General features: G+C 40.3%; 3 protein-coding genes and 5 non-coding genes across 14 annotated transcripts; 7 read left to right on the forward strand and 1 right to left on the reverse strand.

The window, feature by feature from the left end:
• The first annotated feature begins 30614 nt into the window (after positions 1-30614).
• Positions 30615-90416, forward strand: rps7 (ribosomal protein S7). Of its 2 annotated transcripts, none has more exons than XM_063002310.1 (7): positions 30615-30624; positions 83013-83098; positions 85295-85366; positions 85750-85893; positions 88224-88288; positions 88746-88896; positions 90306-90416. In XM_063002310.1, exons 2-7 carry the CDS (start codon positions 83024-83026, stop codon positions 90381-90383), a joined length of 585 nt encoding a protein of 194 aa, XP_062858380.1. In that variant the 5' UTR covers positions 30615-30624; positions 83013-83023; the 3' UTR covers positions 90384-90416. The 2 variants fall into 2 exon arrangements, with proteins under 2 accessions (XP_062858380.1, XP_062858379.1); XM_063002309.1 differs by lacking the exon at positions 30615-30624 and adding an exon at positions 82338-82356 and having other exon boundaries at positions 83015-83098.
• rnaseh1 (ribonuclease H1) lies at positions 71807-79318 on the reverse strand. 5 transcript variants are annotated; one of them, XM_063001401.1, is made up of 9 exons: positions 79127-79232; positions 78840-78944; positions 76722-76822; positions 76353-76517; positions 76137-76236; positions 75154-75208; positions 74991-75075; positions 74225-74349; positions 71807-72521 (listed from the first exon to the last, which is right to left on the reverse strand). In XM_063001401.1, exons 2-9 carry the CDS (start codon positions 78905-78907, stop codon positions 72417-72419), a joined length of 804 nt encoding a protein of 267 aa, XP_062857471.1. In that variant the 5' UTR covers positions 78908-78944; positions 79127-79232; the 3' UTR covers positions 71807-72416. The 5 variants fall into 5 exon arrangements, with proteins under 5 accessions (XP_062857471.1, XP_062857477.1, XP_062857476.1 ...); XM_063001406.1 differs by lacking the exons at positions 71807-72521; positions 79127-79232 and adding exons at positions 72528-72755; positions 79256-79318; XM_063001400.1 differs by lacking the exon at positions 71807-72521 and adding an exon at positions 72528-72755 and having other exon boundaries at positions 79127-79245.
• On the forward strand, positions 84855-85076 carry LOC134320961 (small nucleolar RNA SNORA73 family). Its single transcript, XR_010013769.1, has one exon. It is a non-coding gene; the product is annotated as a small nucleolar RNA SNORA73 family (small nucleolar RNA).
• LOC134320959 (small nucleolar RNA SNORA73 family) lies at positions 85450-85671 on the forward strand. The gene has a single exon (XR_010013767.1). It is a non-coding gene; the product is annotated as a small nucleolar RNA SNORA73 family (small nucleolar RNA).
• LOC134320962 (small nucleolar RNA SNORA73 family) lies at positions 87933-88154 on the forward strand. The gene has a single exon (XR_010013770.1). It is a non-coding gene; the product is annotated as a small nucleolar RNA SNORA73 family (small nucleolar RNA).
• Positions 88372-88593, forward strand: LOC134320960 (small nucleolar RNA SNORA73 family). The gene has a single exon (XR_010013768.1). It is a non-coding gene; the product is annotated as a small nucleolar RNA SNORA73 family (small nucleolar RNA).
• LOC134320964 (small nucleolar RNA SNORA73 family) lies at positions 88925-89147 on the forward strand. Its single transcript, XR_010013771.1, has one exon. It is a non-coding gene; the product is annotated as a small nucleolar RNA SNORA73 family (small nucleolar RNA).
• Positions 90417-92344: 1928 nt separating the features above from the next.
• allc (allantoicase) lies at positions 92345-99239 on the forward strand. 2 transcript variants are annotated; one of them, XM_063001408.1, is made up of 11 exons: positions 92345-92512; positions 92647-92697; positions 94021-94108; positions 94453-94572; positions 94836-94921; positions 95159-95291; positions 95417-95572; positions 95946-96019; positions 96110-96218; positions 96378-96505; positions 98694-99239. In XM_063001408.1, exons 1-11 carry the CDS (start codon positions 92423-92425, stop codon positions 98862-98864), a joined length of 1206 nt encoding a protein of 401 aa, XP_062857478.1. In that variant the 5' UTR covers positions 92345-92422; the 3' UTR covers positions 98865-99239. The 2 variants fall into 2 exon arrangements, with proteins under 2 accessions (XP_062857478.1, XP_062857479.1); XM_063001409.1 differs by lacking the exon at positions 92647-92697.
• Positions 99240-144179: the final 44940 nt, after the last annotated feature.

The raw sequence follows: 144179 nt of genomic DNA on the forward strand, positions 1-144179 counted from the left end.
CAGTCATAATTTTAAGTCGCTTTGTATAAAAGTCTGCTAAATGTAGCATGCATTTTACATATGATGTCTTATGAACAAAACACTGTTTTGTATTTTAGATGATTTATTTGAAATGCATTTGTTCTGTATCATTATTTGTCCCTGTAGATGTTTTTGACCATTACATTTGTGGTTGATCTTGAAATATGACAAATCAAAGCATTTTGTGTGAAAATTTGAGATATTTGTCAAATTATTGTGTTATTTTGTTACAGCGGCTGCTTGTGGTAGAGATAATTTTATTACACACATATAAAAAACAGAGAAAGGCTGTTAGTGCGGTCACACTGATACAGGTCTCTAGAGGAGAGGAGTGAGCAGAGAGATTAAATGTACAAAAACATCACTACATCATCTCCAGTCTCTCTGTTTTATCTACAGGCTTCTTTTAGTAAATCCAGATCCTCATATTGGTGGTTTCTACACCCTATTTCACACACACACACACACACACACACACACACGCACACACACACACACACACACACACACACACAGCTCCACACCTCTACAATCCTGCTGTTAGTGAGCTATTGAATATGTATCAATCAGGGTTAAGTTAGAGATCAGCGAGGAAGAAAAGAACCTGTGTGTGTGTGTGTGTGTGTGTGTGTGTGTGTGTTTCCAAGTCTAGGCTCATTTGAAGGCTATGGTGCCGTGACCTAATTAAAGCGCCTGGCTTGAATAATAGCAATGAGGGATGGGGGAAGGATATGATTATTGTGATGATGATGATGATGATGTAGAGAGGGTGTAACAAAGAGTTGGACATGAGGTTGCCATAAAGCAAAATTGAAAATGAAGTTGATGGGAATAATGTAATACACTTGTCGTAAATGAATAAATAAATCACAAACTCTCTATTAAACAGTAGTGCTTTAATGGGAGTACTGTATGTAAATGAACATGTATATACACTGATCAGCCATAACATTAAAACCACCTACAGTACTTGTTTCTACAATCGCTGTCTATTTTATCAGCTCCACTTACCATATAGAAGCATATTCTTTCATGGTTTGTAGGTTCAATTGATGATGATGATTATGATGAAGAAGGTGGTGGTTGTGTTTTTTACACATTTGTCTTACCATCAACAAAATCCCACCCCATAAAAACTATAGAAGCGAGAGCGACTGGTAGAGCTACGAATATAGAGAGATGAAGATAAGGCAGGGTCTCAGTGTTCACACGATCAGTGAAGCAGGTGGGTGGTGGCGGCTGGGGGGGGTGCAGATGGTATGTAGGCCGCTTCAGCTCACATCTGACTTACCTCTGCTAACCTCAGCCCTGAATAAAAATACCCCCGCAATACCTCGCTGAAAATTGAATACATAATGCATAAAGCCCTTTTAATATACCTCTGCTTCAGCTCGGAGGATTGCACTAATCTGCCATGCCACGAAATAAACATCTTGTTAAATACTGCATGCACATGGGCAAACCTAACCAGAGCGGCACACTCACGTAGCAGGTTGCGTGGGTGCTGTGCAGCTTCAGGGTCACAAAAACCTGGGTTTGGTTTGCACATTTGGCCAGCATCTGTGATGTCCGCATCGGTGTCCTGTCACCTCTGAAATCCATACCAGAAGGTGAACTGGCTATTCTTAATTGTAACTAGGTGTAAAAAGAGTAAATAAAGGAATGAGTTTGCCCTGTAATGGATCGGTACCTTATCTAGGGGGCATAAATGACATGTGACCAATGCTCACTCATTCACTTTCTAAGCCACTTATCCAAACCAGTGTCGCGAGGGGTGCGGGAGCCTATCCCAGCCCTCAATGGGTACAAAGCACACAGAAACACCCTAGACAGGGTGCCAGTCCATCGCAAAGCAGTGACCAATACTCCGAAAGTAGATATTAAAAACACCACAACCCTGATCAGAATAAAGCAATGAATGCTTCATATAACTGCATATGTGGTAGTTCATTGCTGTGTCATTTGGTTGGAATTTGTACCCGGCATTGCTATAAAGTCTATAAAATAACAATTGTATATGCAGTTAAGGTACTGGAATAGTAATCTAAAGGTTGCTGATTCAAGCCACTAAGTTGCCACTGCCTAAAATAAATGCAGAAATGCTGCCATGTTCTCTGGGCCCAAACTCATCTCAGATGGACCAAAAGATAGAAGTCAGATTTTTGTCGAATGAGTCCACGTTTTAAAACTGTAACAATGTTCTCAAAACATTGTCAGCATGGACACCCTGACTGGTATGCGGCTACGCAGCCCCATACGCAACAGACTGTGATGCACTGTGTATTCTAACATCTTCCTATCAGAACCAGCATTAACTTCTTTAGCAATCTGAGCTACAATAGTTCATCTATTGGATCAGACCACACGGCCCAGCCTTCGCTCCCCACGTGCATCAGAGAACACTTAAAAGTTGGGACAGGGGCAAAATAAGTGATTTTAAATAATTTATGTCTTTTATCACCCACCATACATAATATTGTACAGTGGTAATAAAAAAAAAAAAAAAAAAAAAATTCTGAAAAAAAAAAAAAAAATTCTGAAAACTAAGCATTTAAAAGTAGTATACAGCACACAAATATGGCAGGTAAGATACAGGACATTAGATAAAAATTACTGAGCCAAAGCAAGTCATTTCTAACCCTCCTCTCTCCTGCTTTACAGTGTCAGGTCTCCCATGTCTCTGACAGCTGCCACTCCACCTCTAATGACCTCCATATCACCACACCAGCCCATTCACCGGCCATATGGTTAAATAGGGAGCCAGTAAGCACTAGCATGCGGTGGTCCTGAAATACAGCCAGCGATGAGAGGTGAGCATCCAAGGGTCAAAGTGAGCTGGAGAGGTTTGGAGAAGAGACTGCAAGGTTGGCCAGTATTGCTTGTGTGTGTGTGTGTGTGTGTGTGTGTGTGTGTGTGAAGGCACCCTGAGAAATGCAATATGGCTAATTGGATAATTGCACCAATGGCACCCAGTCATGCTGTTAAGAAAAAGACCTCAGACAAACTGCAGTTTGCATGATTGTAATATTAATAATATGATAACACTGTATAAAGATAGTATTTATAGTGATCATAATGTTAATATGAGTGTGCTGTTCATGCCTTTGGTTTTCCAGGTTGTACTCAGGATTCATTTCAGTATTTCTTCTGATCTAAGCTTGATAAACTAATTATAAATGAACGACTTATTTCCAACCCCCTCAGTACTAAGATATTGTCTGCGATAAACATGTCAGAACTATACAGTACAATATACACCGATCAGCCATAACATTAAAACCGCCTCCTTATTCCTACACTCACTGTCCATGTTATCAGCTCCACTTACCATATAGAAGCACTTTGTAGTTCTACAATTACTGACTGTAGTCCATCTGTTTCTCTGCATGCTTTGTTAGCCCCCTTTCATGCTGTTCTTCAATGGTCAGGACTCTCCCAGGACCACCACAGAGCAGGTATTATTTGGGTGGTGGGTCATTCTCAGCACGGCAGTGACACTGACATGGTGGTGGTGTGTTAGTGTGTGTTGTGCTGGTATGATGGGATCAGACACAGCAGCGCTGCTGGAGTTTTTAAACACCTCAGTGTCACTGCTGGACTGAGAATAGTCCACCAACCAAAAATATCCAGCCAACAGCGCCCCTGGGGCAGCGTCCTGTGACCACTGATGAAGGTCCAGAAGATGACCAACTCAAACAGCAGCAATAGATGAGACATCGTCTCTGACTTTACATCTACATCTACATCTCTTGTATTTATTGTGGGTCCTTGTGTTTATTTCTTTGTTTATTTATTTAGTTATTTATCTGCTGTATATATTGTATAGTTTTATATTGTATTGTACTGTTTGCCCTTGTGTTCTGTGTTGCACCCTGGTCCTGAAGGAATGTTGTTTCATTCATAACAACAAAGCCTCTTCAACTTGAGGAAATACAGACTAAAACTCTATTAGACAAAAAGTAAGCCATAAATCATACATCTACATTTCATGCAGAAATGCTGCCATGTTCTCTGGGCCCAAACTCATCTCAAATGGACCAAAAGATAGTGGGAATGTGCTGTGATCGGAGGAGTCCACCTTTCACTTTGTTTTGTGTCAGATATTTCATTCAAAGTCAGATTTTTATCAAATGAGTCCATGGGTGTGTTCAAAAACCTAGCTTTGTCTCTCTACATAGACGCATTTTACGTCATCCTATGCACGCTCCAGAGAAGGAGGCTGTTTGAAATCCTAGATGCCTTAATATGCTCACTAGTAAGGTGTCTTAAAATGTTAAAGCTATTTTGACTCAAGAATGAGGGAGCATCCGATGCTGCCTTAGCGGTGAAGGCAATCCCAGCATTCAGTGCGGCACAACTTTTCTCACAGAAAAATAAAAAACATGGCGGATGGTGCGGAGAAACGAAAATAAATTATTATTGATTTTTAATTTGTATAAACGTGCACAAGTGTATTTATTTGCAAATTCGGGCTTGTCAGTGAATTTAACCATTTTCGGTACACGGAGGAAGATGTTAGTTGACAATTGTAACAATGTCCTCAAAACAGTGTCCTCAGTCAACAAACCATTAAAAAGTGTAACTAATAGGAAAGGTGATGTAACACAGTGGTAAACACACCTCTGTCACAGCATTTTTTTTCTGTTGACAGTAAAATAAAGGTTCCAGATAATTTGTTTTTTCTTATGCATTTTCTCCCCATTTTCCTCCCGATTTAGCGCAGTCAATTTTGTCCTCCGCTGCTACCAGAGATACCAGATTGCATCCGAGAAGAGCACGTCGCTGTACACGCCTCTTCTGACACATGTACAGCCCTCCTCTTCTTGCCCCTGCTTTCTGCACAGGCATCTCTTCCACCAATCAGGGTCCTTACACAGCGTATGAAGACACACCCACCCACACATAGTCCGGCCCCCACCCTGCAGATACGGTGGCCAATTAGTATCTGCTGCAGGCACTGCCAATTATGCCTGCTAGATGGTGCCCAGCCGGCCAGCCGAGGAGTTCAGAAACTTGGTACTGGTGTGCAAGTGGAAAATTCCGCTGCGCCACCTGGGCGCCGTAGGTTCCAGATAATTAACGAATCAAAGATTCTGGCTTTTACTGTACATCATTTTACAAATTGTCCCAACTTCTCCAGAAATGAGGTTTGTAATGCAGCTATAAAAGAAAAGCAGACAACGTTACCAACTCCAAATTAGAACATGTAAATCATATTATGCATCTACCAAGCCGGGAGTCCTCAGCTATTTCATCACATTCTAGCAGTGACAAGACCATAGTTCTACATATCAGAGACCTGGAGACGAGGCAGATGGTGCACTGCAGAAACCACAACTCCAGCAGTGCATACTCCATATAACGTTCCCCCACAGACTAGTGCTAATTTTCACTCATTTTTAAAAGTCTTTTTAAGGTAAAACTGACACTGTGTTGTGTTTTCTGACAAAAAAGAAGCATTTGTTATAGGAGAGAATACACAGTGGATATAGCTGGTTATATTCTTCTTTAATATGACACCATACGTTTATACACTTGCTTAGTTTTATGCAGCAAGCTAATATAGCTAACTTTAAACACTTATCAGCCATAACATTAAACCCACCTCCTTGTTTCTACACTCACTGTCCATTTTATCAGCTCCACTTACCATATAGATGCACTTTGAAGTTCTACAATTACTGACTGTAGTCCGTCTGTTTCTCTACATGCTTTGTTAGCCCCCTTTCATGCTGTTTTTTAATGGTCAGGACCCCCACAGGACCACTACAGAGCAGGTATTATTTGGGTGGTGGTGTGTTAGTGTGTGTTGTGCTGGTATGAGTGGATCAGACACAGCAGCGCTGATGGAGTTTTTAAACACCTCACTGTCCCTGCTGGACTGAGAATAGTCCACCAACCAAAAATATCCAGTCAACAGCGCCCCGTGGGCAGCGTCCTTTGACCACTGATGAAGGTCTACAAGATGACCAACTCAAACAGCAGCAATAGATGAGCGATCATCTCTGACTTTACATCTACAAGGTGGACCAACTAGGTAGGAGTGTCTAATAGAGTGGACAGTGAGTGGACACAGTATTTAAAAACTCATACCAGCACAACACACACTAACACACCACCACCATGTCAGTGTCACTGCAGTGCTGAGAATGATCCACCACCCAAATAATACCTGCTCTGTGGTGCTCCTGTGGGGGGTCCTGACCATTGAAGAACAGTAAAAGCAGGCTAAAAAAGTATGTAGAGAAACAGATGGACTACAGTCAGTAATTGTAGAACTACAAAGTGCTTCTATATGGTAAGTGGAGCTGATAAAATGAACAGTGAGTGTGGAAACAAGGAGGTGGTTTTTAATGTTATGGCTGATCAGTGTATATTTACATGTATGGCATTAAGGAGATGCTCTTATCCACAATTGTGTGGACTAAATACAATTAAAGGTTAAGGACCTCAGGGGCTCAATGGTGGTTACTTGGCAGTGTTATACCAGTAACTTTCTGATGACTAGTCTGGTACCTTAATCGCTGAGCAACCAATGCTAAATCTCATTACTACAAAGTAAGTCAAATACAGCATTTACACCCAGAGAAAACCTGTGAAGACACAGGGAGAACATGAAAACGTTACACAGAAATGACCGCAGTGAAATGACTACCCAGTGCGTCACCATGCTGCAGCGTTCCATTTCAACATGGATTTAAACTTATCAAATATGAAAACTGCTTAAGGCAGCAAACCTGTCAGTAATGTAAAGAATCACATGTATATCAGTATCATAAACACAGCAAGATAGCTATCCTCAGTATATTCAGTACATAACAATCTGGAACTTACTAAATAGACTAATAAAGCCATTAAATTAATGATCAGAATATTAATGAATAGGAATACAGTAGTTATACTGTAGTATGGCGTAGTTTCCAGTTGGTCCACTCCAGGTATAGATAGGCTATAGACCAGGTATAGATAGGCTTGAAGGAAAAGTCTGCAGTGACGTGTTTGCTCTACTAGAGAAGAGACCGATCTCTCACTCTTTTTCACTCCTCTTACTTATCTTCCTCCCAAGCCTGGCAAGGAGGTGAGAAAAATGAGAGAAGGGTGTAACACATGAGAGAATCTTGAGCATGTGAGTCTCTTCCTGCTGGGGTTTTATTGGTACTGGTGTAGCAATTAAACACATTTTAACATTTAGAGATGCAAAAATATGTGTCCACCCCTACTAAGTATTCAATTTATATGTCACTATGATGGCATTGATAGCTCAGTGGTTAAGGTACTGGACCACTGCCAAGTTGTCACTGTTGGGCCCCTGAGCAAGGCCCTTAACCCTCAATTGCTTAAAATTGTGTTCAGTCATACCTGTAAATTGCTTTGGATAAAAGCGTCTGCTCAATGCCGAAAATGTAAATGATGGCCAATATGCATGCCACTCAAAAGCCATACACATGTAATCCTATGGCATGAAATTCAGGCTATAAATGGCATGTTGTGAGGCTTGCTTGACCGTGTACAGTATAAACCCACATTCCAGAAGCTTCTAATTTATGGCAGCCTTGAGTTTTGTGGTGCATCTTGGATTACATCTGACCAATCAGAAATATGTCCTCTTAGTATAAGGTGTTGTGTCGCCTCACAGCAGGAAGGTCTTGGGTTTGATCCCCAGGTGGGGCGGTCCGAGTCCTTTCTGTGAGGAGTTTGCACGTTCTCCCTGTGTCTGCGTGGGTTTTCTCCGGGTGCTCCAGTTTCCTCCCACAGTCCAAAGATGTGCAAGTGAGGTGAATTGGAGATATTAAATTGTCCAGGACTGTGTTTGACATTAAACTTCTGAACTGATTAATCTTGTGTAATGAGTAACTACCGTTTCTGTCATGAATATAACCAAAGTGTAAAACATGACATTAAAATCCTAATAAATAAATAAAAATAGTATAAGGTGTCAGTTTGAGTTTCATCCTGTCCTTGGCAGATGACTAATGTTCTATTTTGTTTTAATAAGTGTAGGCAAACTAGCCCTATTTATGTAGGAACAAAGAAGTCACAGCCATAGTCAATAATAATCACTTATGAACAATTAGAAGGCCATAACGCAAAGTTACATGATATTCAATGACCCCAAATTATTCATACAAGTTACAGTAAGATTATTAAAAAACACATAACATGCATGAAATAACGTAAATATGGGAAAGTAAATCAGATTTAAACATTATTTTCAGTGTTTAAAGCTGTTGCAGAAATTACAACCCCCAAATCAGAAAAAGTTGGGACAGAATGGAAAATGTAAATAAAATAAAAATGCAGTGTTCCTGACATTTACTTTGACTTTTATTTGATTACAGACAGGATGAACCTGAGATATTTCATGTTTTATCCGCTCAGCTTCGTTTCATTTATTAATAAGCATCCATTCCTGCATTTCAGACCTGCAACACATTCCAAAAAAAGTTGGGACGGGGGCAATTTAGGGCTAGTAATGAGGTGAAAAAACTAAATAATTATGTGATTCCAAACAGGTGATATCAACAGGTGATTGTAATCATGGTTTGGTACAAAAGCAGCATCCAGGAAAGGCTGAGTCTTTGATGAGCAAAGATGATCAGAGGATCATCAGTTTATCAACAAATGCGTGAGAAAATGATTGAAATGTTTAAAAACAATGAACCTCAAAGAAAGATTGGAAGGGATTTGCATATTTCTCCCTCTACAGTGCATAATTTCATTAAACCATTCAAGGAATCGAGAGGAATCTCAGTGCGTAAAAGCCAAGGGCGCAAGCTTAAGCTGAACGCCCGTGATCTTCCATCCCTCAGACGGCACTGCATCAAGAACCTCCACTCAACAATAGCTGATATAACCACATGGGTGAGGGATTACTTTGGCAAACCTTTGTCAGGCACTACAATACATAGTTACATGCACAAATGCCACTTACAACTTTACTGTGCAAAATAGAAGCCTTATGTTAACCATGTCCAGAAGCGCCGTCAACTTTTCTGGGCTCGGAGGCATCTAGGATGGACCATCACACAGTGGAAACGTGTATTGTGGTAAGATGAATCAGCATTCCAGGTCTTTTTTGGAAAAAAACTGACACCGTGTGCTCCGGACCAAAGACGAAAAGGAACCACCCAGACTATTATCAGCAACAAGTGAAAAGGAATGGCAACAATATAAAGTGTTAAATGCTTTACTGTCCCAACTTTTTTTGGAATGTGTTGCAGGCCTGAAATTCAGGAATGGATGTTTTATTATCAAATAAAAGTCAAAGTAAATGTAAGAAACTGTGTTTTTTTATTATTTGCATTTTCCATGCTGTCCCAACTTTTTCGGATTTGGGGTTGTATTACATTCCCATTAAACTGGCCTGTGTATTTATCAATTTATGTCAATATTATATATCATTTTTATATCAAAAAAATTACTGCCCTCCCAAAATCCTCCCGTCCCTCTGCCGCTTGCCTCTAGCCTTACTTTAAACCTGAAGGCACGCTGCAGTAAGGTAGCGCAGGTGTAAAAGTTTATTAAGGATGCAGGCAACTGATGCATATGCATTTGGCCTTTGAGGAGATGAAAGTATAGTCCTTCCCAGCAGGCTTCAGACCCAGACATGGCCCTCTGCCAATCACCGAGCCTGGCTTCTCAGAGGGAGGTCAGAGAGGGTAAACAGGTAAGCAAACTTTACTTCCTGACATGCCTTTATTCCCCTTAATGTCATTCTAAATGGAACAGCTTACCTCAGTATCGTCCCATCCAGGGAGCATTTTATGGAAATTATATGTTGAGATTCTGTGTCCACAGCATCTGTTGCACAGGACGACTACCACAGTAAAGCCATTCAATACATTTTCTTGTGCCAAGGAAGGAATGTTGCTTATATTTGATCTATTTTAGTTTTTGTGGTCACAAGGAAGTCAATTTTACTTACAAAACCACTATATTGTACTACTATACACAATAAGTCTTTATTTTCAGGTGGCATGGTGGCTTGGCGGGTAACACTGCTGTCATAGCTAGAAGATCTTGGGTTTGATTCCCAGGTACCAGGTGGTCCTGGTATATAGATAGGTAGATAGATAGATAGATAGATAGATAGATAGATAGATAGATAGATAGATAGATAGATAGATAGATAGATAGATAGATAGATAGATAGATAGATAGATAGATAGATAGATAGATGACAAGACACAGCTGCGCTGCTGGAGTTTTTAAATACCGTGTCCACTCACTGTCCACTCTATTAGACACTCCCATTTAGTTGGTCCACCTTGTAGATGTAAAGTCAGAGACGATCGCTCAACTATTGCTGCTGTTTGAGTTGGTCATCTTCTGGACCTTCATCAGTGGTCACAGGACGCTGCCCACAGGCTGGATATATTTTTGGTTGGTGGACTATTCTCAGTCCAGCAGTAACAGTGAGGTGTTTAAAAACTCCATCAGCGCTGCTGTGTCTTATCCACTCATACCAGCACAACACACACTAACAAACCACCACCATGTCAGTGTCACTGCAGTGCTGAGAAAGATCCACCACCTAAATAATACCTGCTCTGTGGTGGTCCTGGGAGAGTCCTGACCATTGAAGAACAGGGTGAAAGCAGGCTAAAAAAAAGTATGTAGAGAAACAGATGGACTACAGTCAGTAATTGTAGAACTACAAAGGGCTTCTATATGGTAAGTGTAGCTGATAAAATGAACAATGTGTGTAGAAACAAGGTCGTGGGTTCAATGTTATGGCTGATTGGTGTATATATATATATATATATATATATACTGTATATACACATATATAATATATATAATAATATACACATATTCACAGATTTACAGACGGAATCGGTTGGTTGACTATCTAAAAACATGCTTCCTTAAGGGTTAGGAATCTTCTACACATGTATTGTTTTGATAACACACTCACTCACACACACTCACACACAGGCATTCTCTCACAGCATCTATAACATTTTTTTTTTATATAGTCTGCTGGCTACCTTTACAAACATGTTTTTCACAGCTTCCCCTATATAATGCACTGGTGCTGCTCTCACAAACTCTTCACACAGCTAACAGCTAATAAATTTTTTTCTGTTATAGTTTCCTAGCTCTGGTCACAGGCTCTATTCTTAGGCGGCTTTTACATGATAAGTGTTTTGCGCTTCACTCGCCACCGTTTACTGCTGGATGTGCCACTGAGCAGTTAGCTTGAAAGTAATACACAGTGGTGAAAGTATTGCAGTTTATTTACATGCAATATGGTATGAAATTCATTTAAGTCTTAAACTAGTGATGGGCGGATCGAATATTGATATCGATATTATCGATACCAACGTTGGTATTGGTATCGGATCGATACTAGTGTGATGGGATCGATACTTCAGTTTTACTTTTTCTCTGCTACATTCAGCACGTTTCTCCCGTTTCGCCAGACATCTCACATCTTACATGCACACCTCACTCATCCCCTCCTGCTCTGCTGTGTTTTGTTGTGGTACCGTCACATTGTTATGTTATTAAAATCCTAACAGACATCAGTACATTGGTAGGCATTGGAAGATTGTAAGTTTTTGAATACTTTGCTTTGCAGATACAGAAATAGGGGCAAATTTATGGAAATAATAGTGTAAACTATACGTACGTAAAGTACAGATGCACCTTACTCACATGAATCAGAGCATGCGTAGTGAGGCTGTTATTCCATTTGTTTTGGTGAATGAGAGCTCTTTTCTTTTGACTTTGTGCTTATAAATGTAAACAGAATAGCATCGATTTTTTATTTTAAATTATCAAGGACACGTGTATTCGGTCACTATTAAAAATGTATAAATGTATTCACCCAGCAAACACAAATATGCGTTAGCCGCTTTGTGGTGATATGCCATAATGACAACATTGTGAGAAAGTAAAGCACCAGAAACAAGAAACCTGATCACTTTAAATAACTGAATTTATCTACAACCCTACAGAGAGCAGCTACTTACAAAAAATTATGTATTACAATAATACACTTAAATGTCATGACAATTCATTCAGATTTAGCAATCTGATGATGCATCTACCTTAATTATTAAAAAGTATCGGTATCGATATCAGCCCTGGCCCTGTATTTACTTGGTATCGGATCAATACCAAATTTTGCAGTATCGCACACCACTATCTCAAACAATAAAGCCCTGGCAACAGTCCTTATTTGAAGACCAAGGTGAAAAAAAAAGAAATTGGTTAAAAAAATCAAAGTGCAAATTAAACCGGATTAAAGAGCTATGACGCCATGACTAGCGATTCCAGGATTAGCAAGCCTGGAATTTCTGTTTAAAATGCAAACCCAGACTCCCTATTTCACACTCCACTAGTTGGCAGGCCGTATTTCTTCTCACAATGTCATGTTACTGTCAAACTTGAATTAAATCGTTCCGTCCCGGTTTAATTCAATAGAGAGAATAAGTTCTTCCCGCTATGGCTGTGCATCTCTTCTGTCTACGTACATCTCATAAACAACTTGTCTCACTGACAGCAAACTGGGTCAAAGTTCAGTCAGATTAAACTTAATAAATGACCACAAAGCCACTTTACTTACATTATCTAGAACGTTCTGCTCTTTTATAGTGTGCTAACTTCACCCAGTGCCACTATTCTTACATTATCTAGAACGTTCTGCTCTTATATAGTGTGCTAACCTCACCCAGTGCCACTATTCTTACATTATCTAGAACGTTCTGCTCTTATATAGTGTGCTAACCTCACCCAGTGCCACTTTGCTTACATTTTTAAGACCTTTCTGCTTTATATAGCATGCTAATTCCACCCAGTGCCACTTTGCTTACATTTTCTGAAACATTCTGCTCTTATATAGCATGCTGACTCCAAAAACAGCCTATTTATTTACATTTGCTAGAACATTCTGCTCTTATATAGCATGCTAACTCCACCAGAAGACACTTTGCTTACATTTTCTGAAACATTCTGCTCTTATACAGCGTGGTAACTCCACCCAGTGCCACTTTACTTACATTTTCTAGAACGTTCTGCTCTTATATAGCGTGCTAACCTCACCCAGTGCCACTTTACTTACATTTTCTAGAACGTTCTGCTCTTATATAGCATGCTAACTGCACCCAGTGCCACTTTACTTACATTTTCTAGAACATTCTGCTCTTATATAGCGTGCTAACTCCACCCAGTGCCACTTTACTTACATTTTCTAGAACTTTTTGCTCTTATATAGCATGCTAATTCCACCCAGTGCCACTTTGCTTACATTTTAAGACCTTTCTGCTTTATATAGCGTGCTTACTTCACCCAGTGCCACTTTACATACTTTTTCTATAACATTCTGCTCTTATATAGCATGCTAACTCCAAAAACAGCCTATTTATTTACATTTGCTAGAACATTCTGCTCTTATATAACATGCTAACTTCACCCAAAGCCACTTTGCTTACATTTTAAGATGTTTCTGCTCTTATATAGCGTGCTAACTCCACCAGAAGCCACTTTGCTTAAAATTTCTGGAACATTCTGCTCTTCACCCAGTGCCACTTTGCTCACATTTTCTAGAACTTTAGATAACATGATAACTCCACCAAAGCCTTTTTTCTCAGGTTTTCTAGAACTTTCTGCCTTTTTAAGCATGCTAAGTCCACCAAAAGCTACTTTACTTACATTTTCTAGACGTTTTTGCTTTATGTATTACTCTCACTCCACCCACAGATACCCTGTTCACACCTTTAAGAAATATTTTTAAACAGAGCAGTCGACTGCTCCAATTATTGCACCTAAACTATTATATAAGTGAGCTCTGAGTGATATTTTTTTCAATACCAAGACGTACCTTGTGGTAAACCCCCTGCTGCTACAGATGCGGTTAAATGATAGCATAAATATGATGTTATTATTGTGCATTTTTACATTTTGATTAAACTCAAAAAGGGCAAAAATTCGAACTATTCCAGCTGCAGCACAACTGTAGTGCAGAATGAAACGACTCATATAGTGCTGGATTAATGTTTAAGTCTGGACACAGTGACTTCCAATTACAATATGACATATTTTCACTGTTCCATTTTCAATTCTAACTATTAAAAAACAATTCCTGATAATTTAAGTCAGGGAATTGGTTAACGAGAAATGCTCAACCCAATGGCATACAATTTATGCTTAAATCGACAGGCTAATTACTTCCCCATGGGCAAAAAGTAGATGAGACACAAAGCTGGTAAAGTGACCAGGCTTGTTCTTCTCACTAGCTGCTCTCAGAAAGTCAGAGGACTCTGTGCTTTGTACTTAATATAATATTCCAAAAAAAATTCTATTTATAAATCATATCGACACATTCTGAATGGTTGCCTGTGGAGCCGGTCCTGATCAACATGGTGCTCTGGGCAAGATTTTGGCTATTACCTCTTACATCATTCATTCATCAATCATTGTGTTTATACACTTACAGACACTGGAAAGCTTTACATCATTAAATTTGACTTTATTTTAGAAACAAAACAGTATTATTTAATTATTTATTAAGATTTTATTGTTTTATTATGTTTTATGCACTTTTGTTTCCAATTCACCTCACTTGCACATCTTTGGACTGTGGGAGGAAACTGGAGCTCCCAGAGGAAACCCACACAGACACAGGGGAACATGCAAACTCCACACAGAAAGGACCCGAACCGCCCCACCTAGAAATCAAACCCAGAACCTTCTTGCTGTGAGATGACAGTGCTACCCACTGATATAGATAGATAGATAGATAGATAGATAGATAGAACTTTATTAATCCCCAGGCATAACATGAAAACCACCTCCTTGTTTCTACACTCACTGTCCATTTTATCAGCTACACTTACCATATAGAAGCACTTTGTAGTTCTACAATTACTGACTGTAGTCCATCTGTTTCTCTGCATACCTTTTTAGCCTGCTTTCACCCTGTTCTTCAATGGTCAGGACCCCCACAGGACCACCACAGAGCAGGTATTATTTAGGTGGTGGATCACTCTCAGCACTGCAGTGACACTGACATGGTGGTGGTGTGTTAGTGTGTGTTGTGCTGGTATGAGTGGATCAGACACAGCAACACTGCTGGAGTTTTTAAATACCAAGTCCACCCACTGTCCACTCTATTAGACACTCCTACCTAGTTGGTCCACCTTGTAGATGTAAAGTCAGAGATGATCGCTCATCTATTGCTGCTGTTTGAGTTGGTCATCTTCTAGACCTTCATCAGTGGTCATAGGACGCTGCCCACGGGGTGCTGTTGGCTGGATGTTTTTGGTTGGTGGACTATTCTCAGTCCAGCAGTAACAGTGAGGTGTTTAAAAACTCACACAACACACACTAACACACCACCACCATGTCAGTATCACTGCAGTGCTAAGAATGATCCACTACACAAATAATACCTGCTCTGTAGTGGTCCAGGGAGAGTCCTGACCATTGAGGAACAGCATAAAAGGGGGCTAACAAAGCATGCAGAGAAATAGATGGACTACAGTCAGTAATTGTAGAACTACAAAGTGCTTCTATATGGTAAGTGGAGCTGATAAAATGAGCAGTAAGTGTAGAAACAAGGAGGTGGTTTTAATGTTATGGCTGATCGGTGTATAAACGTATTTATATATTAAATACAGTGTAAAGGTATTGCACAAAATACTATATTAATACTATAATAAATAAATCAGATTTTTTACCAAACCAACCAAACAAACTTTGTTTTCCTGGCTTTTAACATTCAGTTCTTGATGTTGTGCCGCAGAGTTCATGACATTTCCTTCACCCTGCCTTTGTTGTTCCTGCGTCAAACTCATAATGACCACTTAAATATCATTTTTGCGTCACGGAAACTCGTTCGCACTTTCTCTCTCTCTCTCTCTCTCTCTCTCTCTCTCTCTCTCTCTCTCTGTGTGTGAGCGGAAGTGAGTGCGTGAGCGAGTGAAGGTGCGTGAGCGAAGGTGCGTGAGCGAGTGAATCTGCTGCTGTGTGAGTTTCTAACTTTTCTATCTTTACGGTTCTGTGCTGGTTGAATATTTTGTAAAGTTGTTTCAGTGTCAGTGTTAGTAAAGTTACGTGATTGTAGTTAAAGCGGGAGGGGTGGTTTGTTTACATTCGCCGGTTGCCGGCTTTTTTGCCGGTCGCCATGGCAGCAGCGGAGAAAGTAAAGTTTGAGCAACTTACTCGTCGGCATGGGGTTAAACTTGCCCCTGAGATGAGGTGTTCAGTAGAGGAGTGTGTGTTAGCTGTAGGAGAGGTTGTAGACTGTAGTAGCATCATGGCAGCATCCAGGATGAACGGTGCTGTTGTGATTTTTATAGACAGTGTAGATAAAGCTAACACTGTTGTTCAAACTGGTGTTGTTATTCAGGGAACGTTTACCCCAGTAATGCCCCTCGTTCGATCAGCGAAGAAAATAACTCTGTCCAATGTCCCACCTTTTATGACCGATGAAGTACTTATTGCTGAACTTTCACGTTACGGTCAAGTAATGTCTTCTGTAAAAAAGATTTACTTTGGTGGTAAAACTCAGCATGCACGACATGTTGTCTCTTTTAGAAGACAACTTTACATGGTTTTGAAAAGTGAAACTAAAGAACTGAACGTAGCCTTTAAATTCAAAATTGATGGCTTTGATTATGTCGTTTTTGCTACATCTGACAACATGAAATGTTTCGGGTGTGGACAAGAGGGGCATTTAAAGCGTTCGTGTCCAGTTGAGGCAGGTGAAGGTACCTCACAAGCTTCAGACTCTGCACCTGCTGGGGGTGGTGTAGAACACACAGTACATGCGGACGCTAGGCCTGGAGGTGCTGGAGTTGGAGAATGTGAGGAGAACGTTAGGCCTAGTACAGCAAAGGACAGAGCTGAAAGGATAGAAGAGAGCACTGTTTCAAACACTCAGACTCTAGCTGAGGAGGGTGATGAAATAGCTGGGCCTAGTGGTGATGGGGACAGTAACACTATGCAAACTGATCTGCAAAAGGGCCTAGGGTCTCAGTGTGACGTTTCCCAAATTGGAGATGAAGGTGGTGTAGAAGATGTCACTTCCAATGAAATAAGTTTGGAAGAGGAAGGCATGGAGACTGAATCTGTGGTTGAGGAGGCACTTTTCCGAGTGCCTTCTGGAAAGAGAAAAATGAAAATTAAGTGGACTAAGAGTGAGGTAAAGAAAGGAAAAGCACAGAGGGCATCAGAGCAGGAGAGTGAAAAACACGAAGAGGATTCTGGATCTGGCATTTTTGAAGACTCTGACAGTGATCTGACTGAAATGAGAAGTCAGCGGAGCCGTCGGAGTGCGTATACATTTGAGAAGATTCGGTCATTTCTTAAGAGAACGAAAAACATGAAGGGTGTAGTGATTGAAGAATATTTTCCAGACCGTAAGCTATTTATTGACTCTGTGAAAGCATTCATGAGGAATGAAGGAGAAGACTACTTTACTGTGCAGGAGATCTACCGGCTAAAGAAAATTGTGCCAAAATTAAAAATGGGACTTCAAAATGAAGAGGGATATGAAACATCATAACCTCTTGTTGTTTTCTACTCTTCTGCTTGTGTTATCCCTCTTTTTTTTATTAATGAGCAGGATAAGGGTGGGCTCCTTAAATATAAATGGGGCACGTGATGGCTACAAAAGAGCCTTGTTATTTGAATCAATTAAGCAAAAGGGTGTTGATATAATGCTTGTTCAGGAGACCCATAGCGATAATGTTAATGAAATTGATTGGAAGAAGGAATGGGAAGGTATGGTCCTCCTTAGTCACTTGAGTTCCAACAGGGGTGGGGTGGCCATTCTGTTTGCGAAAAACCTTGTGCCAATATCCTATGAGGTAGAGCATGTGGTGCGCGGTAGATGTCTGGTTGTACGTGCTCACTTTGAGCGATTTAAAATTGCTGTATTTAACATTTATGCTCCTACAGCTGGTGCTGAGAGGGTGGCTTTTTTACATACTGTTAGCACAGCTCTAAAAAATTACAGTTCTGATAATTATTTTTTTATGGGGGGAGATTTTAACTGCACGGAGGATGATGGCATTGACCGTAATCACACAGAACCGCATGCCCCGTCACAGCGTGCCCTCCGTGAGCTACTTAAAGCTCATGAACTGTGTGATGTTTGGCGGAACCTAAACCAAACCACTAGGCAGTACACATGGGCACATGCAAGAGAGGGTTGGATGTCATTGGCTAGATTAGACAGGTTTTATAGTTTTAAACATCAGCTGAACATTATAAAAGGCTGTGTGATTACACCTGTTGGCTTTTCAGACCACAGTTTGGTTTTATGCTCTGTTTTTATTGCAAATGTTAAACCTAAAAGTGCATATTGGCATTTTAATAACTCCTTGTTGTGCGATATGAAGTTTAGGCAAGCGTTTGCTGTCTTTTGGAATGGTTTTAAAGCACAGAAACACTATTTCAGTAACTTGCGGGGGTGGTGGGACTATGGGAAAGTTAAGATAAAACAACTCTGTCAACAGTACACTTTCAGTGTCTCACGGCACATTACTCAGTCCATGAAAAAACTGGAAGCTGAGATAATAGAGTTACAAAGACTGATAGACTCAACTGGAGATCAGAGTCGAGTTGGAGCTCTCAGATCTAAAACATCTGCGCTGAGTGATCTTTTGGGCATCAGGGCACAGGGGGCACTGGTCCGATCGCGTTTTCAGAGCTTAACGCAAATGGATGCTCCATCCAAGTTTTTCTTTAACCTGGAAAAGAAAAATGGTCAGAGTCGTTTTGTTCACTCTCTGCGCTCTGAAGAAGGTAAAGAGCTAACAGAGCCCACTGAGATCAGAAAACGGGCTGTACAATTCTATAGTGAATTGTACAGAAGTGAACAGGTGAACAACGAAGACCTAGCTCCTGGGTTCTATGCCGGGTTACCAAGGATCGCTGAGTACGCCAGTGCAGAGCTGGAAGAGGCACTGGGTGAGCAGGAGCTTTATGCTGCTCTGCAGGGCATGAAGGGTGGCACTGCCCCAGGTATTGATGGCCTGTCAGTAGAGTTTTATAAAACCTTTTGGTCAGAGCTGGGTGCAGACTTGTTGGCTGTTCTGAATGAGAGTCTGGCTGATGGTATTTTGCCACTGAGCTGCAGGAGGGCGGTTATTACCCTGCTGCCAAAGAAAGGCGATCTACAGGAGATTAAGAACTGGAGACCAGTGAGTCTCCTGTGCACAGACCTAAAAATATTCTCCAAGACCCTGGCAAACAGGTTGAGAAAGGTGATGGGGCAGGTCATTCATTTAGATCAGACCTACTGTGTTCCTGGTAGATCCATTCAAGACAACATATGCTTAGTGAGGGATGTTTTGGAGGTTTCTGGGTCTCTAGGGCTTGATTTTGGTCTTCTTTCAATTGATCAGGAAAAAGCATTTGACAGAGTTGAGCATCAGTACTTGTGGCATACTCTTGATGCCTTTGGCTTTGGACAGAGTTTTACCAGCATGATAAAGGTAATGTATCAAGACATTGAGAGTGTGCTGAAGATAAACGGTGGTTTGAGTGCTCCTTTCCTGGTTTTTCGGGGCATACGGCAGGGTTGTGCTATGTCTGGTATGTTGTACTCTCTTGCCATTGAGCCACTGCTAAACAAGCTTCGCTCTATCATTAATGGGGTAGGTATAGGTCAGGATGATAATTTTCATCTAAAAGTATCAGCCTATGCAGATGACATAATGGTAATGGTGAGTGGGCAGGTAGATGTCGATAATTTAGTTTCCACTATTCAGAATTTTGGCATCATATCGGCCGCAAAAGTTAATTGGGGAAAGAGCGAAGCTCTGGCCGTGGGGCAGTGGGCAAGTGGGCTACCGCTTTTACCAGCTGGAATGACATGGAAGACAGGGGGAATTAAATACCTGGGTATCTTTCTTGGGGATGAGGCAGCAGTGCAAAAAAACTGGGAGGGTGTGGTGGAAAAAATGGTGGGTCGCTTAGCCCGATGGAAGTGGATTCAGAGTCGGTTGTCCTTCAGGGGAAGAGTGTTGGTGATCAACAATTTGTTTGCTTCAACCGTCTGGCATAGGTTGTCTTGTGTGGATCCCCCTGTTGGACTGCTGCCACGATTGCAAGCCATACTGGTAGACTTTTTTTGGGATCGACTACACTGGGTCCCTCGGGCTGTCCTTTTCCTGCCAAAAGAGGAAGGGGGACAAGGCCTGGTACACCTGGCAAGCAGAATGGCAACTTTCCGTCTGCAGTTTGTACAGAAATTCTTGACGGGTGCAGCAGACTTGGCATGGAGGAAGGTGACCAGCGCCATTCTACAAAGAGTTGACGGTCTTGGTATGGATGCTACCTTGTTTTTAACAAACTGTAATGAGCTATGTCTGACCGGATTATCTTCTTTCTACCGTGGACTGTTCAGAGTATGGGGACATTTTAGCACTCAAAGACTGGGAACAACAACATCATTGCACTGGTTGTTAGAAGAACCTTTGATTAAAGGTGCACGACTGGATATGGCGAAGAGTGGTGTACCGGGCATCACGCGAATGCTTTGTACCTCCAAGGTAGTGAACTTACGTACCCTGGTGAATGTGGCAGGACCTGGTCTGAAGGATATCCAGGCTGTGGCCTCTTTGCTGAAACAGAGGTCCATTCGTCACATCAGTAATATTATCACCAGGTGGCAAGAGAGTCTTTCAAATGATGATTGGGAGCTTTTGAAGGAATATTGGAGTGGAAAAATACCTAATGAAACAGATCCCTTCCCGAGGATTGGACTTACTCCACTTCTTGGAAATGTGTCGGGTCCAATGCTAGACCGGGACTGTTTACAGGACTTGGAGCTCTACTCTGTGTCAGGTCAGGTTTTATACAGGTGTTTCGTTAAGTTTTTTAATAAGTCTGTTTTAGATGGAAGGCCTGACACAGTGTGGAGAAACAAGCTTTGTGTGGGGATGGACAGACGGCCTGTCTGGAGGGTAATGTATAAGCCACCACTGATAAAAAGATCTGGGGACCTCCAGTGGAGAATTTTGCATGGGGTGATTGCAGTTAATGCTTTTGTGTCGGTTATAAATCCAGACGTCAGTGATAAATGTACATTTTGTGGGGAAAGAGAGACGATTTTTCACTGTTTTTTAGAATGTCCGAGACTTGGTTCACTTTTTACTACATTGTCTACAGTGTTTTTTAATTTTGGGGAAATTTTTAAATTATATGCTTTTATTTTTGGAGCTGGTTATAGTCGAAAAGATCGTTACAAATGGCAACTGCTAAATTTTATTGTCGGCCAGGCGAAGCTAGCAATTTATAACTCCCGGAGGAACAGAATGGAGGGCAGATCTGGTCATGAGGTGTTACCACTGTTCATGGCTTTGGTAAAGTCAAGAATAGTTTTTGAATTTGGGTTTTACAAGACCATGAACAATATTGAAAGTTTTGAGATGGAGTGGTGTGATAAAGATGCTTTATGTACTGTGGAGGAAGGAGAGTTAATTTTTACCAGCCCTTGGAGCTGAGATCATATGTAAATGTGTTTATTTCTGTGTAGGCATATCATTTGATATAATCATTTTCTCGTCTGTGATATATGGAATTTAAAATGTATTTTGTTGAGTGATTAAATAAAGTGTATGTTTTTAAAATCTCTCTCTCTCTCTCTCTCTCCCTCTCTCAGAAAAATAACATAAAAGAATTACGAGTCATTTAGGAAGCCAAGAATTAGTGGTCTTGACTCTGGAGGATGTCGAACCAGTGAATGCCAGACACAAACCACAGCAGACTTCTGTGTTTATACAATATGAGGATATTACTTAGATTTGAACTTATTCGTGTACACCACAGTCCAGTGTGGAGCTGACATTGGATAAAAGGTGTCATTTTAAAAGGTGATGCAGACGTCTAGTCCTTAACAATAATTGTTCGACGTTCTGAAAGTGCAGACAAACATAAACAAATGTTGTTCTGAGAGCAAAATACGATGTGCCACAGTGACGACATTCTGTTGTATATGATCTGAGTATAAATTAGTGAAGATTATGTAGCTAGCTAGTAGCTTCGCTCTCAGCATCTGATGCTAATTATTATTATGCCACAGATTAATTTATCACATTACATTACCGCTGTCTTTGGCTTTTTTGACTTATTGGCTGGCAGCTGATGTGTTAGCTAAATTGTGTATTTACTGTTAATCCTATGGTTGATGTGCCAAGGGGATGTTGTACAGTGCATGCATCAGAAAATGCTAGGGCTTATATTACGAGGGATCTTCAAAATGTTTCTGCACTTTTATATTTTGGTTGGAAATGGTGAGGGTGGGAGGAGTAGTAATTGGCCGTGTCTGAGAGAATAAGATAGCTTATAGCAGAGATGGGGACTCGAGTCTGCGACTCTAGTCCAAGTCGCACGTAAGTCGCACACACAGCGACTTCAGACTCGACTCGGACTCGTTTCAAATTACTCAGACTCGACTCTTGACTCATGAACAACAAGAGTCCCTAGCCACATGGCCCCTACTGAGTGCCCCTGTGTTCCCTACACACTGGTCACGTGATCTTGTCTATGGGACCCTAATGCCAAGTTCACACTACACGACTTTCTGATTTGTCGGGTCGCTGTACAGTTCACACTACACGACTGAATCTTTTGCACTCGGGAGTCTTTCAGTCGGTGTATATTTCACACTACACGACTGATCGGCGATAGGAGGTTTCACGATCTATCACCAACTGGAATCACAGGCGAGCTTCTCTGGTCTCCCAAACTACATTTTGTCACGAAAACAAACGTGAGAAGTGACAAGGAGTTTAATGATACCACGTCCAAAAATGCACATCAACAAGTAGCGAGTGATCAAAGTGTTTGTGTGCTGATGTGCAGCATAAAATCAAGGAGGAAAAAATAAATGAATCTGAGTGGATTTGGCAACACGAACAGTATGGATTGTTCTATAGTAAGTTGGAGGTTAATTCATATTTTTGCAATGCAACGTTGGTGTTTTGTAGAGAACGATCAGGTCAGAAATACTGTACACACTGTCTGTGTGCCGGTGTATTCTGATATAAACTATATTATGTCCCTGTCTATATTATGTACCGGTACCCTTCTCTCCTGCGTTTCCCCTCACACCGTATCTTGCATTCTCATTGGCTGTTCGACAGAGCACTCATTGCCAGACGTGCAACTGAGATCAGATATCTGACATGCTAGATATCTCAATCTGGTTGCCGAGCGCTCGGCGAGCCAGTCGGATCGAGTTGTTGGATAGTTCACACATAGCGATTGAGTGCAGAGTTTCGATCGCCGAGCGAACGCCGAGTTGCTCCCGAGCCGGCAAATCTAGCGCCAACCGGTCGCCGAGCTAAATCTGGCCAAAAATCGTGTAGTGTGAACTTGGCATAAGCAGGTTAAACAAATTCATTTGGACGCTCTGTGACGTCATCACGTACTTGACAGCATCTTGTTACCGAAATTTCTTTAAGCATTTCTTTACTTTCTAAACTATCAAACTAATGAAGCTCAGTCGTCTATCATATTGTGATGTCATCTGGGAATAAACCTGATTTTATCATCGTACAGCTGCTTTGTGATGTCATCACGTGGTGTTTTATTGGTTGTGATTAACGGTGTAAAAGTTAACGAGCTACATTTGTGTCTTTGGTGGATTGTGCAGGGTTTCTGGACGTTCACTGGTTATTCTCACATTACTGCTAGTTTTTATTAAAGATGAATGAAACGTTGATCCGACATCATTCTGATCGTGTCATTTTCTGCTCTCTAATAACGCTCCGTCTTAACCCGCAACGCACGCAATGGGTAAATGTTACAGCCAGCTTCCAGCGTAGTGATGAAGCGTCGCTCCCTACTCCCTACACAGTTTAAAGTTCTCTTCATTTGAACATTTTCGTTACCTTTGGATTGAAATCTCACTTAAAATGGTGGAATACCCTACGTAGTGCACTTCACAGGAATAACTGGGTGGAATGGAACGCTCCTACAGAATTGGTGCTAATGGTTGAAAGAGCGCTTCCTGAACCAATAAGACCTTCTGATTTAAATTTTTAGTAAGAAATGCTGTTATCTGCATTTATTCAGTTTGCTGTGTTTTGGATTTTGGCCGCTGTGCCGTGATTTATCGTGCGCTTTTGGGAAATTACATTCATTTGCACAATGACTAGGAAAGTAAAGGCACTAAGTAAAACAGCAAAATACAGTTGCTAAACAAACAGTTGTTTTTTATCTGAACTTACAGATTATTTGTTTATTTCTACGCTACATTTCCAATATATGTTTTGTTTATTTTATATTGACTCGTGACTTGACTCGGACTCTAGTCTAAAGACTTGTGACTTGACTCGGACTCATATTTTAGGACTTGTGAACATCTCTGCTGGACTCTCCTATGAATGCACGGTGCCCCTAGCATTCTCCTATACCCCCATTGCCACGAGCCATCTCTGATTGCCTGTAAAGTCCAAAATCCCTCAAACTGATTTCCATTTCAGCTGATAGGCATGGCAGTTAGCCACAGAGCAGACAGGAAATCTATCTGTTGATGTAGACAAACACATGGCTAAAAGTAGACATTTATAGATTTTTATTAAGACATTTCAGTTGTATTCAAATTGCAGTCCTGGGGCGCACTGGAGCACTTACATAACAGCACAACTCTGAATACTGATGAGGTTTACCAAAGGTATTTATAAATGCACTATCGACTAAATGTGTTATCCTAGCTTCTGTTGCTCAGAGGGCTTTAACTGCTGATTTCTAGTGTGTGTGTGTGTGTGTGTGTGTGTGTGTGTGTGTGTGTGTGTGTGTGTGTGTGTATGTGTGTGTGCATGTGTGTGTGTGCATGTGTGTTTTATTGACTCTCACAGTCTTTGCTTATTCTCACCAGTAGACAACATTATTCTGGCAGCTCAGACAAGAAATAATCCCCATCACTCACGCAGCGTTCTCAGAGTGACATCAGCACACGGATTCTCTCTTCCTTCTGAGATTGACAAATCTGAGATTTCTCCACACGATCCTGGAGATCTTCTGGTATGTTCAAGATCCACTTCCACTTCAAATAACTACTCTGGTGACATCTAAGGTATAATCACACTTTTTAACTCAGGTAAAAGTTTACTATTGCATCCTTATACATTAACCTCTTTGCAACAGTGACTTTCTGCTAAATCCACTGCAGGCCAGTGTAAAGAAGTGGAGGAATGAAGAAGAGGAAGATGAAGAATGCATTTATTTGTCGTCATAGTGAGTACACCCCTCACATTTCTGCAAATATTTCATTATATCTTTTCATGGGACAACACTATAGACATGAAACTTGGATATAACTTAGAGTAGTCAGTGTACAGCTTGTATAGCAGTGTAGATTTACTGTCTTCTGAAAATAACTCAACACACAGCCATTAATGTCTAAATAGCTGGCAACATAAATGAGTACACCCCACAGTGAACATGTCCAAATTGTGCCCAAATGTGTCGTTGTCCCTCCCTGGTGTCATGTGTCAAAGTCCCAGGTGTAAATGGGGAGCAGGGCTGTTAAATTTGGTGTTTTGGGTACAATTCTCTCATACTGGCCACTGGATATTCAACATGGCACCTCATGGCAAAGAACTCTCTGAGGATGTGAGAAATAGAATTGTTGCTCTCCACAAAGATGGCCTGGGCTATAAGAAGATTGCTAACACCCTGAAACTGAGCTACAGCATGGTGGCCAAGGTCATACAGCGGTTTTCCAGGACAGGTTCCACTCGGAACAGGCTTCGCCAGGGTCGACCAAAGAAGTTGAGTCCACGTGTTCGGCGTCATATCCAGAGGTTGGCTTTAAAAAATAGACACATGAGTGCTGCCAGCATTGCTGCAGAGGTTGAAGACGTGGGAGGTCAGCCTGTCAGTGCTCAGACCATACGCCGCACACTGCATCAACTCGGTCTGCATGGTCGTCATCCCAGAAGGAAGCTGACGCACAAGAAAGCCAGCAAACAGTTTGCTGAAGACAAGCAGTCCAAGAACATGGATTACTGGAATGCCCTGTGGTTTGACGAGTCCAAGATAAACTTGTTTGGCTCAGATGGTGTCCAGCATGTGTGACGGCGCCCTGGTGAGAAGTACCAAGACAACTGTATCTTGCCTACAGTCAAGCATGGTGGTGGTAGCATCATGGTCTTGGGCTGCATGAGTGTTGCTGGCACTGGGGAGCTGCAGTTCATTGAGGGAAACATGAATTTCAACATGTACTGTGACATTCTGAAACAGAGCATGATCCCCTCCCTTCGAAAACTGGGCCTCATGGCAGTTTTCCAACAGGATAACGACCCCAAACACAACCTCCAAGATGACAACTGCCTTGCTGAGGAAGCTGAAGGTAAAGGTGATGGACTAAACCCAATTGAGCACCTGTGGCGCATCCTCAAGTGGAAGGTGGAGGAGTTCAAGGTGTCTAACATCCACCAGCTCCGTGATGTCATCATGGAGGAGTGGAAGAGGATTCCAGTAGCAACATGTGCAGCTCTGGTGAATTCCATGCCCAGGAGGGTTAAGGTAGTGCTGGATAATAATGGTGGTCACACAAAATATTGACACTTTGGGCACAATTTGGACATGTTCACTGTGGGGTGTACTCACTTATGTTGCAGCTATTTAGACATTAATGGCTGTGTGTTGAGTTATTTTCAGAAGACAGTAAATCTACACTGCTATACAAGTTGTACACTGACTACTCTAAGTTATATCCAAGTTTCATGTCTATAGTGTTGTCCCATGAAAAGATATAATAAAATATTTGCAGAAATGTGAGGGGTGTACTCACTTTTGTGATACACTGTATATATATATATATATATATATATATATATATATATATATATATATACAGTATATTGTCAATTGAATTTGGTTAACTTAGTTAGTAGCCAAGGTTAGGTTAGTAGCAATAATTTTTTTACAGGAATCTGAATACAAATTAATGTTTAATAAAGAATTTGTGTAAAGAAATTAAACATTAGGAAAGGGGATATTATATAAAAAAGCCATTTTTATAATAATACAATATATCTATCTATTTCCTCGACTGCTCCCGTTAGGGGTCGTCGACGGATCATGATCCGCATTATTGATTTAGCACAGTTTTTACGCCGGATGCCCTTCCTGACACAACCCCTCCTATTTATCCGGGCTTGGGACCGGCACTACAATGCACTGGTTTATGCATCCTAGAGGCTAGGTACTTATAGGAAAATTCAGTGTCTCCAATTAGCCTGGCTGCTTTTTGGACTGTTTTTGGACTGTGGGAGGCAACCGGAGCACTCGGAGGAAACCCATGCAGACACGGGGAGAACATGCAAACAACGCACAGAAAGGACCCGGACCGCCCCACCTGGGGATCGAATTCAGGACCTTCTTGCTGTGAGGTGACAGTGCTACCCACTTAGCCACTGTGTCACCTATAATATGATATAATATAATCCAGTATAATTAATATAATATAATATAATATAATATAATATAATATAATATAATATAATATAATATAATATAATATAATATAATATAATAATGTAATGTATAAGTAGTATTTATATTATCAATTAATTAATTACATATTAATTATGTAATATTAATATTATGTTAATTAATTATGTTATTAATAAATAATATAATAAAAAAAAGAATATTAAACATTATATAAAAGACCAACTGTAGTCTTAGGATTTACCAAATTTGTAAAGGTTTATTCTTTGATTTTTGAAGAGGCATGTACAGCGACGTGCTCTCCTTGAATGGAAAATTTAGTAAGATCTGTATAGAACCCAGAAGGTTGGAGTAGGTTTTCATATACCAGAAATGTCACTTGAGTCCATTTTGAATGAACTTTAAAACCAAGATCATTTTATATGTGTTTTTTCAAACTGTTCTGAGCACAAATAACATAAAACATAAAACAGTGCTCTTTTGCCAAGATCGGAAGAAAATATGTGTTCCATAAACTAGAAGCTGCTGAAACACAGGCGACAGATTCGAAAAAGCTTTACATCGCCAAGGGCTTAAAGGCTTCCACGCAGAAAGGAAGCTCCCTGATCGGCTTTATTCTCAGTCCATGTGATCAATAACAAAGATCAGTCAACCCTTAAAAATGGCAAATTATGAGGGGGATTTTCTTTCCTGCATGGCAGCTTCTGAGCTTATGGCAATTTAAGGCTTGCTTAACATCTGAAATACACTAAACATTCATTCATTCATTCATTTAATATGTATTACCACTACCACTGCTTTATCCTGGTCAGGGTCACGGTGGGTCCGATTACTTGGGCGAAAGGCAGGAAACACATCAGATAGGTTGCCAGTCCATAACAGGGCAAACACACACACACACATTCACACACAATTAGGGTAATTTCTACTAGATGCAGTTGGCTAGTAGAGAGTCGGAAGAAACTGTGGGAGGAAATTGGAGCCCCCAGAGGAAATCCACACAGGCACAGTCCTGGATAACTGACTATATTTAATGTAAGTGAAAAGCAGGGTATTTTTGCAATAAAACATTTGATCCAGAAATGTTGTTGATGTACAGAACAAGGAGGCCAGTTGGAGTTGGTGTACAATGAAATGACCCTTTGTTATGAATGTCAGGTAAACAGATGAAAGTCAGCACGATTAGCAGAACTTACTTTTACAGAGTTACTATAAGTGTCCACTCATACATTTGCCCCACTTGATCCAAGCTGAGAATGACTGTCAAGAAGCAGCAAACAGTAGCAAGAAAGGTCACAGCAAAATTTGGTAAATTAAATAATGATATGGTAAAGAAACCCATAATATGACAATATTTTATTAGATACACTTATCTGTCTAAAACTCAACATGAATCATTTTGTAAAACATCTTCTGCTACCCTATTTGCACCTAGGATTTTTATTTTAAGTGGGAACACATCTGATTTGTGATTTTTTGTTTGCTCTGTAGATACTAGCCATGCTGGTATGATGTACTGTCATGGCCTGGTGTCAGTTAAACCATGTCAACCAAACATCCACAGGTGATAATGATGCTTTTGGTGAGAACACGGAACGATGAGTGATCAGCAATTTTGGTATCATGAGAGTGGATTGCCCCAGAGGTGGTTTGTCCCATTTCTGTAGCAGACCCCACTAATAAATCCATCTGAAAGGGTAGTATCAGTTGGTGGGGTTCGAGTGACGCTTGTTCTAGGTGTTTCAGTTCTGGCTGGTTTCTTTAGTTCTGCACTATCCCAGTTCTATCCACTTTCTCCATTGCGGGCAACGGATATTTGTGTGTTTTTCATTTGTTGCTTTGTTTCCATTATTTTGGCCACATTATTTTGCTAGTGGCCTCTTAACCATAGTATTGCTCTACCTTGGTTTAAATGTCCTGGACGTATATATTTTCATTCTTGCAGGTGCGTGACTTCACTTCAAACTTCAATAGCAATGCGCAACCCATGCTGTTACAGGTCTTGCAGAGCTTTCTTTCATAAATAAATTAAGTGATTATGTTCTTCCTGTGTTATATTTTACTTTGTACATATGTTTATGTTCTCGCTTTTCTGGCAGAAGTTTTAGGTTTGAATAAAGTATAGCTGCTTTGCCTCCTTCACCGCGATCATTCAGCTTGTAGTAGATCAGAAGGATGATCGGCTTGTCAGTCAGCCCTCAATCAAAGCTGCACCAGGGTCTCTACGCTGCTTCATCTCTCATTTATTGATTTCCTGTGTTTTCATCTCTGCTCTCTCATTCTCTCTCAGGATAGATGGGAGATTCGGGCATGACCTGCAGACTGCCTGCTCGCACTCACACTTCATTCCGTCCTTTCTGCTAATGAAGTTAATTGTGTAGCGAAAGACGTGATACTGAGCGTCTGTCCTCAAGGGGGCGATAAGTTTGGGAATCCACACCATCTGTGAACTGGCAAAACTGCAGTAGAAAATTAGCAATGTAAACATTCAGGGTTATGCCCTCATTTTTCTCATGTTCCTCTCACAAATGCTTACAAATCCTTCACAAACACATCCAGATGTGCATCCCAAAACAAACAGAAGGTGATGCAAATGCAGCCTGCGTAAGAGAGAACAATAGAGGGGGAGATTAGATATCGAAAGAGAGGGAAAAGAAGCGAAAGAAGGAGAAGAAAGGAGAGAGAACATAGCATGAGAGAGAGAGAGAGATGGTTGAGTGAGTTGATAAATGAGGAGTCAGGCTGAATGAGCGATGTGCATGGCTGCTCGCTGCTGCTGCTGTGTGAGACTCGGCGTACACGGCCAGAATGTAAAGCAGCAGGCGCACGCAGGGAATACAGCAATACAGCGGCCGTCCCAGGCCCCCTGCAGGAGACACACACAGACTCGTTAATAATCTCAGTCCTTGCCTGGCGTTCACATTCCTTCACTCGCAGACACATAAAGAATCACAAAACAAGCAATAAAGAATCTTATATACAGAAGCTTGAAAATTAAACATACAGTGCCTACAGTGTACTCGACAGGACGGATTTTTCGGTTGCTGCGCTTTATATTTTAACTGTCCTAACAAAAGCCCACTAATATCCAGCCTCGGAATTAAAAGATTTACATACCTTGTGCAAATCAGTAAATAAAAATGAGATGAAATATTTTTTCAGGTGGTCAGTTGACTGTAATAGGGAAGAAACTGAGGAATCGAACCGCCCAATTCATGCCGCCCAATATAAAATCATTCTGAATCGCTCACCAACCACTATTTAGGATTGTGGTGGGTACAATTCATCATGCAAAAGGTAGGAAACACCCCGAAGAGGTCGCCATTATTCAGTTTAGGCACCCTAGTAGGCAGCATTTAAGAATTTATACATGCCTTCTTCTCTGGAGTGTAGGATTATGTAAAATGTAGAGTGATCACTAGGTTTTCAGACAAAACCAAAGTTTCTTTTACCTCCCTTTGTCCTGATCAGGGTTGCGTTGGGTCATATTCATTGGGCGAAAGGAAACAAGGAAAACACCTTGGACAGGTCACCAGTCTATCACTGGAACATACTCACACCCAGGGCAATTTCTAGTTGGCCTGACTGCATTTTTCTGAAGATGAGGAAACCCGGTGAAAACCCACAGAGACACAGAAAGAACATGGGAATCGAACCCAGGCCCTTCTTGCTATGAGGCGACAATGCTACTCACTGTGCTACCATGCACACAGAGCAGGTAGTCCACCAAAAAAAAAAAACTCTGGACATCAGCTTTAAATATTAGCTAATTTACGGCTCGATCAGCTCATAATGACCATGTTAATTCTAATCCTACTTGATGAGCTGTGACGGAGTGCACATTCTTTATGTCATCAGCTAAAATCTCCTCCAAATTGTGGTCACCACATCACTTTCTACTCTGATCCACATGTTCGAGGCACGTCTGTGTACAGAGCCATCATGTGTGCATCTATTACAGTTTCAGAGTAGAGATGCAAATGAGAAACTGGGTAAAATGATGTACTGCATCTATATGTGCACATAATGAAAACCCCCCATTTTAACTGAGATTCTTCATTTTATTAACGTATAATTCATAAATGTATTATTTAAGACATGCCAGTAATGTACTCCTCTATTATATTCTTTCTGTTATGTTTTTATCTCGGCCACAAGCTAAAACTTTAATTACATTTCATACAAAGCAATTTATTTTAATTCAGATGGACTTTAGTAAAACGTAGTGTATAACATTTAAATACTAGATAAAACGGCCCACACTGATAAAAGACAGATACAGTACAGATACACCCACAAGGTATAAACACTGTAAATAAACCACAAATGTTACACCTGCTCATCTAAAACAGATTATTAAACAGGACGCAAGTGACACACAAACACAAAACAGGTCAAATGAGGAACTAGAACTGTGAACAAGAAACAATACAACACTAGAAAAACTAAAAGGAGCTGCATTATGAACATGGATCTCTAGGCTAAAGGGTAAGGCTTTGCTAATGCTGGGCTTATAGTAATTTGCTAATAGCTAAGCTAATGTAGCCTATGGCTTGGAAACAAGCTATTTGAACCCTGTACTAGAACTAAACCAAGAATGCTAATTTTGAAGCCTGCGCTAAGATAATAGTTAGACATGAGGGGCATGGCACTATAGGAAAACCAAGACAAGAACATAAACAAGGACAAAACAAAGAGGACACTGTGACTATGACAAAGACTATACAAAGGAACAAGGATGTTAGGGTTATACTATGGCTAGTCTAGGCTAGAACAAGGATGCTATCATAACTTTAGGGCTTCAGGGCTTGGTTCAGGGCTGGTTTATTCTGTCCCACTTCAATCTAACAACCCTCCACATGAGCAAGGAAACTTGGGACACTTATACAGAAGACAGTCATGGAATAACAGTTAACAGGTGGTGATCATGAACATGAGGGCAAATTAGGATTATTGATATATTTATATTTGCGTTATTGTCAGTGTATAAGTGTCAGAAACAACCCCATTATTTTACATAAGCCAAAAATCCAGACATCCTTATGGGAAAAAATACATGAAACTCAACGTCTTTTAAGCTCAACGTCACTCCCAGAACCAATTGACGTTGAGTTTTAAGGTACCACTCTGTATACATTTTTAACAAGCCAGTTGGTCAGTATGTTTTTGTCCTTCAGGAGCTTGCCCGATCAACAGTAATAGTAGATACCATGAAGTGTGAACATCTAGGAGCGCTGATGGCTGAGGCATGAAGCAATATGTACACAAATTCACAGCCTGGCAGCACAGCGTGTTGAAGTGGAAAATCACCTGTTCATGGTTGCACTTCTCATTGTTGCACTCTTAAGTGATGTGCCATCAAAACCGTTTGATAAGAGCTTTGTGGATTGGGCTATAATGCTTTAACGCTCAATCACAAGCCTAAAATCAACCTGTGCAATGGAAAAGTGTCTGCTAGAGTGGTGTAAAGCACACCATCATTAGACTCTGGAGCAATGTCTAATGCATATTCTCTTCATTATGTGCCAGAAAAGCTCTCCAGCTGTGCAGTCGAAGTGCTTACTGTAATGTTTGGAACAGCGGGATTATGGGCCTAGGATTACCTTTCATAGTTTGGCTGAACTCAGTGATGTATAAAGTACCTGAAGGCCAGACTTGAGTAAAAGTATTTTACCAGAAATTTACTTTGATAGAAGTAAAAGTCACCTTTTAGAATATTACTTGAGTAAAAGTCTAAAAGTATCTGCTTTTTAATGTACTTAAGAATCAAAAGTAATTTGATATTAAATGTTAAATTAAGTATTAAAAGTAGAAGTAAAAGTAAAAGACAAGCATCAAGGCTCTTCTCTGTTCTAGCGCCCAAGTGGTGGAATGAACTTCCTCTGTCTGTCCGAACATCTGAGTCTCTTGCTGTCTTTAAAAAGCGATTAAAAACCCACCTCTTTACTAAGCACTTAAGCTGACTTGTACTTATTTACTAACATCTTGTTCCATCCTTTTCCATTTCCAAAAAAGTTGGTTCTAACAGGTTTTTGCAGATTTGTGTTCTTCGACTGTTGTTTACCTAAACTTGAGAAATTAAATGTTCACTTTGGAAGCACTTCTGTAAGTCGCTCTGGATAAGAGTGTCTGCTGAATGACATAATTCTATCCTACGGTTTAGATTTTCTGTTTCTAACTGAAACATGGTTAGCAGAAGGCAGCAGTGCTACTGTTCTTAATGAAACTGCACCAGCAAACTTCAGTTCTATGAATGTGTGTCGAAGTGGTAGGAAAGGTGGAGGAGTAGCTGCCTTATTTAAAGATGTATTCCAGTGCAAAAAGACTGAACTTGGCAATTTTAAGTCGTTTGAATACCTCTGTTTTATTTTAAAGGGTACTCCCAAAATTTTATTTTTAACCATTTATAAACCTCCAAGATACTCTGCACATTTTATAGATGAATTTGCTGAACTACTGTCACTTATCTCCACTGAGTACAGCTTCTTCATCATAACTGGGGATTTTAACATCCACTTAGATAATAACAAGGACAACAACACCAAAGAACTTTTTGGACTTTTTGACACATTTGGTCTATTGCAACATGTGAAAGGGCCTACACATACTCGAGGGCACACTCTGGATCTAGTTATTTCTAAAGGTCTTAACATTTCCTCTGTTTTGGTCAAGGACTTGGCCCTCTCTGATCATTTTTGTGTCTTCTTTGAAATGCTGATCACTCCAGATGCTCAAAATAGCTCTGTTTCTGTTAAGAAAAGGAATATAAATGAAAGTACTAGTTCTCGGTTTATGGAGGCCATAGCTATATCACCAACTTTAATTGCAGAGTCAGTTGATGAACTCCTGGATAACTTTAACGTGAAAATATTGACTGTCATGGACGTGGTTGCTCCGGTAAAAGTCATGAAAACGTTGAGCAAACAGAAAGCACCATGGCGTAACACAATGATGGTAATGGCTATGAAAAAAGAATGCAGGAGAGCTGAACGTAAGTGGAGGAAAACTAAACTTCAAATCCACTATGATCTCTATAAGCAAAGCCTTTGTAGTTTTAACTCAGAGTTAGGCAGGGCTAGACAGCTGCACTTCTCTAAGATCATTAACAGGAACATCAACAACACCCGCACTCTATTCAACGTGGTCGACAAGCTTACAAATCCTTCAAAACAGATCACGCCAGAACTTCTGTCCACAGAGAAATGTAATGAGTTTGCTCATTTCTTCTGTGAAAAAATCAAAACTATTAGACTGACCATTAACTCCACTCAGTCAAACAATAAAACCATGCTGCCCCTACAGACACCTAAAAATAACATGACTATTATGTCACAATTTAATACAATAGACCAAAAAACCCTGGAGAAAACAGTTCAGCATCTTAAATCATCGACATGTTGTCTCGACATGCTGCCATCTGAATTTTTTTAAACTATTTTTAACTCTGTAAAAACTGATTTGCAACAAATAGTTAATGGCTCACTATCATCAGGCGTTTTCCCAAAATCACTTAAAACAGCTGCCATTAAACCACTCCTAAAAAAGAGAACTCTGGATGCGTCTGTGTTAAACAACTACAGGCCGATCTCAAATCTTCCTTTCACAGCTAAGATCATTGAGAAAGTTGTCTACAATCAAGTCAGCAGTTTTTTGAATTCCAGTGGTTCTTTTGACAAATTTCAGTCAGGCTTTCGAGCTCACCACAGCACTGAAACGGCTCTCATAAAAGTGTTAAATGATCTACGGCTGAATAGTGACTCAGGTAAAATATCAGTTCTGGTTTTACTGGATCTTAGTGCAGCCTTCGACACTGTAGATCACAGAATACTGCTGGACAGGTTGGAAAACTGGGTTGGACTTTCCGGAACAGTCCTTAATTGGTTCAGGTCTTACTTAAAAGACCGCAGTTACTTTGTCACTATTGGCAGCTATGAATCTGACAGAGTGGCTATGACATGTGGAATCCCCCAGGGATCAGTTCTCGGACCTCTCCTGTTCAATCTTTATATGCTGCCATTAGGCCAAATGCTACAGGCTAACAACATTGATTACCATAGTTATGCAGATGACACACAGATATATCTGGCTCTCTCACCAGATGATTACAGCCCAATAGATTCACTGTGTCAGTGTTTAGAGGACATCAATAAATGGATGAGCCAGAATTTTTTACAGTTAAATAAGGACAAAACAGAGATTGTCGTGTTTGGCAACAAAGAAAAGAGGACCAGTGTCATTGAACACCTCAGTTCCCGGGCTCTAAAAACCAAAGACCAAGTCCGAAATCTTGGCGTTCTAATAGACTCAGATCTTACATTCACCAGCCATATTAAAACCATCACCAAAACAGCCTTCTACCATCTTAGAAATATAGCCAAAATCAAGGGTCTAGTGTGCCAACAAGACATAGAGAAGCTCATCCATGCTTTTATCTCCAGTAGGGTGGACTATTGTAATGGTCTCTTAACTGGACTTCCCAAAAAGACCATTAAACAGTTACAGCTCATTCAGAACGCTGCTGCAAGAGTTTTAACCAAGACAAAGAGAACTGAGCACATCACTCCAGTTCTAAAATCTCTACACTGGCTTCCGGTTAGTTACAGAATAGAATTTAAGGTGCTGCTACTGGTCTATAAATCACTGAATGGGTTCGGCCCAGAATACATCTCAGAAATGTTCAGAGAATATAAACCCAGTAGATCTCTTAGATCCATGGACTCAGGTCAGCTAGTAGAGCCCAGAGTCCAAACTAAACATGGTGAAGCAGCATTTAGTTGTTGGGCTGCATATAACTGGAACAGACTGCCAGGAGATATTAGATGTTCCTCAAACATAGAAATCTTTAAATCCAGGTTAAAAACTTTTCTTTTTTCTTGTGCCTATGATTGAGCTCGATATTTTTACTATTACCCTCATTTTACCATATTTCTTTTAGTCTTGTTTTAATTCCATAATCTCTAAACTGTAAGGTATATTTTACTATATTTTCTTTTAGTTTTTATGTTTTATTTGCTTATTTCTCTTGTTTTAATTTCGTATTTACCAAATTGTAGGGTATATTTTACAATATTTTCTTTTAATTTTTCAAGTTCTTAATCTTTATCTCTCTTGTTTGCATTTCATGTTTTTAATTGTAACTAAATGTTTGCAAGAAGTCTTTCTGAGGTTCTAGATCTCAGGAATGTTTTAATGCTTTTAATTTTTAATTTTTCCTTATGTAAAGCACTTTGAATTGCCACTGTGTATGAAAGGTGCTATACAAATAAACTTGCCTTGCCTTGCCTTGCTAAATGCTGAAAATGTAAATGTAAATGCTGTTAGTATAAACTGAAGCGGTCATTTTGAATATAAAGATTGTTCTTTTAAGCCTGTAAATCACCTTAACAATTAACCTGTTTTCTTCCTTTCATCTGAACATGATTATAATCAGCTGTTGACATTACCTGTTTGAAATCATGGCATTATTTAGTTGTTTTTTACCTTATTACTAGCCATACATTTTCCTGTTCCAACTTTTTTAGAATGTATTGTAGGCTTAAAATGCATGTTTGTGTATGTTAAGAACTAAAATGAAGTTAACCAGACAAAAAATGTAATATCTTGGGTTTATATAAGATGAAATAAGAGACGATGTAAATGTAAGAAACACTGCATCTATTTTATTTGCATTTTCTGTACTCTCCCATTTTTGATTTGGGTATTACATATGTCATAGATACTGTATATCCCAATAACCCAAAAAACTTAATTTTGGCAGAATTAATTTGAAGCAAAACTCAATATTAATATTAAATAAACTCAATAATATCTAAATATTTGGGTAAAAATAAGCTGTATTCAAAGAATCTTTTTGGGGCCGTATCTACTCCCTGATTGGCGTGTGTTAATTAAACTAAAACATATTGGTATTCTTATTTAAGAAAACATATGTCAACTTGAAGTCAGCAGCTGAAAAATCATCCATAAAAAGTTGGATAAGTTGAGTTCTTGTTGAGACCATTAAAGGGTTAAAGACGTGCTGAATTTTCCTCAGCACCATGAATCTCTCCTCTGCCAGTCTAATAAAGTTATCTGAGGAAATATTTGTCGGCAGGTGAGTTTTTAAAAATGATGGATGTCTTCTTCATGAGTTTTACACTGAATTAATTCCAAACAAATGTAGTGAAACGTTATATTTGTGGTTCAAGTGTAATCGGTATGGTAGCAAGATATCTGAACAACGTTAATACTAATAATAAGAAAAAAAAATCTGATGCTGCAGTTTTACTGTGTTAATCATTCTTAACTTACATCAGTGTGCTGGACGGGGAGCTGCGGGATATTCCGCTAGCACACCAGTGCCGAGATTCTGAACTCCTTGGTTCGAAACTCAACGTTGACACCGGTCGGCTGGGCTCCATCTAGCGGGCATAATTGGCAGTGCCTGCAGGGAGGGATGACCGGAATATGCGGGTGGGTTCTTCAAACGCTGTGTAAGGACTTTGATTGGCAGATAGAGGCGCCTGTGCAGTGTGCATGGGTGGAAAAGGGTTTCGTTATGGGCTGCGCGCGGGTCGGAGGAGGTGTGAGCAGCAATATACCTTCCTCAACTGCAAAAAATCAGCAGCAGAAGACAAATTGACTACACTAAATTGGGGGAAAGAAACGCATATATATATATATATATATATACTGTATATCCCTTGACTTACGAATTTCATTGGTTCAGAGGGGTTGCTCTTAGGTCAACCTGTTTTTCCTATAAGAAATCATGTAAATAGAATTAATCCGTGCCAGACCTCCCAAACCACCCCCGTACCTAACCTTTCTAATGTCTTAAATGGTCTTTTTTGTTATAAATACAAGTATATTTTCCCTTAAATCTTAAATTATAGAATAGACATTCCTGTAATAAACAATAATAAACAACAATACACAGTAGTACTGTACTGTACATAAAACACACACCACATATCAGTACAGTACGTGTGCTGTACCATACACCATAATAAATGTCCTTCTTTTTTTTATAAAAACAATAGCTCTCATAATTCTCTATTATTTCCTTCTTTATTTCAGTAGTATGGTATTTTGTAGGTGTAATTGAACGAAAAAAGAATACTCAGCGGACTTTCTTCTCTCTCACTCACTGTCCCCTCTGTCTGATACACAGTGACATCTACTGGCAGGAGTAATTATACAACAACAGATAGTAATAGATTTTTTCATTTTCTCAACACTACACTTTGGGGCCATTTTTATATTTAATTTTACAAAATATAAAGAAAACACCGAAAAAACACCATCCACTGTCTGAATGTTCGCTCACTGTATATATACTGTATATAGCGAGAGAAAGACGGTCGGAGTGAACTTGTTCGTGACGTCACGTGTTTCGCGAATTTCGGTTTGTAATTCAAAATTTGATCATACGTTAAGTTGAAAAAGATCGTTCGTAACCCAAAATGTTTATATAGTAAACCGTTCATAACTCAAGGGTCTACTGCATATATATAAACTACCCATATATATATATATATATAAACTACCCACATTTTGTCCATGATTTATTACGCGACCCAGAAAATACAATGTATCTTACACTCTTTATACAAGATGTAACATAAAGCCTCCACAAGGGGGTGTTCGCATACAATAAGGGTTGTGACCCAGGGTTTAAAAAACCCTATTCTGGAGAACTGTGCTTCAAGTTGTTTGGCAATAGTTTGTGATTTAACACACACACACACACACACACACTCACACATATTGTGTCCATGAAAAAAAGTCTGGCAAGTTGAGAAGCATTTGCTCTTTTATGATTTTTATGATATTTATGATGATCTTCCTGTTTTGTTACTGCTATAAACATATTTTTTTGCAAGTCCAATACAGTTGTCCAGAAACACAAAATACAAACGTCAAGCGGGTGAAATAGCTTGTATGTCTGGCTGAAAATGTCCTTGTGTCTGCTTTACTTGCCTTTAAAAAAGAAATACTCCAAAAAATAGAGAGACGAGGGTACAAAAGAAAGAAGAAGCAAGAGAGGGGGAGGCATAATATGAAAGTAAATAGAAAACGTGCTCAGTAACGCCTTCGGCCACACGCACAAATAGCAATGTTCTGGCGTCATTAGAAAGTTAATTAATCTTAATTAACTTCTCCTTTGTCTCAAAGTTCTTTATTGCAGCCGAATGATTTGCCACACAAGGGGAAGAATTGGGCTGAGCCTAATGCTGTAATCAGCGGGCTGCAGGAGGCCAGACGCTCGAGCTGCTGATTGCTTTTCTGACAGCGACTTACGTTCTGCCACACTGCCTTGCCTTCTCTCTTTCTACCCACACCCCCATGAGCCACCCCCATCCCAACACTCTCTCTACCTCCCTCTTCTGTTTGACGAACTATATATCAGGCACAGTTTGGAAGTGTATTGATAAGACCTGGTGGGTTTGCCTTATAGGGTGTTATACAAATGTACAGATGAGCATGCCATGTTCCTGACAATGACCGATGTCTGCTGTGCATGACACTGTTAAATGACAATACAACCATGCACCATCACGTGCGTTTCTTTTACAGATGCACTGATCAGCCATAACATTAAAACCACCTAATTGTTTCTACACTCTGTTCATTTTATCAACTCCACTTACCATGTAGAAGCACTTTGAAGTACTACAATTACTGACTGTAGTCCATCTATTTCTCTACATACTTTTATTAGCCTGCTTGTTCTTCAATGGTCAGGACCCCCACTGGTGGTGGTGTGTTAGTGTGTGTTGTGCTGGTATGAGTGGATCAGACACAGCAAAAATGCCATCAGCAAAAATGTTTTTGGTTGAGCGCGTAGCAACTGATGCAGCGCTGCTTTCACATGAATCATCACCTGAAAATCTTCTTCCCTTTAAAGCTTCTTTCAGCATCCAAAGAGGTGGAAATCACTCACTGACTCACTCACTTTCTTAACCGCTTATCCTTTCAGGGTCGCGGGGGTGCTGGAGCCTTTTTAATGTGCGCAAGGCACACAGTAACATCCTGGAGGGGCACCAGTCCATCGCAGGGCAGACACACACACTCATTCACCTATAGGGCAATTCAGTGACTGCATGTTTTTGGACTGTGGGAGGAAACCGGAGCTCCCGGAGGAAACCCATGTAGACACGGGGAGAACATGCAAACTCCGCACAGAAAGGACCCAGACCGCCCCGTCTGGGGATCGAACCCAGGACTGTGAGGCAACATTACTACCCACCGAGCCACCGTGCCACCCAGGTGGAAATCAGATGGTGCTAAATCCGGACTATAAGCTCTTAGACATGACCAATCACTACTCCTCCCACCCTCACCGCTTCAATCAAAATATAAAAGTGCAGAAATGTCTCCAAACTTTACATTCTCTTTTTTAAGTTTAGAGATAAAACATGTACTGGCTACTCTCTATAAATGTAGACCGTGTTTAAAAAGCTCTTTCTGCACAGACACAAAAACTACATCAAGGACAAAACATAATAATCAGTTTTCACAATAAAGCATTTAATCGACCATGATCACCATTTTGATCTACAAGAATTATAGAAAAGCACAACTGGTTCCTTATTGATCAAACCCTAACTAGTTTTAGGCATGTGTGCGCCTGCATATTCAGAACTGGGCAGACCACTCACATAAATATAGGAATATATCATCAGATTGATTAAGTGATCATTTACAAATCAAAAAAACTTGGGACATTATAGAAAATGTCAACAAAATGCCAAAAAATTTGTAAATGAGTTTCCTACCCCTACTTTGGCTTTTACTTCATACAGACAGTATGAAAAAAACATTTAGTTTTGACATAGTTTAATTTTTTTTAATATTTCAATTTAAATCACGCATTTGTTGACAAACTGGAGATCCTCTGATCACCTTTGCTTCTCAAAGCCTCAGCCATTCATGGATATTGTTTTTGTTTCAAATCATGATTACAATCCCCTGTTGACATTAACTGTCTAAATGGTTTTTAACCTTATTACCAGCCCTAAATTGCCCCTGTCCCAACTTGTTTGGAACGTGTTGCAGGTCTGAAATGCCGGAATGAATGTATACTAACAAGTGAAATGAAGTTGACCAGACCAAACTTAACATATTCTAAGTTTGTAAAGTCTGCAATGCAACAAATGTAAATGGAAAAGAGTTTTTTCCACACTGTCCCAAATTTTTCTGATTAAGGGTTGTAACATTTGCAGTGACCCGTTCCTTAAAAGGGACAAGTAGGCCCAAACTATGCCAGCATGATGCTCTTTACTGAACTCGGCTTCCAGCCTTCATCTTCAGATGCTTGGTCAGCTGTGTAGAGGAACCAATGTTTGTTAGTTGCTAACAGATAATTGATTACTTTCTGTAATTGCCAATTCCCAGTTATAACATTTGACCTGCCAGACAGGTCCTAATACGTCAATTTCAGCTTAATGAGTTAATTAATTACTAAGATTTTACAACTAGAAAGGTGTCAAAACCTTTGCACAAGCTACAACTATTATTATTATTAAATAATGATACTATTTTGTTTAGTTTATCAAATACAAAGCAACTGTGTATTGCATTAACATTTGCAAAACAAGATCATAGTTGAAATATTTGCAGAAAATGTGAAGTTTGCACACAGATGCACATCACAGAGAATGGCACAATGTTAATTCATTCATTCATTTTCTTATCCGCTTATACAATTAGGGTTGCGGGAGGGTGGGTGTGGGGGGGGGGGGGTGCTGGAGGCTATCCCAGCTTTTCAATGGGTGCATGGCACACAGTAACAGCCTGGATGGGATGCCAGTCCATCGCAGGGCAGACACCCATACACACACACACATACACACACCCATTCACTTATAGGGCGATTCAGTGTCTCCAATTAACCTGACTGCATGTTTTTGGACTGTTGAAGGAAACCCGAGCTCCCAGAGGAAACCCACGCAGACACGGGGAGAACATGCAAACTCCGCACAGAAAGGACCCAGATCGCTTCACCTGGGGATCAAACCCAGGACCTTCTTGCTATGAGGCGACAGTGATATTCACTTTGCCACCGTGCCGCCCACAATGTTAATTGCTAATTGGATAATGCAGTACACTGCATAAAAGTGCCTGCACATGCATTATTCAAAGATTTATTTAGATATTTATTTAATTAATTTATCTCTTACCTTTATGTCCCATAGCACTTCAAGCAGTCCAAGGTCTGAGGTCTGTATACAATAAAAATGACTGTACCAATAGGTGCACCAATCATTCTTTCTGAGTCAGTCTTTCACTCCTACAGATGCTGAGTCTTGTGTGTTATTATTTCACAGCACAGCATGGAATATATATAAAGGAGAACGAGTGGCACGGCATTGTACAGGAGGCTGCTGGGAAAGCAAGGCGGCCATCTTGCCCACGTTATCTGTCTTCCATATGTTCACCCTAGGCTGCTTCGTGTCACCATAATTGACTTTCTCCCATGGAGCCCAGCCGTAGCTGCAGGCAGGAGTGCACTCGTGTGCCTGTGCTCACCCTGATAAAACTATTACACACTCCCTAGTGATTCTGCACCCGGCGAGGGTGCGTATGTGCCAATATGTGTGCCTGATTGAAAAATGTACCCATAGCATTGCATCAGAACTCGAATCCAGAGACATGGAGAGAGCTGAAGTAGAGGTTCTGGGACAGAACGACAACCTAAAGCTGTCATGCTTCAGAAATCCTGCTTCACTAGAAAGGATTTATAGGATCCAAACGAGGCAGCTGTCTCGGGTCTGATCTCCAAAAAGGACCAGACAAAAAGGATTGACTGTAATTTGACAGCACTTTTTTACACTGCATTTAAAATTATGCAGCATTTGCACTTAAATACAAAAGCTTCCATTTGAAACACGTAACTATTTTGCACTCCTGAATCTGTGTGTCTTTACATGAAACATGCACATACATATCACCTGGTTACATAATGAAAGATGTAAGACCACCTCCTTGTTTCTGCACTTACTGTCCATTTTATCAGCTCCACTTACCATATAGAAGCACTTTGTAGTTCTACAATTACTGACTGTAGTCCAGCTGTTTCTCTGCATGCTTTGTTAGCCCCCTTTCATGCTGTTCTTCAATGGTCAGGACCCCCACAAGACCACTACAGAGCAGGTATTATTTGGGTGATGGCTCATTCTCAGCATTGCAGTGACACTGACATGGTGGTGGTGTGTTAGTGTGTGTTGTGCTGGTATGAGTGGATCAGACACAGCAGCGCTGCAGGAGTTTTTAAACACCTCACTGTCACTGCTGGACTGAGAATAGTCCACCAACCAAAAATATCCAGCCAACAGCGCCCTGTGGGCAGCGTCCTGTGACCACTGATGAAGGTCTAGAAGGTGACCAACTTAAACAGCAATAGATGAGCGATCGTCTCTGACTTTACATCTACAAGGTGGACCAACTAGGTAGGAGTGGACAGTGAGCGGACACGGTATTTAAAAACTCCAGCAGCATTGCTGTGTCCGATCCACTCATACCAGCACAACACACACTAACACACCACCACCATATCAGTGTCACTGCAGTGCTGAGAATGATCCACCACCTAAATAATACCTGCTCTGTGGTGGTCCTGTGGGGGTCCTGACCATCGAAGAACAGGGTAAAAGGGGGCTAAAAAGTATGTAGAGAAACAGATGGACTACAGTCAGCAATTGTAGAACTTTAAAGTAAGTGGAGCTGATAAAATGGACAGTGAGTGTAGAAACAAGGAGGTGGTTTTAATGTTATGGCTGATCAGTGTAGTATTCAGTCATAATTGCTAAGGTCAGAGCACAGAGTTTGTACATCACGCCTGGAGCACACAGGGTCAAGGGCTTTGCTCAAACCCAATGCCAACAGTGGCTGCATGGCAAAGTCAGGACTCAAACCCACAATCTTCTAATTGACAGCCCAAAGCTCTACCCAGAAGGCTCTCACAGTCCCTGTAACTACTGGCTGGGAAAGTTTTATACTATACAAAGCATTTTAAAGTTCTGACCAAATTAGAAAATCTACAATGCCACAGCAAACACTTTAAACATTCCTGTTAATGCACTTGGTTCAAAAATCTGAGTGGAACCACAGGGCAGGTGCAGCATACAAGATTTCACTTGTTCCTTGAGAAATAATAAAAAAGTAAGAAAAAGTTCTAAAGACTAGCAGGGTGACTGAAACTGGAACAACAATGAACAAAACAACAATTAATTGCTCTGCAATCATTTATGTTCCCTCACCCCGTTCAAAAATCCTTTGCTAAAAACCTTGAAGAATGAAAGACGTTTTGAAAAGAATAAAATCTTCTTTTTTTTTTTTTACTATAGATGTTTTGAAGCTGTAATTGCCAACAACAGCTTTGCTACAAAGTACTAATTAAATTACTGTAATTTATGGTGTCTTAATACATTTCCCCTAATCATTTGTTATATGTTGATAAACATACTGTATAACATATGTTTACAGTTGTAGCCTAGTGGTTAAGGTACTGGACTAATTGAAAAGTTGCTGGTTCAATCCCCACCACTGTCAGGTTGCCATTGTTGAGCCGTTAAGCAAGGCCTTTAATCCTCAATTGCTTAGACAGTAAAACTGTTACAGTACTGTAAGTTGCGAAGGTTCTGGGTTCGATCCCCAGGTGGGGTGGTCCGGGTCCTTTCTGTGTGGAGTTTGCATGTTCTCCCCGTGTCTTTGTGGGTTTTCTCCGGGTGCTCTGGTTTCCTCCCACGGTCCAAAGACATGCAAGTGAGGTGAATTGGAGATACAAAATTGTCCATGACTGTGTTTGATATAACTTTGTGAACTGATGAACCTTGTGTAATGAGTAACAACCGTTCCTGTCATGAATGTAACCAAAGTGTAAAACATGACGGTAAAATCCTAATAAAACAAACAAACTGTAAGTCACTTTGGATAAAAGCGTCTGCTAAATGCCGAGAATGTAAATGTAAATATATGTATACATACCTGTGTAGACACTATATGGCCAAAAGTATTTGGACACCTGACCATGAGCTTGTTGAACAACCCATTTTAAAAACAAATGGTATTAAATAGAGTGATCTGTATCTGATCTTTTTAGCTATAACAACACCAACTATTCTAAGAAGGCTGGGGTTTGTGCTCATTTTGTCAAATCAGCATTTGTATGGCTGGGCACTGGTGTTGATCAAGAAAGTCCAACTGATGTTCCAGTTCATTGCAAAGCTGTTCAGTAAGGCTGAGGTCAGGCTTTATGTATGGGGGCACAGTCATTCTGGTTTATGTTTGGTCATTTTGGTCATTTAATCTGACTCAGAGAATGATGATTTAGAGGCCAGAAGTCTTAAGATTAATTTCTTATTATTAGCAGCTGCTGCAAATGTGCATGCGTAATGCATGAAAATGAATAGCAGATGTTTCTAAATAGATGAATAATAAGAAATAAAAGAAAAAAGAAAGCAATTGAGGAGTATGTCCTAACATAGAAGATCATTTGTGCATCTGCAATTCAATGCCTTTGTTGTGGATAACGTGCCAATTTATTTGTTATTTTGCACCAAGATGTCTGCTAAACAATGTGAATGGAAATGAAATGGTCTGATTGGATGTCCCATTTCAAAATCATGGGCAAAAATATGGGGGCGCTTCTTGCCTTTCTCTCCATCTTTGAAAGCCTCATGTTTTTGGGAAAATCCACTGATTTAAAGGGGCATTTGTAAGGTCAGGGATTTATGTTGGATGAGAAGGCATGGCTCAGATCAACATTTAAATGTATCCCAAAGTCTTCAGTGTGGCTGAGCTCAGGCTACACTATCGTTCCTCCCCACCATCCTCATCAAACCATCTTATGTTAGTTGTGGGTGTGGCTGAACTCCACTAGACCCCAGAAGGTGTGCTGTGGTATCTGGCACCAAGATGTTTGCAGCAGGTCCTTTAACCCCTCTAAGTTGTGAGGTGGGGCCTCCATGGATTGGACTTGTTTGTCCAGCACATCCCACAGATGCTCGATTGGATTGAGATCTGGGGAATTTGGAGGCCAAGTCAACACCTCAAACTCATTGTTGTGCTCCTCAAAACATTCCTGAACCTTTTTTGCTTTGTGGCAGGGTGCATTATCCTGCTAAAAGAGGCCACAGCCATCAGGGAATGCCACCTTCTTCCACTGCTCTGTGGTCCAGTTCCGATGCTCACGTGCCCATTGTTGGCGCTTTCGGTGGTGGACAGGGGTCAGCATGGGCACCCTGACTGGTCTGCGGCTATGCAGCCCCATATGCAAAAAACTGTGATGCACTGTGTATTCTGACTTTCTATCAGAACCAGCATTAACTTCTTCAGCAATTTGAGCTACAGTAGCTCGTCAGTTGGATCGGACCACAAGGGCCAGCCTTCGCTACCCACGTGCATCAATGAGCCTTGGCCGCCCATGACCCTGTCGCCGGTTTACCCCTGTTCCTTCCTTGGACCACTTTTGATAGATACTGACCACTGCATACCGGGAACATCCCACAAGAGCTGCAGTTTTGAAGATGCTCTGACCCAGTCATCTAGCCATCACAATTTGGCCCTTTTTAAACTCGCTCAAATCCTTACGCTTGCCCATTTTTCCTGCTTCTAACATCAACTTTGAGGATAAAATGTTCACTTGCTGCCTTATACAGTATATCCCACCCACTAAGAGGTGCCGTGATAAAGAGATAATCAGTGTTATTTACTTCACCTGTCAGTGGTCATAATGTTATGCCTCGTCTGTGTATATATATATATAAGGGAGCATAGCGTATAAAGATTAAATAACACCTGCTATAAAGAGATCCAGCCAAACATATATGAAAATGAATAAATCTCATACTGCAGAGAGCTGATTTCCCAGCTCCAGTCTACGTGATCTGTGTATCTTAACCTGTGTCACCGCCATAATTTTTTCAGTCATTCGCCCTAGGCTCAGGAACGTTACATCTCAGACCGGGTGCTTTTGAGTGTCGCAGAGCTGATTGTCACTCAGCCTTGTTAAATTCGTTAATTTTATTGAAGGCTGTCACGTTTGCATGGGGGGAAGAAGAGCAGTAAATTATTCATCATCCCTTGAAATGCAAATGACAGTTGAGGCATGGGAGCTGTGTTTTCTAGGTCATTTCCTCTCCTAACACTCCCCCTGCAAAACTGCCAGTCAGAGAGACGGTGAGAGAGAATCAACTGCAGCAGAACCAATTGTAACTAAGCCTTCAGAACAGCCGTGAAGCGAGAATACAGATGCAGAAACTTCCCGTACACAGCGATCGCTGGTAATCCCGAGGTTCTCTAATTGCAGCTTCAGTAACAATGTCTACATACCGAATACGATGTCTTATATCAGGTTGATGATCAGCACTAATTACTGAATTATTGTTTGTTGCCATAGTATACAACTGCTTATATAATATTAGTTACATGCTTTTAACTTTGTGGTAACAGTTTAGGACCTGTTCTTCTTCCTGCATGACCCCTGTCCACCAAGCAAGGTCCATAAAGACATGACTGGACAAGTTTGCTGTGAAGGATATTCAGTGGCCTGCACATAGAAATGGTCTTAACCCCAGTAAATATCTTTGTGATTAATTGGAATGGTAATTATGACCCAGACTTACTCTGGGGGGCTGCTGGAGCCTATCCCAGCTTTCAATGGGCACAAGGCACACAGTAACACCCTGGACGGGGCACAGGGCAGAGACACATACACACACCCATTTGCCTATAGGACAATTCAGTGTCTCTAATTAACTTGACTGCATGTTTTTGGACTGTGGGAGGAAACCAGAGCTCTTGGAGGAAACCCACGCAGACACGGGGAGAACATGCAAACTTCACACAGAAAGGAACTGGACAGCCTGCCTGGGGATTGAACCCAGGACCTTCTTGCTATGAGGCGACAGTGCTACCCACTTAGCCACCGTGCCGCCATGAAATGTAGAACAATTAAATTTTTTTATCTAAGCAGTGGTGGGCTCCCACCTGAGTGCCATGAATAACATATCATTAACCTTATAAAAACCCTATGGTGTATATAAGACTGTATAGAAAGTACAGTCAACCTTTGCCTCCAAAAGAGTTCTTATTAAATAGTTCTTATAAAATCCTTATAAAATTATATACATTCTAAATACACTGTGGTGAGATGCTGATCAAAGAACAGCTATCAAATTTTAGGAATTAAAAAGGTGATCTACTTTATAGTCTGCAATCAAGAGCCTATAGGTTTAATAATGTTTAAATCCAATCTGTGGTTGTGAAGGCAATCAGAGGCGCTTGACTAAGTTGGTGTACATCACTAATTATTTTTGTAGTATGTATGGAGGCCATGTACAGGAATGGTGATAGGGAAAGTGGGGGGATGTTGGGACTGCAGCCACCTTTTAGCAGTAAACAATGAATAAAATTAATTAGGATAATCAATACTGTAAAACTGTAAGAATGATAATAGCAGTAAAAAATAAATAAAATTTATTCGGATCATCAATACTGTTTGTGTATTTAGTTTTTGGCAAACAATGTTAATATGAAATGAAATTATTAAAGAGTTAAGTGGACTTGAAGTAGTCAAGTCAAATTTATTTATATAGCGCTTTTTACAATGAACATGGTCTCAAAGCAACTTTACAGAATCCAGGACCAACAGACCAAAAACCCCTACTGAGCAAGCTGAGAGCGACAATGGCAAGGAAAAACTCCCTCAAAATTACAGGAAGAAACCTTGAGAGGAACCAGACTCAGCAGGGACCCATCCTTCCTGGGTGGCCTGGAGGATACTTTAAATAAATAAGATTTAAACAAATCATACAAACACAAAATTAAATTGAACTGAAAGTTAAAACAAGCAAAAAATAAATAAATAAATAAATAAATAATTGGAGCTCTTCATTGTTCAGTCCAGTCTGTGATAAAGTCTGTTGTAAATTCTGGACATTTTTTGGTGCAAACACGCCAGGTTCCCATCCCATCCCATCTAGTAGGAGCAGCATTGTTGGCACTGCAGTCTTGACTTGCAGTGTTTAACCTCGAGAGGGTGAACAGGTTTCCATAAGAACCACCTCGGGGTAAAACAACAGAAGGTGTAGTTACAATGTGAAATTGTTAAGAGTAAAATATCAGTTTTACAGAGAGTAGCTTTAGACTCTGGCACCCCTAATTATTACAGCATAACTAAAAGCGAGCAGGTAACAAGGTCATGAACCCCCAAGCTCTGTGCCTTTGTCTATATTTTTTTTTAAAGACTAATCAAAAGCCTGAGTAAATAAATATGTTTTCAATCTAGACTTGAACATTGAGACTGTGTCCGAGTCCCGAACAGAGACAGGGAGATTATTCCAAAGTTGTGGAGCTTTGTAAGAAAATGCTCCTCCACCAGCCGTGATCTTTTTAATTCTAGGAATTATAAGTAACCCTGCATCTTGTGAACAAAGTGAACGTGCTGGGCTGTAGAGGAAGTAGTCTGACATTACATATTAATCTTCATGCCCTTTCTGTTGACGACATAATGCTGTCCTATTGCACTGCTTAAGGACCTGATCACCAATCTGTCAATGGAACAGAACAAGGAAATGCTGCTATATCCTTTAAACTCTGTACTTCAGGACTTCTCAACAGCTTTATAGGTTTCTGTATTATAATAAAGTTATAATAGGTCATCAGAGGAATAAAATATCCCTCCATTTCTCTCTTTCTTCTCTCGTCTTAGTCTCGCAGTATGACTAAGTTTTGCTCTTATTTCCAGTTTCATTATGATGCAAAGTCAGTGTGCTTTTTAGTCTGCGGTGCTGGCAGGGGGCATCTGTACTCTCTGTGGGAACAGGCAGCCATTTTGGCTACATACAGCGAACCTGATGGCGTAAATACGGCTGCCATCAATCAATCCCAGGAGCCCTGCAGCGACACCATCCCTAATTTCTCCCTCACTTGCGCACTTGCTTGCGCTCACTCTCTGAGTAACATTTAAAGGCGCAAGATACTCTGACAATGAATCACTGACCTAAATGACAGTGATCAGGAAGTGGGTACACGTACAATAAAGAGCTAACGCAGAGTATTCAGCCAAGTCTAAATACATGTTACTTGTGAAACTAGAAAATATGTTTTCTTTATTGTAGATTTTACTTAATTAAAGTAACTACACAGTAAAATCAGCATGTGATTTGATTGTAACTTATTGGCAGCTTGGTGGTTGTTAGTTACTTATTAGTTTTCAGGATTTCTGATTAAAGTAACAGTGTGTATTGTTCATCACTATTGACCAAACAATGGTAAAAGTACTGTAAATGTACAGCACAGTTCTGCTTTATAGTAAATTACAGTATCACACATCTTTGTACAGCGATAGATCACTTGTAGAAACATTCATTTGCACAACAAAAGACAAAACAATAAGTTTAATATTGGATTAGAGGGAAAACATTTTACTCAAGTGCAGCACTGTGGCGCTGTAGGTAGTACTCTCACCTCCCAGAAAGAAGATCCTGAGTTTGATTCCCTGGCCGGGTGACCAGGGTCCTTTCTGTTTGCATGTTCTCCCTGTGCTTAGGTTTCTTCCTACAAGTTGAAAGATGTGCTGTCAGGCCAAGTGTGGTTGTGTGTGTCTGCCCTGTGATGGATTGGTGACCTGTTTGGGGTGTTTTTGGCCTTTTACCCCTGACTAATCAGACCCCCCAATATATATATATATATATATATATATATATATATATATATATATATACTGTATATATATATATATATATATTGTTTATGCATTTCTCCCCTTTTTCTCCCTTTTAGCACGTCCAATTGCTTGATTGCGTCATGCTTTCTCTCCAACAATGCCGATCCCCACTCTGATTGCGGAGAACGAAGCTAACCCACGCCCCCACCGAAACGTGAGCAGTAGCCGTATGCATCTTGTCACCTACACTTTGACAAGTGCAATGCGGATTAGCACTGTGTACAGAGAGACACCCCCTGACAGCACTCTTTTCCCGTCTCTGTGCAGGTGCCGTCAATCAGCCAGCAGAGGTCATAATTGCATTAGTTATGAGAAAGCGCAAATCTTTTTTTGTGGACTGAAGGAGGTTACTGTGTTATTTTATTGAGTCTGGTGTAAGTAACTTTGCATGCTTGCACCATGACAGGACCTTGTTTTGTGCACAGGGGGACAATCATAATAGAACAGCAAAACTGTTAGCAAAGCTATGAGTTTAATAAGTAGAATGGGGTATCCACATACTTTTGTCCGTATAGTGTAAGTAACATTTTGGGCGACTAACCCTGCTGTAAATTGTCATTATTTGAAGTAAGCATGAGTTGACGGGAAACACGCTCACTGCAGCATGAACCGATGTTCTCTGAAATAAGTGAAACAGTCAGTTTAGATGAGGGAACAGCTGTGAGTCTGTAGGTAGCATAATCAAGATGAGCACGCATATCAAGTGTTCATATCGAACCTGTCAGAGCAGAGCTGTTTCTCACATCACACACCATCATTTTCTCCACTTTACTAATTACTGCACCTTCTATTTAACTTTGTGCATGTGGTGTTGAGGGTTACTGTGGGGTTTTTGTTACTAACCGTTGATGAAAAACAGTATTTAAAAGGTTTTGTGCAGATTGCACCTGGTTCTATTATATTTTCATGCTCTCTGTAAAGCTGAAAGAACTTTTTTAAAGTTCTCAAGGACAAATTTATTAAACAATACAGCGACCGAGACAAAGCAAACACCTTCAACACCAGTCAGTACAACTGGCTTAATAATAAGCCAATGAAACATTTATGTAACTGCAAACCATAGAACATTTTACCACATGTTTTTTCTTCCTATTTTATTTATGCATTTTCTCCCAATTTAGCGTGATAAATTTGTCCTTTGCTGCTGGGGGATCCCTGATTGCAGTCGAGGTGGGTATATTGCAGCTCACGCCTCCTCTGACCCGCTCGCAGCCCTTTGCGGAACCTTTTTTCCCCCCTTTACTCTGCCCAGGTGCATCTCCATCTGCCAATCAGGGTCCTTACACAGCGTTTGAAGACCCCACCCACATAGTCCGGTCATCCCGCCCTAGAAGAGACGTGTCTGCTGCAGGCACTGCCAATTATGCCCGCTAGATGGTGCCCAGCCGACCGGTGGCAACGGCGAGTTTCGAAACGAGGAGTTCAGAATCTCGGCACTAGTGTGTTAGTGGAATATCCCGGTGCGCCACCTGGGCGTGCACCACATGCTTTTTTAATGGTAAAACACGCTAGCCCATTATTTCAAACTCGTGAGGTTTAATCTTAGCCAGGCAGGCATCTATACGTGCATAACTGACTTGTATAGGCGAGGAAGGGTTGTAAGGATTCCTCATAACTGCTGCAGTTATGACATCTGCTGGCTCTTTAATGGTGCCTGCACAGAGATATCGGTGCATGAATTAACGTGAAAAGAAGTGGTTGGCTACTGCACATGTGTCTGAGGGGCTGTGGGCTCTTTTTAGACAGGACTGGAGGATAAATACGAATAGATTGGGGAAAAAACTGAGGGAAAATGCATAAAAAAAGAAAGTAAGACTATAATTTAAAATAACAGTGGGTTGATCTGAAAGTAGCAGGAATAACAGTTACATAAAAATAATAAGAAATACACTGTACTGCGATATGAAAAATATCTGTGGGAATTTGTGTCCATTCAGTCAAAAGAGCATTTGTTTGGCATGATGCAATGATGTTGGTCAACAAATACTCAACTGATGTTACAGTTTATTCTAGTGGTGCTGAGGTCAGGGGTATGTCCTGGCCACTGGAGTTTCTTTAAATTTAGCTTTTCTTCATGTTTTTATAGAGCTTGTGTTGTGCACAGTCATGCTGGAAAAGGAAAGTTTGCATGTTCTCACGTGGGTTTTCTCCGGATGCTCAGGTTTCCTCCCACAGTGCAAAGACATGCAAGTGAGGTGAATTGGAGATACTAAATGGTACTCAATACAATAGAAGCTTTCACAGCCCTGAAATGAATGCTGGGAGAAATATAAGGATAATAAGTTGGTATTTAGATGGTATGTTGTTGATTTCAGAACCTGACTGGAGGCGTGGGAGCACTGAGAAAACCTGCTAAAGCTTAACCACTGAGCAAACAGGAGCTGAACGCTGAATACAAATATAAAAGGTCGGCACTGAAGGGCACATCCTATTCCACAGTGCCTCCCTCTGCTGGCAGGAGTGACGGAGGATCTCATCATCTGTGATTACTCGTCCTGGACGGTGCTGGATTTCCCCACATGCTGCTTCGGTGTAAAGCGCTCCGGGTTGAATGTATATGTAACGTATATAGGATCGTCTTTGACCTTTAACATACGGCTTATCTGTGAGTGGAGGATACTGTTGCATCAAACGTGTATGATATGAAACTGTGGGTGTAAACTGGAGGCGAGGTTACTTACCGCTATATATGGATGATAGAGAGAGAGATGAAGTGAAAGTCTTTATATATAGCTTATATATTTATATTTATTTTGTTCTGTACCAGAATGGAAGCAAATTGCACAGCACAGGCCGGTACTGACAGAGGCAATAAGATGACTAAAGCACTACCAAATTCACGGAAGTCAAAATCGCGTTACAGACCGTGAAATGAGCCATTTCCCATGAAATATGCAGTTTGTGTTTAGCGATTTAACATTTTTCATTTGTGTAGTGTATGAAATATGAGGCGCTATATGAGACGGTCCTATCATACAGCAGTTAAGTTAGTGTAACAGACTATTCTGTTTACGTATTGAGTGCATTTTGTGCTTTGGGGATTCCATAATAAATGTAAAAGTGTGCTTCTCTACACACGTGATCATCTCTGTGCTGTGCCTCAAAAGAACAAGCCAGTAAAGTATTTATGATCCCGATAGTTTGTCTATGTGCAGTTTATTTCTTTCTTTTTTTTATTTTTGTTTATGCATTTTCTCGCGTCCAATTGCCCGATTGCGTCATGCTTCCTCTCCACCAATGCCAATCCCCGCTGATGATTGAGGAGAACGAAGCTAACCCACGCCCCCTCCGACACGTGGCCAGCAGCCATATGCATCTTGTCACCTACACTTTGACGAGTGCAGCGCAGATCAGCACTGTGTACGGAGAGACACACCCTGACAGCACTCTTTTCCCGTCTCTGTGCAGACGGCATGTGAAATTAAGCAAATGTAACCATGAATTTAGTAGTGGCATGAAGATGATGATCTACGCTTTATAGCCAATGGTACATTATAAAGACACTTGACATGAAGTTTGTAGGACATTCCATATGGTTCTGACCCCCATTTCTTTAGCATTGTTGTGGGAAGGCTTTAGTCAAATTTTAAAGTGTTTTTTGTGGTAATTTGTAAACATTTATGGGTTGAATACACTAATGTTGTACATGAAGATATTCAGTGGGGTTAAGGAATGAGCTTTGTGAACCTTTATGCCTCCCTCAGCTGCCAGGAGTGATGGAGGATCTCATCATGGTGGTGGATTTCCCTATTTGCTACTCCAGTGTGAAGTGCTCTGGGTTGAACGTACATAGGATCATCCTTGACCTTTAACATCCCAGTCTTATCTCTGTGTGGAGGATACTGTTGCATCAAACATGCATGTTATGAGATTGTGGGTGTGAATGACCTACTGCCATAAAAGGAATATATATATATATATATATATATATATATATATATATATATATATATATATATATAGAGAGAGAGAGAGAGAGAGAGAGAGAGAGAGAGAGAGAGAGAGAGAGCACCAAATACCACCACATTCAGACCCGATTCTTTCCCCAAATTCAACACCATCATCCCCGATTTTTACTCCCTCTCAGACCCCGACCAACTGCCCCACCTACTGGGGGAGCACGGAAAGAGATGCACACTATCAGCACCACACACACACACACACACACACACACACACACACACACACACACACACATGACTCCAGGTGAGGGACAGTGGGTGACCATGTCACACACACACACACACACACACACACACAAATGTCTATTTTCATTACTATTTACATTTGGTATTATAACAGTTACTGTTATTATTTTTAATTGTTACGATTTGCACAGTTTTACTTATTTTTATGTACATTTAGGGTTTTATATATTGTTTTATAATAATTATAATTTATAATTATAATTTATAATTATTATTATTTTCTTTTTTTTTCTTTTGTTTTCTACCTTTAAATTCAACTGAATTGAAATAAGAGAGAGATGGAGTGGAAGCCTTTGATTTTGTCACACTGAAACCTGAAGGGGTCTTCCCAAAACTATTTTAACCCAAAGTTGGTGGCATAAAATGTATTTTATAAAATTGATTTATATACCTGCTAGCAATGGATGTATTTAAAACAGCTAAAATGAATCATTATGATGTGTGTTTACATACCTTCAGCCATACAGTGTGTGAGCAGAAAGTAAAATAGGCTGAAGAGACGTACACATGCGGATTTACTTTGATCTGATGCCCCTGTATTCTGTATTCTCCTTTAATTAGTCGGGAATCATTCGGATTGCGCCTCCCCCTCCCACCTTAGTGACGCTGGATCTGAAATGCCGCAGTGCCCTTAACTGGCGGTGCCACTCAACTCCCTCTTGGCTGCCATGCCAGGCTGACTTCAGACTGGGAACACTGCCAAGCCTCTACTGCTTCACAGAGACAGAAAGAGGGATGAGAAAACAACTTAAAAGATTTCTTACAGGATTATTATGGTCTGGTTGGACTGGTCCCAACACAGAAAGGACTAACACGAAGAACGTGCCACACGCATGTAAATGTAAACACACACTGTAGTAGTATTTAGGGCCAGACAAACATCTGTAAGAATGTTGAGTGAAATTTTTATATATATATATATATATATATATATATATATATATACAGTATATATATATATATATATATATATATATACATATATATGAACGCAACACTGTTAAAGAGGAAACAGAAGGAAAGAAAGAAAAGGAAATAGAGGGAGCTGAAAATCAATAGGTAGGTACCATGCAGGGCAGGCTGCTGTGGGCTGTGTTGTCAAGGTGACAGAGGAGCTGTGGCGCTTGGCGGCGTCGCCTGATAAATGGGCGGCAGGTGAATGACCTCACGTTACCGATTCTGATCCATTCACCCTGTACTCACCCGGCTCATCCTCCAGTCCCAACGTTACTGAGCCACGTGACGGACCTTCACGAGCGTCGTCAAATTGATTCCAACTCCTGGCGACCGTGTGGATAGCATCTCTCCATAAATATTCTGTATTCTGTCCGGATCTTCAATAATGGATGAAATAAAAGTATTTTCCACATAATAACTACATTGAAAAGTATTTATTGAGAAAAAAATCCCAAGCAGTTCACCCAAGATCAGATTTATGTTACAAAAGCGGCAGTGATATTATTTTTTACTGTCATGACAGAAAAGATACTGGTTACACAAGATTCATCAGTTTAAGTTTTTTTTATGTTAAACACAGTCAAGGACGATTTCACCTCACTTGCACGTCTTTGGACTGTGGGAGAAAACCGGAGCTCCCAGAGGAAACCCACGCAGACACAGGGAGAACATGCAAACTCCACACAGACCCGGACCACTCCACCTTGGCAACATTAATACATAAAGCTAAAAAAGTTAATGATTATTTTCTGATACCTTATGTTATTTCACTCACTCACTCACTTTCTTAACCGCTTATCCAATCAGGGTCGTGGGGGTTGCTGGAGCCTATCCCATCTCCCAGGCACACAGTAACGCTCTGGACGGGGCGCCAGTCCATCGCAGGACAAACACACATACACACACACACACACACTCATACACACATTTACCCATAGGGCAATTCAGTGTCTCCAATTAATCTGACTGCATGTTTTTGGACTGTGGGAGGAAGCCGGTGCTCCCGGAGGAAACCCACTCAGACACGGGGAGAACATGCAAACTCCACACAGAAAGGACTCGGACTGCCCCACCTGGGGATCAAACCCAGGACCTTCTTGCTGTTAGGCAACAGTGCTACCCACCGAGCCACCTTGCCAATGTCGAACGCAGTCATGGACAATTTTGTATCTCCAGTTCACCTCACTTGTACGTCTTTGGAGTGTAGGAGGAAACCGGAGCTCCCGGAGGAAAGCCACACAGACACGGGGAGAACATGCAAACTCTACACAGAAAGGACCTGGACCGCCCCACCTGGGGATCGAACCCAGGACCTTTTTGCTGTGAGGTGACAGTGCACCCAATCATTCATATAAAGTAAATTGCCTCGCAGCAACAGTTTAGGGAATTGATTTGTTTTTTATACCTTGTAGTAAAAGGTCTGTGGCTAAAATACTGTTTTTAACTCCAGAAACTTGTGTTCAGGTAGACCGGAGTGAAAATGGGCTAAAAACATATTTGGGTTGTAATCAGACTGGTCCAGAAAAATAAGTACAATAGGTTTCTGACTTTCTGGTGATTCTGGTGCTGGAACCAGACTGATTTAGCTGGCTTTAAAACTGGGGGAAATGGTTCCAACATTGTTCTAACATGAAAACAAAACCCAAACACGCTGCTTTTATGCTTATATCAGCAGGTGATCCACAAAGAAAAGTGTTTTCACCCACAGGCACTGCCACGCTGCCAGGCTCTGCAGATGGCCGGGCTCAGTGTTGGGACGTGCGTCACATGAATCCACCCTTGCGAGCTTTCTCTCTCTGGGATGATTAAGTGTGGTGGGTACCGCAGCCCTCCAGGGGCAGGTACAGTAGCCGTGCACCACGGCTTAGGTTGAAAGATGATATGGGCGGAGTTTTTATGCAGCCACGACCTGCAGTTTGAGGACGTGTGAATCAGACGATGCACACACAGACACAGCGGCATGATGTATGCTGGTGGAAATGTGAGCGTGAGCACAAAGGCACGGTTTATACTAATAACTCCATGTGGATTTACAGGTATTTGTTAGAAGCTGCAGGTGAATCAATCTGTGCAATTCTCCTCTGATGCTCCCTTTTGTATCAAAATAGGCTATTGTTGCTTTTGTGTAGTGTGTGCATGGACTAAGGGGCAGCTGCTGTTCCAGAAGGCCATGCTCCAATGGGACAGAAAATGTGCCACAACAAAACCTTTTGCTTTGACTCGTCTCATATGAGCGAGAGATAGAGGAAGAGATAGAGGGGGCGGGCGAGGAAAGCAAAACACCCAGACATAACAGCCTCCAATTTCATCTCCCTGCTGCCATCATTTACCAAGTCAACAAAAAAGTGCATTCCTTCACATCTGATACCAATTGCGGCGCCCCGCTTGCTGTTGTCCTCAACAAACGTCCACCACTGCACATACGCACGTTTACTCGGGCAGATCCTGTCAAACCAGGATCTCGTGGGAGGCTAATTAAATTGACGGCACCCCCTGCTGTTCGCTGATGAGATGCAGTGTGCTTTGGCTAGTAAGATTGCCTTAATCCTCAAAACTAGTCTGTGTTATTAAAACGGCGCCTTCGTAGATGCCCTGTCACTACCGAGATTTATTGATTTCAGGGAGGAACAAAGGAGAGGTACAAAGAGAAGAGACATCTGATGGATTAAGCCTCGGTCACGCAGGAAACTTGCTGTTTGCATTTCTTTGCAGAGTGGGCGTTGTCAGGCTGAGACTGGGAGATTTAAGGTAGAAACGGTCAAACCACAGTAATTCATCTAGCAATTATAATTTAATTACAGTTATACTCAGCTGTATGTGTAAAGAACATGTACAGTGGATTAAAAAAGTATTCAGACCCTCTGGCATTTGGCACATTATTGTGTTGTGGATTTGATTTTAAACTTACAGTATATAAATGCATTTATACCCATTAATCTACCCTTAATCACATTTAACAATGAAGAAAAAACATGGTTTTATCATCTTTCATCTTTTAGGGCTGTAAAGAGGTGAGCTAGGTTGAGCCAAGTGTTGAAGCCTTACAAGAAGGACAGAAGCTCAAAAGTCCAAGTTCCCGGTTAACATAAGTAACCCCATTGACCTCAGTCAACTAAAGGCAGTTACCAATAAGCAAAAACTTATACCATAGCAGTCTCACTAAGAAACGGTAGCTGTAAAGCTACATAAGACTTTCCGCCATCTTCCCCCTTCCCTCCTCACTTCCTCCTGCTTTAACTAGGAGACCCCTGCCCTCTAGGACCTGGCGGCCAATCCTGAAGCAGGAGAAATTAGAGCGGGCATTTAAACACACACTACAAATCGCATTCATGTGGCCATATCATTTAGTGTACACATTCATTATAAATCAATAATTCAGCTAGCTTTACTCATTATTCTGTTCTTTTCAGGTATCTTCAATTAGGTGAACTTTGAGGCCAATGCGGCAAAAGTGCATGGTGCGCGTCGCTCAGGGAAGAACAGCGTCAAGCTAAGTAGCACCGCCACACTCCATAGGAAACAATGGCACAGTCGGCGCAAAAGCAGTTTTGCCATTTCTCATGTGAAGGCGCCCGAATTCACAAAAGTATTCAGACCCATTATTGAATAATTTGCAGAAGCCTCTTTGGCAGCAACTACAGCCGCAGGTGTTCTTGAATACACTTATACAAGCTAAGCAGGCACAGTGCACCTATCAAAAATAAGAACATTTTGGTTTAGTTTTTTTGTTTGTTTGTTTTATTGACAATCACACTCTGAAATATGTTTTATTTTGAAAAAAAACTGATTCACTTTTTGCACATTTGACACATATATTTCACACCTATTTCTGTCATGCCTATATCTGTACTATTATGTGTATTGTTTGTACTACTATGTGGACTATTGTGTGTATTATTGTGTGTATCACCAAAGCAAATTCCTCGTATGTGTAGCATACCTGGCGAAATAAAGTGATTCTGATTCTGATTCTGATGTGATACCAAAAAATTAAACCCACTAGCTAATTAAAATGAGCAAAAAACAAATGTCTTTGGAGCATCTCAGGGTTCCCACAGATTTTCCATCATTGGTGAGTAGTTTTGTTATGCAATTTGTGTTTTTTATTGTGCTCGTTGTATAATTTCATTTTAAATCCTCCTGCCGCCGCCAGTCCGTTAAATTATATCTTATATGAAACTGATCCAAAAAAGTGCAAAAAGGTTGGGGATCACTGGTCTAAGGTTTAGTACCTCGAGTTAAAAGGAAATCTGTCTGGATGGTCAGGTGTAGTCCAAGAACCACTATTAACAGATATATCATGAAAAAGCTGCTAAAAGATGAGAGACATGCAATCAAGCGCGTTTAGCATCTGCAAATGCTGAGCTTAAAGGCAATGTCGCAGGAAGAAACGTTCTCACTTCACATCCTGACCATTGGCATTGTTAGAGAGGTTTCATAAGCTTAAGCCTCTGATAAATTGCACCAAGCTGGTGATCTTTTACATACGTACTGTTTTTTTTATTCCTTTTATGGCAGGTGTCTGATAATTTTTTTTTGCCATACCTCGGGCCCTCACCCACTATTTAGACTCTACTTAATTCCAAAATTTTTCCTATCAGTGGTCTGTTTTTTAAATCTACTTCTGCTTTAAAAGCACAACGCTGATACTTCAATAAAATCCTATCTTAAGTCGTCATTTCACTTTGGTCTTGTCTGACAAGAATAGTCTCTTAAACCTTGTAGCCTGCTTCATTTTTCCAGACCAGAGTGCCTGTCCTTTCTCTAACCCAGTCTATGCTTTCACATATTCTCTTATTTTCTTCCTCCAGGCGGAGTATCTCCCTTCAGCATCATTCTCTCTTTAGGCTTAAATACAGGTTCCTGTCTGTGTGAATACTGAGTTCAGAGGATTCAGTTGTTGCAGTTATGATTTTATGCCTAAAAGCAACTCAGCATTACCTTTGCTAAAGTTCCGTTACCCATTTACAATTTCACCATTTAGCGAAAGCTTTTTTGAGCAATTTTAGCAATTAATGGTTAAGATTGGGTCTCTTTGCTCAGGGACGCAACAGTGGCAGCTTGGCTAGATATGGTGAGGCTTAAACCAGCAAACTTGTAATAGTCCAGTACTTTACCCGCTGAGCTACCACTGCCCATTTTTTACCCCTTTGAACAGCACCACTGTCTGACTAGATAGACCTTTTAAAAACCTTACATTGTTTAAAATGTAAGAGTCAGTATTAAACCAGATGTGTGAAGCCATTCAGCTCTAGTGGTCACTTCTAAAAACCTCAGCTGAATCTTCCTTATTAATATAGAGAGCGGGTTGCCAGGAATCATGGCTGGCGTGATTGCATGAGAGGCTAACAGATATGCTGATATGGCATCCAGTGATCTCTGTGGTGATCCAGATGCTGATTTTGGTGTAGAGAAGACTATTTTCCCTTGTCTTTTGAAGCCATGACTAAGCACTAGAAATTAAAAGAATTATAAGCATAAAACACAAAGAAAAAGGTGAGAACAAAGCGAGCCTCCCAGCAATACAAAGTTTATCACTTATGTAAACAGAGAGATGTGCACTGGCTAGTGGACGATTACTGAACTACTGGTCATTCAACTTTCCAGATTTTGTCCGATAAATGGAGGTCCATTACATTGAGTTTCCACTGTATTTTCTTTTGAAGACGTGATGCTCATATCAGGGCCCATAATTTGCCTTAAAACTATGTAAAAAAAAAAAGGAAGTTATTCAGCCTACCCAGTGAGCGAGGACAATTATGATCTCTCAGACTCCCAGCTATGGATGACAATCATCCAAATATAGCACAAATGCTAATGCTGGTTTTATCATTAACCAAAACCTTCAAAACAAAATCTGTACAAAACTTTGGTTTTAAAATCAGCGCATTTCAATCACGAGCTCTGTAGAGAGCCCAAATCTCACGCTGCTATTTTTGCCTCAATCAGAGTGGAGTTAGTCAAGTGTTGGTTCTCTGCCAGCATGAACAAAAGCAGTTCTTATTTTGATCCCGAAATCTAATGGATGCAGCGCGGCTCAGTCGAGGCTGCCTCCCCCTCTCTCTATTATTACGATCAGCTTCATCGCCCATCTCAATGAAGACAATGAATGAAAGGTTAACACACAGGAGCGAGCGGATCCGGCTCGCTGCTCCTCTTCACGTCCCCCGCCAGGCGAAACCAGCGTGCGCACGACACTGATCTGAGACAGAGGCCTCTCCCATCAGGGTAATGATATCTCACGCCTGGTTAGAAAGTCGCCGCGTAATTAGAAGTGTGGGTTCTGATGGATGGTGGAGTCGCGCGGAGTGGCGGAAAGCGACGCTGCCCAACTGACCTTGTCATCATTACGGATAGAAGGGTCGATTCGAGCGGCCACAGCTCCGGCAAGCAGCTGCTTCCTTTAATGGAACCATTTGTTCTTCACCTCATCCTGACTTGCTCTTTGTTTCTCTGCTTCTGCGTAGATTCGCGGTCAAGGGCAATGGAAAGTCTGCCAAGCTGACCAGTGACCTTTCCACAGAGTAATGGTTTCTACTGGTTAAACGGTGGTTGCAGTAGTAGACATTAGTGACCTCACAGCTTCCTCTCTGGTAGTCATTTCCTCTAAGGTACAAAAAGGTAAAATACACAATAGGACCAAAAGTATCTGGACACTCTACCAGTAGCGTGTTGGACATCCCAATTCAAAAACAAATGGTATTAGCCGCTCAGATGGCGCAGGGATAAAACATGCTAGCACACCAGACCTGGGATTTCAAATACATTGTATCGAATCTCAGCTCTGCCATCCGGATGGGCTGGGCGGCTATATGATCACGCTGATTATCTTTTTATCATGGCACCTGTTAGTGGGTATATTAGGATATATTAGGCAGCAGGTGAACATTTTATCCTCAAAGTTGATGTTAGAAGCAGGAAAAATTAACAAGCATATAATTAGGATTTGAGCCTGTTTGACAAGGGCCAAGTTGTGATGGCTAGACGACTGGGTCAGAGCATCTCCAAAACTGCAGCTCTTGTGGGGTGTTCCCGGTCTGCAGTAGTCAGCATGTATCAAAAGTGGTCCAAGGAAGGAACAGTGGTAAACCGGCGACAGGGTCATGGGCGGTCAAGGCTCATTGATGCACGTGGGGAGAGAAGGCTGGCCTGTGTGGTCCGATCCAACAGACGAGCTACTGCAGCTCAAATTGCTGAAGAAGTTAATGCTGGTTCTGATAGAAAGGTGTCAGAATACACAGTGCATCACAGTTGCAGGGCTGTTTTTTGCAGCAAAAGGGGGATAAACACAATATTAGGAAGGTGGTCATAATGTTATGCATGATCGGTGTATACTTTGATTACAGCCCTGCTTGTAAGCAATGTCCATGCGAGTAGGGATCATCAGAAAACATGGCAGGTAAATGTGAAGTTGTGTCTTGCAAGTAAGAACCTAGCTGTAAAAATACATATAAATATTTATAAGGTATAAAATGCAGAGTGTGCTTGAGCATGAGAGGAAATCTCTGTACAGGAGCTAAACAATGTGGTACTACCCATAAGAAAGAATCCAAAATAGTACCACAGGGCATTGCAACACCTCCATGAGAAATGAATAAAATGCTAATAAATAAGTGTGCTTTTAAAAGAATCACTTCAAGACTGTAAGCGCTCGGTTGAGGGCTGAGCTCGATTTCAGCACCGTGAATGACATTTCACAGACGTAACTCTCATAAAGAGAATGACAGCTGGCCTTGTGAGACTAGACATTTCCAGACTAGACGTTTTCCATGAGCTTTTTTGTGAAACATCATGCGAATCTCAGGTTAGGACCAAGGCTACTGAAAACATAGCGACAGAATGATGATGGCGTATTTCGTTCTTTCATCTCTCTGATTCACACAGCTCTCACGATGTTGATGAGAGATCAGAAACAGGGTGAGGCGGCCTAGAGGCCACTCAGCACCCCACACGTTCCACCAGGTCTCTACACAACCTGACCATCTGCACAATTCAGGCCAAGGACGTGGCATTTTCCACCTGGTGCCAACTACAGTCTAAAGAATATATTTTTATATATTCTTAAGATATATCTTTAAGGTCTTGAGATTGTCCTTGTTTAGTGTCACTGCTGTGAGAATTTTATTGTCATTTATTGCACGGTGCCCCGAGAGCAGAGAAGGTTAAGGGCCATGCTCACTGACCCAACAGTGGGATTCGAACTCTCAGCCTTTCAATTGATAGCCCAAAGCTCTACCCACTAGGCTACCACTGTACCCTACTCTGTTGTTACATGGTGATGCTGGACCCACCGTGACCCATATTAGGTGCCTAGTAAAATGAATGTCTGTTTTGCCACCATGTTATCTTGGTCAGAGTCGCAGTGGGTTCGATTTACTGGGCAAAGCAGGAAAGTCCCTGGACAGGTCGCCAGTCCATCACATGGCAGAGCACACGGAGGAAACCCATGCAGACACAGGGAGAACATGCAAACTCCACACAGACAGCACCCTGACTGCCTGGTCCAGGGATTGAACCCAGGCTATTCTTGCTGTGAGGTGAAAGCATTACCCACTGTGCCAAATTGTGACCAAATTGGGTAAAGACTGTACATCGTATCAAGTCTCAGATCTGCCTGCCGGCTGGGCTGAGCAACCACATGAACAACGATTGGCCTGTTGTTCAGATAGGGGTGGGATATTAAAAGCCGGATAGGGACTCTCTCATGACTAATGCAATCACGACCTCTGCTAGCTAATTGATGGCGCCTGCACCGAGTCAGGGTGTGTCTCACCGTACACAGTGCTGATCCGCATTGCACTCATCAAAGTGTATGGCAGTTGTAGCCTAGCGGTTAAGGTACTGGACTAGTAATCAAAAGGTCGCAAGTTCAAGCCCCACAACTGCCAGGTTGCCATTGTTGGGCCATTGAGCAAGGCCCTTAACCCTTAATTGCTTAAACAATATAGTCACAGTACTGTAAGTCGCTTTGAATAAAAGCCTCTGCTAAATGCTGAAAATGTAAATGTAGGTGACAAGATGCATACGGCTGCTGCCCACGTGTCGGAGGGGGCGTGGGTTAGCTTCGTTCTCCTCAATCAGAGCGGGGATCAGCATTGGTGGAGAGGAAGCATGATGCAACTGGCAATTGGACGCGCTAAAAGGGAGAATTTGCTTAAGATTCTACTGATTCTAGATTCTAGCTCGAAGGTTTTATTACTGATGTAACAAAATCAGTCTTTGTCTCCTGAAGATGGAGCTCAAACTTACTCTAGCTGCTTGCTGTGAGACAAAAGTGTTACCCACGGTGCCAAATTATGACCAAATTGGGAAATTGGGTATAAAAAATAAATAAATAAATAAATAAGCTCACATATAGCTTTATTCCAGATCTTTGCATGGTCCTTTCACAACTTTCCCACCTTCAGTAGTACCACATTTACTTTCCTCTTGACTCGAGAAGCTTTCCCGCAGCTCATCTAAGTTTGTTCACTCCCTACTCCGGTCGCCCCTCTTTCTTCTCACACCGCCGATTTCACAGACACGCGAAACGAAAGCGCGGGTCCCAAACATCCCCTTTAACATTAGCGCAAGCAAATAACAAATGAGCCAGGCTCCCCGACAGAACCGTCTCTTCTCTTCTCATCGCTAGAGTTATCAAACAGTCAGGCTAAGTTCTGAGGCGGGAGTTACTTAGGCTGATCCTGCTCCAGACAGCTGTCATGGAAACAGATGTCGGCTCGGTTAAGATCTGCCAGTGTGTTTGATTGTGACTCCCCGTGCTTTCTCGGCGTGGCGCTGCCGTGGATGTTGTGGCAAAGAGAAGAAGGCCTCGCTCTTGATTCATTACCGGAAATCCCCCAGCACGTTCTGCTAGCAGGTTGAAGGAGCCGAGTCAGCTGCGAGGCGCTGTTTGAGGAGCGGCGAGGCCAGATGTGCGCTAATGATAGAGTGTTTGCCGCCCCTCCTCCTCTTTATGTTTGGTGAACGATCACGACGTTTGAGTATCGAACGGGGAGCGGCGGAGGGATCTTTGTTAAGGAATGTGCACTGATTGCAGGCGATTCGCTCAAATATGTGGCATGTCTGAAAAGGCGATTTTCAGTTTGTCATGTAAAGAGTTGAGTGTGCTCAGCTTCACAAAAGCCACTATCAAGAAGACCAGGGGTAGGCAATTCATTTTTAAATCAAGAGACCACATGAGAAACTGGGATTTTTGTGGAGGGCCAGACATACACCAATCAGCCATAACATTAAAACCACCTCCTTGTTTCTACACTCACTGTCCAATTTATCAGCTCCACTTACCATATAGGAGCGCTTTGTAGTTCTACAATTACTGACTGTAGTCCATCTGTTTCTCTACATACTTTTTAACCTGCTATCACCCTGTTCTTTAATGGTCAGGACCCCCACAGGACCACTACAGAGCAGGTATTATTTAGGTGGTGGATCATTCTCAGCACTGCAGTGCTGGTATGATTGGATCAGACACAGCAGCCTTGCTGGTGTTTTTAAACACTGTGTCCACTCACTGTCCACTCTATTAGACACTCCTACCCAGTTGGTTCACCTTGTAGATGTAAAGTCAGAGACGATCGCTCATCTATTGCTGCTGTTTGAGTTGGTCATCTTCTAAAACTTCATCAGTGGTCACAGGACGCTGCCCACGGGGTGACTGAGGTTAAAAACTCCAGCAGCATTGCTGTGTCTTATCCACTCATACAGCACAACACACACTAACACACCACCACCATGTCAGTGTCACTGCAGTGCTGAGACCTATCCAGTCCTGGATGTGTAAAATTTTATTTTTAAAAAGTCCTTGTTGCTTTTGCAGTTCAGATGTGACGCTCTGCATTGTACAAGTTCTTAAAATTGGAATTTCTTAAACACAGCGATCTGGTCACCACAAACTAAACACACAGCTTAACTTATGCCTAGTTCACACTACATGATTTTTGCCCTGATTTTCGCTCGCCGACTGGTCAGCGCTAGATTTGCCGGCTCTGGAGCAACTCGGCGTTCGCGCTGCAATCGAAACTCGGCTCTCAATCATTATGTGTGAACTACTCAACAACTAGATCCGAGCCGAGCGCTCGGCGACTGAAGATAATTATCTAGCTTGCTAGATATCTGGATATGAGTCGTCCGACTGGCAATGAGTGCAGTGTTGAACAGCCAATGAGAACAGAAGATATGGGGTGAGGGGAAACGCAGGGGAGGGGGCAGACACTCAAGTTTTACAGTATTTTTGACCTTATGGTTCTCTACAAAACACAACACCAATGTTGCATTGCAAAAATATATATTAACCTCCAACTCACTATAGAACAATCCCTGCTGGTCGCGTTGCCAAATCCACTAAGATTCATTTATTTTCTTACTTGATTTTACGCTGCACATCAGCTCACAAACTTTGATCGTGCGCTTTTTGTTGATGTGCATTTTTGGACGTGGTATCATTAAACCCCTCTTCACTTCTTGCATTTGTTTTCATAACAAAACATAGTTTGGGGGACCAGAGAAGCTCGCCTGCGATTCCAGTTGGTGATAGATGGTGTAGTGTGAGACCCCCTATCGCCGATCAGTCGTGTACTGTGAAAGCCACACCGACCTGAAAGACTCCCGATTACAAGAGATCCAGTTGTGTAGTGTGAACTGTACAGCGACCTGACGACTTGGAAAGTCGTGTAGTGTGAACTTGGCATTAAATAAATGAATATTTAGAAGTCCATGTTTAGGCGCCTTGGTTCGAAACTCAGCATTGCCACCGGTCGACTGGGCGCCATCTAGTGGGCATAATTGGTAGTGCATGCAGCAGACTCGGTTCTGCTAAGGCGGGATGACCGGACTATGTGGGTGGGGTCTTTAAACGCTGTATAAGAACCCTGATTAGCAGATAAAGGCGCCTGTGCAAAGTGCATATGTGAAAAAGGGTTCCGCAAAGGGCTGCGCGTGGGTCGGAGGAGGCGCGAGTAGCAATATACCCACCTCGACTGCAATCAGGGATCCCCCAGCAGTGGAAGACAAATTAACTACACTAAATTGGGAGAAAATGCATAAATAAAATTGACTTCTTTTTTTAGAAGTCCATGTTTGTTAAAAATTCTAACACTCACAGTTCTATTCGCAAACACGTTACGGTGAAGCTGGATACACCCACACATACAGATGAACGTACAAATTTAGAAAAACTGGAAATATAACAGACCTTTTAAAATAAAACCAATACTGTTTTATTGCATGTACGATGTACATCTATCTATCTGTCTTATTTCTAATTACAACTGACCTCATGCGGGGCCGGTCAGAGACACCCACCGTACAATGCCCAGGTGAAAAGAAGACTCTACGCTTAGCACTCTACGCTAAAGTCATCTTGGCTGTATCAGACCCTGAAGATTGTGCTACAAAAAAAACCCCAAAACACCTGAATGACAACTCTTTCATAGCTGTGCGAGATGATACACGCTGAACCCTGCTAGCTTTCCATGAACCTTTCTGTGTAACCCAAAGCTATTGCTTTTGTCACCGACACATCTCCACAGGCTTCCAGACGAGCTGGGGAGACGCACTGGAGATCAGAGCACAGCGTGAGTTTACCTATGCTGGGATATATACCTGGTTTCTTCTTGGGAAGGAGAAAATGTTCTCGCTCTCTCTGCTGGAGGGCTGATCAGAATTTCACCCAACGCGTAGCGTCGCTGTCTAGACACAGGCTTACTGCAGAGGGCTGGGCAGAGCTCTCATCAAGTCAGACTGGAAACAAACAAGTGAGGCACAGCGGTCACCATCGCACTGCCGAGCATGTGCCAGACGGTGCATGGATCCCTGGGTATAAGAAACCAGCGCAGTATGACGTGCATACAGTAGGTTATAATGTACAGCGTGTCTAAATTTAAATGATGCGTGAATGTCACTTTGCTTAGCGGGTAATTTGTTTTAAATGAAAAGTAGGGTCAGTCGTTTGTACATATCATGAGGTTCTTTAAAATCTGACATCTAGTAATGACATATTTGCTAAAAGGGTCTTTCTGGATGGCCAAAGCTCACAGAACAGGAGAAAAAACACCTTAAATATTCAACCAACCACAACAATCACTACAGTTTATATTCATTAGCCTTTCATTTTTAATAAAGCAAAAATTACAGTGACAGTAAGACCTAAAAACTGTAAAACAGGGGCACAGGTAGTGCAGGGGTCTAAAACAGTAGCCCACCACTGCAGAGCTCTTCAGTTTGAATATTAGTGCTGCTATGGGCTATTAGAGTGATCACTTAAAAGACACAATTGTTTGACATTTCCTCACTGTCACTGCCAAAATTTGAAAAAAGGAACTCCTCATAAGGTAGACATGGCAGAAATTTTCATTCTTTCATTGTCTGTTTTTTGATTTATCCTCTTTGTGGTCGCTGTGGGTACGATTTACTGGGCGAAAATTGGGAAACACCCTGGACAAGTCGCCAGTCCATCACATTACCCACACGGACACACCCAGACACACACCCAAACCAACACATTAAGCTTAATTCACTGAGACAAAACAAGCGATAAAGCAATAACTGAGATTTGGTAGAGAATGTGTTGAATGTGTTGTGTACATATCATCAGTATTTGCAAATTTGCACATGACACTACTGCACTAATCACACTAGCACAACAATAATGTATATATTGTATATTATCTGCTATACTTATATACTGTACTCTATTTATTGTCATTCATTTAGCCACTGTAGTTAATTCATTTAGCCACTGTAGTCACCTTTCATAACTTTGTACTTATATACTAGTCTATACACTGGACAATCATTATCTGTTTACTGTTCTTAATATATGTATGTCTCTTCATTTTTACTTATCTAGTCACTACTGCACTGTATTATTAACTGTATTATATGTAAATAATCTCTATCTTGCACTTCTGGTTAGATGCTACTGCATTTTGTTGGCTCTGTACTTGTACTCTGCACAATGACAATAAAGTTGAATCTAATATAATCTAATCTAATAAAGAGTTATGCAACTCCAATCAGCAAAACTACAGTCATTGCCATTCCTTCTCACAATCCTTGTGTTTTAGGTGTAACAGTTTGGGGTGGTTGTCTTATTTTTCATCTCCAAACATTCTCTATTGGGCACAAATCAGGACTGCAGGCAGGTCAGTACAGTACTCACACCCTCTACTTCCACAGCCATGCCTTTGTAATGCCTGCATCATGTACAGTAGTTTTGCACTGTCTTGCTGAAAAATGCTTGGACGTCCCTGGTCTTGAAGGCAGCATGTCTAACTTTAAAAACGTAATGTACTTTACTGTACTAATTCTGATATTCTGATCTGGAGTTGTATATTAATTCCACTGTGTATCAACACAACAGTGAAGCATTGTGACAGGAATACTGAAGACTGGGGGAGTTTTGCCTACTCTGGAGATGGGCACTTTATTACCACTTCAGAGACATGCTATACCCTCTAGAGTGAATCTTGCAGCAGGATAATGACCAAAGACACACCTTAAAGCTTTGCAGTGATTACTTAAAGACCAAACAAGATCAAGGAGTGCTGACCGTCATGAAAAGCCCATTGAGCATTTACAGGGGTAATTTAAGACTAGGCCAAGCATTAAATAACATAAGATGATGCTTTTAAAGTATAATAAAATCATGCTTGAATAATGAATGCATGTTGGCATTGCAGCAAAAGGGGGACATACGTAAATACGTCTTTAAAAATGACATGAATGTCAGAAGATTGAATTCCTTACTCAAATTTACAAAGTTGAATCAGTTTATCTGGACACAAAGTTTGTTCTGTCCAAACCACCAGTTTAGACTGAAGGAGTCACTTGGATGAGTGATGAATCGTATCTCTACACTAAACTTTATGTCCAAATGAATTGATTCAACGTTGTGGATTTGTGTATCTGGATTATTAAGCATGCAAACCACTGCCAGTGGCGACAGGTTATTGGGCAACCAAGCCTCATGGATGCCTAGGACATGAAGGCTTTGGCATCTGATGCAGACCAACAGAAGGGCTACTGTGGCTCGAACTGCAGATCATATTTAGTAATGGAGGTGAATGTGTCAATACAGTACATCCAACCCTTCTGTGTACTGTCTACATATTCACAGACCAGTGCCCTTGCTAACTCCTGTGAACCACCTACAATATGCATGCAGGCATCAGAACTGGATGTTAAAGCAACAGGAAAAGGAAATCACGTGGACGCCGGGCACGTGTGAATCGTTCACCCATAGAAGAGATGGCATCTGGCTGCACCTTGTAACATACAGAGGTTAAATGACCTGCTGCCACTAGATGGGACAGGACTCCATCTGGACTTGTGGAGTGTAGGTCTTGGTGGGTCAAAACTGTTTTGACAGCATGTTACATGAGTGCTTTTATTGATGTATAGATAGATAGACAGCCAGACAGATAGATAGATACATTTGCAGTAATCACACTGGATAGAATAGTCACACAGTACCATAAAGCATAAATAAACCTTTTTATTTTGGCCTTTGACTATTTGTATTCCCTCCACAACAAATCACATTATGCTAGATTCTTGAACCACAGTTATAGCACGCCAGTCTTAATACTGTAGCGCCATCTGTTGGCCTGAGTTGGTATTACAGTAGGTTCATATGCTAAAGTCAGATTGCATACCTCATTTATTTACATTCAAGGCTTTTAGCAGACGCTTTCAGTCAAAGCGACTAGCAAATGTGACAGTATACAGTGCAAGGGTTCAGGGCCTCTATTATGGGCCCAACAGTGGCAAGCTGGCAGCATGGAGCCTGAACAAGCAACATTCTGACCATTAGTCCACACTAACTATTAAGCTATCACTACCCAACAGGGACTACAAAGATGACGTACGGTCTAACATTTCTAATAACACACCTGTTAAGTCAGTAAGAGCCATCAGCATATCAGCTTTATTAGTATATTTACAAAAATTAAACAAATTAAAAGTAAAATGTGCAACACTGATTACACAGAAATGTTATAAACCTAAACTTCGTCCTGTCGTTCATCAGAGTAAAAAGAAAAGTGCATAAGCTTCATTTTCACAATGGTGTAACAACACTACAATAAAGCTCAGTAATGTGAGAACGATTCCCAGTAAGGTTTTGCTGCTCCCTCTCTGGAGAGTCTGTCTGCCTCTTCATTGCCTGAATAGCCAGCATGGCCTGGGATATGCATCTGAAAGTAAAGAACACAGACTACAACGTTCATATGTATTAACACTGGTCATTGGTGGGGTTTTTTAATTAACTGTAACAGCAGCACTTCAGATTTGCACTTATCTTAACAGTTTGAGATGAAGAGGGAAGCAGGGCACACTGAACCACTCTTTTCCCTGTGATGGACTGTTGCTCTGTCCAGGCTGTGTGCTTTGAATACAGTTTTTCTGGGTGGTGTTTCATCCACCACAATCTTGACCAAAATAATGTGGTCAGTGGAAATAAATGGTAGTAATTAATGTATCAATTAAAGTTCTTTCAAATAAAAATCTGTGATTTAATAATTCTATAACAGTACAAAGGTTATTATTAAAAAACAATTTTCAATGTTTTTACTAATCTGCTTTTGCAAACAATCAAATTCACTAAAAAGTGGGGCTTTGTTTGGGATCTGAATCTTTTGGACACTGAGGACACTAATTGCAGTTCTCCCAGTGAAATTTTCCTCTATTCCATTTGATACAAGTCTTCTAACAGTTAGTCTAAATAGAAAGACTAACTGCTCAACAGTAGTCCTTGGTTGCCATTGTGGGATGCAGCATGAAGCATGAATCAGACATTTTCAATAGGAATCAGGACTTTTAAAAAATTATATTTAAAAAAAATATTTACACCAGTCACTTTTTAAGTTTCGGATTTTAAATGTACATTTACTGACCATTTTATGAACTACATTCGTCATATACACTGATCAGCCATAACATTAAAACCACCTCCTTCTTTCCACACTCACTGTCCATTTTATCAGCTCCACTTACCATATAGAAGCACTTTGTAGTTCTACAAACACAGCTGCGCTGCTGGAATTTTTAAATACCGTGTCCACTTACTGTCCACTCTATCAGACACTCCTACCTAGTTGGTCCACCTTGTAGATGTAAAGTCAGAGACGATCGCTCATCTATTGCTGCTTTTTGAGGCACTACAAAGTGCTTCTATATGGTAAGTGGAGCTGATTAAATGGACAGTGAGTGTAGAAAGAAGGAGGTGGTTTTAATGTTATGGCTGAACGATGTAGGTGCACCATTGGGGGTATATTATTACTAACAGTAGTTCATCTAATACAGAGTACACTTGGCACCGCCTACCCCACAGACCCAGCAATAACGATCATCTAAACGGTAAGGACCACCATAATAATACCCCCACCAACTTAATCGGAGTGACAAACCATTTCCAGCACTGTAATGACCCATGGTAATGACGAGGTAGTATGTGTCTAGTGCAGTGATTTAAAACCAGGAATTTTTTTAACTCGTCCTATAAAATAGCACGCTGGGTGGAAAAGGTTAGCCAAAATTAAATATAATCAGTGTTCCAGTGAGGGTCGCTTCCCGTTATCCAATAGAATGGACAGTTATGGCAAAGTGTGTACTGTCAGCAGAAAAGATCTCTGTTGGTTGTAGCTCATTAAATGAACACACAAGCAACAGTAATCCATTTTATTTAAAAGCTTCCAAAAATAATGTTACCATGAATTTAAGGGATTGAACAAGATATATCTTAGCAATTAAACCAATGTTAGAATATAGTTACAATATAACAGTAAATAAATGACTCAGATGAAGTGTTTGATAAAAGATGACCATTACACCACAGTGCTGTTCAATTAAAACAAATTAAAGAGATAATGACGTATTTTAACAGTGTCAACAAACTTACCCATATGACCTCACATTCTTCATTCAGTTCATCAAGCCTTTGGAAGTCTTCTTTATTAACCACCTCTCCACCTGTTTTGAGCCTCCAGCCATTGATCTTCCAATTTTTTACCCAGCTTGTGATACCTTTATTGTTTAAAAAAACACAACACACATAGATCCTTAGAACTCTGTTATATCCTGTTATCACAAATCAACAAAACAGAATTGCTTTATATTATTTTTTGTGAGAAAATGCATAGCAAGAGAGTAAGATTTTATTCATACAGTTTGTTTTTGTTTATTAGGATTTTAACGTCATGTTTTACACTTTGGTTACATTCATGACAGGAACGGTAGTTACTCATTACACAAGATTCTTCAGTTCACAAGGTTATATCAAACACAGTCATGGACAATTTAGTATCTCTAATTCACCTCACTTGAACAACGGAGCTCCTGGAGAGAACCCACGCAGACACGGGGAGAACATGCAAACTCCACACAGAAAGGACCCGGATCGCCCCATCTGGGGATTGAACACAGGACCTTCTTGCTGTGAGGTGACAGTGCTACTCTGTGAGCCACCGTGCCATCCTATTCATACAGCACTCCAGACAAATTTAAAATTGATTAAAAAAAATTGGCATCCTTAACTATCATTACTTTGTAAATATATTAAATAACTTTATTTAATAATATATTAAATAAATACTATGTTATAAAACACACTCAACCACACAGTCACAATAAAACTACTTAAATTTAATATGAAAACTCAAGCATACCGTTAATGGTGAATTTGCTGTCTGTGTAGAGGACAAGCTTTTTGATATTTTGATCTCTTGACTGCTCCAGTGCCTTACAGGCTGCCTGAATCAGAAAAGCAAATTGTTTAAAATAATACTTTAATACTTTATATTTTAATAAAAGTCATTTGGTTTACAGTACCTGTAATTCAGCTCGTTGGTTTGTCTGTCTCCCTGACAACCTCTCTGCAACATTTCTGTAGACAGAAGAACCAAATCACAGCAAATCCGAACTGTTCTTCAACGGTCAGGACTCTTCCAGGACCACCACAGAGCAGGTATTATTCAGGTGGTGGATCATTCTCAGCACTGCAGTGACACTGACATGGTGGTGGTGTGTTAGTGTGTGTTGTGCTGGTATGAGTGGATCAGACACAGCAGCGCTGATGACGTTTTTAAACACCTCACTGTCACTGCTGGACTGAGAATAGTCCACCAACCAAAATATCCAGCCAACAGTGCCCCGTGGGCAGCGTCCTGTGACCACTGATGAAGGTCTAGAAGATGACCAACTCAAACAGCAGCAATAGATGAGCGAACGTCTCTGACTTTACGTTTACAGGGTGGACCAACTAGGTCTGAGTGTCTAATAGAGTGGACAGTGAGTGGACACGGTATTTAAAAACTCCAGCAGTGCTGCTGTGTCTGATCTACTCATACCAGCACAACACACACTAACACACCACCACCATGTCAGTGTCACTGCAGTGCTGAGAATGATCCACCACCTAAATAATACCTGCTCTGTAGTGGTCCTGTGGGGGTCCTGACCAATGAACAACAGAGTGAAAGCAGGCTAAAAAAAGTATGTAGAGAAACAGATGGACTACAGTCAGTAATTGTAGAACTACAAAGTGCTTCTATATGGTAAGTGGAGCTGATAAAATGGACAGTGACTGTAGAAACAAGGAGGTGGTTTCAATGTAATATATATTTAGTAAATCTAAAACAATAAAATATATGCCAACAAAACCAAATACAGAGCACATAATTACTGATGGTCACTTATAGTATCTGTGATTAGGAGTTACTCTAATTATTTAAGCTGTTGATTAAAACAGGTATTTGTTACTTTGGTGAACAACACTATAATCTCAATGTGACAGGACTTTCCTCACTACTCACAGAGGGTGATTAGGACCCCAGTACACTCCAATCCCTGCACGAGCTCCAGTTTTCCCATTTCTGGAACAGCAGCCATCTGTATACACCACCACCGCATCACCTGCAGTGAAAGCAGCAAACAGACAACTAGAAGCATTAATGTAGAGCTTTTGGGCTTAAAAAAGTTTATGGGTTTTAAGAGATGCAGCTGATAAATGAGATGTTCAAGTTAATTACCCATGTAAGTGAATCCATCACTACCCACTGAAGCAGAGGGTTTTTGGTGTGACAGTTCTGTAGCTAGTTTGACTCGTTTAACATGTTCTCCTTCACTGGGATCCTCATCAATGGGTCTTTTACTACCAGTGGGTACATTTACAGGAAGTGGTGGGGCAATACAAGCTAGGAAAACAACACACATTTGAAGAATAGGATCCTACAAAAGTAGGGGTGTAGTAGTATGAACATTTATCGTCATAGAAGTAAACAGATTATTTAGATATTTTAGGCACCACACCGAGTTTTAAGTACTAAATTCAAATAGAATTTTTGGCATTACACAATTTTTTAGTAATGCTACAGGAACAATACAACGGTTATTGTTACCTTCTGTCTCGTTACGCACAAAGGCCCAAGCTTCCTCTTCAGAGGCGAACTTTTTATAACGTGCACCAGCAAATTTATCCACTTGAAATTTGCATTCATCCCTTTAACAAAGAACAGAAGGACATAAACATACAAAAATAGCTCAACACAAAATAAATATATAGACATGTACACATGTTTTGTCATTTTGTACTACAGCTGAGCTGTTCCTGTTACAAAAGGAACAATTTAGCATTGTGGAACCAGCATTATGAAATGCCATTTGTGAAAAAAATTTAAGTAGAAACTACAAGATGCAAACTCTTCTAGCTATAGGCAGGAGGTCCATATTGACAGAAGGATTGACAGAAAAAAGCTTCTGCTACAGTTTACTAGACAGTACTAGCACTTCTGTGTTCTACAGTCAGGTGAGGCCAAAATAAAGATTTTAGGTACCAAACACCAGAGGTGAGTTTGGTACAGACTTAAACCCAAAGATAACCATGCAGAAAGTGTCTCATCCTCACTGTAAAGCATGATGGAGGTCAGTGATGATGTGGAGCTGTTTGAAGGCTGTGGGCAACTTTAAAATATGGTGCCATGGCCACCATGAAGCAATAGCACATTAAAGAGCCTCAGCCATAAAGCTTAAAGCACAAGCTACCCCTGATCACAAACCCACAAATAAGCTGTGGGATAAAAGAGAAACATAAATAGAGTCCACAAGCACAGACCTGGAAATCTGGAGCAATGATGTATGTAGAAGTGCATGTGTTCACTGGTCCCATCACACATTGTAACTTAAGTGAAGACTCTAAGACTCTAAAAGAAATGTCACTCTAACAAAAGGAGGCTGCATGAATAACTAAATAAAGGAGTGTCAAGAATGGTGGCACTTTTTTCATGATAAGAATAGTTTTTTTTATGTTTACTGCACTTTTAACAAAGGGTAACTTTTAGCCAGTAGTTGTGGAGGGGGCTAAACAATGGGTGTGGCTAAATCACCTAAACTAATACATAATCTAACAATTGGGCAAGATTGAGAGTGTCATACAGTGTATTCCAAGTAATTAGATCTGACAACTAGGAGGTGCACATGGTAGCTCAGCAGTTAAAGTTTTGGACTTGTAATCAAAAGGTTGCCAGTTCTAGTCCTCACACTGACAAGCCACCCTTTACCTGCACTGACTCTACATCTCATACTACACTATAGTATAGAATTTAGAGTTTTCTTATATAGTTGTATTTGTCGTACTGCTTGTTTATTTTTTTTGTACTGAGTGCCTTGCTATCCCTTGCTGTTGTAATACTGAATTTCCCCACAGTGGGACAAATAGATAGATGGATGGATGGATGGATGGACAGACAGACTTTATTGTCATTGTAGTTATACAACGAGACTTTGTTTGGTAGCTCTCAGTGAGAGCAGCAGCAGTAGTAAAATAAATATAGGATAAAATATTAAAATATATTAAAAAGGTACAAAAATAAGATATAAATAACTCGGTGCAGCACAAAATGAGCTAAAATTACAAGAAATATAAGAAATTAGTATTTACATTGAGACAGGTAGTAATTATTATCACTATTAATATTATTGCACAATAGTGTATTTAGTACAGAAGTTAAAGTGTAATCTGTGCTTTAAATATCAGCTTGAAAAAAAATTATAAAACAATTATATTTTATTTTTTATTTAGAAATGAATATAATAAAAAATAAAAAATAAAGGACTTTTTTTATTATTCTATTTTATTTTATTGCAACACTCGAATTTCCCTTATGGGATAAATAAAGGAATCTTATCTTATCACCAGGTTGCCACTGCTGGACCCCTGAGCAAGGCCCTTAATCCTCAGTTGCTCAAACTGTGTTCAGACCTAATTGTAAGAGGCTTTGGATAAAAGCGTCTGCTAAATACAGCAAATATAAAATAATGTATAGAAAGTAAGTGAACCCTGAGGTGATGTTTTCAAGTTAATGAAACTGGTAGTCACGTGACAGTGTAGCATACTCTATGGCTATGCACTAATACGGGTGCGTTATACACTATATATCAATTTTGCATGTACAAACTGTAGTATTTACATGTTACCAGGCATGTCTTTGTAAAGAGGGCTGTAAGTTTGGTATGCTCACCATGTCTGGAACACACCGGGCTTGTGTCCTTTCCTCACAGCGTAAAAGAAGTTTCCTTTCTTGCCCATTTCTTCAGCGGTTACACACAATGCCCTGCGTACAAAACTGCAAACATAGCGCGTTCTAAACATCACCTCCATTTAATTCTTACTAACATTCACCATCACTAACTGATAACATGTTCACTGTGATGGTTCAGGAACCGTGTTTAAACGTGCGCAGACACGGTGCGTGCTCAACAGCAGTGGGAAAACAAATACACGCTAACAGGCTAATAACGGACAAACCTGTGCTGAATGATAACAAACCGAGCTCTGGTCACATACCCGGCTAAGTAAAAACATAAATACCTGACAATATATAAAAGAGAAAGGGCTTCAACTTCCACATGTAACATAACTAGCGTACACACTTACACACGGTTCTTTCTCTTGAGCCTGTAATGTGGTGTAGAACAGTGTATAAAACGTTACTGCCACCTGGAGTGTGAAAATAATGACTTTTATTTTTTTATTTTTTTATTTAATTAAGTTTTCATTTGAAACGTTTTACCAGATATACGTATATCTCGCTTGTGAAAAGTACAGATGCCAAAGTACCCAGGTGCCCAGGAAGACACATTTAACATTTACATTACATTTACATTTACATTTTTGGCATTTAGCAGACGCTTTTGTCCAAAGCGACTTACAGTATACAGTCTAAGCAACTGAGGGTTAAGGGCCTTGCTCAAGGACTCAACAGTGGCAGTAGTGGGGCTTAAACCAGCAACTTTCTGTTTACTAGTCCAGTACCTTAACCTCTAGGCTACATTGAAAAATCGAACATAGCATGAGCCAAGAACATAGAATGCTAAATTTGCAACAACAACAACAACAACAAAAACCCCGTATTTGTTAAAACAGAAATTATGGCTACTTTAAAATACATTCCTTGTGTATGATTAAATATATTACATTACTGTACATTTACATTTAACTCTCTACTGCACTGTGTTGCCATATGGCAACATACCATTTCTTTGCAACTTTCTGATATTTAAAAATACAGTAGACCCTTGACTTAAGTCAAAATGTTCGTTAGTTAAACCTATTTTTCCGTAAGAAATAATGTAAATAGAATTAATCCGTGCTAGACCTCCTAAACCACCCCCTTACCTAACCTTTCTAATGTCTTAAATGCTCTTTTTTGTTATAAATACAAGTATATTTCCCTTAATCTTAAATTATAGAATAGACATTATTGTAATAAACAATAATAAACAATACACAGTAGCACTGTACTGTACATAAAACACAACCACATCACAGTACAGTGTGCTGTACCATACACCATAATAAATGTCCTTCTTTTTTATATAAAATGTATCTACCAGAAACAACACTCTCATATTTCTCTATTATTTCCTTTTTTATTTCAATTGTATTTTGTAGGTGTAATTGCACGAAAGAAAAAATACTTTACTGAGTGGAATTCTTTCTCTCTCACTCACTGTCCCCTCTGTCTGATACACAGTGACAGCTACTGGCAGGAGTAATTATACAACAACAAATGTAATATATATGGAGAGAGAGAGAGACGGTCGGAGTGAACGTGTTCGTGACTTCACGTGTTTCCCGAATTTTGGTTCGTAATCCGAAATTTGTTCGTACGTTAAGTTGAAAAAGATCGCTCGTAACCCGAAATGTTTGTATGGTAAACCGTTCGTAACTCAAGGGTCTACTGTAAACTTAAATACCTAAATTGCCCTTACATGGAAGGTGGGGCATTGTTTAACCAGTTATGTACTTGGATGGCATCACTTGACATCTATACACCTAAAACTTTCCCACACTTCTGATGAGTTTGAGTCACCTGCAGAATGGCTCCTCAAACTGCAAAGATTTCTACCAATTTTGCATATATTTGCAGCATTTCAAAATAATCTGTGGTATCTGTTTTTATCATGCAAATGTAGTTTATATAAAATTATTGTATTTTTATTCAATAAATTAGGTATGCTGCCAAACAGCAACATTGCGCAACAATGGAGTGGAGTCAGTGTATTCTCTAGTTACTGACACCTGAATATTTTTAAACTAATTACACAAGAGACCTATATATAAATGGAATGATTACACTTGTGTTTTAGAGAATTATACATTTCTTCTTTTGTTTAGAACATGAACCCATCAATGTTTTATGGCAAGGCTAAGAAGAGGGCTGGAAATAGGGCTGGAAATAGGGCACAGGTGGATATTTAGCTTGCTTGACTTCAAGATTAGCATGGCAAACTGTCTAAGAGGTCCAGCAACGAAAAGGGAGACCGTTTTAAAGTGTTAAATTCTGTCTTAAGTAAAAGTGTCACAGGTGACAGGCTGCGCCTGTTCCACAAAGCAGCATGCTTCTGGACTGTACCAACCACTAGCCAGAGATGGTCGCATCAAGAGGGAGGCGCAAAGATCCTGGCTGCCAAGGCATCATCAGGGTGAAATGCTCTAAGTGTAAAGTGTACCTCTGCCTTACCAAGGAGGAAAAACTGTTTCAAGAGCTTTCACACTGAGTGACATATTCAAGAGTTTTATTGTCATGTGCACAGAAGAACCAGCAGTTACACTGTACAATGAAATTCTTACTTTGTTCGTCCTCCAAACGTCAATATAAGTATTATACATAAAACAAAAATGAAACAGAATAAAAACTTAGTATAAAAACTTTTTTTTTAAAATATGAACTTAAACTATAAAAACTTTACAATGAGTAAAAATAGAAATAAAAATAAACTAAGGTAGTAAAAAAAGGCACATAGCAGCAGTCGTTTAAGGTGCAGAAAAATTGTGCAGTGTTTAAGAATATAGCAGCGTTTTAAGTTATTTTAAGTAATTTTTAAGTTGTTTTAAGGTGCAATATGATGCTGGAGTGCCTTCCTGTCCTCTGCAGTGCAGTTTCCATACCAGACTGTGATGGAGGACACTTTCGACTGTGCACCTGTAAAAGTTGCTGAGAATTTTGGTTGACGTGCCAAATTTCCTTAGTCTTCTTAGAAAGTACAGTCTCTGTTGAGACTTCTTGATGATATGGCGTGTGTTGCAGGACCAGGTGAGATCCTCACTGATGTGCACACCCAGGAATTTGAAGGTTTTCACCTTCTCCACCACTGTAACAAACGTAACAAATGTAACAAACGATGGAATTGAACCAGATGTGGATCAGGTATATAAATGGGCCAGTGATAGCTTGGTGGTTAAGGTACTGGACTAGTAAGCAGAAGGTTGCCAGTTCAAGCCCCGCCACCACCAAGTTGCCACTGTTGGGTCCCTGAGCAAGGCCCTTAACCCTCAATTACTCATGTGTAAGTCGCTTTCGATAAAAGCGTCTGCTAAATGCTGAAAATGTAAATAAATGTGTGAAACATCGCCCCCTGTCGGCTGAATTATAAACCATCTCGCAGCTCTCATTTCCCATGATCCTCGCGCAGACGCGCTTTTACCGGCCTCTCGCGAGACTTCGCTCTCTTTCCAGGCCGTCGTTGACTGAGGTGGGTTAGTTCAATTCTATGTCCTCAGTTGAAAGAGTCTTAAAATGTCAGAAATAAACAGTTTATGGCTGCATTATGTGGTTATACTGAATAAATAAGCAAAGATGCTTTAGATTAGATAGATTGTGGTGTCCGATGGCTACTTGAAGAAACAGTATTTTAGATGAGTATAATGGCTAGCCGATGTGAGGTAATGGACATGGAGATGCTGCATATGGACGCTTGGCCTAGTTGACATGTAACATAGTGTGTGTATGGGTATTAATATATACTACAATTTATTTAATCATAATTTGCTATAAAGACTTTAAAAAAGGTTCAGACTGCTTATGTTCTCTTAGTAGTGAAGACCGAGCAACGTTAGCTAATGTTGCTAATGAAGCCACGCCATGATGATGCTAACTGTGTCATGTGGCTTTCTCTTCATATAAAGGATGTCGGTGTTACACTTAATTACTGTTTAAATCCGTTTATGTCAGTACGTATATATAAACACTGGTGATTTACTAGCACATCTTTGGTTGTGGATGTGTGGAGTGAGTTAGCCATCTAGAGTAGCAACTAACTACAGTTTAAACCTGTCAGGTACTAGTACTAGTACTGCATGTGTTCTGTTAAACTGTACTGTTAAATAATGTTGAGTATTAATGTGTTCCAGACATAGGCCATGTTCAGCAGCAGCGCGAAAATCGTGAAGCCGAACGGCGTAAAGCCAGATGAGTTCGAATCTGGCATTTCCCAGGTAAGAACAGTCTTTGATTTACTAATACGTCTTATAACATAAACTACATTAGACATGAATACAGCTTCTGAGCTGTACAGTGCATAGACTAGTACCTGTCTTATACCTCGTGTACATTTTAATCATAAAAATCTGAATTGAGCAGCTATTAATCCATGTGGAGTCCCAGACATGTCTTACCTGTTGTAGAATCTATAATAAGACTGAATGGGGGTGGCTCAGTGGATAGCAGAAGGTCCTGGGTTCAGTTCCCAGGTGTAGGGTGTCTGGGTCATTTCTGTGGAGTTTGCATGTTCTCCCCGTGTCTGTGTGGGTTTTGTCTGGGACCTCAGTGAATTGGAGATACACGATTGTCCATGACGGTTAGACATTAAATTTGAACTGATGAATCTTGTGTAACGAGTAACTACCTGTTCTGTCATAAATGTAAATAAAGTGTGTAAAACATGACCTTATATCCTAATAAAATAAGAAAGGCTGTCTCAAATACCATAACTAGCAATGTCTGGTATTGTTTACTGGTCTGGAGACTGTTCCACTATGCAAATACATTTGAGTTCATACCACCGGATATTTAAATCAATTAAGCTGTATACATTTCTCACTAAATAGAGATTCTGATCTCTGGTCTCTAAACAGAATTGATTTCTGCACTTGCTGGCCACAACTAATAATGCATTTATTTTGCATGATGTTGGAAACACTCCTTTTAGATATAGGTCTCTAGTGTCTTGCGCATTTTAATCAGCTTCTCCTTCTTGCTGCAGATCTCTTATTCATCTGCATCTCAAAGATGCTCTATTGAGTTAAGGTCTGGTAAATTAGAAGGTAATTAAAGTATACTGAATTCATGCTTGTGGGACATGTTTTAGATTACGTGTGTTTTGTAACACCGTATCAGGTGGACGATAGCCAGTTTAAGATGAAAGTTAAAGGCTGCACCTTGTCAGCAACAATGCTTGGACAGACTGGGCCATTCCAACGATGCTGAATTGGTTTTAGGATGCTCAATGTGTGCTAAGAAAACATTTCTTGCACCATTATATTGTCATGTATATGAAGTAGTAAAACAAATTGTCTATGCTGTTTACTTTCTATATGTATTTATGTCACACCAGAGCTTAGTTTTAGATTGGCAGTATTATTCTAATCTTCAGTCATCCAGTTTGGTGAGCCTGTGTCCACTATTGTTTCCTGTTCCTAACTGTCAGGAGTAGAAACCACAAAGTCACAATTCGGCAGTTTTAGTCCCATCTGTCTCAAGGTTTCGCATGTGGTGTGTGTTGATGGTTTTCCTGCTTATCAATGTAAAGGATTATCACCACAGCCTTACAGTCAGCTCTTATGGCACTTTCCTGTATAAACTGCAAATACTGAACTTGCATTTCAAACAGAAATTCATCTAAACCTTTTAAAATCGATCAATCATGAAACTGATTCTGCTTCAGGTGAAGAGTTTTATATCACTTTTCTGCAGTAATATCTGTATTGGTTAATTTTGAGATAAAATTGCATGTACTTTATTAGTTTACTGATGCATTTATATGGTTAGCCAATAAAGGCATAATAAAGACATGATGTGTTTATAGCCTTGAAGTATGCCATTGGATGTATTTGTTTACGTTTGGGAATGCAGTATGAAACTACAGCAAATATTTCAATTAATACATTAGAGAAAAAGACAAAAACTTGTTTAAGATGAACACAATGTAGGCTTGTCAGTTTCACCAGTGTTCATATTGAAGGAAAAAAGAACCCAACGTGGGCACCCTGTGAGTTGGCTCTCATATGGCTCTGTCCGTGTGGCGTATGGGAGCGTAGCACTCCGGTGCCATGACGTACAGTCCCGTTCCACGACGTTGGAGAGCAAGCGCGTCCCCGGCTCTTAGCTGGTGTGGACGGCGTCCTGTATATTCCTAGGTCTTCTCAGAGCCCTGCCGGGCCGTTACTGGGGAGGTAAACCATGCAGTGCACAGTTTATACTAGCGTTACCTGAATTTTGTCTCGCTATTGTTTACAAAATGTATTTTTATAAAGGGTTTGATAAATCAGGAAGTTGTAGACAAGGGGTGTAGATTTTTGTGAATAGGTAGTTTCTTGTTTGTACATGTGCTTATAATAAGATACAAACTCAACAGATTTTAACAAGACTGTAAAAAATTTTTTTTTTTTTTTTTTTTTTTATTCCTTTTACAGGCTCTTCTTGAGCTGGAGATGAACTCTGATCTGAAGGCTCAGCTGAGGGAGCTCAACATCACAGCTGCTAAGGTTAGAAGTGGCTTTGTATGCTAGTCACTAAATATTTATACCCTTTGTTGTATTAACTGAACCAGTCAATTTGCCACGAACACCCAACGTGGACACCCTGTGAGTTGGCTCTCATATGGCTCTGTCCGTGTGGCGTATGGGAGCGTAGCACTCTGGTGCCATGACGTACAGTCCCGTTCCACGACGTTGGAGAGCAAGCGCGTCCCCGGCTCTTAGCTGGTGTGGACGGCCTCCTGTATATTCCTAGGTCTTCTCAGAGCCCTGCCGGGCCGTTACTGGGGAGGTAAACCATGCAGTGCACAGCTTACCTTTCAGAACAGTCTTCCTGGCCTGGCTGTTGAATGATGGTAAGAAGTTAAAAAGCTTTGCATTTGTGCTTTTAGGAGATTGAGGTTGGTGGCAGCAGGAAAGCCATCATCATCTTCGTGCCTGTGCCGCAGCTGAAGGCCTTCCAGAAAATCCAGGTGCGGCTTGTGCGCGAGCTGGAGAAAAAATTCAGCGGCAAGCACGTGGTCTTCATCGCACAGGTAAGGGGAAACCTGTCCACCTGTTTTGTTATCAGTCATTGAACAATAAAGCTTGTACAACCTGAGTATAGTGCACAAAACTGACCATTAGTTGTAAATTACCTGGGCTGGTACGTGTAGCTCAACTCTAGTCAGCTGGACTTTCTGTTTATGAAAACTTTTCTGACTAAATCCACTAGCTTAACTGACCTTACATAACTTAAAGAGAAATTAAGCCAGTTGGTGAACAAAATCACTAAACACTCCCCCTGGATCCCCACATACGGCAAGAAAATCACGATTACTTGCCACCTACGGGTGGTGTACTCCTAGAAAGCTCTGGCCTGTTGGTTTTATATACACACTATTTTGCTTTGTCCCTTAGTTTTGATATGATGCATGAAACCCCAAACCTTAAGTGAGTATAAGAATTATTATAACCTGCGTTTTGTCATGACAAGCAACTGTCGGTATGCACATACCATATATTATGCATCTGTGCATAATGTTTCTCAGCTCTTATTCACTATTCAGAATAAGATTGTATACTCAATTTCTAGTGAATAACTGTTTGGATTGCAAAGTGAATAATAAAAAAAAAAACAGACTGTGTTCTCTGGCTCACTGATGGAAAAAAATGAGATCTACGCTTCAAATTATCTTTCTAGCAATATCTGGCTTTTTGGCTTAACTTCTTAAGGCCTCAGCATACTTCATGTGGAAACGACGTTCGCATGGCTTCGGCAACCGATGTGACGTAATCGCGGAGAAAACGAACAACCGCGGACGTCGCGCAGAGGCTTCGCTCGCCTTGTCGCGCACATGGAAGCTGGGCGAACTCCGCGGACGACGTCACGCCGCGACAACACCTGTGCTTGGTCGGTTAAAAAAAGAGGCGTGTCATGAAAACAAACACGGATTTTGAGGAGCGTCTCAACTGTGATCATCGGCTGCGTCCGAAATCGCTACTTTTATATGCAGTTATTAATTATTATTAAGCATTTATTAAACAGTACACGAAAAGTACCTGGATAATCGACTGCTTGGGCAGCATTTTTGTTTTTGCAAACACAGCGCACTTGCGTACTGATAGAGCTTACTTCTGTACCGGCCAAGCAGTGCACACTACCTCTATTTACTATGCGATTTTGGACACAGCCATCGTTTTTCGGTAGTCACTAAATTTAAATTACATTAATTTGTCTTTACATTATAAATGTCACCGCGTCACATGCAGCTGTGGAGCAGACGTGACGGGCAAAACGAAACCGCTAGAAGTATGCCAGCTTGTAAGCTCGCGAAGACGCGTTCGGCTTCGCGTGACGCTCGCGAACTTAGTTTTGCTGGAAGTATGCTGAGACCTTTAGGAGCTTACATGGGTACATATATAAAGACAGTTCTGGATTAAGAGTGTACAGGATGCACAGTGTAGGCTGGATTGTGTGTGTGAGCGAGCATACAGGTATATGCTGCTGCATAATGACCATGATGCATTCTGCGATTTGCATATGTGAACACCATACTATGTACAGCAGAGAAACTGTATCATCCACCTGATGCATCACTTTGTACTGTGTGAAAGACACATGATACACAAGATACATGTGCTGCTTTCACAACATTCTGTGCTATCAGGCTTTCAGAACTGTTATGGTGTATAATAAAGTACAGGGTGATGCATTAAGTGTCTGTACACGTGAGCCTGTTTTGATATATGGAGGGGAAAAGGATACTGCGCTGGTGTATTAATCTGTTCCTGTGTGGAGAATGTGCTCTACATATACAGCCATAAGTCGAAAGTTTCTTTTATTAAGAATGAAGATAAATACCAGCAAGCTGTGGTCAGTGGGCATGAATACTCTAATATAATACTGGCTTAGGGGGTCAGATGTGCTGTTGTGTGGTTTGTTGGTGCTGGTCACATAACTAAAACGTTGGTGGATATGTTAGCTAGTAAGCATGGATATATTATACCAGGCTCTATAATCTAATGCAAGTAGGTGCTTTACTTCAATTTTTTCTGAAGCGGAGGAGAGTAGTTTATGTATATGTCTAGTCAACCAATGTGGACACCCTGTGAGTTGGCTCTCATATGGCTCTGTCCATGTGGCGTATGGGAGCGTAGCACTCCGGTGCCATGACGTACAGTCCCGTTCCACGACGTTGGAGAGCAAGTGCGTCCCCGGCTCTTAGCTGGTGTGGACGGCGTCCTGTATATTCCTAGGTCTTCTCGGAGCCCTGCTGGGCCGTTACTGGGGAGGTAAACCATGCAGTGCACAATCTTCAAACTCTTGATAACATAAAGGGATTCAAGTTGCAAGGTTTTAACTTTTGTTGAATTTTGTTTGCAGAGGAGAATCCTGCCCAAGCCCACAAGGAAAAGCCGCACAAAGAACAAGCAGAAGCGTCCCAGGAGGTGAGCTAATGTACTTACTGTCTTGGTATTGATTTACTTGAATTTCGACTGCTTAATGAGAGATTTTCTTAGCAAATAAAAAACCAACGTGGGCACCCTGTGAGTTGGCTCTCATATGGCTCTGTCCGTGTGGCGTATGGGAGCGTAGCACTCCGGTGCCATGATGTACAGTCCCGTTCCACGACGTTGGAGAGCAAGTGCGTCCCCGGCTCTTAGCTGGTGTGGACGGCGTCCTGTATATTCCTAGGTCTTCTCAGAGCCCTGCTGGGCCGTTACTGGGGAGGTAAACCATGCAGTGCACAAACTATAGACACCACTCATCCCCCACAATGTAGGATGAAGTTGGTCAGGTAGTCAGTCAGCATAACCAATAAGCAATTGCATATATAGAGAAGATGCTGATAAAGTTCAGTCTGTTGTAAATGTCATTTTAATGCCCATTTGTTTTGATCTCCAGCCGAACACTTACCGCAGTGCACGATGCCATCCTTGAAGACCTGGTCTACCCCAGTGAGATTGTTGGTAAGAGGATTCGCGTGAAACTGGACAGTAGCCGCCTCATCAAGGTCCACCTCGACAAGGCTCAGCAGAACAACGTCGAACACAAAGTAAGTTCTGCTTTATTTTAGAAATCTACCAACGTGGACACCCTGTGAGTTGGCTCTCATATGGCTCTGTCTGTGTGGCGTATGGGAGCGTAGCACTCCGGTGCCATGACGTACAGTCCCGTTCCATGCCGTTGGAGAGCAAGCGCGTCCCCCGGCTCTTAGCTGGTGTGGACGGCGTCCTGTATATTCCTAGGTCTTCTCGGAGCCCTGCTGGGCCGTTACTGGGGAGGTAAACCATGCAGTGCACAATATTTAGTCTGAATCACGTAATGTCGCTAAAGGTTTACATGTCTGCGTGCATACTCGTCTATCAAGGACAAATGGCAAAACGACTGGAACACACACCAGAATAATAAACTGTACGAAGCTAATCCCACTATTGGGGGGGAAAATGAAGACCTACCTCGAAAACCGTTGGGACCAGACAGTGTACACAAGATGCAGTATTGGACACACTAGATTAACACACGTACCTGATAAAAGGCAAAACTGTCCCATATTGCGCAACATGCCAAACACAGATTACAATAAAACATTTAATGCTGGAATGTATCATCTATAACCATGAAAGACAACAGATCTTATCAGCAAAAACCATAAAAGAACTCTTGACCAAGACAAAAGCAACAACACTCCTAAAATTCCTGTCATTAACAAAACTGAAGCAACACATGTAAATGAACATACATAGACAACAGACATAACTTCTCTAAGTCAAACGAAATAAGTAAATAAAAGACAGATCACAACCTTTCCTGCCATGAACATGGCCCAAAGGGCAAACATGGCATTAAAAACATTAAAAACTAACATGTCTGCGTGCAAAAAAAAAAAAAAGGTCCATGGGAACAATGATCAATCACTAAGTTAAAATCATTCTCTTGAAATGTGGAGTACCAGGTGTAGATTTGGTTTGAGAACATGTTTGTGAAGGAGTGAGTGCAAGTGCATCAGTTTTAAACTGGCTTGTTCAGCAAGTCTTGCACATTCACAGTACAGAAAATGGAGGTTTTAAATGTCAGTGGTCAGTAGGGCCTTTATACATACTGATGTTTATGTATAAACCATCCCTCCCTGGACTGATAAAGCAGTGGACATAGTTCTGTTTAGTGGTCAGGTGTTATGAACTGAAGGTTATACATGTTGGGTTTTTAACTGGAAGTAACTGCTACGCATTATAAAAATATTTTAATTACTTTCTCCTCAAAACGCATGTTTGTGTATTAGATGCAGAATAGTAATAGTGGCGTGTGCAAACCTTGTCATCCGCAGTGCGTGTAACATGTTAAAAATCCTAATAAAATAAATAATTAGCTGGCATAGGTTTTTAAGCATCTGTTTATATATTAAAGTGCAGTTAAGGTTGCCTGCAGTGTTTGTCCTCTAATGTAGTTTTATTTCTTTTGCAGGTCGAGACTTTCGCTGGTGTGTACAAGAAGCTCACAGGCAAAGATGTCGTGTTCGAGTTCCCAGAGTTCCAGATTTAAAGTGCAGATGGCAAAATAAATTTGTATAAATCATGTTCAGGTTCATGAGTTATTCTTTGTTCTGCTGTTGGTTTAGACAACACTTAACTGTGACTGAGGTCTAAATGATAACAATTAATGCATCTGTTTAGGCACCCCCTTCCATGTTTCTCTCAGTGTAGTCATCCTATTACCTAATTGTATTTTGCATAACTAACACTACCGGCACGCAGTAGGCCACCACTGCTTCTCACTTGCACGAGGCATGTATATACTAGCAGAGCTGTGCACCAAAATTCATTATTCTGTCTCAGCGAGCTGAGGCTATAATTTTAGCAGTTACGAGGAACTGCTGTCTCAATGAAACTTATCTCAAAACTCAATTTTATCCATCCATGTTTGGGTGTTTTAGCGACTTGCATCAGTTGCCGGTTATTCTCAATAAAAAATTACTAACAAGTAAGAAAGTTAAAATACAGTTTACATGTTATATAGAACTTTTTATACCACCTAACCAATTTATGACACGACTGTGTCCCGATTATTCTCATCACACATAATAATTACCAGTTCATGTCATCATCTGCGTCTCCTACTCAGTTCTGACTTGATTCAAATTTGTTTAATAGTTTAATACTTAAACACTGTGCTTTCAATAAATTGAACATGATTGTTTTATTAGGGTGACAATATTTTGTTGGCAGCATGGGCTAGAAGGACTCCTGCACTGGGTGAGAGGTTTGGTATCGGGCAATAAATAAACTTTTTAACAAGACAGGGAAGTTGTAGCCTAGTGGTTAAGGTACTGGACTAGTAATCAAAAGGTCACTGGTTCAAGCCCTACTACTGTCAGGTTGCTACTGTTGGGCCCTTAACCCTCAATTGCTTAGATAATGTACTGTCACAATACTGTAAGTTGCTTTGAATAAAAAGTGTCTGCTAAATGCCGAAAATGTAAATAACAAAGCGCCTATTAAATGTATTAATGGTCAGATAATCTTATTACATTTAATTCAGTGTTTGGCCCTTAATAACAAAACAGTTCATCAGTGGAGCTATTTCGCCAGAATGCGGCGCTATTTCAGTGTTGACGACCTCTATCTTAGTTCATGCATTTGGGAATGTTTACGCTGTTTCAGAATCAAGGAAAGAATTTTTAACAAGGCAGGTGTGCAGTCCATTGATCTGTAGCTGTTGTGATGCTTCGTAGTCTAAAATGCAAAAACTCCCTCTGCAGCAGTAACAACATCTTCTGTGTTACCTGGTCTTTACCGGGGTGGCATCGTGGCTAAGTGGGTAGCACTGTCGCCTCACAGCAAGAAGGTCCTGGGTTCGATCCCCAGGTGAGGCGGTCCGCGTCTTTTCTGTGTGGGTTTCCTCCGGTTTCCTCCCACAGTCCAAAGACGTGCAAGTGAGGTAATTTGGAGACACTAAGTTGTCCATGACTGTGTTCGATATAACCTTGTGAACTGAGGAACCTTGTGTAATGAGTAACTACCGTTTCTGTCATGAATGTAACCAAAGTGTAAAACATGACGTTAAAATTCCTGGTCTTTACCTAAGGAACCCTCTCCTTTAGCTGTAATTTTGTGTTTTGCTGAACTGGCACCTTGATTTAACACTGACACGTTCATGTCAGCTTTGCAGGTCACCCTCCAAAGATCCCGGCCGAAACAAAAACACTGATTTTCTAATTCGTTGGTGTGAATTTTTATTTGTGCTTGGGCATTTTTAAGAGAAGTGTGAGAAGGCGGGACCTAAAGATAAAGGTGAAATCAGTGCAAAAACATACAAAGGCTGAATCATGGACATTTTTTGTGATTTAGAAATTGAACACCATTGGTGTATTTTTAATACACAGCTGTTCATGTTTCTGGTTGCTCTAAAACTAACTCTGATGTGAATGACCGCTCTGAACTTTTGTACTTTGCTCTGCTCGACCTGTTCAGTAAACGTTCACTTTTATTCCACTGAACAAACTCTGTATGAAGAGCAGGTAAGATTTTTCTCACAGCAATCCTCCAGGGCTTATATTACTTTAAAAGCATTTCACGTTGAGGATGGCAAACCGATTGACTGTGAAATTGAACTCCAGTCAACCAGATTTTCTGCAGTTCAACAACCTGGCTTGTGAGACGACAGGAGCAAAGGTGAGAACTGGCCACAATAATAGCATACTGAGTTAAACTGGAAAACTGCTGTTTGTAAACTTCTATAAAAATATCACACGCTTGAGTTGTTTTTGAGTTGCTTTTGCTCAGTAAGAAATGTCCCATTATTGTAGGTTATTTTTGCAACTGATGAGTGGTTTGCTCCAGCTAGAAATCTCTTAAAGGTACAAAGTCATATTATCCTCAAAACTTAATTTTATACAGTGGTGTTCAAAAAAAATAGCAGTCCGACATCATTAACCTGATAAATCACTGTTTTACTAGAAGTGATATTTGTACATAGCAAAAAATTTACTTAAAAGTGTAGAAGAGTAATGAAAACAAAACAAACCCAACAATTAAGACATGCATCCTGCTCATTCTGAGTAATCGAAGCATTGATTGAAAGGGGCTTGTTCAAAATAATAGCAGTGAGGAGTTCAATTGGTGAAGTCATTCATTCTGTAGAAGAATGGGTGTCAATTTTGGCCCTTATTTAATGTAGGAGGGGGGCAAATGTTGTACATGTTGGTCATAGCACATTTCCTTCTGAAATACTGGGTAAAATGGGTTGTTCCAGACATTGTTCTGATGAACAGCGTACTTTGATTAAAAAGTTGATTGTAGAGGAAAAAAACATACAGAGAAGTGCAGCAAATTATTGGCTGCTCAGCTAAAATGATCTCAAATGCCTTGAAGTGAAAACCAAAACCTGAAAGACGCGGAAGGAAGCTTGAAACTACTGTTCGAAAGGATTGAAGAATAGCCAAAATGGCAAAGGCTCAACCAGTGATCACCTCCAGAAAGATCAAGGAACATCTGAAGTTACCAGTGAGTACAGAAGATGATGAAGTGAAGCCAAGTTACCAGCAAGAACTCCTTGCAAAGCCACATGGTTAAGAAAAAGACATGTCCTGAATGGGTTAAAATTTGCCAAGGAACACATTGACTGGTCCAAGGAGAAATGGCTCAACATTTTGTGGACTGATGAAATTTGTAAATTTGCAAATTTGTACTTTTTGGGTCTAGTGGCCGTAGACAGTATGTCAGACGACCCTCGAGCACTAAATTCAAGCCAAAGTAAAGCATGGTGGTACAAAATGATGATATGGGGATGTTTTTCATACCATGGTGTTATGCCTATTTATTGCATACGAGGGATCATGGATCAGTTTAAATATATCAGAATACTTGAGGAGATCATGTAGCCCTATGTCGAAGAAGAAATGTCCTTAAAATGGGTGTTTCAACATGACAATGACCCAAAACATGTTGGTTACAGACAAACAAGATTGAGGTAATAGAGTGTTTAATGAAGTTATTATAATGATTTTGTGCTTTATTCACATTTTTAAAATCACTGCTATTTTTTTGAACACTACTGTAATTTTTATGCTAAACATAAATGTTTTTATGCTTTAAATAATTACATAAATAATTTTTATGCTATAACATTTTTATGCTAAAATTAGAACCCTTGATAAGCTATTATAACACTGTGCCGCCAGAGGGGGTCTCCAGAGTTCCTACCCTCAGCGTTTACAGAGTTTGGAAAATGGATGGATGGTTGGGAAACCAGAAGAAAAAGAATACCAGGTATTTTTCTGTTTATAAGGAATAATCCTCATCCAGGCTGCTTTAGTCTCTGAGACGGCCACTTTTTTATTTCCAACCATGAAATCGATCCGCTTTATAGCTTTGATGATGGTGAGGAGTGTGAAGCACCCTCAGTAAGAACACCCTCATCTATCTGCTTCAATTGATCAATAAAGTAAAAGAAAGGAGAAAAGCTAATTGAAAATATTGCAGCAGGATAAGGCAATCCAAACCGGCGATCAGGGCATGCCTTCTAATCCTCACCATTCCTGTCTACCTAAAAGTCACATATTGATCTCATGAAAGATGCACAGTGCAATTTCTTTCCTCCCGTTTTCTAAAAGGTCACGACTGGTGCATTGTGCAGTTGGGAGTTCCTGGTGTCATTCATGGCTTTGATGTGGACACGTCGTTCTTCACAGGGAACTACGCCCCTGCCATTTCCATTCAGGCTGCCTGTCTCGGTAAGTTTAGAGTCACTAGATTATATGTGTAGAGCAGTCAAATATCAGCAGGTATAGACGTGTAACTAAGATTCACTTCATGAGCAGAATCTGTGGAGCCCGACACCAGAACAGCATGTATACATTTATAAGAATTAAATATCTTTGGTCCCTTTTTAGCTGCTTCACTCTTCTAGAGAATGTCTCCAGAGAAGATTCTGGAACATGACTGCAGATATTTGCTTTCATTCAGCCTAATGTGTGTGTGTATGTGTGTGCTTCAGATGGACTATCTTTGCCATCATTAGCTCTTGAGGGAGATCGTACAGGGATGGCTGCTTCAGAGAGCCAGTTTGATGCTGTAGCAAAGGTAATTCCGCATCTATGGCATAAACTATATAGCCAAAAGTATATGGACACCCCCTAATTATTAAGTTCAGGTATTTCAGTCAGATTCATTGCTAACAGCTGTATAAAATCAATGATATAAAATTGATTATATGCTGTCTATGTCGCAACACTTTGGAAAAAGACGTTCAATGTTTTAACATGACTTTGAAATAGTTGGTCTTGATGTAAATCTATAATTTTGATTTGTGGTTGACAGCTTCACTCAGAAAACTGGAAGGAACTTGTGCCAGTGACCGAACTGAAACCTGGATACTCAGATTCATGCCATAACTTCTTCAGCATCACCTTGCCACAGAGGGTTACCCACATTCGGCTGAACGTGTATCCTGGTAACACACACTATCAAAACTGCATTTAAAATCATATAATAATAAAAATATTAGGAGATGTGGGGATTTATAAATTTCTTTTCCTGTATATCGATGTGTATAATGTACCCGCTGACTGTTGACAGATGGAGGTATTGCAAGACTGCAAGTGTATGGGGTTGGACAAAGGGACTGGTCCAACTCAGCCAGCCTCAGTGAAGTGGATCTGGTTGCTCTGGTCAATGGTGGAGTTTGTGTGGGCTACAGCGACGCACATTTCGGTCATCCACGTAACATGATCGGTACTAAATACATCAGCTTGCTTATAACACAACAAGAAACATGATTTATGTATGTATGAAACATGATGATTCATGATGTATTAGTGATACCTAAAACCGATAATTACAACAGTTAATAAATAAATGCATTAATAGACCATAATAAATACATGAAATGACCATAAAAAACATAAGGTGATGTTTAACCTGAGCCACGGGAAGCTGTATAAAATAGGAACAGTATAATGAAATGACAATGCTGCTCTGTAGATTAAAAACAACTAAACAGATTTGACTTAAGAGAAGCAAAAATTTATTTTAAGATTTTAAATAAATTATGACTTGAAGGCGAAGTACAAAAGAGTAACAAACTAACAGACCTGATTATTTGCAGGTTTGGGAAGGGCTGACAGCATGGCTGATGGGTGGGAGACAGCACGACGCCTGGACCGACCCAAAGTGTTAAAAGTAAAATCACTTCCTCAATACTTATACTCTGACATGGACGTATGAAAATTATGACGATGGTTATGATATTTTCTATTTTCTGATTTTTAGGCAGATGAGAAGGGCATCTTGCAGGTGCCTGGATTTGAATGGGCCATCTTCAGACTCGGCCACCCTGGTGTGATTAGAAAAATTGAAATAGACACCAATCATTTCAAAGGTACACCAATATAGGAACTGCCATCATACTGTATCTACTGCATGGTACTGTATCTAAGCATGAACTTTAAATTTCACTGCTACCTCAGAATTCAGTAAATGATGTTGACCAAGGTTCCTTGTGCTTTCTTGAATTTCTATTTTGTCTTGTAATATTTAGGCAATTTTCCTGACTGGTGTAGAATTGAGGCCTGTAGTTTAACCCCAGAGGAGGAAAAGATCTTTTCAAACCACAGATGGTTCAGTGATAAAGCTCCCAAGTGGAGGATGCTTCTCCCTCCTCAGAAGGTATGCTATTCATCATAAGTGTGCGGGGTTTATTTCTGAGCCTTGAGTTATATCACGCTTTTATTACAATTTATTGCATCATGTGCAGACATCCTAAATGTTTATGAGCAAATAAAAAATGTGCTCTGCTTTGTTTCCTTTCCTTTATATATTCCCTGCTTTGTGTAACATTAAATTGTATTTGCTGCTTTTAGTTTTCATTTTTTGTGATTGTTGCCAAGTTTAAGCTTTGAATATGCCATGAGGCATTTGTCGCCAGAAAGTGGAATCTACACTGATCAGCCATAACATTAAAACCACCTCCTTGTTTCTACACGCACTGTCCATTTTATCAGCTCCACTTACCATATAGAAGCACTTTGTAGTTCTACAATTACTGACTGTAGTCCATCTGTTTCTCTAAATACTGTTTTAGCCTGCTTTCACCCTGTTCTTCAATGGTCAGGACCCCCACAGAGCAGGTATTATTTAAGTGGTGGATCATTCTCAGCACTGCAGTGACACTGACATGGTGGTGGTGTGTTAGTGTGTGTTGTGCTGGTATGAGTGGATCAGACACAGCAGTGCTGCTGGAGTTTTTAAACACCGTGTCCACTCACTGTCCACTCTAGACACTCCTACCTAGTTGGTCCACCTTGTAGACGTAAAGTCAGAGACGATCGATCATCTATTGCTGCTGTTTGAGTTGGTCATCTTCTAGATCTTCATTAGTGGTCACAGGACGCTGCCCACGGGGCGCTGTTGGCTGGATATTTTTGGTTGGTGGACTATTCTCAGTCCAGCAGGGACAGTGAGGTGTTTAAAAACTCCAGCAGCGCTGCTGTGTCTGATCCATTCATACCAGCACAACACACACTAACACACCACCACCATGTCAGTGTCACTGCAGTGCTGAGAATGATCCACCATTTAAATAATACCTGCTCTGTAGTGGTCCTGTGGGGGTCCTGACCATTGAAGAACAGGGTGAAAGCAGGCTAAAACAGTATTTAGAGAAACAGATGGACTACAGTCAGTAATTGTAGAACTACAAAGTGCTTCTATATGGTAAGTGGAGCTGATAAAATGGACAGTGAGTGTAGAAACAAGGAGGTGGTTTTAATGTTATGGCTGATCAATGTATAATACGGTTATATTGTGTTTCTGTATCAAACATATAAGTTTCTAAATACACCGTGAGATCACTGAATAATTCAGACTGACGATGCCTAAGTCCAGTTTACCTAGAAATTTGACGTGTTGACCGATGGTTCACAGGTTTGTCCTCTTGGCTGAGCACCAGTTTCTAAACTTGCCCCATGGTGTCACAGGTATACAAGCTTTTCAGTCGGCTGGTTTGTTTTCGTGGTTGTAATGCTACCCAGTACTTTAAATAGGTAAAATAACCCCCCAGAGAAAGAACTTTAAAAGTTCACCAACATTTGCCAGTTTTGGGGCAAAGGTACAGAGGTCCCTTTTGACTTACAGTACAGTTTTACTAAACTCTTTATTTCAGGAGGCATTTTACATGGTGTACTTATATATTCTGGGGTGCCAGTAATGTTCCCCACAATTGTATTTATTATGAATCTATAATAAACTTTGGCAAAAAAATAAAAAATAGAAGCCAATTGTTGACTTTCAGTTGTGGTCTACAGCAATGTTGCATAGTAAATACCCCCCTTCTTTCTAGTACAATGTACAAGGACCCCTTTGACATTTTTCTATAGATATTGGTTTATAATGTGATTTTTTCTTTGCATTATTAATGATATAGCTGCACACTAATAATAGTCATAAACATTTTAGCTTTTTAGTTAACAGGTTATACTAACTTACAGGTTTAGTATGATTATTTGTAATACAAATATTACAAATGAAACCATGTATTGATGTATGAATTGGGTAACGTATTAAAACATACAAGTAAAAAATAGGCAATGACTTTGTTATACCACCATCAGTTGCAAGGCAACTTTTGTTTATGTATTTTATAAGCCTCTTACGTGGCAAAGCAAAATAACCACCCATTACCTTCTAGAATTTTGTTACAAATGTGATGAGATGTGATGAACAGACACATTTAAACAGTATTTTGCTCAGTTCAAATGGTGTACTTCTCAATACCTTATTGTGCAATAGTACTAGGCATCTAAGTAAAACCATTTTGACCATTCTGTCCATGTGGTTTGTTGTTTTATTTCTCCAGTTAAAGCCTCACTATAGACACCTCTATGCTGGAGACAGTGTTCTGCAGTGTGGGAGTGTAAGTCATGTTCGGCTCATCATTGCTCCTGATGGAGGAGTCAGCAGGCTCAGACTGTGGGGTCAACCCATCGCAAACAACTCAACTGAGCCTAATATAACCTCAAAACTGTGACCTCATCACAGTACGGCATCAGAATTGTAGAGCTATAGAAGTGCAACTCTATTTACAGCAATTGATGGCAAGATGGTTCTATTATCTAGTATTGGATGAAATCTATTGAGTTTGTAATTTAGTCTTGAAGGCTGATGAAGCTCTTTGATCAGAAAATATTTGATTCAGAAGCCTTTATGCATATTATTATGCGCTACTATTATTCATGAGCACCCTGACTAAATGTTTATGGATCTATTGATTTGATTAATAAGAGTTAAAAAGGTTTTTAACATGTACTGTTCAGCATTCACAATATTCTATTAAAATAATGTCTGTAAACAATTTCTCTGCTGTAGCTTTATTAAAGTTTATAATATTTTGAGCATATCTGAATATTGGGGGAGATATTTATTGTAATTACGGCCTTGCGTAGGCAGTATCTCAGTGATAGCTTAGTGTTTAAGGTAGGTATCAGAAGATTGCAGGTTTAAGCCACACCACTACCAAGTTGCCACTGTTGGGGCCCAGAATGAGCCTCAAGTTTTACATTGAGGGCAGTTGTAGCCTAGTGGTTAAGGTACTGGACTAGTAATCAGAAGGTTGCCAGTTCAAGCCTCACCTTTGCCAGGTTGCAGCTGTTGGGCCCTTGAGCAAGGCCCTTAACCCTCAATTGCTTAGATGGTATACTGTCACAACTGTAAGTTGCTTTGGATGAAAGTGTCTGCTAAATGCCGAAAATGTAAATGTAAATTGTACTGGGTCAAATTATAAGTTGCATTGGATAAAAGCATCTGCTTAATGCCATAAATGTATCTTCATTGTATCATGAAGATATCACGCCTCTTTATAACAGTTCATGTGTTAATACAGCACCTACACTTATTTAATTGGCCTATCTGAGGTTTATCCCTAATCCCTTTTTCCAGTACAGAAAGTACAATCCCAGTTCCTGATATACTGACATTTTGCTGCAGTTATTTTTAGGCTTGTTCTCTCAAAGAATAACTCAGTGGTCCGTTGCAGGATAATAGTTCCAGCACGATGGAGGAAGGATTTGACTCGTCATGCACTATCAGGTCAGCACAGATTTCAGTCTCACTAAAGTTTTACTGTTCAGTTTTGCTCTTTTACCACATGAGCTGAATGCTAGATTGAGTTCTTAAGCCTAGAAGAGGATCAACGGTCTCGGTTCATTTAAAAAAATGTAGACTAAAGTTTGAACAAGTTGAGGTCATGTAACTCTATTTCTGTAGCTTAAGAAGAAGTGGAGTCTTACTCAGATACATTTGAATACACACTCAGAAAAGAGAATCAGGGCTTGGCTGGAGAGACTGGAAGAGTTGACTTTGTGGAGATGATTTACACAGGTAACAAGGTACTGATCTGCCTTTTCCAAAAGTCGTCAATGTTGTGGTCCATGGAACAGGTCAAAAAGTGAAAAAAATGTGAATGATTTAGGCAAGGCAGGACAGAATTTATTTAAATAGCACATTAAACACAACCATGGTTGAGTAAAAACAACCACAGTGCTGTACAGACTTAAAATTCACATAAAATGTCAAACATGAGGACAAATAAATACATTGTAAAAAAAAGAAACTGTGTTCAGTATTGACTTAAAACACCTAGTGATTGTGCAGTCCTAATTTGGGAAGACAAATTATTCCATAAAATTGGAGCAGCTACTGCAAAGGCTCGATCATCTCTGCTCTTGAGCTTGGACCCTGGTGTTTCTAAAAACATCAGGTTACCAGACCTAGGAGCTTTTAGTGGAATATAAACTTGCAGAATTTCTGCAAGGTATGATGATGCCATACCATTTAGAGCTTTTAAAAACAATAATAATATATCATAATCAATACTAAATTTTACTGAAAGGCAGTGAATGGGCGTTATTAAATCGTGTTGTCTTCTCCTGATTAAAAGACTGGCTGCTGCATTTTGAAGTAGTTGTAACCGACAAAGAGACAACTGATCTATGCTCACATACACAAAAATACAGTAATCTAACCAAGAGAAAAAAAAACATAGGTGACCTTTTCAAAATCCCAGACAGACAAATAAGCCTTAATCTTGGCTAGAATTCTTCACCGAAATAAATGATTTTACAGTTGAACTAATTTGCTTATGAAACTTTAGGGATGTAACGATACACTCTACCCACGATACGATACGATTCACGATACTGGGTTCACCGATTTTTTTAAACAAAATGAAATTGAAGACAAATTATGACAAATTTCATTTTATTATTTCTCTTAAAAAATAAAATACTTCTGATATATTTGTGATTATCTTTTATTTATCTAAATAATGAATGCCCTTTTATTTCTGAAAATAAATAATGCTTATTGTGTAAAAACAAAACTGAAATGAAATTTTAAAACAAATCCAACAATATATAAATAAATGAATAATACAAATAAGGAAAGTATCCTCACATAAATAAATTTGGCTGGAAAATCCCCTACCTGGCAACTTTGTGAAGTGCCTTCAACCAGGCGAGGTGAATAGCGCCAGTGCCCTCTGCTGTTTAAAGTGAATTTCGATTCATCTTAAATGAATAACCGATTCAAATCGTGGAACGTGCACCAATTTTTAACTGTCTTGTGGTGCATCATTACATCCCTATTAAACTTAAAAGAACTATTAAAAGTCACTAAATTCTTAACACATGTTCTATTATAGCGAGCGAATAGGCCAAGAGAATCACTATGTATGTTTAAAAGATCAGATCGTCCAGATATAACTAGTTCAGTTTTATCTTCATTCAACCTAAGAAAATCCATCCAGCTTTTTAAATCTTGTAAGCAATTAATCAATGATTAAAACAGAGAATCAGCTTTACATTGTACAACATAGACAGAAATAGGTTCCATGGCTCAGAATCACAATTTTGTACACATGCAAGATGTTAGTAAGGTACAGGACAAACACACTGCTGGTAGTAGAAAAAGGAAACAATACCTGTAAATCATGAAGCTTTCAAGACAAATATCTTCTATTTGGGTAATGTTGTCACTTAGTAGGTGTAGTTAGGTTAGCCCAGCTGTACCATGTCAATCAATAGAAAAGAACCACCTCAATACAGCAGTAAGAGTAAAATGAGATTAACAAGAAAGTGCATGTTTCCTGTTATGAATCCACACCTACCTTGTTGCCAGAGCTTGTGAGTGTTCAGTTTGAGCACCTTAGGAACTTTCTCTATGCACTATACATGCTAATAGTACTGTAGTCCTTGTTCAATGTGATGCTGATGGCTGGATGTTTTTTTAATTCATGGTCCCAGCATTTGGTCTTGTTTTATTGATGGGTGGAAAATAAAATGGAAAAATAGCCAGATTACATTGTTTAAATCTTTAGGTACTTGAAGAAACTGTTTGAGTCTATCTCTTTAATCTAAAGGATTTGTAGGCTTTGCAGTTGAGTGGCACTCCAGTTTTGCTTCTTAGTGGAGCAACAGAAGAGCTATTACTATTCAGCAACAGGGTTTAGGGAATGCTAAGCTATTATATGTTCACTGGACAGTGGTCTGAAGTGAGAGATGTTAGCATTAACCATACCCCTCATTTCAGGCAAAGCAAATAACATATTTCATATACACCAATCAGGCATAACATTATGACCACCTTCCTAATATTGTGTTGGTCCCCCTTTTGCTGCCCCATTCGCAACAAACTGAGATGCTCTGTGTATTCTGACACCTTTCTGTCAGAATCAGTATTAACTTCTTCAGCAATTTGAGCTACAGTAGCTCGTCTGTTGGATCAGACAACACGGGCCAGCCTTCGCTCCTCACATCCATCACTGAGTCTTGGTCGCCCATGACCCTGTCGCCGGTTTACCACTGTTCCTTCCTTGGACCACTTTTGATAGATACTGACCACTGCAGACCGGGAACACCCCACACGAGCTGCAATTTTGGAGATGCTCTGACCCAGTCGTCTAGCCATCACAATTTGACCCTTGTTAAACTCACTCAAATCCTCACGCTTGATCATTTTTCCTGCTTGTAACACATCAACTTTGAGGATAAAATGTTCACTTGCTGTCTAATATATCCCACCCACTAACAGGTGCCATGATGAAGAGATAATCAGTGTTATTCACTTCACCTGTTAGCAGTTGGTGTATATTTTTTTTACTGTTTAATTTATGTGTATATTTCTGCCATCACAGCCCATGAGGACTTTCCTGTACCTCAGAAAGAAAGAAAATAAAATACTAAGTTTCTTACCATTAAGAAAAGTTTATATGTTCTGATGGAGCAATTTTGAATAGTTAAACATGTGCAGAGACGCATTTCTTGATGATAATTGTGTATAAACTATATTTATGATGTGCATATCAGTTGTATGGGGTAATTTATATGATAAGTAGCTTTAAAAGTGAAGTAACTAGCAACTGCTAAGACAGTTTCATCGCACATGAATATAAAGTTTGATGCCAATTAGCAGATTGCGTCTGCTATAAAAGAGATCTAAAACGGTGCCCAAAAAGCACTGCCATCTAAACTGTAAAATAATTGAATGTTCCAGTATATAATGAGTTTGCCTTAACAAATGCTGTATTTCTTAATACTACTGAGTTTCACAAAGCTTGCCACCTTAGCACATAGCACACTTAAATGCCCCATTGGACACCCAAGCAATAGAAAATAGAGCTAAGCACGTGCCCATTCTCTTCAATCAAACAACTTTATAGTTATAGTATAGTTCATCATTAACACTATATGTTCACCATCTGTCAGTAATTGACTACAGTCAGTAATTGTAGAACTACAAAGTGCTTCTATATGGTAAGTGGAGCTGATAAAATGGACAGTGAGTGTAGAAACAAGGAGGTGGTTTTAATGTTATGGCTGATCAGTGTATACTGTCTAGTGTGGTGGTTCTGCGGACACAGGAATGGTGCCAGTCCATTGGGGAGCATCACACACATGGACCCAGACAGAAAATGCTCTTTACAAACAGTGACTAGAGGTGAGGTTTAAACTCAGACTCCCAGACCCAGTCATCTTAGCAGGTGTGCTGCCCCACCTTAATTGTCTAATTTAAACCTGTAACACACTCTCTGTAGTGGTACAAACACTATAATGCTTAATATTTTATTAAAGCCAATATTCCTGCTTTAAACTAAAAAATCTATATTAACATTAATAATAGTTTTTGTCTTTGCATACCAACCTTCACCCAGCTCTGCTGACAGCAAATATTGGTCCTGTTATCCTTCATATGTGAGATAACGGACACGTGAAACGCTGATGACACATGACATTTTGATAAACAAATGAAAATGGAAAAGTATTAGAAAGATAAATAGTCCATGTCATTTCTTTCATGATGAAAACAAATGTCAAGTTTAAGCTGTACTGATTTCACATGAATACATAATGTACAGAGCTTTATGCTTCATGGCTGAAATTATGTGTTTACCAAATCATGAGCTCGTTGGGCATTCCATTCCAAGAACATTAATTAATATAAAGAGTCCCCCTGACACCTGTAGATATAACAGCCTCCACTTATGTGAAACGGCTTTTTAAAAGATCTTACATTGCATATGTAAAGATTTGTGCTTATACAGATTGCAGAACTGCATTTGGGCGCATAGTGGCTCGGTGGGTCCTGGGTTCGATTGCCAGGGGGAGCAATCTGGGTTCTTTCTGTGTGGAGTTTGCATGTTTTCTTTGTGTCCGTGTGGGTTTCCTCCAGGAGCTCCGGTTTCCCGTCAAGTCAAGTCAAGTCAAATTAATTTATATAGCGCTTTTTACAATGAACATTGTCTCAAAGCAACTTTACAGAATCCGTGACCAACAGACCAAAAAACCCCTATTGAGCAAGCCGAGGGAGATGGTGGCAAGGAAAAACTCCTATCTATCTATCTATCTATCTATCTATCTATCTATCTATCTATCTATCTATCTATCTATCTATCTATCTATCTATCTATCTATCTATCTATCTATCTATCTATAGTATCTTAATACTTAACGTCAATAACTAGGAGGGTTGTTCACATACTTTTGCACACTATCTGATGTATAATGTGTAGAGCTAACATTAAGTCGAAGTTATTAGGTGCAGTAATTGTTATGATGGAGCCCATTTACCTTGTTCATTTAAAAGCTTCTAGATGATCATCTGAGCTGTTAAGTGCCACCTGATATAATAATAGTTGTTTTTATAGGCAGCCATTGGAACGGAATGATTTCAAGCTGGCAAGCATGCTTGGCAGGGTGCTGCAGACGCCCTCATTGTGTGCTTTATGGTTTATTCATATTCCTCAGTCAGTGCCTGGTGGGAAGATAAGCTGTGAATCTGATTTAGGTTTCGGCTCTTTGCAGTCATCTTCATTAAGTTGGGAAGTCCGACCGAGTAAGCATTTTATGAATCTGTCATGTTGGAGTTCAATTGGAGTAACAAGGTATGCAAATAAAACCTAAATTATCCCTGGCATGCCACAACAATATTGTTTCGCCACAGACAATACATTTACACACTGCTATGCAGGGGGAAATATGATGCCAACAAAACGAACAAATACCTGCAGGGAAATGTCAGACTGATGCTGTTGAGCATGTGTGGATGTTCATCTGTCCTTGAACAGATTGACCATGTGGAGATTGAGACAGCACCATACATCGCTCATTCCTCTGGAGTGAAACAGCCTGTATTGTGATTAATTACAGTGAATGATGCTCATTCATGCGCCGCGTATGCACACGCAAATTTACACACATGCTGTCACTAGTCCAGAGCTTCATACGGCGGATGAAGATAAGTGTGCTATACCCCGAGCTTAAACGAGTGAGGAGGAGTAAATCGCAGACTCAGCTTGTTTAGACTGAGAAAAGGTCAATGTAAACTATCTGATGAGTTATTAGCATGAAATGTTACAGCTTTTGTATCAACAACGTGACCCAGAGTAATAAAACGGACCTGTTTTCTCTTGCTGCTTTCTAATTGAGTCAGTCAGGCTTCGTTAACTTGTTCGAAAATGTTATTTGGGATGCAAATGGAAATGGAAAGCCAGTAAAGACAGTGTTGTCTGATCATAATTGGGATGGTTAATGGAAAATCACATGGTTTTGCATAGCGTCACTTTAAATGAATGGATTACTGTATGTCAAGTTTGTTGGTGCATTTAGTCTGCCACTTCAGACCGTCTTTTATTGTTGTTTTCTTTTGTTTCTGAGGGATTTGTGTTTCAACTGTAAAGCCAACTTAAAAGCACCATGAAGCTTTTTCTTTTGGTGGTCCAAAACTCGAGAAATACCCAGAACTTAAGGAAGACACGCATGTTCTGTCACCCAAGTGGTGGAACAAACTTCCCCTGTCCGGGCAAGCATCTGAGTCTCTCACTGTCTTCAAAAGCCAATGAAAGACTCACCTCATTACTAAGCACTTAGGCTGAAAACTAACATGCACTTAAAAAAACAGTCCTTCAGCAGATTTGTATCCTTGGACTGGTGTCTACTTAAACTAAAGCGGGAAAATGTTTACTGTGCAAACACTTCTGTAAGTCGCTCTAGATAAGATCTTCTGCTAAATGTCTAAAATGTAAATGTAAATGGTGGTCCGGTCCAGTCACAATTAATCTTCAGGTGATTTGAGGTGACAGCATCACAGGGACTGTAAATCTAGTGTGTTTAGATCCCGGAACATGCTAACTGGGTGTAAGTGAGTTTATACACCGATCAGCCATAACATTAAAACCACCTCCTTGTTTCTACACTCACTGTCCATTTTATCAGCTCCACTTACCATATAGAAGCACTGTTTCTCTGCATGCTTTGTTAGCCCCCTTTCCTGCTGTTCTTTAATGGTCAGGACCCCCACAGGACCACTACAGAGCAGGTATTATTTGGGTGGTGGATCATTCTCAGCACTGCAGTGACAATGACATGGTGGTGGTGTGTTAGTGTGTGTTGTGCTGGTATGAGTAGATAAGACACAGCAGCGCTGCTAGAGTTTTTAAACACATCACTGTCACTGCTGGACTGAGAATAGTCCACCAATCTTCAGCTCCCGGTTGGTACCCCTTTTAGTCACAGCCCCTCAGAGTAGTCGTGGCATTTCAAACATACAGACTTTGGATGGCCTAGCGACATCTGCAATTACAAGACTGATGTTTTAGTGCCTGATCTCACCAGCTGTTTTTTGACTTCATAAACACAAACACGTGTAGTCCAGAATGAAATATAAAACTTTTCTAAAAAGAGCGAAGGCACAAAAATAAAACCCTCTAGTAGACAACACCTCATAATAACGCACATGATTTTGAAACTAGATGTCCAACCAGCTCATAATCCACATACCTTTGCCTGTATAGAATGTAGAAGTCTAAACAAAGATATGTTTAAACACCAAATGAATTAGGGAAACATTTTAGAGATTGTTGGTGGGCATTACAGAGAAAATATTTATATATATCCTTAGATTGGTAAGAAATTTATTTTTGCAGGGTTGTGGTTTGGTTTTGACCCATTCATCTTGGTAAATTGTCTTTAACTCTCAAAGGTTACTAAGGTTTTACTAATGAACTCATCAGTTTTAAACAGGCTCTTGACTCTATATTTGGGATTGTAGTCTTAGTGAAATGTTATTTTTCCATGCCATTTTATGCCCCAGTTCTGTTTGCAGAGTAGCAGCCTCATATCTGCTTCCACCTCTATATTTCACTGTGGATAAAGTCAATATGAAATTATACAAGCAACAATTTCCCCACTAAAACATGATAATTCGTATTATTGCCAAGCAATAACACATATTCATTTTATTTAATTGATTATATACAATGATTATATATATATATATATATATATTGATTAGGCATAACATTATAACCACCTTCCTAATATTGTGTTGATCCACCTTTTGCTGCCAAAACAGCCCTGCAACTGTGATGCACTGTGTATTCTGTCACCTTCCTATCAAAACCAGCATTACCTTCTTCAGCAATTTGTTTGTTTCTGTTCCTTCCTTGGACCAGTTTTGATAGATACTGGTCATAATGATATGCCTAGTCAGTGAATATATACTGTATATATATACTGTATATATAGTATATATATATATATATATATATATATAATTGTTATTATTATCATCACTAATATATCCATTATTATTATTATTATTATTATACTTCATTGTCTGTTTTACAATCACTTTATCCTGGTCAAGGCTGCGATGGGTGCAGTTCACTAGCTCCAATTATCCTGACTGCTTGTCTTTGGACTGTGGGAGGAAACCTGAGCTCCCGGAGGAAACCCACACAGACACGGGGAGAACATGCAGACATCATACAGAAAGGACCTGGACCACTCCACCTGGGAAACGACTCCAGGGCCTTCTTGCTGTGAGGCCACAGCTTTACCCACTGAGCCACCATGCCGCCCTTTATATTATTATTATTATTATTACTAATACCTGTATATCTTAATTATTATTATTATTATTAAATTTTCTTATATATTTGACCATTATGATATTTTATTACTAATATTATAAGTAGTAGTACCCATTAGTTGCAGTGACGTCTATTTTACTTAATACATAAAAACTTTTAGAATTGCTTAAAAACAGTTTATTGTTGTCCAAACCGGTCCCTGACACATTCCACATTCTTCAATCTTTCACAGCTCCAGATGTGCCTAAATCAAGCAATTATGGACAATAGATACCTGGTACAGGTATGTTGGGAGCTAAAAAAGAGAGCAAAACATCAGCAAACATCTAGTGACCGTTTCCCAAAGGACGGGTTTTAGGAAATGCTGATCTACAGCACCGACCAGTAGGGGGCAACAGAGTCTCAACAAACCATTCACTGTATGCCCAGTGCATATTTGTCACCCCCAGCATGACCTCCTCTCTACCAGCCTCTCGCTCTGTAATTCTGATGTACAGTAGAAGTCATGCAGGTCTCCTGTGTGCTGATCATGCCGTTACCTCTGTGTTCTGGTACCTGAGCAGAGTACCTTAAAGGCATCAGTTCACTCCTCTTCTGCCCTGTTGAGAGTAAGCAGATGTGGTTACAGTTAGTGTGCCAGCACAGATGTGGAACTGTGTAGTTTACTGGTGTGAATGAGTTTGCACAACTTCAAAAAACTCTGACACACTTGGGTAAAATTTTCTGGGAACATAAATGATACAGACTGTCTAAAAGTCATTTTATACATGTGTGCAGTCAGGCACCACCATATGGAGCAAACATCTATTTGTCATCTATTTGTCAAAATCTGTTTGTAATAGTTTGTTAGCAAGCTGCAGTTATTAGACAGTGATGCACACACTGAGTCGTCAATATATTAGACACGCCTACATACTTACATCAAGTGGTTATTTTTTTTTTTTGCAATACAATTTTTACAATATAGGGGTCACTTTGTTAGGTATAAAATGACTGACTATACTTCTTTATCTGTCCACCAGGGAATCTTAAAGCACCACCAACCACCAATGATCTTATATTAAACAATTTCACTTATGTTTGCTGAACTGCTTCAAATGAGACTCTGCTAGTTGCTTGCTTCTGTATTTTGAATCATTGTTCTGATCCACTACCAAAATATGCCTCAGCTTCAGGTCACAGACAGATGACCTCACAGTCTTCTAGAGAATTTTCTAACAAAGAATAAAATGATCAATCCCTCAAAAAGAAGTCGTCCAGGTCCAGACATAAAGCATCACACTATACTATACTATACTATACTATACTATACTAGACTAGACTAGACTAGACTAGACTAGACTAGACTAGACTGGACTGGACTGGACTGGACTGGACTGGACTGGACTGGACTATACTGTACCATACCAAAACATACCATACCATACCATACCATACCACACCATACCATACCATACCATACCATACCATGCCATATTATACTAGGCTATACCGGACTGTACTATTCTATACCTTTCTTTACTATGTACTATATTATACTAAACTAAAGTATACTATACTATGCTATACTATACTTTTCTAACCTGTACTATACTATACACTATACTAAAGTATACAAAATTATACTACAATATATACCATACTATACTACTTTATACTATAAACTTTACTATAGCACTCTATACTATACTACACCCTGTTCTATACTATATTATACTGGGCTATACTGCACTATACTATTCTACAGTATACTGTCCTATACTATACTAAATTATACAACTTTATACTATAAACTATACTATACTACTCTATACTATACTACACACTATACTGTACTACACACTATAGTATACTATACATTACACTATGCTGTACTATACTACTCTACACTATACACTATACTTTTCTACACACTATAGTATACCTCATTATACTGTGATGTACTATGCTGTACTATACTACTCTATACTATACACTATACTGTTCTAGACACTATAGTATACTACTTTATACTATGATGTACTATGCTGTACTATACTACTCTATACTATAAGAACTATAATGACAATAATTAAGTGATACTTAAGGGTAAATAAAAATTTTAATTTATGAACATTATTTTCTGGATTTGTATTGTCATTTTATGTAAGTATTGATTTATTTACCAGATACACACAAAGGCCACAAGGAGGTAACCCTAACATGTTTACTTAACTTGCCTACTTACTCACATCACAACTCACATCTAAGGCCAGTTTAGCAGCTAATTCACATTTTCATGTTTTTGAGTACCTGAAATAACCTATGTGGACACGGGGTGAACATATAAAACATGTAACACTCACTAACAAGCAAGAATCAAACCCAGAAACTCAGAAACCCTGTTGCTGAGCAGCACCCACTGTACTAGCTGCATTACCATACTACCATGTTAAATACTTAGGCCATAAAATTCAGATGTTTATTTCTCTAACTGACACATACTTACACACACACACACACACACACACACACACACACACACACACACACACACTATCCACTCCTCACCTTGCCCTTGTCTTTCAGCTGGCAGCCCTCCTCATCAATACCTGTCGGCTGGCTGTCAGAAAGAACGATACTCCCAGGAACTCTTGTGTGGTTTTTTTTCTCCTTCTTCCTTCCAGCATGTTTGGATTTCCTCTGTTTGATCTGCACTGTTAAATAAGATGAATGCCATTAGAAATTCATGGCTGCTCCGTGCCATCAATAAATGATTAGTTTGTGGTGTTTGCTAGTGATTGATTGGCTGAGCATGAGACATATTGGAACCAAACCCGGTCAGAGCGTGCTAAGAAAAACAGGAGCTGGCAATGAAAGCCATTAATTTATATTAAACTCAGATGCTCGCTACATGTCGCTGCTTTCTCATGCAGTATTGTAGCTATCCTGCACCAGTCAGAGCCAATTTCCTTCTGTCCATTATGCGCTAATGCTGTTACACTCAGTCTAGGTTACATTTAAGTGTTTAATATATTTCATTAAACTGCTTTCCAGTAACTTGTAAATAGATCCAGTGTTTTAAGATGTATTTCCATGATGGTGCTTTCTGTTGGGACAGATCAAATGTGATGTGTGGGTTGAAAATGGCCGTGAAGGATCATGACCTGTGAGCAGCGCTCGTATTGACATCCGGATTAGCAGAAACGTTCAGCATGTTGGTAGGGCACTTAGCGTTGGAACACTAGATCACCAATGACTTCTGAGGGCATAAGGGTCATATGGACATCTGTTCAGTGATGGACTCAAGTCTTTACACCATTATCTGTATTTTGTATGTTGTGTTTATCTCATGTAAAACGGGACCAGTGTACTGTTGACTTTTATGAACATTTGGTGGTGATCAGTATTGAAATTATTAAATAATTAAATAACAATGGAAGGTTCATGGTGGCACAAGTGGTAGAGTAAGTGCCACACAGCAACAAGTCTACAAGCTAGTCAGAATTACTCAGCAGACCACTGACCTCGGCTTTTCCTGCTAGGTTTCCTGCTTTTATTGTTAGGTCTTGTCTATAATCTATATGATCTATCTGTATGATATCTATCCAATCACATCACAGCTACCAATTAGGAACGGCTAGCACATGCTTCCTCCAAGACACAAAGCCATCCATGTCCGTTTTTTTCTATTTTATTTATGCATTTTCTCCCCAATTTAGCGTAGTCAGTTTGTCTTCCGCTGCTGGGGGATCACTGATTGCAGTCGAGGTGGGTATATTGCTGCTCACGCCTCCTCCGACCCACGCGCAGCCCTTCACGGAACCCTTTTTCACCCATGCACTCTGCACAGGTTCCTCTCTATCTGCCAATCAGGGTCCTTACACAGCGTTTGAAGACCCCACCCACATAGTCCGGTCATCCCCCCTGCAGGCACTGCCAATTATGCCCGCTAGATAGGGTCCAGCCGAAGAGTTCAGAATCTCTGCGCTGGTGTACTAGTGGAATATCCCGCTGCGCCACCTGGGTGCCTCATGTCTGTTTTTTTAAACTGTGGCTAATGTAGCATTCTTGAAAAGATTATGGGTCTGTACAAAAACCTAGTGAGCTGCCTTGCTGCCTACTGCCTACCCAGGCAGCTGCCTAAGTAGAGAGGATTCTAATAACACATTGAACTCATAAGGCAGATTGTTTAGACGCACTACTTAGACACAGTGATTATGGTGATTACATCACCGCAGTTTTGCTTACTAAGCTAACACAGTTAGCCTAAGGCCATTCAAAGCAATGAGCTGAGGTGGCACAATCTGCTAGCACACCAGCTAACGTCTCCCTCTGTGTACCAAAAACGGTATGAGCCTGAATTTGCAAATAAATGACACTTGTGCACCTTTATACAAATTAAAAATCAGTGAGAATTTATTTACAATACATTTTTTGTGAGAAAAGTCGTGCTGCACTGAATGCTGGGATTACCTTCACCTCTAAGGAAGCATCGGATGCTCCCTCGTTATTCAGTCAGTTTACAGCTTCAAAATAAGGCACCTCAGTAGGAGCATTTTTTTAAATGCATTTTCTCCCCTTTTTCTCCCTTTTTTAGTGCGTCCAGTTGCCCGATTGTGTCATGCTTCCTCTCCACCAGTGTCGATCCCGGCTCTGATTGAGGAGAACGAAGCTAACCCACACCCCTCTGACACGTGGGCAGCATGCCATATGCATCTTATCACCTACACTGACGAGTGCAGTGCAGCTCAGTGCTGTGTACAGAGAGACACACCCTGAGTGCACTCTTTTTTCATCTCTGTGCAGACGCCATCAATCAGCCAGCAGAGGTCGTAATTGCACCAGTCATGAGAGAGAGAGACCCCATCCGGCTTATTCCCGCCCATATCTGAACAACAGGCCAATCGTCGTTCATGTGGCTACCCAGCCCAGCCGGCAGGCAGAGCTGAGATTCGATACGATGTATTCGAGATCCCAGCTCTGGTTCCAGCGTGTGTTTTTACCGCTGCGCCACCTGAGTGGCCAGTAGGAGCATTTTAAGGCATTTAAGAATTTAGACAGACTTCTTCTCGGAAGTGTGCATAGGATGATGTAAAATGCACCTAGTAGAGAGATCACTAGGTTTTCGGACAGACCCAATTCCTGACTGCTACCCCTCTTACCCAGATAATCTGACCCTGCACAGACCTCCTTACTGATGCCAAGAAACAGAGCCAGATCTCCAAAACTTCACCTGTCACAACAGCAGGCAGGTCAATTTATAATCAAAAGCTTGAAGCAGCTCCTGCATCAGAGAGGAAGTCAGCAGAATGTGAATATTTGTACCCTTGAGTTAATAAATGAGTTCTGATTTGCACAGTGTGGTTTAAATCGTGTCAGGAAAGTCTCCCGGCCTTTGTCTGTCTTGCTCTGGCTTTGCGGCAGCTGCAGGGACCGACATTAATCATTTATCTCATCATAACCGCATTAGAGCAGAGACTGTTCAGGTCAAGCGATGAATTTTTATAACGTGTCCTATGCCTCCGCGCTACCCTTCCGACGCACGTGAATGTGGAAATGGCTCGTCCCGCTGATGGATGTCTGGCCATTTGCATTAGTCTGAATGTTAACAAGACCATTTCTGTGTGCCCGATCCTCGGAAGGTGTGCGATTACGGCCGGCGGTTTAATTTATGTGCCGTATAAACCTGAAGCCTATTCAGAGCGGTGGCTGAACGACATGCTGTTGCTGATCTGCAGATTCCTATTAAACCCATTCAGCCATTCACGTCTACCACCAGCCATCAGCATCGCTGTCAATCTTGCTTCGTAGCAACTGCAGCTGGAGGCGATACAAAACAGATCACATATTTTTTCACTTTTTTCTTTTGCGATTCACTGTAGCTCCTGCTGTAGATCCTAGCAACCTGTCAGGTACATATAAAAGAATTGAATTTAGATAAAAGACAGCATAGTAACAGCTTTTCGGAGAAAAGGGAGCAAAAGATTAGTAAAAGTCAGCCTGCCGGGACCAGGATGTCAGTCAGTCATTGTTGATGGATGTAAAGCTAGAAAGACAGGCCTATAGATTCCCTTCATTGGTGAAGAAAGGTGGTGGATTACAGAGTGGGCCCGTAAGAGGATCACTCACTGGCTGACCCGCTAAATTGACTGGCAGCAGGCAGCAGTAATGGTGATTAATGGCCTCTCACAGAGGGCAGTGTGTTGCGGCTTAGGAGCCAGACCACAGGAGCCACAGAGGTAGCATCGAATAGTCATCTCAAGGTGGACCTGCCCATCGATCAGGTGCTGCTCAAACATGCTCCTCGTGAACAAACACACAGTGTGTAAACAGTGCCCCATAACTCAGACGCTCACCGAGCCGATGCCATCGGTGAGCTTAAGGAATGTTTCAGGAACTACCACGCTGGTGGAACTTTATGAGTGAATCAAATGGTTTTTTTTCAGGTGGAAGAGGAGGAGTGGGATTATAGAGCTCAGATTGAGAGCGTCCTCAGTTTTATAGCACTTACAACAACTCCAGGTAAGCAAGGACGTCTCATGAGGTGCACAAGCAGTTCAGTTTATTTTAAGGCTTTGGTCTGGTAAAAAATTGGTCACACAACATTAAAACCACCTCCTTGTTTCTACACTCACTGTCCATTTTATCAGCTCCACTTACCATATAGAAGCACTTTGTAGTTCCACAATTACTGACTGTAGTCCATCTGTTTCTCTGCATGCTTTGTTAGCCTCCTTTCATGCTGTTCTTCAATGGTCAGGACCCCCACAGAGCAGGTATTATTTAGGTGGTGGATCATTCTCAGCACTGCACTGACACTGACATGGTGGTGGTGTGTTTTAGATTGTGTTGTGCTGGTATGAGTGGATCAGACACAGCAGCGCTGCTGGAGTTTTTAAATACCGTGTCCACTCACTGTCCACTCTATTACACACTTCTACCTAGTTGGTCCACCTTGTAGATGTAAAGTCAGATATGATCGCTCATCTATTGCTGCTGTTTGAGTTGGTCATCTTCGAGACCTTCATCAGTGGTCACAGGGCGCTGCCCACGGGGAGCTGTTGGCTGGATATTTTTGGTTGGTGGACTATTCTCAGTCCAGCAGGGACAGTGAGGTGTTAAAAAACTCCAGCAGCACTGCTGTGTCTGATCCACTCATACCAGCACAACACACACTAACACACCACCACCATGTCAGTGTCACTGCAGTGCTGAGAATGATCCACCACCTAAATAATACCTGCTCTGTGGTGGTCCTGGGAGAGTCCAGACCATTAAAGAACAGCATGAAAGGGAGCTAACAAAGAATGCAGAGAAACAGATGGACTACAGTCAGTAATTGTAGAACTACAAAGTAACTCACAGCAGGCATGTTTTCTACAATTCAGACCTGCACCTTTTTTGCTGATGCTAATAAACTTTAGTTTCAGTGCTTGTACTCTCTGTTTTATTGGTTGGTGCAGCTGTTCTTCACACTCTGAGCCACTCTAGTGCCACATGGGAGATGCAATACATCTGTGCTCACATTACCTGCTGCTTCATACATGACTTTCGATTAAGTGGCTTACTGGTGACTTGTGGGTATATGATTCTTGAGTGGCATAACATCAATAGCCATCAGAAGAATTATGACTAGTTAAACTATACTGATATGAGCACAATTACTGACTTGGTGGCAGGGATTGGGGTGTGGCTCTCCGTACGCGAAGCAGACCTCATGCGCAAATCCACTGAAGTATGGGAGTATAAGAAGGTATTGGTGGACTGTGCACACATCAGAGGGGGTGTGTGTCAGACGAATATACACCCTCCTTGGATGCCGTTGGGGTACCCAGAAGTGGTATGCTTAAAAAAGGTGACATAGGTGACATACCATAATCCTGTCATCATTTTTTTCAATTTGTTCCAAGAAAAATATGGTATAAGGTATACAATCTTCATACTTGAGTTCTCTGGGCCAAAGCTGATCTTATATGGACCAAAAGACAGTGAAAATGTGTGCTGTGGTCACATGAGTTCACATTTTAGGTCATTTACAGTAACAACGGGCATCAAGTTCTCAGTGCTAAAGACAACAAGGACCATTCAGACTGGTGTCAGGAAAAGGTACAGGTCCAAGGCCAGGGTGCTTGGATGGTGCAGTGGTAAAAACACCAATGCTGACATCTTAGCTCTGCTACTAGCAGGCTATGCGACTATACAGACAATGATTGGCTCATCCAAGGATGGGACTGCTGGATGGGATTCCTCCTGTGCTGCTGGCTGATCGATGGTGCATGCACAGAGGTTGATGCGTGACTCTCTGTGCGCTATACGGATCTCCATATGAACCCATAGAATGTGGGTGCATCAGTGATCTTTGCATGGGTGACTTGCATGTGTGTGAAGGTTACACTGACCGGGAGGGGTGTAACATCTTAACCATCCATACCCAATGCCTCCAGCAGTCAGCGTGGCACATGATAACAAAGAGGGACTACTCTTCAAAGCATTTTCTGTGCCCCATCATATGTTACTTGCTACACCTGGGGAAGAACCTTAAAATCATACAGGGAGTGAGAACTGCGCTGAGTCCTCTGATCGCCTGACTCTCTGGCACTCTTGGCACCAGTTTTGAGCTTTTGTTCCCAGGGAACTCGGTTGATAAATGGCAGCAGTGTTTGGGTTATGCAGCTGGACCGGGCAACCTTCTGTTCTTGGGTTTTCCCATGGATGGTGTAGCAGCGTCTCCAGTTTATTAGCTGCTGACAAATCTCTGAGATTCTCTCGATGGTTTCCTGGAGAGTGTTTGGGTTGTAACTCCTGGTGGTTGCCTGTCAGTCTGTTCTTCCATAGAGTCTCTCTACTGAGTGTGGCTTTTGTTTTGTTTATTAAATGTAATTTGTAGGTTTTATTATTTTATTCGTTTAATTATTCTTCTTTTTTGGCCTCAGTTACGTCTCCTGCAGTTAGCTTTGCTCTATAATATCTCAGGTGAAGGGTTACACCTGGCAACCCTGTCACAAAGCGCTCGTCATCCTGTGACAGTATATTGGGATTTTGGAGAGACATATGCTGCTATCAAGGTGACATCTTCTGTCGGGAAGTCCATGATTATTTCAGTACCACGTATTATGCCCCATTATGAGCGGGATACAACAGACTGGCTTCGTAGACACATCCCTGCTGTCCAGATCCATCTCTGATTAAAAATGTAAGGTGCATCATAAAGAGGAGAAACAGACATAATGGCAATGTCATTTTATAAGGATTCTTCTGCTGCTGGGGATCCCCGATTGCAGTCGAGGTGGGTATATTGCTTCTCTGACCCACGTGCAGCCCTTAGCGGAACCCTTTTCACCCATGCATTCTGCACAGGCGCCTCTCTATCTGCTAATCAGGGTCCTTACACAGCGTTTGAAGACCCCACCCACATAGTCGGGTAATCCAGCCCTAGCAGAAACGTGTCTGCTGCAGGCACTGCCAATTATGCCCACCAGATGGCGCCCAGCTGACCGGTGGCAATGCCTTGTTTCGAGTCTTGAAACAAGGAGTTCAGAATCTCAGCGCTGGTGTGCTAGTGGTGTTTTTAAACACACAGTGACGGACAATTTTATATCTCCAGTTCACCTCACTTGCATGAGTTCGAAATAGGGGAGAAAACCCATACAGACACGGGGAGAACATGCAAACTCCACACAGAAAAGATCCAGAAAACTCAACCTGGGAATCAAACCTTTCAGTTTTTTTGTTGTAAGGCAACAATGCTACCCACAATCCACTGTGCCGCCCCATAATGGCCATAATGGACCATTAAGTAGCTGAAGTATTTGCATTTTCTGTTTATGCATTTTCCCCTATTTTTCCTCTCAGTCTAGTCATATCCAATTACCCGACTGTATTTCTCCTGAGTGGAGGGTCGCAACATTTACACGCTTTCTCTGACACATGTGCAGTTCCCGGGATCTGTATCGTGCATGGAGAGTCAAGCACGATTTCTATCATTCCCGTATCTGTGCAGCAGAGGTCGATATTGCAGCAGCTATTAGGAATCCCTGTTCAGCCACTGTCCCGTCCCTTACAGACACTCAGCCAATTGCGTGTCTGTGTAGATGCCTGGCCGGCTGATAGCAGCATATTTTTACCACTGCGCCACCCAAGCGCCCCAACTAGAGGAAGTAAAAAAAGGGGAAAAGTTCTACGTACAAAACTAGTTCCCAAGCTTTAAATAAGTGTAATTAATAAAATTGGAAATAAAACCCAGTGACAAATCACCTCTGTCCCAACTCTTTTGAGCGTGTTGCAGGCATTAGGTTTGTTTACATTTACAGAATACAATTACGTTGGTCAGTGAAAAGATTGTAAAACTTTTTATTGCACTTTGGTCAGTTAAATAAAGGTTCAAGTTCTTTTTTTTATTGCACTTTACATTTATGTCCCAACTTTTCCAGATATAGGGTTTGTACTTTTGGACTAACAGTTTATATATTTGTCTATATATTTGTAAATGCCCCCCCTCCTCCACTTAATCCTGGGCTCATATTTATATAAGGTAGATTTAGACTATGTGCAAGGTTATCGCTTCATCTGGTTCTGTTCTAGCAATCACAGATTCACATTTAATGATGCAGCTGATTTATCAGTCAGCCAGTCGAGCATTTCTTCTCAATTAATAACACAAATCTGTCAATACCACACACACAAACCTAATCAATCATCCCTCTTCAACAAGAATTAGTAATGAAAAAAAAATTTAATCTCCATTTATTGGTCTGCATCGATCTGCTTCACTTGTTTCCACCACAATCAGCCTGTACACGTCCAGCGCTGTTTTCCAGCTCGGCTCAGAGCCGCTCGCCCGCTCTTTCGCTTTACCCTCAAGGTCAAACTTAATCAGGCTCAGGGCCTGTTGGGGTCCGCAGCCATTGCTATTCCTCAGGGTGCTGGCATGCCAGCTTACAGAATTACCCCACTGTTCATCAAACAGCCAGTCGCTCATTACTCACGGCGCTCCTCCTGGAGTCATTAAAAGCTCCGAGCCAACACGCCCGCTGCAGCAGTGTGCCAGCCGGCTCCTCACACCACCTTCCTTAATGGAGATGAATTTGTGTAGGCTGTAGTACTGCCCTTGTAATTTATTTAGCTTGATATTCATGTTACTGATTTAATGGATGCTCGTTAATGCATGGTTATACCCGTTTTCACTCTTCAATAATATGCCTGCTTATGTGAAACGTCTCAAACATGGCTAAAAAAACCAAAAGAAACTTAAATGCTAAGTAAACTTAAACACCAATAACCAACACTACTGATTAAACACGAGAATCATTAAAAAAATTGAATGATAATAAACTTAAACACTACTGAGTAAATGGAAACTTCTGAATCTGAAAAAAATTAAGTGACAAAACTCCAAAAATCTTGAATAACCTGAATAAACTGAATACATTTTGCAAGCAGACTTTTCCCATTAAGAATACGCTCACCTGTTACCAATTCACCTGCTTATTGTGGAATGTTTCAAATGATGTTTTCTGTCGTGTTTTATCCCTGTTCCAGATGTTTTGAATGTGTTGCAGGCATCAAACTCAAAATGTGTGTATTCACAAAATATTAGAAAACAAAATATATTTCTTATATTATATCATTAATATATTTACAAAATATTAGACTTACAAAATATTTAAATGAGCAATAGTTAAAAATCACTGGTCTGTTAGGTTACATTTTCCACATTCAGCAGATGCCTTTACCAAGGCGACTTACATTACAGTTTCGAATGAGAAATTAAGGGTTAAAGGACTTGCTCAAGGGCCCAACAGCAGCAACCTGGCAGTGGTGGGGCTTGAACCAGTGGCCTACTGATGACTAGTCCAGAACCTTAACCGCTAGGCTATGGCTACCCAATACCACATATTCTTGTTTTTACTGCAAACTGTACAAACTCTTGTGGACACACTTTAGATGAAAAGGTATAATGGTATTGAAAGGTATTTATGGTGATGTGTAGAGAATTGAATAAAAATTTACAACAAGAAGTCTCAGTAACCAGAGAAAGAAAAAGTCGACATTATTTTGAGTTTAAATTAAAAAAAAAAAACACATTTAGATCTTCATTCATTTAATGTTCATTTAAACTATTATTTAACTCACAGCCTCAAGAACATCCTTTTGCCCTGATAATCTCTAATTAGTGATTTCAGTAAGTGCTAACGAGCTTCTGATGCCTCACTTGTGAAATCTGCAGCCGTTCTTGATGTGCTGAAACTTCCAGCTCATTAGGGTTTGATGACTTTTATGCTGTTTCTGCTGTCTTTAACTCCCAAATAAAAAAATCCCAATAAAAGATTTATATTTGAAGACTAAGAGGGTCACTCCAGGATATTCCAGGGCTGATTCCTTACCCAAGCTTTGGTTAAGTTGGAAGTGTGTTTGGGATCACTGTTTAATTAACACCCAGGTTTAATTTAACATTCCTTCTCAGAAGGCCTTGGTATTTCTGGAAATCCATGATCGAGATTGTCAGTTTCTGCCGCTGAAAAACATCTCCACATCATCACTGCCCCACCTTCATGCTTAACTGTGGGGATAGTATTCTTCTGGTCATAGACCTTGTCACAAACTGCTGATCCATAGGGCCAAACAGTTCCAGTGTCCCAGAACTTGCCAAGCACTCAAGTCCCAGAACTTGCAAGCCAATCCAAATTCCTTATGCCAGATTGCAGTCGACCTCTCTTGTGCTTCTTGGTCAAGAGTGGCAAGCATTGTAGAGTCAACCATGAAGTCCTTGGTAGATGAGTGAACTTACTCCCATGTGTCCTCCTTATAACTCATTAGTGATTGTGATCTATGACGATAGCTGATGAGTTCTCTGTGCATGTATAAATAAGGCTAAATTGTCTGCACTGAAAAAATGACAGGAAACACTGGTGTCCTGCCAAGCTAAGGAAGAGAAAACCCCAATTGTCCCCTTATGCAGAGAGGAAATGTCCAGATGGTCAGATGTAATACAAGAACCACCAAAAAATAGGTCTGTCATGTAGTAGAAGCTGCTGGAAGATTATGACACTGTACACTGTGAGGGGAGTTTATATTACTGTGGACTTACAGACTGCCATGGAGGAAAGAAGCTCCTCTACAGAAATTCTGCTTAAAATTCATATGTTTGTAATACATAATATTTACTCTATGTGAACGTTTACACATGAATTAGCTATGTTTCAGACACTGTTTTTCTGAAATTGTTTACACATTTTAAATTATGCTACATGTTCATGTAAATACATTTTGAATACACATGATAAGATATAAAGTTAATGTACCTTTAATGTAACAAAAGCTGCTTCCTTTTGTTCATCTGTCCAGCCTTTAAAGTGCTGATTTTGAAGCAAATGCTTATTTCTAGTGCAACAGCTTCTTAGCCCATAGTGGGTGTGTTTTTGATGGTTCTGACCATCTGGACAAATTTCCTCTTAGCATAAATTGGCCATTTAGGTTTGCTTTCTGACCTTGGCTAGAAGACCAATAATCTGTGTCCTTTTTAAAAGGGGAACATTCCAGCTAGCCTGTTTAAAGCATAGAGAAGTCACCAGCTGTAGTCAATCATAAGTCCTAATGAGTTATTAGAAGGTCATGCCACAGTTAACAGACATAGGGTCTGTCTGAAAAACTTGCCTACACTTCACGAGAAGTGACAAAAGGTTTAATGATACCACGTCCAAAAATGCACTTCAACAAGTAGCGAGCGACCAAAGTTTGTGTGCTGATGTGCAGCGTAAAATCAAGTAGAAAAAATAAATGAATCTGAGTGGATTTGACTACGTGAACAGCATGGATTGTTCTATAGTGAGTTGGAGGTTAATAAATATTTTTTGCAATGCAGCGTTGGTGTTATGTTTTGTAGAGAACGATAAGGTCAGAAATACTGTAAAACGTGTGTGTGTGCCGATGTATTCTGATATAAACTATATTATGCCCCTGTCCCACCTTTTTACACTCCCCTGCATTTCCCCTCACCCCGTATCTTGTGTTCTCTTTGGCTGTTCAACACCACACTCATTGGCAGTTGGGCGACTCAGATCCAGATATTTGACGTGCTAGATATCTCTCTTCAGAACTTGAGCCGCTCGGATCAAGTTGTTGAGTAATTCACACATAGCGATCGAGAGATAAGTTTCGATCGCCGAGCGAACTCCGAGTTGCTCCCGAGCCTGCAAATCTAGCACTGACCAGTCGGCGAGCGAAAATCAGGGCAAAAATCATGTTGTGTGTACTAGGCATAAGCTAACACAGTTAGCCTCAGGCCATTCAAACCAACAGGATAAGGTGGCACAACCCACTGGCATGCCAGCTAACAACTTCCTCCATGTACCGAAAACGAAATTGTCACTGACAAGCCCGAAGCACAAGCACCTCACTAGGCAGCATTTTAAGGTATCTGAGGAATTTAGTCATGCCTTCTTCTCGGGAGCATGAGTTGGATGACATTAATAGTTATTAGTTTATTAGGATTTTAACGTCATGTTTTACGCTTTGGTTACATTCATGACAGGAACGGTAGTTACTCATTACACAAGATTCATCAGTTCACACAAGGTTATATCGAATATCGACTTGTCATGGACACTTTTAGTATCTCAAGTTCACCTCAATGTCTTTGGACTGTGGGAGGAAACCGGAGCACCTGCAGGAAACCCACGCAGACACGGGGAGAACATGCAAACTCCACACAGAAAGGACCCGGACCGCCCCACCTGGGGATCGAACCCAGGACCTTCTTGCTGTGAGGCGACAGTGCTACCCACTTAGCCACCGTGCCGCCCAGTTGGATGACGTAAAATAAGTCTATGTAGAGAGATCACTAGAGATCCCATTCTAGTCGTATCCAGTTATATTGATCACATTTCACTTCCTCTACTGCTGCTAACCTCCACTCCTGACCAAGAAGAGTCGTGACTTCTTTTCACCTGCATGAGATGAATTTATATGGGGCGCAGTGTTGCAAATGGAGAGTCATGCACTGATCTCCATTATCCCCCATCAGTCAACCAGCAGAGGTCGTAATATGCATCAGTTATGAGGAAATCCCTCCGGCAAGCCCGCACTGATGAGCCAATCATTGTCCGTCTAGCCGCCCAACCTACCGGTAGCAGAGCTGCGTTGGAAACATCAGCTCTAGTGTGGTAGTTTGTTTTACAGCTGCTTTTTTTTTTTTACTAAGAAAATTATTAAGATCTTAAAACTGCCATGACATACATTGATCAGGCATAACATTATGACCACCTTCCTAATATTGTGTTGGTCCCCCTTTTGCTGCCCCATATGCAACAAACTGTGATGCTCTGTGTATTCTGACACTCTTCTATCAGAACCAGCATTAACTTCTTCAGCAATCTGAGATACAGTAGCTCGTCTGTTGGACGTTGGACCACACGAACCAGCCTTCGCTCCCCACGTGTATCAATGAGTCTTGGCTGCCCATGACCCTGTCGCCGGTTTACCACTGTTCCTTCCTTGGACCAGTTTTGATAGATACTGACCACTGCAGACCGGGAACACCCCACAAGAGCTACAGTTTTGGAGATGCTCTGACCCAGTCGTCTAGCCATCACAATTTGGCCCTTGTCAAACTCGCTCAAATTTTTATGCTTGATCATTTTTCCTGCTTCTAACTTCAACTTTGAGGATAAAATGTTCACTTGCTGCCTAATATATCCCACCCACTAACAGGTGCCGTGATGAAGAGATAATCAGTGTTCATAATGTTATGCCTCTAATGAGTGATTTTGTAGTTTTTGAATTAAATAAACAACACAGACTTTAATTCAAAAAAGTTTAATTTCTTGATCATCAGTATTTCCTTAAAAATAAACAGCTCTGTCTCTCTGAGCAATACACAAATGAATAAAATAAAGTGAATAAATATGTAAAGACTAATATGAATAACCAGTTTAAAGAGAACATACTGTAGTAGCAATGTCTTCCCAGCTGGCAGGAGTTCATCTCCCACAGTTAACATGGTTTACTTTGATACGTCGGCTCACTTCCCAAGGACGCTGCAGTGAATCACATGTGCTTAGCTTCTGGCAGGTTGTCATGCTGTATGCATTTTTATGAAATTACACCAGGTTTCACATGGACTAATGTTCACTGTGTTTGAAATGAAATATTTCTCATGATGCAATAAACTTTTAAGTTTTTGTCACTTTATTATGCTGTCTCGGCTCAGGGAAAGTAAAAACTCTGTCTGATTTCTCCTTTAAAAGCCTTGGATACAGGGGTCAGCTATAGTGTATAGATCTCTCTAAAGCCACATACTGGTTGGTATAATAAGTCAAGTAAGCTTTGAAGGAAAGTATGTTAAAGCCAGTCCTCTCAGCAGTGGGAGATTATTTTATAGCTTTAGGACTGTATGCTGTCCGCACCACATATAAAGACAGAAAGGTCACTTTCACTCACAGTCACTTTATGTTAGATTGGGAAATTAACTGCTTAGAAAAAAAATAAGGTATCACTTAAATCATGCATCGAATCTCAATGAACAAAAGATTCAGATTTTAAAACGATTATATTAATGATATAAATAGATGAGACAATCAATGAAAATCAAAATAATTAACTAATAAATAATTGGCTCGGTGGGTAGCGCTGTCGCCTCACAGCTTGAAGGTTCTGGGTTTGATTTCCATTCTGAGTGGAGTTTGCATGTTCTTCCCCGTCCATGTGGGTTTCCTCCTGGTGCTCAGGTTTCCTCCCACAGTCCAAAGACGTGCAAGTGAGGTGAATTGGAGACACCAAATTGTCTATGACTGTGTTCGATATAACCCTGTGAACTGATGAACCTTGTGTAATGAGTAACTGTCATGAATGTAACCAAAAGTGAAAAAAAAAACATCTGGTTCAGTGGGTAGCACTGTCCCCTCACAGCAAGAATGTCCTGAGTTTGATCCCATGTGGAGCAGTCCTATCCTATTCCATTCTGTGTGGAGTTTGCATGTTCTCCCCCTGTGGGAGAAAACTGGAGCACCTGGACAAAACCCACACAGGGGTTTCCTTTGGGTGCTCCGGTTTCCTCCCACAGTCCAAAGGCATGAAGTCCCTTAGCTGTGTGAATGTGTTTGTGTGTGTTCAGGGTGTTTCTGTGTGCCTTGTGCCCACTGAGAGTTGGGATAGGCTCCAGCAATCCCTGTGACCCTGATTAGGACAAGCGGCTTGGGAATTTTTTAGTACAGAGGTCCCATTTGAAATGAGTGCAGGTTAACAAAAAAAAAAAACCTGCAGTACTTTTTTCTAGCTCATAGAATACTGCTGGATAGGTTGGAAAACTGGGTTGGACTTTCCGGAACAGTCCTTAATTGGTTCAGGTCTTATTTAGAAGACCGGAGTTACTTCGTCACTATTGGCAGCTGTGAATCTGACAGGATGGCTATGACATGTGGAATCCCCCAGGGATCAGTTCTTGGACCTCTTCTGTTCAATCTTTACATGCTGCCATTAGGCCAAATGCCTACAAGACCTAGAGAAGCTGATCCATGCTTTTATCTCCAGTAGGGTGGACTATTGTAATGGTCTCTTAACTGAACTTCCCAAAAAGAGCATTAAACAGTTACAGCTCATTCAGAACGCTGCTGCTAGAGTTTTAACTAAGACGAAGAGAACTGAGCACATCACTCCAGTTCTAAAATCTCTACACTGGCTTCCGGTTAGTTATAGAATAGAATTTAAAGTGCTGCTACTGGTCTAAAAATCAATGAATGGGTTTGGCCCAGAATACATCTCAGAATTGTTTAGAGAACATAAACCTAGTAGATCTCTTAGATCCATGGACTCAGGTCAGCTAGTTGAGCCCAGAGTCCAAACTAAACATGGTGAAGCAGCATTTAGCTGTTGGGCTGCATATAACTGGAACAGACTGCCAGTTAGATTAGATGTTCCTCAAATGTAGAAATCTTTAAATCCAGGTTAAAAACTTTTCTTTTTTCTTGTGCCTATGATTGAGCTCGAAATTTTTGCTATTACCCTCATTATACCATATTTCTTTTAGTTTTTCATGCTCTTAATAATTTTTTATATCGTATGAGTGTTTGTTGCTTGTTTTAATTTAATATTCTGTAAATTGTAGGGTATATTTTACTATATTTTCCTTTAGTTTTCATGTTCTTAATTGCTTATCTCTCTTGTTTTAATTTCACATTTCTTAAATTGTAGGGTATATTTTACAATATTTTCTTTTAATTTTTCGTGTTCTTAATTTTTATCTCTCTTGTTTGAATTTCATGTTCTCTTAATTGTAACTAAATGTTTGCAAGAAGTCTTTCTGAGGTTCTAGATCTCAGGAATGTTTTACTGCTTTTAATTTTTCCTTATGTAAAGCACTTTGAATTGCCACTGTGTATGAAATGTGCTATACAAATAAACTTGCCTTGCCTTGCCTTTAAATCAGAGCAATACTCTATAGCTGTACTGTTTAAAATGCTTAACAGCAAAGTCAGATTTTACATTTGGCCCTGCTGCCTTTCTCTAAAAAAGAGACATAACTGTCGTCCACCCTGCAACCTCTCTCCAATGAAAATGTCAGTGGTCACCCGCCTTAAACACATTCATTTATTTGCTCATAACAAACTGAATTTATAGCGGCCCTCCTTCCTGCCGCCGGCCTCTGACAGCCCATCCTGAGTTACTACGTTCCACCTGAGCAGACTCTTGCCCCGCTCTGATTTGATAATATTAAGGCCTTTTGTGCCTGGAGAGTTGGCCCCGCCGGAGTGCACGCACTCTCTCCTTCAAAAGCCATCGAGCCCGTGAGCACTGACCTGGCAATTTACGATGACAGTGGCAGGCTGCTGATATCTTTCATAAAGTGCCCTGATTGATGACGGGCAGAAAAAGTGTGTTCAGTCATCATGGCAAGTCATAAATTCAGACAAACACATGGGCACAGCGTTCGGGCCCCTGTGTGTCACGGTTAAGCTGCTCCACATGGCTTGTCTCTTGCTCGGTATATCACTCACACGGTCTGGTGTGACTAGCTTATGATGGCGCCCTTACCGCTCATTGGGATTTTAATCAGCGTGTAAATCACAGGTGTGTCTGAGAGAGACACACCAGCAGTGATGAATAAAAAAAAAAACTGCTCCAAATCCTATTAACCTTGGATTGCTCAGGTTGTCTGATGCAAAACATGATTATAGTTGGCTGGGCTCAGTTTTAATATTATATCAGAAACAAGCTAGTTGTAACAGTATATGGTTTAAAACACCCATTAGATTAGCGATCAGATCAGGGTTGGGACAAATGTCTATTGGTCTTCCACCACAGGGCACCGCTGGCTTCACACTCTTAAGTCTTTGACTTGTTGCCGTGTTATGACGTTCCTGGAGCTGGAACAGGAGCACAGACCTTAATCCCACAGACACTCAGTAGTAAGACTTTATCTCATATAGGTGTGTGAGAGACTGTAATTCAGTATCACTAAACTAACCAAACTGCACAAGGAATCAGAATTACAACACACCAGTAAACATAAAATTCAAACCAGTCTTCACAGTCATTCTTGATAAATCCAAACAGAGCTGATGAGTGGGAGGTGATAGGTAAAATTTAGTAAGTCATTACACAATGCGTTTATTTACATCCTAGAAAACAAGCTGTGGGCAGCATATTGGCACAGTGGGTAGTGCTGCCAGCTCAAAGCAAGAAGGACCTGTGTTTGATTCACTAGTTGGGTGGAGTGGAATGTGGAGTTTGCATGTTCTCCCTGAGTCCAACCTAGTTTCCTCTCACAAGTCCAAAGACATGCAGTCAGACTAATTTGAGCTACTAAAAATTGTCCTGTGTGTGTGTGTATTTGTGTGAATGTGTGTGTGTTTGTATGTGTGTTTGCCCTGTGATGGACTGAATCTGTCAAAAGTGTTTGATGCTCTTTCGGCCAATGAATCAAACCCACCACAACCCTGACCAGTATAAAGGGGTGATAAAACAGACAATGAATGAATGAATAAAGACTGGCTTGGCAATCAGCGTATTATAACCTAAGAACAAGTTGATTATATTTATATAATCTTTATTAAACACAGTAATTATTCATAGTCTAGGCTGGAAAAGCCTTGAATTGTAAAGACTTATATTTAGAATTTAATTTAGCAGCATTAACGCTTCCTGTAGCTGCACATGAATGGATGTGATCAACACCCAGGTTTAGAAATTCTTTTTACACATCATCAGCTAAGTTCTACTTTTAAAGACATCTAAACATTTTCATCGACTAATTGTTTACATTTATGCAGCTTGGACTGTTAAATCAACCAATATTCTTTAACAAGTACTCACAAATGGGTTGAAATTATTAGAGAAGTCAGTCAAACAATCCACAACATGATCAAACCAGGGTTGATCAACAAACAAGCTGTGGTAAGCAAGATACAAAAACACAGAGTCGAAAATTCAAAATCGGGGTCGTGATTAAAGTAATTGGTTCAGAGAACCTTGCACCAGTCTGTGGAAACAAACAGGCTTAAGTACATAAACAGAAAAAGACTCAGAAGAACTAAAAATGGGTGCAAAGATTAAGTGGAAAGAACTGAAAACAGGTGTACATGCATAAACAGGTGGGAAACCAAAAACAGGGCAGTGATCAGTGCAAGGTATTAACATATTTATAATCTAAAATATTTTAAAATTGTCCACATATTTATAGTTATGAAATTTTTATACAACCCCAAATCAGAAAAAGTTGGTACAGTATGGAAAATGCTAATAAAATAAAAATGCAGTGTTCCTTACATTTACTTTTACTTTTATTTGATTGCAGACAGTTTGAACCCAAGTATATCAACTTCATTTCGTTTATTAATAAACATCCATTCTTGTATTTCAGGCCTGCAACACATTCCAAAAAAGTTGCAACAGAGGCAACTAGGGCTAGTAATGAGGTGAAAAAACTAAATAATAATGTGATTTTAAACAGGTGATTGTAATCATGGTTTGGTACAAAAGCAGCATCTAGGAAAGAGTCTTTAATGAGCAAAGATGGCTGTGGAAGAAGAGAGTACGGGTACTGGACTGGCCTGCCTGCAGTCCTGACTTGTCCCCAATAGAGAATTTTGAAAGGAAAAATGCGACAATGACGACCCCGTACTGTTGCACATCTTAAGACGTGTTTGCAGGAAGAATGGGACAAAATAAAAGCTGAAACACTAAATCACTTGGTATCATCGGTGCCAAAACGCCTTTTAAGTGTGGTGAAAAGGAATAGCAACATTACAAAGTGGTAAATGCTTTACTGTCCCAACTCTTTTTGGAATGTCTTGCGGGTCTGAAATGCAGAAATGGATGTTTATTAATAAATGAAATGAAGTTGAGCAGGTAAAACATGAAATATCTCAGGTTCATCCTGTCTGCATTTTCATTATATAAAATGTTAAAAAAGTCACATTTTATAGATGTATTGGGACAGAGTGGTATTTGTTTACTGCTTTCAAATATATGTGCTTTATATATGCATCAATTTTGCTGACAATACTGAATAATGGTGGCATAGTGAGGCAACAGGTTTAGTTTGTGCCCCACAGCATCACTGTTCCAGGTTTGTTCCCCTCTATTACTGTTTGTGATTGACAGGATGTATGAGCATCAGCAGTTCCAAAACCGGCTCTGACCCACCACGACCCGGTGATAAAATATTGAATAAAGAGAAAGAAAATGCACATATGCTTTTCTTCAGTAAATATATAGCTTTAGAGTAAAAACATTGCAGCCTCCTATACGTTAGAGCTGGCACTGCTAAATGGAGTCTTATGTGTGTGTGTGTGTGTGTTTTGGTTTGTTTGTGCTAGCTCGGATGTCTGTCCTTCACCTTTGGCCGTGTTCATTAGGTGTAGCTGCGCTGCTGCGGAGTGGAGCCGGGAGAGAGGTGTAGAAAACACATCAGGCTTGTCCAGCGCTGCCACACTTTGCTTATTTTCCCCCAGGCAACCATCAAGGCTTACGAGACATGCTGAGATTAACTTAATATATAATTCATCATCCTGTGCGCTCTGTGTAACACCACGCTCCCAATCTAACTAGGTTTGGCATTAAAACCCCCTTTTACATTTCACCCCTCCCACCCCCGGCTCATTTCCACTGTAACAGAATCTGTTAAACCCTCATTCACATGCATCACATACACCGATAGCACTGCACTTCAAGTCAAGTCTATAACCAAGGTGATTTTGTAATTGGACTGAATGTTTTTAATTTGTTCGAGGCTAGTTTGGTGGAGGGGGTCAATAATGCAATATTGTTTCTACAGAGACACAGATTATGCAAATACTGTCTGATTGTGGAACTGAATCTTCACCATCATGTTTTATGTACAGGAAATCTTTAATACTTTATCATTTTGGCTATCATCGATCAACTCTTTGATTCTTGTAGTCGAAGCTATGTGTTTTTAATGAGTTGTAGTCCTTTGTGTTTAATTCCTTCCTTGAGCAAATTCCACAATATTTAATGCCCAGTCTTGGAACCAAATTGCTTGTACACACAGCACGGTTTACACCCTAGTTAGGTAAACCCTGGACCCCATTCTTAGATGGACCAAAAAGTGGTTGTAACAGGGTGGGTTGCGCTTTGCTGTTGAAGAACAAAACAAAGGCCCACACCTACAAGAATTAAAAAAGAAACAAAGTGCAGATATTTAACAGAGGTAGAACAATACTGTGGTTAGAAAGCCACTAACCAAACGGGAGATAATTGCAACTATTTAAGGTGACCAAAATTATAGAAAGAAAGTAACAAATGAAAGACACAAAACATCCAAAGTTATTGTCAATTGGGAGAAACTGACACATTAATGATCTGCGCCTCTGTGCCCCCTCTGCGTGTCAACCTGTGCCTTGGTGCCCCCACAACTTAACTTTTACTCTTTCCTTCCTTAATTTTATATTTTAAACCTCTCCTCATCGTTCCTTCCTTCCCCAGCTTCCTTCCTTCCTTCTTCCTTCCTTCCTTCTTTTCTTTCTTCCTTCCTTCCTTCCTTCCTTCCTTCGGGTGGCACGTTGATTAAGTGGGTAGCACTGTCGCCTCACAGCAAGAAGATCCTGGGTTTGATCCCCAGGTGGGGCGGTCCGGGTCCTTTCTGTGTGGAGTTTACATTCTTCCCGTGTCCGTGTGGGTTTCCTCCGGGTACTCCGGTTTCCTCCCACAGTCCAAAGACATGCAAGTGAGGTGACTTGGAGATGCTAAATTGTCCATGACTGTGTTCGATATAACCTTGTGAACTAATAAATCTTGTGTAACGAGTAACTACCGTTCCTGTCATGAATGTTACCAAAGTGTAAAACATGACGTTAAAACCCTAATAAACAAACAAACAAACAAATCCTTCCTTCCTTCCTACCTATCTACCTACTTACCTTTGGGGGAGGGTGGTAGCTTGGTGGGTAGAACTAGAGCTATCCATTGAAAGATTGTGAATTTGTAAACTGGCTCTGCCAAGCAGTCATTGTTGGGCCCTTAAGCAAGTCATTTAACTTTCGTGTTCTATTTAGGGTCCCTGACACTCCAGAACCTTTTTAATAGCTCACATATCTTTAGTCTTTTGTAATCAGCTTGATACCTCCTGATGTCCTAATGTTATGGAAGCTGCAAATAAATATTCATTTAATCACAGGACACACACATACATATCACTTCCTCTCTCAGGTTAATTTGATTAATTAATTTACTTAATTTTGAACTCACTGTAATTTTATTTTCCTGACACAACACACCCTCACTGCTCCAGGGGTTCTGTGCTGTACAATTAACTGACCCTGAGCTGTGACCCCAGCTTCCAAACAAGCTGAGATATGTGGAAAAAGAATTTCATTGTACTGTACATGACCAATAAAAGCCTTCTTTCTTCCTTCCTTCCTTCCTTTTATAAATACACAAATAAATAAATCAACAGCCCTGCTACACATGTAGGTGTAGAGATATGTATTTATGGAGCAGGTCTATGTATTACACCCTATAAATCAACTGTATTAGAAACATCCCCAGTAAATGTGCTTATCTTTTGGTCCACTGGGGAATTAAAAATGTGCTACAGTTTTAACATGTAATACACCTTGCTTTAAAGTGGATATGTATGGCTTACAGTGTAAATATTACAGATAACTCAGGTAATCTGTCTGTTTGGAGAATAAATATTTTAATGGAGTTTTAATGGGAAGTCGATTAAATGTCAGTGGAATCGATAAATTACGTCTTGGTAGTTAATGCAAGAAAATACAGGATGGATATTAAATCCTGTTATGTATAATGGAGCAGAAAATGAAGAAAATGAGATGTACCTGATATAATGTACAACAGGTTTGTTGGAAATGTATTCCCTCAGATAAAACATCAGATAATTCCAAATATCTATACTAGGGCTGTCGAAGTTAACGCGATAATAACGCATTAACGCAATCTTAATTTAACGCGATTAAAAAAAATAGTGCCATTAACGCAATTTCTAGTTCATGTTGAGACTTGACTGGTAGAACAAACGTTTTAATGTCGGACTTGCCACCGTTTTTCATTTGCGGTTTGTTAACAAAATGTAAAAGAGCGTCGTAGCATTTGCACTTGCATAATAAAGAAATAAATACACGCTATATTCACAAGTTGTCGGGAGCAGAACACTTTATTACACTTATTCTGTTACGGTAAAGAATACCGGACAGCTGAGTCAAGCACGTTGTCCATGAGCTATGGAAGCCCCAAAGGGTCAAAACACACTCACTTCGTGTAGAAACGTCCATCAAACCATTGGATAATATTACTGCCTAGTATGTGAGTGAATAAAACTCCCTTACAGTTTTCTCTTGTCCCAGCAGTTTTTAACATCAGTACATTTAGCATAAAATGTGTTCACCATTTTAATTGTAACATTTCACTTAAAAATCCTTGTTTTCTATAACATTTACACAGATTTTTTTAAATGCGATTAATCGCGATTAACTATATGAAATTCGATTAAAATTTTTAATCGTTTGACAGCCCTAATCTATACACAATTATGTCATACAAATGTACATTTAATATTTCCTATATCTTTTATGGATTGTCTTTCTTTTTCTCCCAATTTAACATAGGCAATAGTGGCTGCAGGAGACCCCGATCACATCTGAATAGGGTATATTTGCCTGACACACGCTCCCTCTGACACCTGCGCAGTTCACTGACCCTCTTATTCTGCCATTTTGGTGGATGGCCAGTCTCTCGCATGGAGAGTCACACACTGATCTGAACGCTGAATTACACAGCGTTCGTGACCCCATACCCTTTTTTAGACCGGCCAATTTTGTCTGCTGCAGTGCTTACTGGGGGCGCCCAGATGACTAAAGAGTTTAGAGTCCCAGTACTGGTGCACTAGCGGTATATACCACTGTGCCACCTGGGCACCGTGTTTCCTATAATTTTATTTAAACATTAATGACAATTATTTCACATATTTACATTTGACTTTATTCATATACTGTAAGTTCAAAATGTACAGTACTTAGACCCCCCATGTCTTTTTGCACACTTTCTTGAGTTGTGGATTTGATTTTGCATGGATATAATTGCCATTTTTACCCAGTAATCTAACTTAATCTACCATAACAATGAAGTGAAAATTTTTCTTTAAATCAAACACTGAAATTTTATTTAATATTTTATTCCTGTTTTCAGCCCCTTTGGCAGCAATTACAGCTGCAAGTCTTCTTAAATACACCTCTACAAGCTTTAAGCATCTGGATTTGTGCAGTTTGTCCCATTATTTATGGCAGATCAAGCTCTATCAGAATGAATGTTGAGTGTTTAGGAACTGACACATTCTGGTCTCTCCAATGGATGTTTGATGGGCTTTGACTGAGTTACTCACAGATATTTGACTTGCCCCAAAGCCACTTCAATGTTGTTTTGGCTCTTCAAAGGCTATCAAACTATCACCTCACCCTGAGTATGTGTGCTCTGGATGAGGTTTCTTTTAAATATATTTCTGTATTTGGCTGCATTTATCAGCTCCTCATTTCTTGCCAGTGTCCCTGCCCCTGCCATTGAGAATCACCTCTGCAGCATGATGCTGCCACCTTTATGTTTCATTACAGATATGATATTAATCAGGCTCAGGTTTTTTTGCCAAACATAGTGCTTGTTGTTGTTTTTTTGTCTCATTGGACCAGTGAATCATTTTTTAGACCAGAGAGAGTCCTTTACATGCTGTTTAGAAAACTACAAGTGGGTTGTCAAATGCATCTTACTCAGAAGTGGTTTCCATCCTGTGACTTGATTTATGGAGTGCTGCAGAGATAATTGCCCATTCAACTTCTGCACAGGATGAAGAAGGACTTCGTTCTTACCTCACTGACCAAGGCCCTACTTGCCTGATTACACACTTTGGCTGAATGGCCAAGTCTATGAAGGTATTAGGCTATGCCGAGCGTCTTATATTTCAAAACTATTGGCCTGGGAAAACTTGCAAACACAAGGACACTGCAAAAAGCAATCAAACACGTTTGTAAACAAGAGATTCCAGTTATTGACTTGTAATTTTTTTATGAAGTCTATACATAAATAAGTCATTATGTGTAATTAAGTGTAATTAGATGGGATAATCATACCCATTCAAAATTAAATCCACAATGCAGAGAAGTGCGCAAAAAGTCAAGGGGTCTGAATACTTTCTCTGTAAATGTATCTATATTTGCATAACACAGTGGCTTAAAGTGCATAGCATATTTGTAAACCTTCACAGTCATGTATATACACACAGAAAGCACATCAAAATGATGGTGACAGGTTACGTTTAAGAACCGCTCATTAGCATTACTGCAGGCTGTGTTGTATGCATACATTTGTAACAATTTACACTGAATGACACAAGCTATAATAAAATTCTATGAATATTTGCCCATTATTTTATGACAGTGTGAAATTTTAATGCCATGTCTAAACCCAGTAATTAGCTGTTGACAGTTAAAGTAACTCCTTTCAGATTTTTATGGAGCACCCAGCACCTGCACGTCACGCTAGCATTTACATCTACTGCTCACGGATCACGGTCTGCATTCAGCTCAGTGTCTTACAAACAGCAAGCATGATTTCAACATTTTCTGCCTGAAACCGGTCAGGTGGTGCAGCGGTAAAATACAGTAGCACACCAGAGCTGGGTTTTTAAATACATCGTATCAAAACTCAGCTCTGCCACCCAGAACGACTGGCTGTTGTTCGTAGGGTTAGGGGCAAACCGGATCATGGGTCCTCATAACTGGTGCAATTACGACCCCTGCTGGCTTATTGATGGCACCTGCACAGGGCTGAGGAATAATGCTGATCAGGGTGTGGCTCTCCGTGCACAGTGCTGATCGGTATATATGAACTCGACTTGTGCAGGTGAAAAATGCAGTCTGTACTGAGCACGTGTCGGAGGGGGCGTGTGTCAGTTGAGAAGTGTCCTCAGTCAGAGGTGGAGGGTTGAATCAGTGGAGGATGCAATCAGGGTAATTGGACAGGACTACATTAGGGGAGGAAATTGGGGGAAAAAGTTGGAAAAATAGAAAAAAATATATATATATTTTCTGCCTGAAATTGAACACAAATGCAAACTAATCCAAAGGCTTTGTAATTAAGTAGTTAATTACACAAAACAATTATAAAATTTTGAGTGCTTAAATCTTTATTTAACTGAAAAACAGCACACTAGACCTATATGCAAAGGTTGGACAGTTGTCGCTTAGCTGTTAAGTTACTGGAGTAGTAAGCAGAAGGTCGCTGGTTCAAACCCCACCTCTGCCAGGTTGCCATTGTTGGGACCTTAAGCAAGTTCCTTAACCCTAACTTGCTTAGACTGTAAACTGTAAATCAATTTGGATAAAAGCGTCTCCTAAATGCCAAATACATAAATACAGTGTGTAGAGTATGCAGTAATGTACTGTACCTTCACACATATGCAACTAAATACAACACATAGAACACAATAACATATTGTATATGAACTATAGCACTAGTCTCTAATTGTACACCTACAATGAGTGCTGACGGGTTCCTAATAAAGAGGACACCTAATTAAAATCTCTAAAACACTGCAGCATCTATTCACTCACACCAATTACTTTCATGATGTCTTTATCATGTTAATGTAATTGCAGTGCTTGGTATAGGCCACCACCCAAACATTATCTGGTCAGTGAGGGTCCTAAAGGGGTCCTTTTTGATTGATAAATGGGGTAGAGTGGTATGTATACAGAGAAACAAATAGTCAGTAAATGTAAAACTCAAAGTACATTTGTATTTCAGATGTAGCTTATGAAACAATTAATAAATGTACATACAAAACAGGTATACCTTATATACAAGTAAATAAAATGATAAAGTGAAAATATTTTAAACGCTTTTCACAAATGAACTATGTAAAAACTGAAATCTCTTATTCACAAAAGTACACATACCCCTTATATTGGTACTCTAAATTGAGGTCAGGTCAGTGGTATAACTAGGAGCTTATGGGCCCCAGTGCAAAAACAAAAAATTGGGCCCTCCCACGCCATGGGCCCCCCCCCCCCCGGTAGTTACACCACTGGTTCAGGTGCAACAGAAGGGCTTAAGTCAGGCAGATTTGTTTTGTGGAAGATACATAAAAATGACATCTTGTAAGAAAACGAGCTTCTGACAGCTCTGAGTATTACTATTTTTTTCAGCAGGACAATGTTCTTGCCACACAGGCAGGTGGACAGAGGAACACCAGATCAAGTCCCTGTCATGGCCAGCCCATTGTCCAGTCCTGAATCTCATTGGAAACCTTGGAATGTGATCAAGAAAAAGATGGATGGTTATAAGCCATTAACCAAAGCCAAGTTGGCACCCAACAGCAATGTGAAAAACTGGTAGAGAGAATGTCAATATGTATAAAAGCTGTGATTGAAAATCAGGATTATTCTACCAAATACTGATTATTTGTTTTTTAAACACTGGTTGTGTTCTATCAATGGATTATGAATTTGTTTTTCTTTGCATTATTTGAGACTGAAAAAACATATATTAGTATAGTAGAAAATGAATATACTATTTTTTACAGATAGTGAGTTATAGTTAAGGATGAGTGAAAGGATATATACAGTACTGTAGATATGACAATGTTATATCTGCCATCCTTAACCAAGAAAATTCGATGGTAGAACAGTGTTGAAAACAGTCACTGGATGAGCCTGATACGGACAGTAATTCAGGTTTCTGTGAATGTGCAGACGATAGGTTTTGAGATTAGCCACAGTTAGCAGGGGTCTATCCCTGGGGAAGAAGAGCCTGTGATACTTGGGTAGCTAAAGATAGCGCATACCTCCTGGATTCTTCCCAGTGGAGTTCCACAGGCTGAATGATAAGATGAGAATGAGCACAAAGGATGAGGTTAGAGATTAATAAAGGCAGGATGAGACTGCTCTTGCTTATCAGGCTTTGGCAGAGTTGGCTGAAGGAAAAGATACAGATTTGATTTGGGTATCTTAGAGTGGATCAATCGCCGAGTTAATTTTCTTTGTGCGGTTGATATTGAGTTCAATCTTATGAGATTGATTCAGTGTATGAGGTTAAATAGGAAAGATGGCTGTCTCCAGTTTAGGGTTATTTATTTGATTCTGTTTCATTGACTTGTAGGTATGAACTAGGCTCGATTGTAGAATTAGGAATAGCTTTTTTGTTCTTCATCCAGTGGCTCAATTATAGAGACTGTTAATAATAAATGAATGAAGTAAAGGGAACGTCAGTGTCAGGAAACAAAGTGCAATCAGTGTTATGTTTTCACATGACCTACATGACAGTGTGTTTGACAATCTGGGCCCCAATAATAACCAATTAAACTAGTAAACTATAACTCTCAAATAGCTCTCAGTACTGTCACCATTTTGATATAACAGTATATGGTCAAAAGTATTTGGACACCTCTGGTTTGACAAGAGGTCGGCACGGTGGCTCGGTGGGTAGCACTGTCGCCTCACAGCAAGAAGGTCCTGGGTTCGATCCCCAGGCGGGCGGTCTGGGTTCTTCTGTGCAGAGTTTGCATGTTCTCCCCGTGTCTGCATGGGTTTTCTCCGGGAGCTGCGGTTTCCTCCCACAGTCCAAAAACATGCAGTCAGGTTAATTGGAGACACTGAATTGCCCCATAAATAAATGTGTGTGTGTGTATGTGTGTCTGCCCTGCGATGGACTGGTGCCACGGTCAGGGTGTTACTATGTGCCTTGCGCCCATTGAAAAGCTGGGATAGGCTCCAGCTCCCCCTCGCGACCCTGATTGGATAAACGGTTAAGAAAGTGAGTGAGTGAGTGAGTGGTTTGACAGGTCCTGACTGGCAATGAGTGCTATGTCAAACAGCCAATGATAACGCAAGATATGGTGTGAGGGGAAACGCAGGAGTAAAGTAAACAGGTGGGACAGGGGAGTAATATAGTTTATATCAGAATACATCGGCACACACATAAGTTTTACAGTATTTCTGACCTTATCATTGTCTACAAAACATAACACCAACGTTGCATTGCAAATAATATATATTAACCTCCAACTCACTATAGAACAATGCATGCTGCTCGCGTAGCCAAATCCACTCAGATTCTTTTTTTATTTTACGCTGCACATCAGCGCACAAACTTTGATCGCGTGCATTTTGGGACGTGGTATCATTAAACCTCTCGTCACTTCTCGGGTGTGTTTTCATGACAAAACATAGTTTGGGGGACCAGAGAAGCTCTCCTGCGATTCCAGTTGGTGATAGATCGTGTACTGTGAATCCCCCTATCACCGATCAGTCATGTAGTGTAAAATACACAAAGACTTGAAAGACTCCTGATTACAAGAGATCCAGTCGTGTAGTGTGAACTGTACAGCGACCTGACGACTTGGAAAGTCGTGTAGTGTGAACTTGGCATTAGGATGAGGCACCAGAAAAAAAGCCTTACCAAAAAAACTGTGCACAGTGACACCAATCTGTTAAAGGGGATTATAGAATCAATTGAGCATACATTTGCATCTAGAATAATTTTAAAGCAGCAAACAGCATCACTGTAATACACACTCCTTTTAGAGATCAAAATCCTTTACTCATTTAAAAATTCTGTTCTTACAAGTGGAGGGACTTTAATAACCCAGTGCCCCACAGACATTTGCATATGATTTTTCCCTGATAAATCTAACAACATTTCAAATAAGAAAAGTAATAGTTTTTGAGTTTCTGACTTCTCCACAGACTTCATTATAACCTTTTGAAATACCCTTTTGGTTCAACTACAAAAATATCTTGCTAACAGCTCTCTGCCCTCTGCTCATGTCTCAATTATTTTTTGACATTTAACATGAAGCATTCTGCCTAATTAAAGTGTCTGACATTAAGTATTAAGCTATACCATCTCGTTTAGTCTCTCTAGATCATTAAAATGTTGAGTACATTTGACATTTGAGTTTCCAGTCGGAATCTTCACTGCTGTTGAGCAGACACAAATACTTCTCCTGTTCAGGCTGTAGGTCAGGAGGTTACTGGTGCCCTTCATAAAACATAACAGTGCTGTAGAGACATTGTGAAAAATTCTGACCGAGAGACTGTAATAAAAACACAGTGCTGAGGAGTCTCGGCAGCCAAACACTCCCAGACTCTGGCTGTGGACTTGAGCTTTTGACCTGTGTCAGGTTTAGTAGATGTTGCATCAGAACATAAAATACACAATTACACTGTTTGTGTGGCCCAGTTTAACCAGCAGGGCAGCTGTAGCCTAGTGGTAGCCTGTAGCCTAGTGGTTAAGGTACTGGTCCAGTTATCAGAAGGTTGTCGGTTCAAGCCTCACCACTGTCAGGTTGCCACTGGTGGGCCCTTGAGCAAGGCCCTTAACCCTCAGTTGCTTAGATTGTATACTGTCTCATGTAAGTTGCTTTGGATACAAGCATCTGCTTAATGGCGTAATATATATAAATAATGCCGTATAGCAGATGCTTGTATCCAAAGCGACTTACATTTGTAACATGCAAGCAATTGAGGGGACAGATTTAGAACTTGAACCAGCAACTTTCTGATTACTAGTCCAGTACATTATCCACTAAGCTACCACATATCTATCTATCTATCTATCTATCTATCTATCTATCTATCTATCTATCTATCTATCTATCTATCTATCTATCTATCTATCTATCTGTCTGTCTGTCTGTCTGTCTGTCTGTCTGTCTGTCTGTCTGTCTCTGTCTATCTATCTATCTATCTATCTATCTATCTATCTATCTATCTATCTATCTATCTAGATAGATAGATAGATAGACATAGATATATAGATGTAGATATACAGAAAATTGATTCTTTATTGATCTCTTAGAAAATAGAAATTTCTAAAGAAATTTTAAAATATGAAAATATATTATTACACATGTATAAAATTTATCTAATATAATATTATTAATTTAGGTGTTGCTGTGACATCAACTGCTAATTCGTATGCCTTTCCACTTTGAAGCAACAGTTGGGGAAGGCCCTTTTCTGTTTCAGCATGACTGTGCCCTTGTTCACAGTGCAAGGTCTATGCCAGGCTTGACAAGTTAGATGTGGAGAAATTGAGGTCTGACCTCTGATCCTCTTTGCATCAAATCGCACTGTCAATTACAAGCCAGGTCTTCTTCCTCAACAGTAGTTGATCTCACAAATGGAGAAGAATTCTACATTAATGACCCCGGTTTTTGAATTGGATGTCAAAACCTAATCAAAATCTAAACATAAACAGGCTCATGATCAGGTGTCTACATACTTTTAGACATGTAGTGTATGTCTATACTGTATGTGTTACTGCAGCTAAATTTACAGAAGTATTAAAATGTAAGGCTTGTTCTGAGACTCAGTAACCTTAGCATTGATTAGTGAATTATAAATATTTAAGCCACACCGCTAGTAATTTGATTCTGTGGAATATAAATAAAGCAAATGAAAGTTCCTGGAATCATTATCTCGCCTTAGGAGCAGCTGCTTTTCTATAGGAGATCCACAGTAATGGACCCGTGTGTCATTTTTCCTCATGTTGAAGCTATAGCCGTAGTAATGCATATTTATGAAGGCTTTATGAAGGCTTTATGGTTGCGCTTCATCAGTGAGGGCTGAGCTGGGAGATGACAGGCATCTCCTGGGATTGCTGTCCTGCCAACCAAAAGCTTTTCTAAAACCTTTTTTTTCTTCTCTTTCACTTCCATTTACAGAAATGCTGTCAGGAAACCTTGATGCTGATCTTTTACTTTACTGTATGTACTGTGTTGTAGTGTGATGGGACATGCAGAAACATCGGTGTGAAAATGTAAATACAATTCTGATTTATTCTGATGCACCATATTTGTTAAACAAGTTATTAAAACATTATATTATATTATCCAAATGTATTTAATTTAGGCCTGAACACAATAAATTTTATACAACAATATATATTTTTTATATATTTATATTTTATTAATTTAAGGAACAAAGTTTTTCCGCACACATACAAATAATAATAATAATAATAATAATAATAATAATAATAATAATAACAATAATAATAATAACAATAATAACAACAACAACAACAATAATAACAATAATAAAAACAACAATAATAAGAACAATAATAAGAACAACTATAACAATAAAAAATAATAACAACAACAATAATAATAATAACAATAATAATAACAACAACAATAATAATAACAACAATAATAACAATAATAATATTAATAACAACAACAATAATAATAATAATAATAAAAAATAACAATAATAAGAACAACAATACTACTAATAATAAGAACAACAATAATAAGAAGAACAACAATAATAATAATAACAGTATTAATAATAATAACAGCAATACTACTAATAATAAAACAATATAATAATAATAATAATAACAATAATAATATTAATAATAATAATAATAATAATAATAATAACACACTAGACCTGGCGTGAAAGGAATAAAAATCACTTTGTTTTTTTATATAGATTTTCAGCATCTAAATATACTGTAGTTTGCTAGGACTTTAGCCAAACCTCTAAAAATCACTAAACCTCTCTTAATTATTACTGCTCAGTTCTCTCCACTAATTAAGAAGCATAAGAAAACAATAAAAAGTTTAGTTAAAGAGTTTTATTGTATTTGTTTATTGAATAGAATAATGTAACATCATGTTTCGCCTGATGATCCAAAATCATTAAATGTGATAATGCAATAACAAAAACAAAAGGGGGACTGTCACTGCTGTAAGATCACTGTCACTGCTGGACTGAGAATAGTCAACCAACCAAAAATACCCAGCCAACAGCGCCCTGTAGGCAGCGTCCTGTGGCCACTGATGAAGGTCTAGAAGATGACCAACTCAAACAGCAGCAATAGATGAGCGATCATCTCTGACTCTACATCTACAAGGTGGACCAACTAGGTAGGAGTATCTTATAGAGTGGACAGTGAGTGGACACTGAATTTAAAAACTCCAGCAGCACTGCTGTGTCTGATCCACTCATACCAGCACAACACACACTAACACACCAGCACCATGTCAGTGTCACTGCTGTGCTGAAAATGTTCCACCACCTAAATAATACCTGCTCTGTTGTGGTCCTGTGGGGGTCCTGACCATTGAAGAACAGGGTGAAAGCAGGCTAACAAAGTATGCAGAGAAACAGATGGACTACAGTCAGTAATTGTAGAACTACAAAGTGCTTTTATGTGGTAAGTGGAGCTGATAAAATGGACAGTGAGTGTAGAAACAAGGGAGTGGTTTTAATGTTATGGCTGATCAGTGTATATCTGATGTATAGCACAAATAATGCATAAACATCTACTAGGTTGCACAAACAAGTTAATCCTTTTTATTTGGGATCCCAATGAATCAGACTCGATTTGTATAGTTTCGCTGTCTAAAAGTGAGGAAGGAAAATCTCTAAAGCAGTAACCTGTGATGCTGTATTATTAGAAATAAGGTTCTGTAAATGCACTATTGATTTTAAGAAACTTAAATCACATGCTTGGACACTTACAGAAAATTGCAATTTGCACTTGCGTTTACTGGTTGACAGGTGAAAAGCCGGACGAACACTTTCAAAGATTTAAAATTCAAAATGCAAAGCCTTAGAAATGAAGTTGTTCCAGTGACTGCCACTTCACTTCCCTACATCCGAACTTCAGCCGTAGCGCGAATGCATGTTTCTGCAGATGATTTGTAGCCTGAGTTATTAAATATATGAAATTCACGCATTATATCTGCTCGCACCTGCAGAAACAAATGCACAGGCATCATCCGAGCTGACAAGTGCTGTAAAGCATGCAGATTTAACAGCCAGTCTACATCTCAATGAGACACTTTCTGTGTTCCAGCAGAATGGCTTTATGTGTGCATTCTAAATATGCTGTTCGCACTAGCATTCGCCATTTCCATATCGTAGCAGCTAGGCAGGACGTCTCAAGGTGCTTCCAGGTCTATCAGTCTCAGGACGATGCATTCTAAGTAGCTTCAGTTTGATGTATGATTGTAATCTAGATAGTAGATAAAAAGTGATGTGGTGGTAAACAGCATTCTGCTTTTTTGTTGGTTGTGGTAAAAGTTAGTGGCACAGCAGGTGGGTTTAATGTTCGCAGTGTTGTCTTTCTCTAAACCAGTTCTGGTGAGCTACAAAAAGGAACTGCACAGTTTGTGTGCATTTACACAACATGATTTATATTTTAATTTTCTCCATGTAGAAAACCCTAAAATTAGTTAAAACAGTTTTTTTCTGTAACTACAATGACTGTCTTAATGCCCCACTCATGCTAAAGAACTACATCAGTGAAAAAATGTAGATTTTAATTCTGACAAAAAAGCTTTTTTGCCTTGTGCTCTGTGTGTTTTTGAGATGTACTCTGGAACTACTGTGACCCAGACCCTAAAAAAGTTTTTCTAAAAAAGACCCTGAGGATACTTGGAGAAATGAATAA

This window comes from Trichomycterus rosablanca, chromosome 9, assembly GCF_030014385.1.
Source record: "Trichomycterus rosablanca isolate fTriRos1 chromosome 9, fTriRos1.hap1, whole genome shotgun sequence".
NCBI lineage: Eukaryota > Metazoa > Chordata > Actinopteri > Siluriformes > Trichomycteridae > Trichomycterus > Trichomycterus rosablanca.

Coding starts and splice junctions, on each gene's coding strand:
- rps7 (XM_063002310.1), top strand. CDS start 83,024: ATGTTCAGCAGCAGCGCGAAAATCGTGAAGCCGAACGGCGTAAAGCCA. Junction 83,099..85,294: donor TCGAATCTGGCATTTCCCAG/GTAAGAACAGTC, acceptor TTCCTTTTACAG/GCTCTTCTTGAGCTGGAGAT. Junction 85,894..88,223: donor ACGTGGTCTTCATCGCACAG/GTAAGGGGAAAC, acceptor TTTTGTTTGCAG/AGGAGAATCCTGCCCAAGCC.
- rnaseh1 (XM_063001400.1), bottom strand. CDS start 79,236: ATGTTACATGTGGAAGTTGAAGCCCTTTCTCTTTTATATATTGTCAGG. Junction 76,823..78,839: donor CCCGGTGTGTTCCAGACATG/GTGAGCATACCA, acceptor TCTTTGTTAAAG/GGATGAATGCAAATTTCAAG. Junction 76,237..76,352: donor TGATGGATTCACTTACATGG/GTAATTAACTTG, acceptor CTTTCACTGCAG/GTGATGCGGTGGTGGTGTAT.
- allc (XM_063001408.1), top strand. CDS start 92,423: ATGGCAAACCGATTGACTGTGAAATTGAACTCCAGTCAACCAGATTTT. Junction 92,513..92,646: donor GTGAGACGACAGGAGCAAAG/GTGAGAACTGGC, acceptor CCATTATTGTAG/GTTATTTTTGCAACTGATGA. Junction 94,573..94,835: donor CATTCAGGCTGCCTGTCTCG/GTAAGTTTAGAG, acceptor TGTGTGCTTCAG/ATGGACTATCTTTGCCATCA.